This window comes from Rhamphochromis longiceps, linkage group LG22 (assembly GCF_057381845.1).
Source record: "Rhamphochromis longiceps isolate RC_006_pf linkage group LG22, R_longiceps_female_GT1.1, whole genome shotgun sequence".
NCBI lineage: Eukaryota > Metazoa > Chordata > Actinopteri > Cichliformes > Cichlidae > Rhamphochromis > Rhamphochromis longiceps.
In genome coordinates, this window is record NC_140577.1 from 18,401,856 (window position 1) to 18,518,466 (window position 116,611).

Sequence of the window (116,611 nt, forward strand, 5' to 3'; positions counted from 1 at the left end):
TTTATAAAATGTTATAAAAACATAAATCAGTTATAATCAAGTGGAGTGAGTGGAAAGACAACACATTTACACGTGAAGCAATATGTTTCACAACTAAATGGGATCAGCTGCTCATCAATGGTGACATTAGGCCCAGGGTTGTAAAACAGGGGTAGGTGGTGCACACACTTATCCCACACTGTCCTGATGGCAGCTAGCTTGTCTCTCTGCCGTCGAGCTGGTCTGTCGTCTCGGCTATCAAAACGGATAATCCTGGAAATTTTGTGGAAGTTTTCCAGAGACATTGATGCACGGAAAGGTTCTTGCCGGTTTCTGCATCCCACAGGATTCTGTGGATTCCCCTTTGGACCTGAAAACTCCTGCAAGGATAAGAACCCCAAAGTAGGCCTGCAGATCAATTTGGTCCATCTCCTTCCACCTCTCTCCAAAAACACACCTTCCTTCTAGATTACTGCAATCCAGAATAATTTTCTGGATGTAATCTGGGATGAAAAGCTCAAATGAAGACTTGATGTCCTGCACATGAGTAACTGTCAGCCGTGTTGGCCCTGGCTTATCACAGTAACAGCTCTGCAGGGTGGCTCATTTCTTGGGCAAGAAGACCATTCAATTTCACCAGTTATTGACATCCATATTTCTTCACTTGCTGTCTGGTGGGCTTGTTCTGGTCCTGGAGCTGGCTGCAGATGGGGTGCTCGTCTTCGTTTTGTTACTAAATGGTGCTCAACCTCTTCTTCAAAGTCACTGTCAGACTCTAAATTTTCAGAAATGTGAAATATTCTGAAACCTCTTTGTCAACATCATCATCCGAAGCCACTCTCTCTTCCAAAATCAATTGGATGGCCCTCGCAGCAGATAATCTTTTGCCATCTTGATCAGTTGTGATAAAGAACCACACTGGCAAAGTCTTATTTATAGTATTATGCCCCTAATTTGCAGGTGGGACAGGGGATGAGAAAATTTGGATCCCTCAAGAAAGAGGGTAAAATGTGTGGGAATGTAAGAGCAGACGGTGTTGATAGTTGAATTTTCAACAATGTTGCAACTTTGTGCGGAGCAGGAGGGGAAGAAAACACCATCAGCAGCACCAGAAAGGAGGAAGACAGAGTGTGGGAACACAGGACCTGCACTTTCAACACTTTTATTAGGCCTGGGTCCAGTGGACCCGAACACCTTGTATGTAATGTAAATGCGTGGGGGGAGGTACAGTATGAGGTCATTGAAAATTAGTTCGGATTCATGTTCTTCACAGAAAATAAGCCAAAGCCAATGAATTTCAGGTTGAAAAAATAATTAATTGTTTAATTTTTCTTTTGAGAAAAACTGAAAACGGGTCTCACAGACCCGAACACCATACAAGGGTTAAAGGAAAACATCCTGACACCTAAGAAGGAGAGAAAAGAAGATCAAACACGAAAGCCGAGTGAAAGATGATGCTTAGCCTCCAGCCGAACTCTTAACGTGGGTTTGTCACAAAGTTGGTGAGGGCATTTGGTGCTGTGGCCAAATCACAAGGTCTAGACCACAGCCAGAGCAGTGAGCTCGAGTTCATACGCCCAAAGCTGATCTTTGATCTGACCAGACGAGGCAGCCAAGAAAAATACCACCAGACAATTCTTTTCACGCTCAACTTAAGCTCAAACATTCTCACAATCCTCGTTCCTCTCATTAGAAAGAGCCGAGCATGAGTCTGCATTCATTAATGCAGTTATTGTTCACTGATTAAGTCGATTAAGAAAGGACCCCCCGGTCAGAGTAATGTTTACTTGTGCCTCCAACTACCATGGGTCAAGCAGGGAATTGCAGAGTGAGTGATATACATAAGTGCAATTTTTTAAAAACACAATTTGATTGACCAGCATTTCAAAGTACTTCCACTTTTGAACTTTGACTTTCAGTTAAATATGACATTTTATTAGTATTTTCTCTTCCACCGCAATTATTTCTCCTTCCCTTTTAAAATTTAATTCAATTCAGGTTTATTTATATAGTGCCAAATCACAACAACAGTCACCTCAAGATGTTTTATACAAAAAGGTAAAGACCTACAGCATACAGGAGGAAACCCAAATAATCAAATGACCCCCAAGTGACCCCATATGACCAAGTACTTAGGTTGGAGAAGGAATGCAGTCTGATCTCGCAGGAGCTGAGCGGCCTCTAGCCAAATAACTCGTGACTCTATTGTTAACCGCTGACCCTTTGTGGCACACAAAGCTTTTCCAGGACAGCAGCACTGCTCACATAGTCTTGTTTGGGTGCAGCGTGGATAGATACTGATGGTGCGGTCATGAGAGCACGTTAAAGATAGATTTGTTGCTAAATGTTACTTTTAGTGACATTACCCTTACTGAAAAATAATGAACCTCTGTTTGGACATAAATCGGGTGCCCAATTACAGTATATCAGTAGTGTTTAAAATGTGTTAGATCAGTGCTGCCCTCCTATGGCCATTTGGGAAAACAACAACAGGTTCCAATCTGACATAGTAATAAGCACATGATTGTTTGAAATTAGTTTTTGTCTTTTTAAACTTGTAAATGTTAATTGGATTGTTCTTTTCTATTCTGTCTACCTGAGCACTCAAAGCGCTATATACAACTTGCCTTATTCACCCATTCATACAAGCACTTTTTTTCTATGCATAATTGCTTACTATCTAACATTCACACATTCATACCCTGATGAATGCATTGGAGAGCAATTTTGGGTTACTATGTTGCCAAAAGATATTTGGCACATAGAGTGGAGCAGCCCAGGACTCATACCACCAACCTTCCAATTAGTAGATGACCTGCTCGTCCTCCTGAGTTACAGCCACCCCAGCTCGTCAGGCTACCTGAAGCCTGCCTTCATCACTCATTTTCAGAAGAATGCCTTTTTGTTTCTTAAACCACCTACTGCTGACCATGAATGATTAAGTATATAAAATAAAAAGTTAAAATTGTATCTTTAGTCACTTTGTTACCAGCAGGCTGTCACAAAAGGCACATAATTTATTCCAATTTCTTAAGCTGAACTTATGAAAAGAGACACAAATGACCCAATTTGACCTATAATATAATATTGTCGCACAAACAAGGTGACTACCAGAGATATTAGCTGAAAATGTGAGATATCTCGGTGTAGTATGAAGTGTTTCCTTAAAAATAAAACAGATGAAACAAGTGGAGCGAAAAAGAACAAGGATCAGGCATTAAAAACTATCGACAGCAGGTGAGCAGAATCTGAAAGTCATCCATCTACTGTTCACTGAAGCATCTTCAGAAATGGTCTCTGGAAGGGTGGCTGCCAAGAAGCCATTCTTAAAGTAGGGAAACAGGCAGAAAAGACTGAGGTGTGCCAAATTACACAAGAACTGAAATAAAAATCAGTGGCAACAGGTCTAAAGGAGTGAAGAATCCAAATTTGACATTTTTGGTTCAAATCGTTATCAATGTGTACAGAGGAGGTCAGTGGTGAGCGTCTACAGCCATCTGTAAAACATGATTGAGACTCTGTCGTGGTTTGGGGTTGCATATCAGCTAAAGGTATTGGGGATCTTGTCAAAATTGATGAAATTACAGACACAGAAAAGGATTTTGATCCACCACGTAATACCAACAAGAAATTTAATAAAAGCACACTGGGATAGAAACACAAACACCGGAATACCAACAATCATGGATTGGCCTCCTCAGAGCCCGAGCTCAAAAGTACTAAAGCAGTGCAGAAAAATCTTGACAGAAAGCAGAATAAAAGGCAGCCAACATCCGAGCTTTGAATGTGCTGGAGAACTATTCCTGATAACGACTTAAACTAAAGACAAGAAAGAGATATTGCCATTGAAGCTCATTAGAATTGTACAAATTGTTTTTGTCTTATATACTGTATTTCCAATCATATAATATGGTGTATTGTATTTTGTAAATCACTGGACCCATTTTCCTGCCAAACAGCACTACAGGGAGTGCAGAATTATTAGGCAAATGAGTATTTTGTCCACATCATCCTCTTCATGCATGTTGTCTTACTCCAAGCTGTATAGGCTCGAAAGCCTACTACCAATTAAGCATATTAGGTGATGTGCATCTCTGTAATGAGAAGGGGTGTGGTCTAATGACATCAACACCCTAGATCAGGTGTGCATAATTATTAGGCAACGTCCTTTCCTTTGGCAAAATGGGTCAAAAGAAGGACTTGACAGGCTCAGAAAAGTCAAAAATAGTGAGATATCTTGCAGAGGGATGCAGCAGTCTCAAAATTGCAAAGCTTCTGACGCGTGATCATCGAACAATCAAGCGTTTCATTCAAAATAGTCAACAGGGTCGCAAGAAGCGCGTGGAAAAACCAAGGCGCAAAATAACTGCCCATGAACTGAGAAAAGTCAAGCGTGCAGCCGCCAAGATGCCACTTGCCACCAGTTTGGCCATATTTCAGAGCTGCAACATCACTGGAGTGCCCAAAAGCACAAGGTGTGCAATACTCAGAGACATGGCCAAGGTAAGAAAGGCTGAAAGACGACCACCACTGAACAAGACACGCAAGCTGAAACGTCAAGACTGGGCCAAGAAATATCTCACGACTGATTTTTCTAAGGTTTTATGGACTGATGAAATGAGAGTGAGTCTTGATGGGCCAGATGGATGGGCCCGTGGCTGGATTGGTAAAGGGCAGAGAGCTCCAGTCCGACTCAGACGCCAGCAAGGTGGAGGTGGAGTACTGGTTTGGGCTGGTATCATCAAAGATGAGCTTGTGGGGCCTTTTCGGGTTGAGGATGGAGTCAAGCTCAACTCCCAGTCCTACTGCCAGTTTCTGGAAGACACCTTCTTCAAGCAGTGGTACAGGAAGAAGTCTGCATCCTTCAAGAAAAACATGATTTTCATGCAGGACAATGCTCCATCACACGCGTCCAAGTACTCCACAGCGTGGCTGGCAAGAAAGGGTATAAAAGAAGAAAAACTAATGACATGGCCACCTTGTTCACCTGATCTGAACCCCATTGAGAACCTGTGGTCCATCATCAAATGTGAGATTTACAAGGAGGGAAAACAGTACACCTCTCTGAACAGTGTCTGGGAGGCTGTGGTTGCTGCTGCACGCAATGTTGATGGTGAACAGATCAAAACACTGACAGAATCCATGGATGGCAGGCTTTTGAGTGTCCTTGCAAAGAAAGGTGGCTATATTGGTCGCTGATTTGTTTTGTTTTTGTTTTTGAATGTCAGAAATGTATATTTGTGAATGTGGAGATGTTATATTGGTTTCACTGGTAAAAATAAGTAATTGAAATGGGTATATATTTGTTTTTTGTTAAGTTGCCTAATAATTATGCACAGTAATAGTCACCTGCACACACAGATATCCCCCTAAAATAGCTAAAACTAAAAACAAACTAAAAACTACTTCCAAAAACATTCAGCTTTGATATTAATGAGTTTTTTGGGTTCATTGAGAACATGGTTGTTGTTCAATAATACAATTATTCCTCAAAAATACAACTTGCCTAATAATTCTGCACTCCCTGTATATGGCAAAGACCTGTTGTGGTGGGACGCGTCTACCTGTAAATATAGCATATGGTGATGCCTAGGTTGGTTCAGTCCTATCTCGTGGTCCTGGTGACTTTCTCTCCTGTCTCCCTGTATACTAGCAAGGTGCTTAACTGCCCTAAAACAATAAACAATGGAGACGTAGATTAGCTCTTAATAACACAAACTCAAAGATAACCAAACAGACCAAGTTGAGAAGGTATGGCTTTTAATTTTTTTTGTCGTCACAAAGTTTGTTTACAAAAAAAAACAGGAACATCAAAAATAAAATTGTACCTATCTATTGCATGTCATGCTGGCAGTTTGAACTACATGCAAAAACAACAATAATAATAACATTGATAATACTCATTACTGTACAAAAAAAATAAAAAAATAATGGGCAATATATCGGGCCAAACATCATTTTAAGCCAAAAGAAAAACACTCATTGAAAACAAGGAGAGTTCTATAAAAAGGGTGCTTTTCCCCCTCCAGACGGAGTCATGTGTTTGTACATGAGACTCAAACCGGGGCACAAGACTCGAGACTCGAAAACCACCCAAGCCGAGAGGGCTGTGTGAAACTGCATAGAGGCAGAAAAAAGTTTCCCCACTCTAAGGACAAAGGGATGGGGGGGGAAATAATCAGAAGAGTAAGGATGAATGTGCGTGTGCTTCCATCGCAAACATCACATTCACAAATAGCCTGTACAGTTTGAAGCCCTTACAACGTAAAGTCATGCGTCATCATCATTATGGAAAACACAACAAACTACATGAAAATATCCTTAAACCTCAACCTCTTCACTATCCCTTAGATTGACTTGGTGTATAAAGTGATATCTGAGGTATATGGTTTAGTTTTATCCAACTACATGACAAACAATGAGTAAGGTGGTTTTTTTTTAATAATGATAATAAAAAATAATAATAATAATAATAAAAAATAAAAAATAAAAATAAAAACTTCCCATGGCTACCCTAAACCTAGAGCAGCTTCTGTAGACAAAGACGGACATTTTCCAAATTCATTTCCAAATGAAGAGCAAGGTGTGAATCAACACTTTATAGTCTAAAAATCTGTAAAAGGTTGGAAATGACGGGAAGAAAAATAAATTTAGTCTGTGCAAAGACTGTTGTCAGGGACTGTGGAAGTGGCTGCACAACGTAAAGTCATCCATTCAATAAGGGTGACACAAGCACAAGATTGGATGATCATAACGTATGATTGTGAAAGAGTCAATCAGCGTCCCTTTGGTTTTTGATCCAGTGTAGTAAATTTATTACAAAACATGAGTGTTACAAGATTTCAGGTCCCTCGTTGCAATGAGCCGTGCTTAAAATGAATTATTGAGAGTCCTTTTTGTCAAAGTTGATGGCATCCGTCTGCATCGCGTGGCTGGTGTGCGTGCTGTATGTGTGAGAGGAGAAAGTCTCCTGGCAGGGCTCATTCAGTGCTGACCTGCGTGACCTGTGTGTCAGTTGTCTGGTTGGTAGACTGGATGAACATTGGCTGGGTCAGCTCCTGTCCTGCTGGCATTGTCACCTGCTGTATCTGATACAATTGCTGAGAAAAAGGAGGAAAGATGGCGAGGTTTAAGGTTGCGTGTGTTCAGTTTTCTGTGAGCTTTTTTTTATTAGATCTTAGTGGATTACACACCTTTCATTGTTACAAGATGACATTAAAAATGCTCAATAAGACATTTAATTTATGATCTTCTGATAACAATTCCCTCTACTGTTTGAATTAACAGGATTTAGAAGTGCAAATGTCCACTGGTTATCAGCCAGTTGTTTAAGTAGTTAAAATGAGACAATCCAAGAAAGATAGAAAAGCGTAAATAAGAACAATGTGCCATTTGTCACCTGAAAACAAATAAAACACTAAAATTTCAAAATTGTATTTATTTGTTGCATGTGTTACCTGGCCATCAGTAAACTGGCCGAATTGCTGCTGTCCTTGTTGTACTTCTGTCTGTGTGATCTAAAGAGAGAGCAAGTTATTCACTCACTGGGATTCACAAGCAGCTTCATACCATAACTGACAAGTGTAAACACATCCAGTCATAGTTTATTACAGCTAAGTGCTTGGACATCAGCTGGATTTCTTGCTGTTGTAGGGTTACCTGCTGGGTGTTTGCAAGAGTCTGAATCTGCCCCTGGACCACTTGTGCTCCAGAGACGGGCTGGGCTAGGCGGATGTATTGCAGCTGTCCCGTATTTAGTTGTACCTACAGCCAACCGACACAAGGGGGAGACAAAGTTTGGTTTAGAGAAAAGGTCATTTGAGCAGAGAGGTCACAGCCATTTTCCTGCTCTGGACTACAGGAATGAGAAACCTTAACGTTCCTCTAGTGAATTTTTAACCTTTTCGAACTTAACAGCTCACATCAAATACTGATGGATGTTAAATTCACATGTTTGTCTTGCACCACAATATCAAACAACATCATGCAGCAAACACATTACACTGTCCATCATCTCTCTTTAAAAAAAAAACAAAACTGATAATTTCCTTTTCCATCCTGTCATTTCTTACTGGGATTTGCTGGATCTCTCCAGTGTTGGTGATGATCTGCTGCATGACCTGCATGGTCTGACCTTGGGCTTGAGCTGTCTGAGCCTGACCCTGGGCTGTGGCAGCCTGGACAATCTGCACCTGCTGGCCTTCACCCACCTGCATGGCAACAGGCGCACTCTAAAGCAGACAAGAGCAGAAAAGAGAAGAAAACACAGATAAACAAACAGACGACACCGGTTGTTTACGTAGCAGAAGCATGTAGTTAAGCAAGGAAGCAGTAAATCATTATCTTTTCTGGAGTACAATAAATCTTAAACCAAGAGTTGGAAGCCTAGGTATCCTTAAATTTTAAGTCTGCGAGTAGCTTATTAAGCAGGCACAATAAGATTCAGGGACATAACGTGAAAACGCAGGTTCGTCCTCTCTCTCTGTTTTGTCTGCAGGTGATGTTTGTTAGGATCATGTGACAATCACCCCTAAAGACCTCAGTCACCTGAGCAGGACAGAGTTTGTAGGCGGCCATCACCTAAGAGGCTGTGGCACAAAGCAGTGGCCTCTTTCTCTGTGTGTGGTTAGCAAACATATGAAAGCATGTGTGTTTACCGTGATGGGCGTGCCCTGTGATTGCACCTGCACCTGCTGTAACTGCTGCATGGTGGCACCTTGCAACATCTGATGGCCGACAGAAAAGAAATGGGAAAATGAGAGAAAGACACATAGTGAGAAAGCAGCGAGTGCACAAACTCAACACAAAAACGTAAGCGGAACTGGCACGTATGCAGAGAAAGATTGAAATGTAGGAGCAGCAAACAGTGGCATATAGGCAGTTGATGACATTTACGAGCATGTTTATGAAATATGCAAGTAAAACGGGAGGAGGTTGATAAAAAGGATGATGTGAAATGATAAAAATTAAATTGTTAAAAAAAAAACACAAAAAGAAAACATGGTGGTAACTGAACAGGTAGTTAAAAATGTATAAAATACATCACAGTTGCATTTACAGAAGCTCAACAAAGGCCAACTGCAGATTTTAAGTTGTTGAGGGTTGTTGGCCTGAGAGAAAAGTGATAGAATCGGTACAGCACTGACAGTGACGCTGAAAGCGCCACACACAGACGCACAAATAAAGGATGTGAAATGGGAACTCGCCTCATTTTAATCTCTGCACTGACTTATACTTCTTCATCCTGCAGGACTACTGCTAACACCTTAATGCGCACTCCAAATCTGTTGTACCAAACATGACATCTGTCTGATGAGTTAGAAGTAATCCAATCAGCTCCGTCTTTCACATGGGAATTATGTCATTTGAATAGACAACTACGTAACCTTTAGTCCTGACATTACTAAGTGGATAAAAACAATCAGAGAAATGTTGCAAAGCTTCAAAATTTCACAGATTTTAATTTAAAACTGAGTTAAAATCTCACCTTTTTGAAGTGCCACCTTGTAAACAGTCAAAGATTGCGTTTACATAAGGTTAATGTCAAAGTGTGGCTTGGGACTGCAGCAGGAGCAGGAGTGTGAATCACACCAGGTCTAAACAAGTATGACAGCTCAGCTACAGGCAGTGTGCTGAATCAGCATGAAGCATCACACCAGCCCAGCAGCAAGGCTACATGACATGCAGAGTGCAAACCGGAGAGGAGAAGTGCTCAGCAGAAAAAGTAGCAGGAATGAAATAATTAGAGAGATGAACTGAATGGTGCCCCTACATATGTGTGCTTGTTATCTCGATGGGTGGTGAAAATGCAGAACCCTCAGGAGAAAAACCTCATCCTAGGACTCTGAGTGTGTATTTGTTTGTATATAAATGGGGATGTTGTTCCATTAAGAGGTTATTGATTCACAGTAAATAAGAGATCAGGGAACGTTCTGTTCCCTGTGTGCAAGGTGTCCATGTATGTGTAAAGCTGGATTTGCTGGGTGTGTTTCGATGCCGTATTAATCCTGCTGGCAGGAGAGTGGTCAGCTCCTACATGTTAGCTACGAATAATATCAATAAATCCAGTGAGTCAATCCAAGAAATATGAGACTCCTAGGACTTCTAGGAAGAGGACTTCTAGAAAGAGGTCATCTTTCAGGTGTTACTCCAGCACACAATGAAACCAATTTTTTTCCCCCTCTAAAGTACCATACATGAGTCTAACGGGGATTTTGCAGAATTAGTTTTTGCAGGTGGTTTCACTTTGAGTGTTTCCTTGCGACGTGCACTACAAAGCACATTGCTAACCGTACCTGTCCCTGTTGCGGCTGTGCGATGATGATCTGTCCGGGCTGGATGGTCGCCGCTGTCTGCGCAGCAGGTTGCTGGCCCTGCTGTGCGCCCTGCACCTGCACGGCTCCGGGCTGCTGGGCCAAGGTGAAGTAGTACTGCACTGGCTCTGCTGGAGCAACAGACTGACGCATCTCCTCCTGAGAAATATACACACATTGGACGCCTATCAGTCCGTTGCATCTCCATGAATTATTTTTACCGGTGTAACGGTAGACCGAGTCTGATAAATAACTGATGGGATGTGACTGGGGAAGAGTAACGTAATCTGGGTACAAGATCCATCCATACTGGTTGATAACATGCAATGCAAGTCCGGAGGCATGCTGAGGTGATGTGTTGGTGCTAATCAGCCTTAAAATTTCAGTATTACAACCTGTAATGCTAAAGGGGTAACTTACAAATCGAATGAAACTTAATAATGTGATAACCGCTGGCATGCTTTCCCTGGTCCAGCAACAGAAATGTAACATCAGGGTTGTCAGATAAATCAGGGCAGTTCAGCACCTTAAATGCTGAGCTGGTATACAGGTGTTAAACTTAAAACCCAATAAACTGTCCATAAACACCGACCCATATCATTTTGTTTTGTAATTCACTAATGAGCAGGCTTCGTCTGGATGAGGTTTCTCCATCACCAGAAGCGTAAACACCCCTCTCCCAGCTCCATGACAACACAGCTGAGAGTGTAGGATGTTTACATGTCTGGAGACAGTCTACGTGACAGCAAATTTAAATATCTCACTCTTCCACCTTTGAAAGTTCCTTATACATCAATTTAATGTAACTGATATTGGCCATTAATCGCCTGCCATAACATTTTAAGCAGTTTTCTTTCAGCATCTTCATTGAGTCATGTCCTGACCGGAGCCATGGTTTTAACACTTTGTTATAGCAGACACTGTATGGTACCAGCTTCCACAAACTAGTTTAATCACTGAGGTTACTGTTGGCGGTCTGAGGCAATAAGACGCTGCAAACATCCGACTGAAAGCCCTCGCTGTCAAAACCTCAGCTTCCAGTCAAGGATGTTTACAGCACCTCCAGGTTGCCAACAATGGAAAGTACCTGAGATGAATACCCAAATCATCAGCTCTTTATCCTGTGGTAACTTTAATGAGATACCAGCTGTTTCCCTGTCACAGTGTAGGTAATAAATACTATAATGAGGCCGCTTTCCTACCTGTCGTTTGGGGGGCTTCAGGTCGTCCCGGGGCACGATGTCAATCAGGAAGTCAAACTGGTCGAACTTTGTTATTGCCATGGCAATGTCATTCCTCTGTGAATATAAAATATAAAGAGAAAGTCAAGCAAAGAGGTCAGCGCTTTAGTATGCCAATTCTATATGCGCAGCCACCTATTTATAAACATGCCTCTAGGTCTGAGGTCATCACTCCCAAAACAACCAGACAAGGGAGATTTGTATACAGTTCCTAGTAGTACTTAGATGGGTGTTTGCTTTAATATTTGAATTTAAAGGATACGTTTAGAGCTTAATCAGTTAGTCAGCTCAAAACTCTAGCAACACATGCAGTATACAAAAGGACTGTGTTTCTAGACCAACACATCTTCATGAGTGTTATCATATAAAAAGGTATTAAGCAGAGAACCAAAAACACCGTAACACATTTATCCACATGCAAATCGACCTCTAGGGCACCCAAGCCAAAACATGCTGATCTACCCATAAACGTCTTTGTTCTACACAAGTTTTGACTTCTAGCAGATCAGATTGATAATTTATTGTGCGATTCAAATAACACTGTCTCCAAACAAAACATTACTAAAGGCAAACGGAATAATAAACCCACCACCAGAGGACCACAGTGAGAAACGCACATCTGTGTGTGAGATAAGTGTAAATGAGGACGAATGACATTTTCCTGCCCTCATGAGCACATTCTCTGCTTCTATACCCCTTCCTATATCCACACCAGTGTGCTGTCTCTGTGGAATTTTCCACAGGATATTGGCTGTCAGGACCCCCCACCCCCCTCCATTGTGACCCTCCCCTTCACTAGAGGCTATATTTAGTACCTTGATTAATATCTGGTAACATCAGGTCACATCCACACTTGTTCTATTGATGAGCGTTGCTATGGTGACCCCAATTGGCGTGCCCTCTTCACAAAAGGATCAGGCTCTACATGTGTATGCGTGTGGAAATGGAGGGCACCACTTTCCCTCACTTAGGGAAATGAAAAAAAAAATCCTGTATTCATGAAGTGAAGCATCACATGCAACTAATGCGTCATCTGTAGTGTACAAGGCAATTAACGTGTGCACAGTCACAGTAGATGAAGTTTCTATTTTAAAGTGTGCACTGCAGAGCTCTAAAAAACAGTTTCTTGACCAATAAAAAACATAGAACTACCATTTGGGACAGAGCTATATTAACAGCAAAACAAGTGTACTTCCAAAGCAGGCCTTCAGCACAAGACAAACTGTGATAAGATAGATTTTCTCCTCTTTCTACCTGCGTTGGCATACACAAACATATCCATGGACTGCTAATCTCTCAGAGGTATGTGAATAGATAAAGTGGACTTAAGGGCTTTCATGTTCTGCTCCACAGTTTTTCTCTACTTGACATGCAGGTGAGACATATTCCAGACTGATTCTTCTCAACCGCTTCCGTCAGTGCTTTCATGTTCTCCGATTCCTTTTTCATCCGTATCTTTCCAGGCCTCACCTTTATTCAGCTCTGGTACAGCAGAGGATGCTAAAAGGCACCAGGGGAAAAGTGGGTCACCGGCACCCGCCTGGATTTGCTTTTAAAGTGAATGGAGGGAGAAGGAACTTAACAGAGAGACCGTCCTCAAGGGGATGCTGGTATGGGGTCTCTGCTTGTACATGCACACTGACACTGGCACTTAGTGAATAAGAAGCACGAAACCAAAAAGATAGCCAATTGATGTCAGAGTGTGGGTATTACAACTGGGGCTGTGTGTGTATCGGGAGGTCCAATCCACTTAAAGTAGGATTTGCTAAGGATTACAAAAAAGCATGTCATATGGAGGAGTTTAAATATAAAGAAAAAGAAATGTCTATAACCTGTAGTGTGCGTCGCTTGTTGTCCTCGGTGTGGATCCACGCCCTGAGGGTGAGCTCTGTGATGAAGATCTGAGCTGCTTTGGCAAACAGGACCGGAGCTTCTGCGCTGATCATCTGTACAGTAGAGATAGTGTTACACCTGGTTAAACACACCCACAGTCCATCAATCAAACATCAGCAATTACACGAATCGCTCAGGACCTCAGTCACAGCCGGCCACATCAAAGTCACAGCTGCTGCAAAAATAACCAACAGATACATTCACTTGTTAAATAAAGACTGCGTAGTTACTAGCATAGATGCTTACGCAGAGTTGAGTGGGTACTTTTAATCTATTTCTTTCTGCTCATAAGCACTGAACTCTAAAATCAATTCCCATAAAAATGTATTTCTTATATGTTCATAAAAGCAATGCTTAAATGAACAGTTGTACTGACGCTATAACACTCACACATGCTTGCACTGCATCTGTGCAAGGTGCTGTGTCAGGACTGACAGAAGAGTCTTTCCTTCGGATATGTTAGTGATCTCCTGATCTCTTTACCGCTGTAAGCTGCTGCTTATCTAAGGGGATAGTATTCTTGACACGACATACTCAAGCCACACACAAACACAGAGCAGAGGCTTTCTTTTTAGAGGCTATGAACAATTCTGACTGACAATCAGGTGTAATGGGGGGGGGAACCACTCCTCCATGACTCGTAACTGCCTGGTGGAGTGGTTCCTTCTGTCACATCAAAAAAAAGAAAAAAAGCCACGTTAACCTGAGCAGATCTTCAAATGTAGCAGTGGTATTACAATATGGCCCAAATCAATGCTTTTATCTGTAATAACTTGTGATATTCTTCTGGTTCATTTTAGCCATTAACATGAAGTGCAATTCCCAGCAAAGTGGGTTATATTTTAAAAATTCCACAAGTGGAAAAAGAGAAATCTTAAAACCAAAAAGCAGTTCACTGCTACAAATGTCTGCATTAGCAGCTTTCTACATAAAATCACATTAATTAGCTACTTGCTACACTGCAGGTCTTGCAATGTCACAAAATGATGCCCAATTATTCCTTCACGCATCGATAATGTTTTAACGTAAACCCATTTGATTTAAAAAAAAAAAAAAAAAAAAGAGCTACTATCACCAGTGGCTGCTGAATGCAAAGAGTTGATACAACTTTTTAATTGAAAAATTATCTTTAATTATGAAATAATAATTGCATCTTTGAGTCCATTTATTGAGTGGTCTGAGCACAAAAAGCCACAGACCAACAACTTGATAAGAACCAAGCTTCAAATGAATCAACAATTTCCAACACAGCAATACGTTTTTGTCAGAAAATAAAGTTAAACTAGAAATATCAAAGGGGCAACCAATTAAACGAAAACAACAGAACTACATTTTGCCATAATTTGTCCTGTCCCAGGGGACTGGAGTAGTTTCTTCCATATAGATGGATCATGACAGGTCACCGTGTGGTCTGGTATGTGAATTATATATTATGTAACTTCACAGTTACCAGACACAACCCAAATCACCAGCTATGGAACGTTTTGACCCAACGCGCTGGACAGAGCTCTTTATTGCACGTCTGTCAAAAAACACCACGAGAAAATACATCTGCAGGGAAGTGGAGTATCACCTCACAAGATACTTTTTTTTTTTTTTTTTTTTTTATTTGGGGGGCCTAGGATTAAGCTACATGTTTCCCACTTTTGATAGCATGTTCTTTAAAACAAGTATGGCACACCCTTCGTGAAAGGCATAGTAATAAAGATATCTAGTTCTTTTTAATACACACCCTCTCTCTCAGTTTCATTATTCAGGTTCTCCTCTTACCTTCACATCCTCATCCAACTTCATGATTTTCTTGATTCGGGCTAAAGGCAACTCCTGCACACGGAAATCCTTCTGAGGACAACAGATTGATACAGTTAAGTACAGAATAAAGCTGAAACTGCAACTTTTTCCTTTTTTTCTGCATTATTTGTCTGTTTGCATGAGTGTTACGTACCACAGTCAAGTTCCTGATCTCCTCCATGACACGAGGCCAGAAGGACTGCAGTGTTTGTTGGGCATCGCTGCCCGTGGCTCCAAAACCATCTCCAGACATCTTCTAATCTGCTCAAAGAGAAGAAGAGAAAGAAGATGATGGATACAAGAAAATGATCGATCATTTCAAAGCAAAAAACAAGCGATATGGAGATTCGGAGACAGATCAAGAATGTAATACCATTGCAAAACAAGGCCTTACTGCACAGAGCTCTTCCTGTGTGTCAGAACCACATATCCTATCAAAGTCTGTAATTATAATACAGTGAAATTGAAAATAGAACCCCGGCAGGCTTCTATTATTGTCCCTGTGGGATGTTGACAAGCCTAAGAACCCACCAATAGACTGGCTGCGCACTCCACGATTATGAATGGGTCCCTCACCTTTGGCACATAGCTGCAGCTCCTCTACAAACACGCACATCATGTGCAAGTCAACTGCTTTTGGTGAGCCCGCAAGTGAACAGTGTTGAAGCAACAGATGCAAGAGTGTGCCATAAAGAAACAACCTAATTGCAAACTGACAAATTGTGAAGACACGCAGAGATACAAACCATCCAAATAAACTGAAATAAATTACTGCTAACACAGCCAGAGCTCCTACAGAGGATCCAACGGTTGAAAGAGGATCCAGCAGGTTACTATGGCATGCCAGGAATCTGCTGGAGGAATATTAGCCGGCCTGTCTGAGCATGTAGAGCTTCAAGTGCCCTGATTGTTCCACCTCACTCTCCCCCTTTTCTCCGTACCTCGATGAAAAGATTGAGCAGGAGGGAGAAGACGGAGAAACGTGAAGGTACAGAACAAGAGATGAGTGTGTAAAGCTACTCAAGAGAGACCGGATGTGTTTGTGTGTGTTGCTGTGGGAGGGCTAGTGCCTTGTCCAGTTCAGCATTAATCCAGCGCTAAGACAAAGTGCCAAAGGCTTTAGACAGATACTTTGGGGGAAGTAAGAGACAGACAGGGCCACAGCGACACTGCTATGCAAACCAGCAATGTGGGTCAAACAAGACAGAAAAAGGGAGACACAGAGTGGTAGAAAAGGAGATATGTCACTATAAAGAAAATGTTAGAAGAATGAAGGGGGGGGGGGCTTCTTTTTCTTTTCTCACCCTGGGCCAACAAGCATGAATAGTTCCATGTCTGGTTCAGCTGACAGACCAATACATTACAAGAAACAGCCTTTCAAACACGCCATCCAGTGTCTCTCCCTCTAGGTTCAGTCACAGCTTTGTTGTAAGGGACTGTTTGACTTTGGGGCCACATCAGCTCTTTTAACTGCAGCGCTTAAGTGCAGTTATAAATATTTTAAACCAATGAACGACTGATTCTGCATGCAGGCTCGTTACCTGATTGATTTTTGACAGGAAAGATTGACTCTCCTGCAAGTTGCATCAGTAGAATAATATAGAAGAAGCACTGCTGCATCCTGTTCTGTTGTTCAGTTTTCGACAGACAGTAGCCTAAATCAATAAGACAGAATGCCGGGTGAGAGAGGGGGGAGAGGGGGCTTTATATAAATCAATCAGGCCGCTTGTAGCTATGGCATGCCAGGCTAGTGATTGACCTTGACAGTGTCTCTCCTTCCCTGTCTGACGCTCCAGTGTCCAGTTGCATTTCAAGGTTGATTGAAAACCTGCAGTCTCCAGAACAATCCCAGCATCCCACAGGGCAGGAATGACTGATGGGAATTGTAGTTTTTTTTATTCCTCCATTCTTCCCACATAAGACAGGTGGACTGACCTCTGCCAGTTCTTTTGCTGCCTCCAAGTACCTTGCAACAAAATGAACCCAAAGACGGGATGAACAAAATAAGCATCATCCACATAACACATCATCTTGTAAACAAAACAATTTGGTATCAATGAATGTGCATTATATGTGAGACTATGTGGTTCAAACTGGGGCAAAATAAGACGATGAGAAACAAATAATTAGGCTTAGGATTACAGAAGCCCTATCAGTTATAAAACGGCAACTATAAAACACATAAACCTCCCAAGTTCCTCCTCCTGCGCCCTTATACACCTCACTTCTCATAAACTAAAGCTGTTAGAGGAGTGTGCTAATATCAAACCACACACAAACCCCCAACTACCTCTTTCTGACCCTGTGACCTTCAATGTAAATATACGCAACTACATTAACCACAGCGGCAAAAAGAGGGAGGGGAGGTGCAGGGGAAGTCGCTATGTGAGAAGAAATGAGAAAGCATATGTGAGGAGAGGCATGCTAAAGCGTGAGAGAGGAAAGAAGCAACAGAACAATATAAGCGAGAGAGAAGAGAAGGCTAAGTGTCAACATGCCCTTGAGCATTGCTCCTCCAGCTTGGTAGCATATTCTACCGAGTATATAACTGCATAACCAAATTGCCCAATGCTTTGCATCAACGGAAAGTTTGCGTGGGAGCCGATTCCGCTGACTTTGTGCAACACCTTCTATGGTCTGGGCCTACCCTTGTCAAATAAACACAGTGAATGGGGCTATCCTCTGCACGAAAAAAAAAAGTTGAATCTCCTCAAAAGCTAATAAATGTCAACACTGTAAGACACGAAAAAGGTCTGGAGATTGATGCAAAGTCAAGACGGCTTATTTTATCTGAAGGGATAAGCACCATTTACCTCCATATTTCAGTTCAGCAAGCTTTAAAGCGCTACTTAAATGGAAACTTGTACTATTACTAAAGAATTTTCTTGCTAGTCCAGTTCACTTCTTACTACTTATGGGGAGCGTTATCAGTCACTCAAGATAAAGTCTCTGTAAATGTTGTGCTTGTGTTTGCTTTGAAGCAGACTCGCTATTGCTAAAAATTCCAAATTATTCTGTTGAATCACGCAATGAAATTGACAAGCTCATTCCTGCTGTGTTGTTCTAATCTGCTGCTGTTGCTATATTAGGGTACATGGTGTTGTTCTCTGCTGTGCTTCTCTCTTCTCCTCTTCCCTGCAGCTCTGTTGTCCTTCATCAGGTCATCGAGACAGAATCGCTGGTGTTGGGTTTCCTTCAGCTCTTTTCTATGTGTGCATCTTTGAGGACAAACGTCTCGACCTCGTCGACTTCGTTCCAACACAGCAACTTGCTCTTCCTCCTTCAGCAGCTCTACAGTCTCTTCTCCTAGCGCTTCCCTTCTCCCTTTATCACTCACGAGTATGCTTTTCTTGCATTTTCTGTCTTGTCTTACTTTCACCTGATCTCTTTGAGAAAGTCAACACTGCTCGGCTTCCAGCAGCTGAATCAGCGCTAATGCTGTTCTGCCAGCCGGGCCCTGCATCTCTATCTCATCCTCACCTCCCTCCCCACTCTTTCTGGCACGTCACATTAAGTGGCCATTCACAGCAGCACTGGCGTCTCGCTCGAACTCTGACATCACACCGCTTTACATGAGCTTTCAATTCCTGTCCAAATAAATCCGATAGGACCCCGGCTTGATGGCAGGCAGAAATGCAGCAAACTGGAAACAAGGAGATCGTATCGCTTGGCTGATCCGTTTTTGTTTTTTTCTTTTTTTAAAGATAAGTGAACGAGAAAAGAAGAAGTAACATGCTTCTTTCTGCACAGTGACAATGTGCGAGATAACAGAGTTGGAATTAATTAACTGGCTTCTAGTTAAAGTGAAATGTTCTGCTTTTAATTGCCCTCTTAATGACCTGACAATCTGTGTAAACTGAGCCCAATTCTGAGGAGCATATTTGAAAGTGAACAAGTCGAGGCAGTGTGGGAGGACCTGAAGCCCCACTCGAGGCTACCGAGTGAACTTTTCACTGAGGTGTTTCAGTATCGCTATCACCGCCATGGATGATGAAGAAGCAGGCAGCTCATCTCAGATCTCTCTGTCACGTCACGTGTAAGCAAATGTAAAGCTAAGATAAAGTGAATCATATACTGAACCTTTATATATTTATACTGAATCTTCAAAGCCGGTTGACCATTTTTAAAATAATATTAAATATGAATATAAAGAGTTATCGCTGCCTCACCATTTTTTCAGATTAGTGTACAACTGCATGACAGCTACTACAGCAGTTGTAGTTTTAAAGAGTGACTTCTTGCTTTACAACTCTCCTTTCAATTCCCAAGGTTATCATATCTTTGCACATATAAAGACAACTGAGTTGACAGAAGAAATAGATTACTTTCAGTTTCTGTGCGTATTATAACCTCAGAGTAACCTTCTGCATTGTACCCTTCACACTTTCACATGTCAGCCTGGACAAAGAGTAAATACATACCCACATAGACTAGTTACCACCAAGAAGAAAGGTGAGATTTTTTTTCCTAAGATATAATACCAGCTATTGGATAGTCACTGGTCCACTGAGAGGTCTTAGGCAAGAAGTTAAATTTCCACATGCTGCTTTGTCACAAAACTGTCAGTGATGCAGAGTGGGCATTTCTGGAGGAAGGTCACCTAAGGTTGAAATCTGCTAGATTTCAACTAGATCACTAAGCAGAAAACTCAGTATAGTGCTCACATAAACCAAGCTATGTCATTTGGACATTTGAGAACCTAACCAATGTTTAATGATGACTGTTTAATAAGACAGCTTTATCCTGATTTAGTGCACTCAGTCTGTTGGAACAAATACAGCCTAAGTAACAAACGTCACACTAACAAACACTGATGTTAAATCGTGGTCATAAATCCAATGAGCGTATCCACAGATTCTCAAATATTAAAGCACTAACCGTGCTGAACCCGATCACAAATACCAGTCAGAAATAAACTGGCAAGGATACAGCATACAGGGTAAATGATCTACTCAGGAAAAAACAAAAAACAAGAAGTTTGCAGCCAGGAATTACAGATTAACTACTCAAATGCACGCAGTGGTTTCACAGATGGTGGTACAATTAAATATGAACAGACAGGATTTTAATGACACACATGCTCACTTTGACCTACAGCGTAACATCCTTTTGGCATGGCCGGACCGATCTAGCCGACCCAACGGCCCTGTAAACTTTGCCCTTGGTTCTGCTTCAAGCCAACTCCAGGAAGTGCTAGTCACTGATCTCCCAAGGTCATTCAACAGAGGAGAGAAACCAGAGAGGGGGGGGGGGGAGAGAGAGAGAGAGAGATGAAAGAGAGAAGGGGAGGGAGAGGGGGAGGATAGAAAAGAGCAGGTTTTCCAACTTTCACTGCAGCACTTAAGTGACCCCAGCGGTTCAGGCGGTGTACTTTCTAAGAAGCCTAATGAAAACACCACATAATGTACATACTAGCTGTGCTCTGCATCCCGCTTTTAATTTCACTTCTTCTTGGGCCTCTCCTTCCCTCTGCATGTTTCCCTCTCGGTGCGGTTGGAGAGACTGCAGGAGTCAATCTCACATTCCTATGACCTTCATCCAATGCTAGGCCCAGTCTCTGGCGTCAAAGTAGGCAGGGCTAAAGGCACCTGCATATTACAAGCTGGGATACGGCCGACTCCCCCTGGGTGCCGACACACACTGTCTTTAGTGAAAGTGTACACATGTAAGAGCACAGTGGGGGCGGGAACAAAAGAGTAAACCTACAGTTGCTGTGGTCACCTTAGTGATGAGCGGAAAGGCCTAGCTATGTGCAAGAGGTTTGCGTGTTTTGTTTACTTTTTCCTCCCCTGGTGTGCCTATGGTTTGGCGTAGGGTACAAATGATATTCAAATCTCATGCAGACCGCAGCCAACCCTGGGATTTGGCAGCGAGGGCTTCAACTTAAGAGTTATTTTTAGTCTCCCTCTCTCAATCTCCCTCGCTTGCTCGCTCTTTCCCCAACGGGACTTTGTTTTGTCAAAGGCACCAATGGAAACTTTCAATTAGGGAGAAAAGGAGGAGAGAGGCACGGAGTCAGAGGCAAAGTGAGAGAAGAGGCACCCTACACAGATTCCATCAGAAGAGATCAGATCAAACTATTAGCCTCCTCTGCCCCTGAAGCTGACAAGCTGACAGTCTGTCCCATCTGGGTGTCTGGCACTGTCATGGTGAGGGGCCTGGGGGGTCCTGAGGTCACTGCAACCAGCTGCACCTCCACCCCTGGGGACTACTGACGCCAACAGTGACAACAACTCTCAGAGATATCCTCTCCACATATACAGCAAATCTTCTTTTAACATGGATGTCTTCTTTGCTGCTGAACTCTGCGCCACCATCTGCCATGAAAATGTTAATTGGGACATTAGGAGAAAAAGTGGGGTCTTGGCCAGCGACCCCAAGACTCTGTGGCCACAGGGCCCAAGGACACCACTGAAACAGCAGAGTGCATCTAAGCACAAAGTCAGTATCTGGCTGCCGTGCACTTCTATGCAGTCGATAACGGGGCACTGAGTACGTGAAGCGTGTTTGTGTGCACACTGGTCCAAAGTCAAAACAAGTGACATCCAAAGACAGAGCAATAATGCAAAGTGAAATTCGACGATGAAAACATAATGCTAAACAGCTATATTATTTTATGAACACCGTTCTGTAAAACCATATAGCACTGAAATGACAAATGAAGGACGTAGATGACAGCCATGCACGTAAATACACAAATTGCACAACACCAATCTCCCAAGGTGAGAACTACAGGACAGGTGAGGGGAGGGGGAGGAAATGGGGGGGGAGGGGTGAGGATGGCTGTAAAGGACAGACATCTCATCGTTGCAGAGTGATGGAGAAACATCAAAAAGTGGACTTTTTTTTTTTGAAAAAAAACCAAAAACCAAAGACAACTTAAGGTCTTCTCGCTGTGTATGTGTTCAGCTGTCAGACTTACCCCTGTGCCCTTCATGGTGAACGACCTGGAGCACAGCAGAGTAGAGAGAAACAGATAGCCCTGTCCAAGTCTCCTTGAAAGCAGCAGCAGAGGCAGCACAGAGGTTGACAGAAAAACTCTCGTGCTCCTTCACTTCCTTCAGTCCCCCTGATCGTATCAACAGACAAAAGGCACTCTGGCTGGCTTTAAAAAGGCTTTAAGCCCGGACACAGAGCGAAGAGCGAGCCCCCCCCTTCTTCCACCCCTCCCTCTTTTCTCTCTCTCTCCCACTCTGCCTTTACACATTGCCCCGTCTCCTTCAACAGCCTCCCAATGTTCTCTTCCAACCTAGACATACAACCCCGTCTCTGCTGTTTCTCTTCAGCCCAATTCCCCTCAACTCGCTGACCTTCTCTCTCTTTCTCCTCCTTTTCTGCTCCCTAACCCTCCTCCTCCTCTCCCATGTGTTTGTCTTTGAGGTGACCCCTGGCCTGGTGCAGAGAAGAAGGTGAGAAGGAATAGAAGGACCAGCACAGCGGCAGGCAACAGAGCAACAGCAGGCAAACAGTACAGCGGCACTCCCGACTCACAGACAAAAATCTCTAGCCTCCTTCCCCTTTAACATTCAAGAGTAATCAATCTAGCATGCTACATGATACTCAAACCCCGCCTCACAGCCAGCTCCCACCTCACTCCGATACTCGAAACCAATGAGACGACTGTGTCCTCACACACTATTGGTAGCCACACACACCAATCAGCTCTGACAAATCCCCTGCTCCTCCTCTTTCCTCTGCCCAACCCCCTTTTACCGACAGCCAACTTCCTGCTCTAAGTTACCTTGAGCTGCAGGATAGGGGTCAGGGAAAAGAAAAGAGGAAGAGAGAGTAGACATGAGTATAGATGGAAAAGAGCAGATAAAGTTGTGGAAAGCTCTGCAGGGAGTGCGTGAGGGTGTGCTGGTTGTGGCTTGCCTTGCCATTGTCTGTCCTCAAGCGGTCTCTACTTCTCCTGCTGCTGGACGGATGAAAAAGCTTCCACGGGCTGCTCTCTGACAACTGCTCTCTGCTTATTTACAATGTCAAACTAAATGTCTCCCTAAGCCCCGCCTGCGCTCTGCTTGTACAGGCTGATGGCAATGTGATGCAGGCAGCTAGGCGGGTCCCTTATTGGCTGAACCAAGTGCCAGAATTGATGCCGCATGTTGCATCCACATGATTTAAAGTACAAAAGCATACTAAGCAGACTCCCTGTCTCATACCTGTGCACGGTCTTACATGCACACCCACACACATGCACATTTTGTCCTTGCATTCTCAGTTATCCTTGCTCACAGTCACAGGTACACAATGAAAACATCTAACCTCCAGCCAGCCTACCTCTAACAATGAGATCACGTCACTCTTAATATTATTCTAACAGAGGAACAAATATGTCTACATGCATGGTCATGCATTATTTATTCAGAATATGAATTAGCTACATGAACTCCATTCAACTCATTTTTTGAGGCAACTTAATGCAACCACTATAAATCCCATGACATCTTACACAGTGTCAATGAAATACACACAATAAACTATTCTGTGCAAAACAAATCAATGGAGAGCCTTTGTACAAAATGGAACAATCAGCTGACTAGATAGCAGTTGTGGAAGAAGGCAGAGAGAAAAAAAAAAGAAAAAAAAAGAGAAAGAGTTCATTTGACTCTCATCCTATTTGTGGATAAACAAGAATTAAGAGATATGGGTGAAAACCCATAAACAAAGACAATGTTGTCTTGACCCCAAAAACTGTGCTCACAGCAACTTCCACAATGGTAACGTCATCAAAAAAACCATGTCAGCAATGTCACACAATGTCCTTCTTGTTAAGTCTCCATTGCTTAAATGTGCATACTTTCGACACAAAAACCTTTAGTTTGCAACTCAAGAGAGTGATTTTAGTACTCATGTGCACAACTCATGATGTTTAATGCACCACCTACGATGTGAATGCTTCTACTTCTAATGGGCAAACCTGTTAAAAGCTTAAAGTAAACTGCTGAGATGCGACCAAGTGGCGGTGCAGCCCAAAGGTTAAGCTTTAATTAAAAAAAAACAAAAAAAAAACATACAGACTGTAGAGAGGAACACATCCAGCTACAAAAGTCTGGAGAGATAATAAACTGCCCTATCAATGAAAAACCGTGGTGGGGGTGGAGTGGGGACCGGAAGGATGGAGAAGGACAGAGAGGAGAGTTGCTACAGGATGGGAGGGGTAGAACAAGTGGAGGGAGGGCGAGAGCACAAGATAGACTCAAGAGAAACAAAGCTAAATGTTCCCTTTACTATTTTTGTGAGGAGCATGGGGACTAGAGCAGGTACTACAGACATCCAGTTAATGATTAGAGCAGAGCTGCACAAAGACTAATCTCTCCACTGCTGCTGCCATGCTCGAACAGCTCTCTGTAGCTGCATTCAGCCTACCCAAAATGCCTCAGTAATGACACCTGGCAAGGTCACCGCAGAAATGAGACCTTCCCATGACCTGTACTGCCCATAGCAGGAACATGTTTGCTTTCTCTGACGCTGTTTAGAGATAAACATGCACCAAGTAGACGTTGGGTTTCATAAACACAGCAGCTACCCTGAGGGTAGCCAGGCCAAGCATTCACCTGCAAACATGGAAAAAACACATGAGCACCTGCAAAACGACATGGTAAGCTGGGTGACTTGCACACAGCTTACTTATGCTGTCTAAGGTGTTCTAATATCCCAGGCTTTTTAAATATGATCTCAACTGCTCAATTAAACCTACACACAAATGATGACGTAATGCATACCTTCTCTAGAGAGATAAAGTTTACTAAGCTGCACACCGTTTTTGCCCCGCTGATAAGAGCTGATTAAACTCTCATATTCTTTATTAAGTTCTTATTTTCGTGGGAACACAAAGAGACTATTGTTTTTTGCACACAGGTCGTAATGAGAATGGGGTGAATGTCTGTTAGGTTTAAAGCATAACTAAACTAAATATTAACTTGGTGAAGCTTCATGTTGTGTGACTTTGTTTGGTTAGTATGGTTGAAAATACATTTGTATTCATTAATTGAACACTGTGTGAAGATTTTTTCCCCAAAGTACTAAATAGTGGAAACAAAGGCATGATATAGTCATCACAGGGAATTCACACGAAGACTAGAGCAGCTTTGCTGTTTAACACCCCAGCATTTAGCACGGAGTTTGACTTCAAAAAGTCGCTACATTATAAGGTGTTTGGGTTTAACACAGAGGCTAACAGGAGCCACTGAATTCAATGCTATATTCAACGCTAGCATACGGAAGCCGGTATATATTCGTCACACAAAGGATGCTAAATAAACTACAAAATACTGAGATGCACTGTAGTGCTGTGTATCCACTGTGAAATGCTTAACGGAGTAGGCGTAGGGAGACACATGCAGCATACTAGCTAATAGGATGGTCACTGCCGACGGTGACTTTATGCTAACGTTAGTGGAGTTAATGTTAGCTTGCTGGGGATACAGACTGATGAGCGCTGTACAGCTCAGCGTGTGTAATTTTAATTACCAGCTGACAGCGAGTCTTCCAACATATGAAAGTTTGCAAAGGTTTGCAATGCTAGGAAGAAACAGTCTAACCAATAAAGACAACGTTTGGATCTGTCCTTCAGACCAATCAAACCTCGGACTAGATTCCACCAATCAAGGTTTTTAGGGCTAAGTTCGTTCTGCAACTGGCGCCATTCGGGGTCAGGAGCAAATAGCCAGTGTCTGACAATCGCTCGGATATGAGCCAAAATGGTGGACACAAAACATCAGTTTCCTGAGCGTCCGTGATCCTTTCAGCGGGCCACCAATAAGCGCCTCAGAGAGCGGGGAGGGAAATGGCGCCTATGTTCATCTTCCAAAACAATCGTCTATTGGTCAAGAACAGCAAATGAAAAGAAGCGAAGTAATTACCGCTACCTCCAGCCAACACGGACAACTTTCATGTAAACACTCCACATATAAATGAATTTTAATTTCTTACTCACTTTCTTTAACGGGTTCGAAGTGAAGTCCAGCTCAGCGTATTATTTATTTTATTTAGCCTGCAAGGGGAAACAAGATGGCTGCTATTCGAACCGGAAAGAGTCCAACGCGATGACGTAGAGGTTACGTTCCCTGAGAAACAGCGTCAGTTTTTTTTTAATTATTTGATTCACTAAACAGTTAATTGCTCAGGTAGTCCTCATTTATAGTAAAATTAGCAAAGTGACTTGGAAAAAACAACAAATGCATTTTATATATACACAGATACACAAAATGAGCATCGGAATGGGGGAAAAGGTGATTTCATTGACTTTGAATGAGGCATGGCTGCTGGTCTGAGTATTTCAGAAACTGCTGATCAACTGAGATCTTCACAGTCAACCAAAAAAATAAATATATCAAATCAAATCACTTTTATTGTCACATCACATGTGCAAGTACACTGGTACAGAACATGTGAGTGAAATTCTTGTGTGCAAGCTTCATCCATATATCCAGTGAGTTCTCTGAGAGAAAATGCCTTGTTGATGTCAGTGGTCAGAGAACAGACTGTTTCAAGCTTAGAGGAAGGCATCAGTCACTCAAATAACCACTCATTAAACACAATTTATGCAGCAGCGTATTTCTTAATGCACAATAAGTCCAACCTTGAAGTAGATGAGCTTTAGCTGCAGAAGATCACATTGGGTGCCACTTGTGTCAGCTAAGAACAGGAAACTGAGGCTACAATTTGCCCAGGCTAAGCAAAATTGGGCAATAGAAGATTGTAGAGCAGTCAGTGTTTTCCTCAGAGTCTCACTTTCTGCTGCAACATTCAGATGGTAGGTTCAGAATTTGGCATAAATATGAAAGCCCTTCCCTTTATAACCAGTGTTCCCATCTTCTAATGGCTGCAGCCAGCATGATAAAGCACCACAAAGCTCAAATGATCGCAAATTAATTCAGTTAATTCAAAATAAATTCACTGAAAATATGAAATACAACGATGGCAATAACAGTATTACTTCTCTGGTTGTTGGTCAGTAAGAAATTTGAAAAAATGAAATGATTACAACTGCAGTAGACAAATGTTTTAATTCTTACACCAGATGTCAACATTTGATCAACCAAGGTCTTTGCAAATATCCAACACAAACAACAACAAAAAAATAGAAAGAAAAATGAAGGGAAAGAAATTTAAACCCAAATCACATTTTAAAATCTGAACTTTACCTTAAAACACTGCATTACAATAAATGATTATTAAGGAGATTGCAGTGATGACATTTATTTCCTTGCCACAAGTTCCAGGAGGGCGGAGGTGATTTTGTCCAGGTTGTTAGAGTACCGGGGTCCTCTGGGCATCCTGGATTCTTGATCCATGTGGAGGGGAGGTGCAGAAGAGTGAGAGTCGAAAAACTCTCCAACAGGAGGCTGGTAGTCACGAGAGGGCAGGGATTCTGGAAACCTTTCAGGATAAAAGGGCGGCTCATCTAAGCGGTTTGTATGAGGAGTTCCAGATTCCTCTGACAAAAAAAAAAAAAAAAAAAAAAAAGAGGAATGAAATTGAATTACATGAAAGAAAGTGGAATCAGCCACACTTCCTCTGACACAGGGAAGCTGAATATACAACTTATTGTTTATTATCTTATTTAACGATGCAATCAAATTCATTCAGTACATAAAATCAAAAGCTCAACTTGGACACCTTTGCAAACTATGCCTCATTATACATAAATTCAACTAAACTATCCTAAAAGGATACCACAACAAAACTCAAAATACATTCAAAGAAGAAAATCCCATCAAATTTCATCAAAACCTCAAAGTTCATAAGTTTATTTTATTAATACGTCAATAAATTGGCATTCGACCCATACAACAACACATACAGCACAATTCCAGACAAAAGGCATGATTATACCCCTCCCTCTCCTGTTTATCACACCTGAACCATGCCTGTTGTTAATGTGATGAACTATACCTGTGGTTATTCTGCTACAGACACCTGTTCATGTGGAACTGACTTGAAGATAGAGCTGGGCGATATGAGATTTTTTCATATCACGATATGTTTTTTTCATTTCAGGCGATAACGATATCTATCACGATATAAGCCAAATAACTATATTTGTAAGATTTAAATGTGCCGTTGCTCACAAGTAAAATGTGAAATAATCAGCAGCTTGTTTTTATTTAAATATTTATTTCCCATAATAAGTTCAACAGGGTAGATGTACTTAAGGAACATGAGACTTTTTCAGATAAATAAAGGCAAATATTGCAAACTACACAAAAGGCAGCCGCTATTCATTCGTTTCAAAATAGGACAAACGAAACAGACTACTAAATTGTCAATTCCACTTAGAAACAAAATATTAATTCTAAAAATAAATCTTAGTTTGTTTTACAGAAGAACAGACAAAACTGACTAACTTTTGTCAATATCAAATAAACTGAGAACTAAAAGGAAATTCTCAATCTCTCCTTGTTGTATAGCTGAGCTTTTCAAACAGTTTTAACAGTTACTTTAGTCTGACAAAAGCCGAATGACGAATTAGCGCTTCCAGTCAGAGACTGAGGCTACGTCCACACGTACACGGGTATTTTTGAAAACGGAGATTTTCCGTTTTCGTTTTAAAAAAATAATCCCGTCCACACATAAAGGCAGAAATGAAGGAAAACGCTGCTATGAACATGCCAAAGCAGCAGGTGGCGCTAGATTCCTAACCGTGCAGAAATGTTGGCCAATCAGAAGTCTAGAAGCCTCGGTGGGAAAAAGTAAACAAAGCTGGGGCATAGAAGCAGAACCGAGTCGTATGTGTGGAGGGACAGTAACTGTGTGTATATGTAAGCATTTAAACACTGCAGAGAGTAGAATTAATAGTAACAGTATTGTAGAAATTCATTTCACCGAAACAATAACGTGGCGCACAGTGTGACGCATGCACCAGTTTATTGTATTTCCAGACTTGCTTTCGGCACAATTTACAGTGCACGCTACTCTATTTTTGTCAGACTTGAAATAGCCGAAATACCTTCACACTACGGAACTTCTATGGCTCTTCCGTTCGACAATCTCTCTGGCATTGGAACCATCATCTGTTTTCTCTTCGGTCACGCTCGGTTGATTTTTCTAGTCGGCACACTCATTTCCTCCATTACGCGCTGGCTGCTTCCCAAACAAACACACGTGCGGCTTGGCACTTGTGCTGTACGTAACAAGTCACGCGACGTGACGCTGCGGCTGTGATTGGTTCGGCTCTGCGCTACTTAATTTGGATTGGCTGACCTTTTTTTTTTTTTTTTTTTTTTTGAGGACAAGAGCGGCGAGGTCTATCGCGATAGCTTAATTTCTCTATCGAGTAAAAGTTATATCGCGATACATATCGTTATCGTTCTATCGCCCAGCTCTACTTGAAGAATATATTCTAATAGAGGGGCCCTCCCAGAGCCCTGACCCAAATCCCACACATCACCTGAGGGATACCATGGAGAAAATTACGTTAGCTGGTCGAAGCTCTGGTGTGGATGAACTGAAAGCCTTGCTGACTGGAACATTAGGGAAAACTTTGCAGGTATTATAGAAACTGATCTGCCCTACCTTTCTGGTATAAGCAGCTCTACTAATGGATGAAAGAGTCTTTAAAGAAGCAACTATTGAGTGGCCATCTACTGTCTGCCTTTATTTTGAGCTGTACTTATTTTTGCCTAAAATCTTTCAAGAAAATTATGCTCGTGTTATTTTTATCGATGTCTAACTTTTATAAAAGACTATTGAACCCTAATGGGCTTAAATAAACTGCACTGTGCACATACCTTCAAAGCGGCCTCTTTTTGAGTATCTGGAATCTTCGTGTGCAGGGGGGGGATAAACATTGTGCCGCTCCTCTGGAAGATGCTCACGCTGCCTCCAGTCTCTGAAGTCGAGGTCTTCTGGCTGTCTGTGGTGCGAATCATCTCTCATGGTCCTTTCGAACGGCGGCTGTCGAGGGTCCAGCTCCATGTTGCTGTAGTTTCTGGGGATCCCTTCTCGACCGTGGCTGTTCTGCTACCATGACAAAACCATACGTTTTGTTAATATAAGCAAAGTCTTTGTGTTCTTCTACTAATATTATATTAAAAAGACAGGCGGTGTGCAGAATGACACATACCACAGCTTTCTCCATCTTTTTTGTTTTGAATTCTTTAAGCAGGTTGCAAAGTTTACTTTTCAAGAAGTCAGCCTCTTCAGCATTCTCAATTTCAATGTTGCTCTAAGAAAATGTGAAAGGGAAAAAAAACAACACACTGAGAACTCTTTGAGTGAATAGTTGCATAACAAAAACATGTGCAAGTCGCCAATAAGGATTAATCATCTTACCAGCATATCAAAGACGCCCTCCGACTCAGAGCCTCCTCTTTGGTTCATTTCAGGATGATGTGGACCCTAAAAAAGCAAAAGGTCTTGCTCAAATAAAGATTTGTTTTACTGGATATTACTCTACTGTGATGTGAAAATAAACTACGGTACCTGTGGTTCTCTGTAGATGTCTGAAAATTGTCCTCCACTCATTGGTGCACTACCTGGCCTTGGGTCACCTCCAAACTTTGGAATTGGAGATCCATAATTATCCCCATACCTTAAAGCAGCAATCAAACATGTTTTTTTGGGGTTTTTAAAAAAAAAGAAAAAAAAAAGCCCACAACACTTACAAAAAAACAACTACAATTTTTACACTTACATCTCCCTTGTCCCTTCCACTTCCTCTGGAGTAGCATCAGAGAAGCGGCTCTTTCTTTTCCTTTTACCGTGAACATCATCTTCGGCGCCTCCTTTCAGGAACCGCCTGAATGGCTCTGGGATGTTAGAAATGGCTCTGCCAACATCCATGTGTCTCTGTGAGGCTGGGCCTCCTGCTCTCCTATCAACTCCCTCATCCTGATGTACCTCTCTCATCTCATGACGATAATCTTGAATTATATTGAACAAATTGTCACGTGATCGGTCCCCCTCCATAGATGCAGAGAAGTTCCTCCTCCTGGCTTCTGGTTCACTTGATCCCTGTCTACCTGCTTTGTTCATACCGTCGTGCCTATCAGCTTCCCTCTCCAGGGACCACCGCAGTTTATCAACTTCAGGGTACATGGCCTGGGAGGGTGAATACTCAGAACGACCGTTCCCACCCCTGACATCCTCAGAGTGGAAATCCTGAACAGACTCTCTTTCTGGATAGGCTCTTCTATAAGGAGGCGCCCCCTCAGGGTAATAGTCAGACTGACCGAGGCCACCAGGCAGCTCCTCCCTAAAATCATACTTGGGAGCATCACCTTGCTCAAGTGCCAAACATCTTTGTGAATCGCCACCATATCCCTCTTCATACTGATGACGATAATCAGAGTCCATGTAGCCTTCTCTGAACGCATGGCCTTCCCTAAAATCCGACCTTCGCGGTTCATCTCTGGTGCGCTCATTGCTAAGCCTGTTCTCCCGCTGGCTGCGCCTGTCTACGTTCATGTTAGGGTCATTCGGAGGAAATGCAGATGCGTTTGGGTAACTTGAGGCATGCTTCCTTCGGTGATAGTCCTTGAGTTCGGGTAGGAGTGGTGGCAAATCTTGTGGGTTCGTCTGCTCCCTGTTTTGCCTCGGCCTTTGGGAAGCTAATAATAAAGTCATAATTAGAGAAAAATACAACCAAACGTTTACTTTTTAACCATGTTTACTATCAATCAAGGTACCTCTTGAGCTGTTTGATCTACTCTCGTTCCCCTTTTTGAACAATGACTGGGGGAAAAAAAAAACATGAATAATAAACATTTACTGTATGTAACAAAATGTATAGAATTTTAGAAGCACAAAAAATATGGTGTGTAATCTGGGTAATTCATCTGGCATACCTTTGGAGTCCCTCTCCCATCCTGTCTCTCTATTATTTCTGCTTTGGCGCGCATAATCTTCCCCCCGAGGGTTTGTACAGAGGGTCTATCCCAGGTCACCAAGTCAGGCCGCTTCAATTCCTACATAGACAGAAAGGGAATGTGATCTCTCTTTGCTTTAACATCTTATTATAAAGAAAAACAGAATAACAAAGAAGTATTTAAGTAATGCTCTGAATGCTTTACCACATATTTCTGCCTGTGTTTGCGTCCAATCACATGACAGACCATTTCTGCAAGGACGGCTGACTGATTACAGAGCTTACATAAGTATTTGGGGCCTATTTGTCGGTCACTAGGAGGCCCCTCTTCCAAAAAGTTCAAACCTGGAAATTAAGAACAAGCAAAAAGTTAAAAACAATCAAATAATCTGGTATTTTAAAAGAAACAAAAAACATCTGCTTAAAACTTTCTGCAAAGTTATTCACCAATGATAGGCTCATCCAGATTCAGGTAATCCAGGTACTCTATAATATCCTTAAACTCCGGTACGTGTCTTCTGACAGACCGTCCTGGGAAGCCACATGCTAATAGTTAGCAAAAAGACAAAAACTACACAGTGTTTTTAAAAGTCATCATCACAGTATAACAATAAGACAAGAGCAATACTAACTGCTTCAATTTAAACTCCTTATTAGAGGATGAGTCTTTATTAAGGGTTAACAGGGGTAAGGGAAGATTATAAGTCAATATAAGACAAGGCCTGGTGTATTGTAGCTGCAGCTGAATGGTATAAAATCTTCAGCTTAGATCTTAACTATCTTAGATTTCTGATAAACTATCATCTAATGTATGAGCCCCAGTAGAACTTCTAGTCCAGACAGTTTATTTATTTCATGTTGCTTTTTGAATGTCATCAGACAAGGAAAAAAAATGTTTCCATGATTTTCTGAAACATGTACCTTGTGTGGCATAATGGATTTAATGGCAAAAAACATCTGAACTCTAATGGTACCTATATTACCAACTAAGAAATGTTGGTTTTTTTTGTTTTTTTACAATATCCCAATATTATTGTATTAAAAATATCCCAATAATGGTGTAAATGTTTAATTTACTTGTGCAAAAGGCATAAATAAAACAAAGTTATTGAAGTGCATACTTGTACAACATGTTCCTTTATAAAAGACATTACACCAAACTCTGGACAGATCTACAGAGATGTTTACTTATCCTTTCGTCATCTGAGTGTGGAGTATTAGTGCACCCACAGATGTCCTGCCACTAGAATAACTGAATACATATGTATAGTTGCTAAATTTAGTCAGAGTGGATTTTGAGGGAGTCATACAGACACAGGCTGGCCAGTGCCATCTAATTTTGTGCAAACAGCTTGTTTGACTGACATTTTTAGAAGTTGTGAAGATTTCCAACAAGCTGCAGCTGTTGCTTGAAGAGCAACACTGGAAAAGCTGCATTTTAGTAGCCATGTGTGGTTTAAGAGCAGTACAGTATTTTTTCTGATCTTGATACGACAATGCTACACATTTATTTCAGCAACTTATCATGTAACACCATAATTAAATCACAAAAAGGCTGTTAATGCAACCAAATTTGGCAAAAAGTGCAAAGATCCAGAAAGGAAAAGAAAAACTAAATGAGCGGAGAAACCCAACAAATGCAGATGCTTCTACAAGTGCACTTCATGGTAAATAGCATCCAGTCACGCTCAGCGGCACGTATACAAACGCAGGCCCAGTTGGTTCTGTTTTTGAATCACGATGGCAAGTGCAAAACATCAAAGTGGCTTTGAAACAGGGTTCATTCTTGGGGCACGAGTGGCAGGAGCTTTAATCGCTTGAGGCACCAACACGCTCTGCGGCAGTGATCTAATAAGCATGGGTAGGACATCAAGTTTGATGCATGAAGGCTGTACGATAATACCTACTGACTCAAGGGCAACAACGTACCGCTGCAAAATCTTCATTGTTTGTTTCCTTGCTATGTCCACCTTGTCACGGGTCCTGTAAACTGATGTAGACACACTGCAGCTGCCACAGCTAAGACACATTTTCCTCTGTGTTGGAAACAGGTGGTAGGGAATGTAACACTTACATGTATTCAGTTTTTCCCCCACATATGCTGATGTCTCTCTTGCATTCCCATTGGCTGGGTAGTAGACACAGGTCATGGCTGACGTTTCACTGTGAGCTGTCCTAAACTTCTGACCCTGTCAGAAAATTTCCCCAGCCTCTGTTTTGGTAGAAAAGCTGTTAGAACAGCCAGCTTTGATCCTCTCTCGCTGTAAGATGTTGGATCACGGCTTTGGAGCCACAATCAAAGATGGCACCACTGCCATCCATACCCAGCTCCCCGAATATGGGATTTTGGGGGCAGATGCTGATACTTATTTTCCATCCTTCCATTCATTTAAAAAAAAACAAATAATTTTCCACTTAACCAATTCAAGGTGGTGGGGGATCTGGAGTCTATCCCAGGTGGCTTGGTGTGAGTGTGAGGCAAGGTAAACCCTGGACAGGTCATCAATCCGCAACAGGGTTAACATGGGCAGACAGACAACTATTCACACCTATGGGCAATTTAGAATCACCAATTACTTTAACCCCAATAACTGGATGTCTTTGGACTGTGGGAGGACGCTTGAGTACCCGGAGAGAACTCCCGCAGACACAGGGAGAACATGTGAACTCCACAGAGAAAGGCCCTGGGTCAAACACTAGATTCAAATGATATGTGTATTATGTATCTGTGAAAGGCCCATATCTGCTGATTTTAATCAGCCAACCAATCAGTCAATTCAAATCCTTTTGGGTCATTAAAGGAGTTTTATGGGTTCACCTATGGAAGAGTTTGGGGAAAATTGTTACATAGGTGTAACAATAGCTCCATATTGCAGTGGTTCTAACAGCGAAATATCCAGTTTAAACTCAAGAAGGGGACAAACATCCCGTTTGGCTTGCCTCGGGAAGGATATCCAGAGTTTAAAAAAAACCTGCCAAATCATCTACCCACTGTGGCGACTCCTGGTGAATAAAAGAGCAGCTGAAAGTAGCTTTTTACACAGGTGTAATCATTTTCACCATTCCAACTATGGAAGGTTTCAAACTGGGTCCACGTGATGGAAATTTGATCATTAGATGGTTAGAGCGATGCTCTGACATACATCCACATCGCTGCAAGTTTTCTGTGACCCTGTGGACCCATCTACAGAGATGAGTCCACCAGGTAGAAGTGGAAAAAGTATGCCAAGACTTCTTCTCCGTAGCGTCTTCAGCTGTCCGAGTGTAATCTTCTACTTACGGCTTTCAAGTTGGTAGTTTGCAGAGTTTACCACCAGCTCTGCAGACCATTGTTACATGGTGTAGCTGTTTACTGTCAGCAGGGGGCTGACAGTAACAACCAGTGCCCAGGCTTGCTTGGGCTGCTGTTGGTTGGTCCTTCAGGCACCCGCGGAGAGGCTTTTTTTTCTCCCGTTCATGTTAGACTTCTGCTGTCGGTCCCTTTCCTATTCCAGGCAACTTTTCAACCAGTCAGCACTGGACTTGCATCGTCCACATTGAGCTATGTGCTGTTGGGGCTTTGGAGAACCGCACACAAGCGCATTTGCATAGGTTGCCTCTGCGTGGGCAAATACCTACACAAACATAGTACTGTAATTCCCACATTAGACTGCACTTTTCACCACCACCAAAACCAAAAGATGGAGTATCTTTTGGAAGAAATGTATTAAATCCCCCAGTTGAAATCCAGACACTTGTTGAATTAATATCCACTTCACTTCTTGGAGACTGTGTTTACCCACTGAGGTGATTACATACCTTCTGAGCCTTGTTTCCCATTTGCACTCACATCATTAATAGGAACTCTGAAGTCATGTAGTAGCTTTCCTGACACGTCACCCCTGTTGACATCTTACGTTTTCCTATAATTGTGTTTCATGTTCTTCACTTTCTGTTTGCATTTCTTCATTGCGTGACAGATGCAATGAGAGGATTCGTTTCAATACAATGTTCACTCTTCTGGTGCTGCATTCCTTTGTTTGACCAGTGCACACTTATATCTGGAGCATATGTGTACACCTTCATCACTCAAAGTTTCTCTTTCCCTGCTGGGAAAGTACCTACCCTAAAAACCCTGTGAAGAACTGTGATGATTCAGAGTTCCAGGAGTGTGGATGCAGAAAAATGGGGGTACTACGTCCAACAGTCAGCAAACCTAAGAAAACGTTCTTGCAGTCCTATAGGACCAAATATCAAGGTGCTCTGAAGATGGTCTGGCCCAACGCCATAATGAAAAACTTATCTGAATATCAACTTGGAAACATCGAAGCCATGTGACCATTTTAAAGTCCACATTTGTTGGAGCAGAAAGCTGAGTCGATGTGAATCCAGTTCCTCATACAGACTTCCATTTCATTTTCAAAAATAAACATGAAATCACTGCACTGTGCTAAATGAAAAGTATAAATCTCTTAAATAAACTTCAAATTTCTAACTCTCCATACCCAAATTAAGAAAACAAAATGGCTGAACACACACTGGCAGACAAAAAAGCCACAACATCATCAGTGAGAACACACACTGATGTTCAAAAACAAGTCCTGACTTGCAGCCGATGTTAACCGATTTGATCACTGATGTTAAGTTTGGGGCTTTGTGTCAGTGGTCCAGATATAACCTGAGATGCATCTAAGGAGCCTAAGCCAAACCACCAAAGAAAAAACAAAATCTGGACAAACTATTTGTCCTTACACGTTGACTTCTGGGTATCTTTATACATTTACTTCTAAACAAAACTGCTGCCCATTCAAACCGGAATGGGCACTATTCACATGTACATTGAATTACCCATCAGAACAGACACATGGCCAGGGAAGGAATGAAAAAATAAAAAAATAATAAAAGAGGGAAGATGAATTCTACTTACCAGAAGTTACTAAGCCACTCTCTTTCTGCCAGGAACGAAAGGAGAACAATAAAAATAAAGTCAATCAGTGCTGGATAAACAACACTGGATGTAGTTCACCTCTGCTACAAACAGAAAAGGAGTTATTTTATGGAATCAAACGCATATTAAAACCAAAACCACAGCTCAAATGAGGTGCAGTAAAGGTGCCTGTCCACACCTGTCTTCTTAGTGTGCGTTAGATCATAAAGAGATAAAGCAGTTAAGGACTAAAGAGTTTGTACTCCAGTCACTTTTCACACAACTGTATAAATTAAACCCCCACCGTGGGAGGTGGGAGTTATATCTGCATGTGAATATATTAATGCAAAGAAACAGGATGTAGCTTTCTTCAGGATGACCAAAAGTTCTATTGAAACATCTGGAGGGATCCTTCTAGGAACTGTTTATAGGAATGAAATGCGCCAGCACACTGCTGGGGCTAAACCAAGGTCCAAATAAAACTTTACCATTACAAAAAGCTTCAGTACGGATGTCAAACTGAAGCTGTAGAGGTCTGCAGAGTAGCCTCCTTGCACTTGTTGTCGTCGTCGTTGTTGGTGGTGGCAGCGCTGCTAGGAAAGTATAAATGTATACCTACGTATACATTTTTCTGGCTCATAGAAAATAAAACCAGTTTTAAGTAGGTCTGCGCCTCAGCGGAACGCCAAACCAGCACCATCCAAGAATTAGCAGCTGATTTGCCATAGTGGTTAGAAGACAGCCAAAAGACAGGAACTCAGTTCAAGCAACTTCTGCTTATGTGCTACACAGATTCTGCACTTGGCAATAAGGTCTGCCAAAACATAGCTACCCAAATAACCAAACAGTGGCTGACTTCCTCTAGTGTAAAGACAGGAAGAGAAGGGCACCAGTTTAGTTCAGCGAGATGAGCAGGTGACCATATGCCATATGGCCAGAGAGCAGTAGGCCCGGGTTTGAGTCCCACCCGCGGCCCTTTGCTGCATGTCTTCCCCTATCTCGCTCTCTCCCCGCTTTCCTGTCTCTCAACACTGTCACTATCAACAAAAGAAGAGAAAGTAAGAAGCTGAAGAAATGTTGCCATGGCTCCACAGTGCACTGTTTTTGTTTTGTATTTTTTAATTCAGTTTGTCTTCCAGGCTTGACTGTACAACAAGTCACTTGTTAAATCAGCACGTGTGTCTTGGAAGGCACACTTCCCAACATAATGAACAAGAACAACCAAGAAAGCTCACATGACTTTACCTAGTGGAACAGACCCGAACCTGGCTCAAAGGCACAGCAGACAAGTTCCTGAAATTTTCTTGGGCATTAACAGGAAGACGTTTAAAGACTTATGAAGCTGACACATCATACATGACATGGTTCAAGACCATTTCCTTTGTGAAACTCCACTGTGTCAGCATAGTCTGTGGCCACTATTAAAAAGAAAAACAAGTTTGTTTTCCTCCTTTAAAACAAACACAACTGTCCATTATTGGCGCAAAGTTCAGGATGCATTGATGTGAAGGGGCCACTAAAAAAGGCAGATGGTGGTAGGGGCCTGGTTTTAGTAGAACATCTGCATCTGGGGAGGTGAGCAAAGTGTTGAGAAGAAATGTCTGGCTTTTCTTTGCAGAAATCCTTAAACCCCTTCACCCAAAGAACCAACCAAGCCTGCCTTTTTCAAGACTCCTTCAGAACTTGCCATTTTCAGGTTGTCAGTTGCTCGCTCCAAGAGTAATTGTAGTTGTTTCCCAGACTGAAGGAGAAGAAGAATGCTGTGTGAAATACACAGCCAGGCAGGCTTTCACACTCTGTTATACATCATCGAACTAAATATTACCCTGTCATCCTTGCACAAACTTACTGCAATGGCGAGAGACACAGTACTCTTCTGAAATGGCCAATCCAGCTTCTTCATAGCAGTCAAACACAAAGGTGGAAAGCATCCAGCTTTCCTGGTTGATTCTGTAGCTCAAAACTCACTGAACCCTTGACGGCAACGGCTGAAGAGAGGCAACCCATGTCAACTTTTGTTGTCACTACTCTTGTACTTACTGTAACATGATTTTTTTTTTTAAATCTTCAGAAGAAACAATGTGTTCAACTGTCAAGACTGAAATAAGAAGAGCTGTCAGATGCAAAACCAGGAATTAAACCAGGAGGGGAAAACTGTAGGTGGGCTTCAAACAAAAAAAAAAATTAAAAGATGTGAGCAGCTTGGAAAACTTGTTTCTCACAGACGTCTGGTACCTGTGGAAATCTGAGACTAAAGAGAAAGTACATGGAATAATGCAAAAACGATGATGACATCACTTTTGAATACATTTTAAATGACTGCATTACTATTAATGTTTAGCTTTCTACACAAGTAGATTTCTTGAGTACCTTTATATGTCCTGGGGTGGTCAGGTGTATCTTGTACAGGGTATCACCCCTTAAGGATTTTTCACAGATCTTGATTGAGAAAGAGCAAAAAACAGATGAATTAATAACAATAAGCTGACAGACACAAATAGACACACTAAATTAAGCCTTATTCTGTATTTTAGTTACAAAAGGTAACTTAACTCTAAACTATATGACCACTTTTAACCCTTGAATACTGTTCATTTTATATGCTTTCATACTATAGTTCAGTTCAGTTCAGTTCATTTTTATTTCAAACATTTCAAACATGTGCCTTCACAATCATTACAAAATATCATTCCATTATTTGTTTGAAAAGGAGTAGGCTGAAGTATTTACTTATTTGTCCCTACCCCCTCAAGTTTTACCTCTCATTCATTTAATTTTTTTTTTGTCTTAAATTAAACAAACAACATATGAAACATATAAACATATGAAGTAAAACAAAACATAACATACATAAATCAAAAACAAGAAATTAGCAAGCCCCACCACAGTATAGTTTCTTTCATATGAAAGTCTGTGTCAAAATTGAACTGGGCCAAGAATTCCTTCACATCAAGTGTATAAAACAAATTCTAATATACATATATCTTTATAAAGTATAAATAGTCTATCTGACATTAATAAAATGATGAATAGTCCTTAATTGATGTCTCAGAGAACAGGGTGAGTGTTTTTTAGATTTTACAACACTTATATTTGGAGAAAAACATGAGATATCACAAAATATGATGACCTATTTTACTTAAGGTGAAAATGTAGCACCTGTAATGTTTAAAAGATATTATAATGAGATGGAAAGAATGTTACAACCATTAAAACACTCAACTCTTCATTCTGGATCATATAAAAATCCTTATGACTACCATATATCAAAACAAATTTATTAAATACTTAGAGCAGGTACTTAGCATGTGTGGGACACATTTTAGCTTTTCGTGTACAACTGGGATTTTTGGAGACCTGCAATGTAAATGTGTCTGTCTTAAAAGCAGTTAACTTCTGTTTAAATGTGCTATTGGCTATAAATAAAACAGATTTGATGGTTAACACAAAAAGGTTCAGACATTTTTCATAGTGCATGTGTTCATGATTTTACAAGATTCATTTGGCTACTTACTGAACTTAGAAGAGAAACAAATAGCGCACTAGTATCTGGTATATCAATACCAGCGTTGTTATCGATACTACAGATATTTGGATCGATTCGCCCACCTCTACAACAAAGGCAATTTTCGTGACTTAACGAAGGTTCCTCTGCCACCTTTGTCCCGTAAAAAATACGCACAACTTGGTATGTACAGTTTTAGTTTCAGGGTTGCCTAAAATCAACGTTTCTTTGATTTTCCCCACAGTGATGGATCCAGAATCCTTCTGAGTAAATACGCGACCCAGATCCATTCAAATTTTAATTTTATTTTTGCCTCACTTCATGAAAAGTCATGACATTTTCAAGCTAAAAGAATCACATGCTGAATCACTGCAGTCAAACGTAAAAATTGATGGAATTTGACCCGAACAGGTCAAAAAGAGCAGGACTAATTCACGTCCGATGTCATATACCTCCAGAGGCTAGCTAAAAACGTTAGCTTTGCTCGCGGCACGCTTCCTTTTTTCCGGGAACCTCGCTTTCGCCAAATTATTACGTCTCTCAGCTAACGTTAGCATGCTTACCTCGCATTCAATAAATGCGATATCCTCCTCCTCATATGGCGTTTCGAAGTTATCCATCATGAACTTTAATCAGTGGCCGTACCCTCTAGAGGTAAAGCTACCTGCTTAGCGACTGTTTACTAGCTAAATCGCCTGAACCAAGCTAGTTAACTGTTGTGATCAGCAAGCGTTATTGTTGTAACACTAGCGAATTGGCGTGTTTTGTTTCTTTTGTTTTCTATATTAAATACTTTGTATCATATCCAACAAATGTTTACACAGCTATTGTATTATTAAGAAACCAGGGGAAAAATAGCTTCGTCTTCCTGGTTGATGGGCGGACGCTCGCTCTAAGAAACCCACGTGACCGAGGCTGTCGCCACAGAGGCGTAAAAAAGGAACTCCCCCTGGTGTTCACATATTTAATTGCACTCAATAGCACATACTGCAGATAAGACGATAAAACATTTGTGCACTTTGTTTATTTGGTTCTAAGCATTTGCTTCATATTTACAAAAACAGCTTGTTTTTTTCCTTTTCCTTTTAAGTCTGACTTTGGAAACCGGGGCACTTCTCAAGCTGTGTGAGGCATCTGCACAGCATTCAGGAGACTTCCAAGATAAAACTATGGAGCGATACAGTAAACAAGACAACAAAACCCATTATCTCACCCTTTCCGTACTGTGGATATCTGACATAGCTCATTAATTTGAATGAGCAACATTTTCTTCACCATGTTGACACAATTACAAACCAAAAGCACTTATGACAAGGAGCAGGCACAACTCCATATTTACATGCAAACTACAATATGTACACTGACCAATGATTTACATTCCCCTTTCACAAACAGTAAATCATAAATACACACTTGGGTTTGCTTTAAGGAACATGGCTTCCTACTCAGTTTCAGACATTTGAGGCTATTATTACAAACAAGGATCTATAACCCTTAACTTAAGACAGTTAAAGGGAACGTAATGCCAGCAGAATACAGCAAATTAAAATGAATGATCACACTAGAGCAATGTACTCTGATGCATTATCTTAATCAGTATAAATAAAAAAATATCACACCAGATTCATCCATACAACTGGAAAGCTGGAAAGTTAGGCAGCTGGGGCCAAAGCACAACAGGCCTGTGTCGGGATGATTTTAAATCTTCTAAATGATAATAAGATGTTTATGTTCATAAACCCACGTGGATAAATAATTGGCTGTAGACAGAATGAGAACCACAGATTACTGCACAGAGACAAAGATACACCCCAAAGTCAGGAACAGAGGACTATGGCAAGGTCACAGATCAAATATTAAACAGGCGTCTGATCAGATGCGTCAGTAGCACGGGAGGTGAAGTCAGTTCGAAGAGTTGTAGTGTCCTTCTGGGAGATTGTTCAGACGTGATCGCAGCTCCTTTCGAACCTGGGTGACCCTCGCCAGTTTGCGTTTGTATTCCTGAAAAAGTCCACAATGACAGACAGCCATCAGACGCCAAAGATCCTGCAGTCTGAATCACACCGATTTATGGTGTTGGGTTTTTTTCCCCCTAGTCTCAGTAGCAGTATTACATGAGATAAATACACACACATATTGTAATTTTAAATTATAATGTAATATAAGAAACTGAAGTGTTGAATGTGCGCTTCATGGATTACAGACCAAGAGCAGCTTAAAGCTCCAGTTAAAGTTCAGATTTAAATTCAAGGATTTCCAATAAACATGTTTCATGTATTTTAATTAGTGGCCACCACTAAACAGTGTGTCAGGGTGTTTTAGTTTTATCCAAACACCCAAATCATTCAGCAAAAATGCCACGCTCTTTCTCTCCATGTTTATGAATGACTTTGCTCGACTTAGATCAACCTCCACTGTAATGAGCCACACTAAAGGGCACCAAAAAACATTTACCTTTGCAACAGCTTTTTTTTTCCCCTAATAAAAGACTGGCCACACAAACTGCATGCAAAGTACAGTGTAAGGTACTGAAAACAGGACTGCATGTGGACAAAATGATTTCACCTGATCCATGTATTTGATGTTTTTTCCCACCTTAATCTTGTCACATTTTACTTTCTGTGCCATGTTTCTCAAATGTGTTCAGTGACTATATCTGCCAGCCAATGCATGCAGTGTGTGTAGGTCATCAGTACTTTTTCAGCATAGATAACAGAAATGTCCAAATGAGGGAAGGGGAGAGGAAAAGAAAAAAAACAAACTATGTTCTCTTTGTGTCCCATCGTGTTGCAAATGACATAAATCTCTTCAGAAAGCATAAAGCAAAAGTACCAAGAAAGATAAATGAACAAGATTTTAATCAAATTTGAATCTCATTAATTTATGTTTATTAATCATGACAATGATTATGATAAATATCTGATCTACATCTCCCACTAATCAGAAAATCCTAAAGTGTATAACTGCCATTTACTGTCAACTCCACAACCAAAAGTACGTTTCATAAACCACCTTCAAACCTGAATAAGAGGGTAAACTGTAGGTGTTCGAGCACAAAAAAAGGACTCACAAAATCATTTTCACTTTTTATTTTCAGACTTTTTCTTTTCTTTTTTTAAAACAAAAGGTATTGACTGAGTGACGATACAAAGATGAGACGTGGGATCCTTGTGGTGCCCTGTAGATAAGATCTGAACAATTACCGTCAACGTGAAAAGCACAGCTTTGAGCAAACAAGAAAACTCAGTGGTTACATTTTTAAAGCTCTAACGGGTTCATTTTGATTACTACTTACCTCATAGGCAGGACACACTGAGTGAAGTGAGCAGAAAGAAAAAGGCTCAAAGAGAAAGCCAGTGACGAGGGAAAAGATAACTTAGACATTAAGTCTGTATCTAATCGAGAGGCTTCCCCTCAGTTTGCACATCAGCAGGGCTAACACTAAAAACATGCAGGGTAGCTTTATAAAAATAAAAAATAAAATAAAAAAGCATGACAGAAAGCGTGCAGCATGCTGAGAAACTTGTAAAAATACTTATAGAAATTTGTGCTCAAACGTAATTTGTCCACACAGCACAAAAAGATGAACACCAAGGAGAGGTGAGGCAGACAGGACGCACACAGACATATAACAGAGAAAAACTTATTCACGCACTTCAAGTTTCTGCTCATTCTGGGCCAGGCCGTCCTTCTGGCTCTGCAGGAAGACCGTTAGTGTACGCGTGAGCTGCCTCCTGTCGTCAATCTCTGCCGCCAAGCGGCCGCTGTAGTCTGCTAGCAGCATGCAGGCCTCCTCCACCAGCCGGGAAAGTCGCTCTCCTGATTCTTTATCTAAAGCACAGAAAGCACAGAGAGAGCAGAGAACAAAGCCTAAATGCACGTCACTCAGTTATGCATCAATCCTGGAACAATGTAAACAGCATCTGTATAATCAGTGCCAAATCAAACCTTCAATTTGTTTCTGCTGAGGTAAAGGCAAGGGCATTGTCAGACAGATACGAGGGAGACTCAAACACACAAACAATCATGTCCATGTAATCAAATCTGTAGTGAGTGCTGTGTGCTACACATTCATGTAAATGATCTCTCTTTGTCATAAGGTCAATATCTTTCAGAGCCATCCCCTCTCTCCCATAAATAAGCCTGCAGGTATCCTTCAGAGCGAAAGAACGTCAGCTGCAGAAGTGAGTGTTTGTTTGGCCCAACAAGGACGTCCAGGCGACTGCATATCCCATGTTTTTGTCTCGACTCTCCCTTGTTTGTGCACACCTTATTTCCTCTGAAATACAGTCGTGACAAAACTAAATACACCCCATGATTCAAAAGTTTATATCAACAAAGATGCGGTTTTGATTAACATTAGAATAGTTTTCAGGTTATTCCAACGGACAGAGTCCACAATCACTACTTCTGATGCACACCCGGTCATTTTGTTGTGCAAGTTGGTCTGAAGTATGAAAGAAACCAAACCACTCAGTTCAGAAAAGAGCCTCAAAGCTTACTCCTAAGAGGCTTTCAATGGGAAAAGAGTAAAGTAATCATTTCTTTTAAGACTTTATCAGTCTCTCATTTTGTCTGGAGGTATAGAATAGAATAGACTAGAATTCAACTTTATTGTCATTGCACATGCACAGGTACAGATTGGCCCAATCGTCTTTACGTTGTTGTTTTAGTTCATTAAGACTTGAGGCAATTGTTTATACACAGCTCTCTGAGGGTCCCACCGCAGCAGTTCAGTCAGGTTCATGTCTGGACTGGACTGCAACACCTTGAATCTTATTCAGCCTCTCCGTTTTAAAATTTGCTGCAGTGTTTGAAATCATCATCCTCTTGCATGATCCGATTTTAGACAGGCTTTAGTTGGTGGACAGTTAGAGTGCACAGCTAACTAAGCAAGCCAAATCTTTAACTGCCTGATAATAAAATAGTGAGAACTGCTAGATTGTCTCCCAGCAGAAAAAGGGCATGACAACTTCAAACAGGAAATGGCCTTAATTCCCAGATTGCTGGCCAGGAACATTTGCTTAGAACAACTGTTCTAAGATCATTGTTGAGGTTTTTCCTCCTTTCCTTTTATAGAGGTCCTCACGCTTGCTAATGATCAGTTAATTCCTGTGGAAGCACTAAGAGTATACTTAATTTTTCACAGGAATCTAGATGTTAAGTGTTTTCTGTAATGTGCAGTATATCAGAGTGGTTCAACAACATTTTCTCAGTCTAAACAACACATGTTCTGTCTAAAGTTTGGTATAAAGTGCGCAGAGCTTCCTTACCTGTGATCCTGTGAAGCAGTGACGTGTCCTGCACCTCAGCAGGAAGGGAGGAGATGCGCTGACGCAGCACTGAGTCGCCAGAAGCAGCGTTCTCCAGCTCCTGCAGAGCTCGGATTAACTCTGCCGTCTGATGTATAGCGAGCATGATAAAGGCAAGAGGTGAGGGGGGAGCAGAAGAAGGTATTTACACTCAGGAGGAGACACAAAGGCAAACATGAAAACACAGACAGCTGTAAATCATTAACTAGCATGTGTGTGGATCAAAGTGTTATATGATTAGCACTCTGTATTTATAACTGCTCTGTATAACAAGGACAGCACCTGTGGGGGCTCGGTTGGAGAGCTCTGGGAGGCAAAGCCTTCATCATCTGGCTGGATCTCCTCATATGACCTCTTCTTTGTCTTCTTTTCTCCATCTAAGATTTATAAAAAGCAAGAAAAGCAAAACATAACAAGTCAAAAGTCCAGTTTGAAGGTGTGCGTTTTATGTATTATACTACATCTTTAGCCACTTTAAAGCCACAAGCCTGATTAGCTGCATGTTTAGAAATAAAGCAAACATTTGCAAAATAGTGCAAGTAAATAATATAACTATGCTTATCAAGTTTAAACCTCTAGGCACACAGCACACTTGCTATAATTGAATGGTAAGCACTACTGACAAGCTGGTACAGGTTTTGGCTCGTTGAACTTACACAGGACTTGCGAGAGTTGATCGAGCAGGTTATTCTCATACACGGCTCTCTCCTGCCAGATGGATAAAACCCGACCCAGCTGTTTCTTACAGCCCTCCTCACCATCTCTGCACGGGAACACACAGGAAAGAAAAGAAAGAAAGAAAGAACACACGCTTTAAACAGCTTTGCAAACCTGAAGTCAGGACTGGACAAAATTGAATAAAAAAAAAAAAAAAAAAAAAAAAAAAAAACAGTTCTTGGATAGAAATTCTTTAAATGGGAAAATATTAGGGATGCACCTCATTTACCGCCACAGGCCAACTGGCCACTTCTGTCACATTTTCTTTAATGGAAATAAGTTCAAAGATGGACAGCTGATGGCCAAAATGTCATTTTAAACATTGTAATCAGCTCATAATACATCAGTGTGTGCATCCCTAGAACATACAGTATGTGTGTGTTTATACACGTCTTCTCATCAAGCCTACTTATGGCTGCCACCCTCAACCAGTTCTAAAATGTTACTTAAATTTCATACATTTAAAATCCAAAATGATGACAAAATGAGAAAGTTGACATCAGGACAACCATCCATGCCTTTGTCCAATAAAAACTGACCTGTACACATGTTTGAATGCATCAACGATGACTGGAGCAAAGTCCTGGGTGAACTCTGGTCCTTTCCTCTTGCTGTTTTGGATGACGTCATTGGCCAAATACAGGAAGGTCAGCTTGCGCGATACCTGAGCTGCACATGTTTGAAAAAAACAAAGAAACACACATACTATCTGATTATGATTTACAAAAAGGTACAACACAACAATGCCTATTAATGGGCAAGCGCATTTTAACCACTAAAGAACTAAACACAAAAGTCATGACATACAAAAAATGAAATAGAGCCGATTTAAATCTTCAACAGTTTTTTATTATTGTATATAGTATTTTATTCTATACAGTTGTGTACAGCATCTTATTCTTATTCTATTCCAGTGTTCTCTAATTTTTGCTATATAACTTTGCACTGTCCACTTTCTGCTGTAACAAAACAAATTTCCCACATGTGGGACTAATAAAGGTCATCTTATCTTTAATATGCAAAGCCACGTTTAAAAAATTCAAGATACTCGTTATGCTTCACTATAAGCAAGGCTATGACCTTTGCTAATTTAATATGAGCAATGCACCAGATGCACAGGCGAACTGTGCAGTCACATCAGCTGCATGATGCAGAACAAGGTGGCCCTGCAGAAAGAATAATTAAAAAAAAAAAAGATTTAATCTGTGGATATTATTTCACAAGTTTAGTGCACGATATGAAGAAGCAATCTGACAAAAATGCATGTTCAGATTTGTATGCCCCAGGATTTTGAAGGCATCAAAGAGATCAAAAACAAAAGCTGATTCTTCTTACTATTTTTAACAATAGAGCACTGGCTCTTGCCTGACTTTGTTCTGGAGAAGCCGAGTGCCCTCGACACTGAGGTGAGTGTAAAGCTCCGTGGAGAGCCATTTCTATCCCCACTTGCCATTAACACTGGTCTCAGTCACCACCCAAAATACCTCACCCACAAGAGGTATCATTAGGTTGTTGACTAGCACCCCGAGGAAAAATGCACCATTATTAGCTACAATTACAGTAATGCCTGATGTCCCTACAACCCAACTCACTGAATAAATTCAACAACTCCATTATGTACCGTCTACTTAATAAACTTTGTGAACATTTTCTTATAAAAAAAAAAAAAAAAAAATCATTGACAGTCATCAGATACTATGAAAATCAGAAAAAAGTTAGATCCACCAGTCATTGCTTATATTTTATCACACAACAATGTTCAATAGTCTTTCTCCAGTGAAATGATTGACACAGCTAAATGAGCCAAAAAAAGCAATGCAATTAAAGAATAAATATGCACTTACTCTTAAAACTGTTACATATGTTTAATTAAAACAATGTCATGTGGTTCGTTTAACATCGACACATTTACTTATGCTTCTCCTTATATAATATATGCACCATTGCAACTATGCATTTTTTAAAAATATTATTATTTAGGGCATTTCACTTTTATTAGGTGGTGCATTGATGATTAGAGGAGAGTGAGTGCGTCTTGTATGTGGTCATCTCAAGCAAACGGCTCTGGCTGTGAGCACAATCTCCACCCACGTGCTAGTCAAACCTTTTGTTTGTGCGGAGTAGCCTATCAGAAGAAAGCTGGCTTAAAGCAAAGCTATACTGTGTATGAATTGCGGTGATTTATCAAGGGTTAGTATAGGATTATTTTGATGAGTTAATCACGCAAAGCTACTGTAGCAGAGAAAAGAAATGAGCATAAGTGGCTTCCTTTATGCTTTATAGTAAAGCTCATTGTAACTGTTGATGTGGGTTTAATTTAAAGCTATTCCCTCAGGTGTTATAAAGTTTAATTTAGTGCAGCTTTAACTGATCGAGACTTACTATAAGCAAAGATGGGAGATTATGGAGATTTTCTAACACAAACACATTTAAGGGAACACACGTTGTCGTCACTTTTCGACAATGCTACTTAGACAAAGCAGTGAAAACCTTTGGCTAGTGACCGAAAGTTGCCAGCCTTTAGCAGCCACCGTGCTAACAGGGACTCTGTGTTTTAACTTTAACAGCAGTTTGGTCTGGCAGTTTTAGCCAGAGCTAGCCTGCAGCTACATGTTACTCACTCTCTGAAGCATGCTCGCTGTGTTTGTTTGGAGGAACTCCTCGGCTCTCACCAGCCTTACCTTTTTTCAGTTCGTTGAACCAAACGTTGACAATGGTCTTCGAGTGTTTTCTGTGGTGGATGAGCCACAGCGACAGTGTCTGTACACTTTGCTGAGAGTTGCTAAGCTCGGACAGTTTCTTCTCTAAAGCCGCCTCGGAGAAAGCTGACATCTCGGCGAGATTAGGGGAGGGAGTGCGAGGCTAGACGCTGGGAGAGGCTGCTGTAAGGTTTCTCCCAAATGTGTGGACTACAGCACGCTAGCCGGTCACAGGGTCTTTGCAGGAGTTTCAGCCATCCAAACTAAATGTCGCAACCTGACTCTGCTACACAAAAGGATGGCTGGTAATACTGACTAGCTATCTCCGTCCTCTCTGTGACTGCTCGGTTGCCTGTGCTTGGGACTGCTTCTTCCTCCTTATCTTAATGGCAGCTGGGGATAAAACTTTTGGTTACCTTAGCGCCACCTTCCGGACTGGAGTGCGGGTCGCATTGGTTATTACGCTAACCAACGTTAATATGCTTAAAATCTGAAGTTAAATACAAAAAATCTGCAATATTCATCTACCATTAGATAGTAATTCATTTTTCTGAAATGCTAATTTAAATATCAATCTCTATTGTTAATATATTGGACATCAGAAACATGTAATTCCACAAATTTCTTTACTATCCAGACTGACGAGTATTGCATATATTTATACAATCTAAGATTCATGATGTCCTCCTCCTCTCAACTTTTACTTCTGCCTCTTATTCCTCCTACATTTCTTAGGAGGCCACTGCAGTGATATCAACCTGTGTTTATTTTCTTCGTGACCACCTCTGTTGTACAATCAATCATATGCAGATATTTTAAAGTTGAGTACATGATATTGTGTTGTTCCTGTTCCAATCTATTGCCCAAAGTTTACATGCATCTGCATAAACATTAATATAATGTATTTTTTGATGTATTCACTGTTCATAATAAATATTCTGTGCATATAGAAATTAGTTACTATCTAACACTACCTGGATTTACTGGAAGTGTGATTCACATTCATAGATAGCTCACAAATTTAGTACATGCTGTTTCCATAGGAGCCAGGTGCTGCTAATCAAATGCACTTGATTAACTGATCATCAGCAAGTGTGAGCACCTCTATATAAGCAGAGGTTTTGGCAATTTACTGGTAGGCAACTGATCTGTGTTAACACAATGCCACAATCAATCCAGCAGTAAAGAGCCCCAAATTGTATCTTTTCTGTGTCCAGTGTTGCTGCAAAGAAAAGATACAATTTCAAAAAGACTGAACAAATGTGGCTTGTTTGAAATGGTCGCCAGGAGAAAAGAACACGGCAGCACAGCTTAGGTTTGCAAAGTTGCACCACAAGACCTCAGAACTGAAAAGATGAGCTTGCACAGAAAGCCACTACGTTATTGCTGGTAAACATGGTTCTGCAAGGTATTGAATAATGGGCGTACTACAGAGTCAAACTTACTCCAAAGCAAACACAGAACCATTAACGTGTTTTAATATTTACAGTAAGACTGGCTTTTTACAGTGATCTGCATTAATCGCTGAGTGGACAAAGTTTGTGTTTCCTCGCTGAATTTGAGCAAGCTTGTGAGTATTACGCCACAGGACATTACATAACCTACCGTGACTGCTTGAAAGGAAAAATAACAAACTCTTTTGTTTGAACCTGCAAGGAAAATGATATTTGGTCACATAATTGGTTAAAGTTCAAACTCTACTGGTGCAAAAAAAAATAAAATAAAAATTCAGCCACACGGGTCAGAACTGTTTTAAAAAACTGTTTTTTAATTTCATAAAAGCAGTCAAACATATCTCAATATTTCTCCTAAAAAAATACAGTGAATCCACTTAAACCTAATGTGATGTTTCACACATTTGTCTTGTTTTCTGGAGTTAAAAAGGCATAAATGTAGATTTAAAAAAACAAAACAAAAAAACAAACACTGCTGTAACGGTCAAAAACAGAAAACAAATAGCCAGTTTGAACAACTTCATAACAAACACAATAAAAGAATAAAAATATACACACAGGCAGCTGTTTAGTGTTTACGGGCACGTTTCTCAGCCTTCACTGAATGTGAACTTGGAAATACACGAGTGAGTTCTATTTAAATGCTCAGTATCTTCAATTCTTCTACTTCTCTTATAACGACTGGATTAGTGGATAAGTAGTGCTGTTTCACCTCATTGGTGCTCTTTGACTTTCAGTCTCCACAAAGTTTAAACCTAAAAGTCCCAGCAGACAAAAAAACCAAAAAAAAAAAAAAAAACCAAAAAAAAAAAAAAAAAAAAAAACCAGACACTGCTTATATTACTGCACCTCCATCAGCAGGCTCACATTCATTACAGAAATCAGCAGAACTATAATAAAAAAAATAAAGAATATAAAAAAAAAAAAAAAAAAAAAAAAAAAAAAAAAAAAAAAAAAAAAAAAAAAATGTCACATTGCAAGTAAATCCCCCGCTGGACCATCCAAATGTGATTTGATTCAGCTGAAATACAGATCAGTTTGGGACGCAGCACACTGAGGTTTAGAAGGTTGGCTGAAGGCATAAGAGTGTGTTAGACTCCAGTCCGTAACACTACTGCAGACCGGAGGGAGAAAGTGCTGGCCAGGGTTTGCCAGAGAGCCAGTGTTGTAGCTGGGGTAAGACATCCACCCACGCGGTCCTTGACTGGCTTCATAAGATGTAGTCGGTATCCCATAATTGTGTGGAGCTGCCTGGGCACAGTCATTGGTGAGCGCTGTGTAGTGTGCAATGCTGCCGCTGTACACACAGGGATCTACTGATTGAGTTAGCATGTTCACACCAGCACTATTTATATAAGGACCCAGATGACCCCATACATCGTAATACCCACTTACACTGCCCGTCTGAAGACTTGCATTATCGCACGGCATGTGCGGATTCTGAAGGTGTTGTTGGTAATAATGTGGACCAGCGTCTATGCGTGCCTCTTCTCTCAAACCCTGCTCTCTTGTTCCATTCTTATCCTCTGCAGCTGGCTTATACCCCTCCTCGGTCCAACACTCCCTATGTCCGTAGGAAGAGTTAGAGGAAGATGGCACAGCAGGAAACACTGCTTCATTATGCATCTCTTCATTTTCCCACTTTTTAGAAGATATCTCGGCTGACTTTTCTTGGTCGTCATGATGCCTGTTCTCCCTTCTTTCCCAGTAAACATAGTCGTTTCTCCCTGTTATGTCTTCAGACTGACTGACGTGCACGCCGTCACTGACATAACCATCTCTGTTTTGAAAATGGGGGATTGTAAAGTTTCCTTCTGGCGTGTACCCACCAGTCTCTGGACCTCCATCACAGGGGCTGTGCTGTAGTGGAGAGGTTTCTGCATGGTTTAGTTCAGATGACAAACCATCACAGTCTAACTCCACAATCTCTGACCCCGGGGAGGACGTGAGATCTAAATTAAAGGGAGGGGATGTAGCTGATGGAGGGAGGCTTTTGCTGCTGAAAGACATCCTCTTCATCAGTAATAAACCTTTGGTAATAGGCAGGCTGACATTAAAAACAGTCTCTCTCTTTGCTTTTACTCTTTTCTTCCTCTTTGACTTCATTAAAGTGCATTTCTCTGACATGCCTTCAGCGGATGTCTGGTTCATGCTCAGCCCTTAGACATAAAGAAAAGGAATAAGTTAAAAGCAGTTTGCTGAGAAAGTGTGAACTCTAGCTTGCAAAGATACAAACCTTTGGCATCCACTTCCTTTTTTTTAATGTCAGCACCTTTCCATCCAGATTGCAGCATCTTTATGCCTGGAAAATATCCAAAACAATACAGTGGCATACAAAAATAAAATAAAATAAAGAAATGCAAGGAACACTGGGTGGGGGGGGGGGGGAAAAAAAAAAAAAAAAAAAAAAAAAAAATTCAAGTGGGCATTAATGAATACAAGAAAATCTAGAGAGCCGACATCCCTGACAAGTGGGAAACTGCACTGAACAAAGGACACACTCTGCATGGTGAGTGCCAAAGATGCACTGACAAAACGTGATCCAGGCAAAATTCAGACGGCATAAAAGTTACACTTCTCTGTAAAAATCCAGTTATAGCATAAGTATACAGTTGTATAAATATACATACACTCGCTTACATTTTTAAATAAGTGGTGGTAAAAGGTTCCACAATGTCTTTTGACATTTTTAAATTGGTTGGGATGTTCAGGAATGACCCAGGAACACATTCACGGTCCACAGGTTTATACTGCAAGAAAGAAACCTGTGCTCCAAAAATTGACACCGTCAAGCTGAACATAAAACCAAAGCGTTTTATGGTCAGAAAGATTGAGCTGTTTGCAGCTATGAAGGTGAGGTTTTCAAACCTGAGAGCATGGCACCAACTTTCAAGTATTGTGGTGGTAGCACATATTTCAACTTCACCTCAAATTAACAGCTAGATGGTTCAAATTGAACACAGATGTGCCAATAATATAATGGTTCAAAAAGTTAATAAAAAATGGTTTTGGGGATGGATAAAGCAGGCTAATATTAAGCTGCTGGAATGGCCTTCCCGAAGTCCCGACCTCAACTAATTTGTAAATTTGTGGACTACACTTAAAGCTGGTTCTGTGCCAGGAAACAAACAGATTTAAATGAACTCAAAGAATCAATCACTTCACCCTGGAAAAAGAACAGTTCAAAGAAATCATTAAAAGCCCAGAAATGCCATGATATTCATGCCCAGGATGACTGGATGTAACCTTCTTCTCTCTTTTTTTTTTTTCTCCTTAAAAAAGATTTCTGACCACAACTGTATTTAGAGTATAACACTTTCAACAAATCACTGAGTGGGTACCTGTGTCTGTGCCTGTAGAACAACTCTACGATATGTCTATTTTGTCCTGCTTTTTAACTGAATGTTTCAATAATGACACGTCAGGAAAAAAAAAAAGCCTGTTTTTTGCAGTGGTTTGATCTATCACAGACCTGCTGTCAAAAAAAAAAAAAAAAAAGGAGGCAGGTAAATGTTATACTTACAAGAGCAGAGATGTAGAAAATGAAGTGAATGGTTTATGGCCAAGCAAAAGAAAAATAACCCATACTTACACCAGTGGTAACTTTTGCCAGTGAGTAGCGCACAAAGGTTTTCTGGAACATGCACTACCTGAGAACATGAGAGGTTTATAAACTAAAGGACAGACGAGTACAGGTGAAACCAAGACTGTTTGGGGGAAAAGACACTGAGAGTCACGTCACATGTGGCAGAATCCCAGCAGGAAATTCTGTGCTGCAAAGAAAAAGGGATACCTTCAACTCTCCTCGCCCCGTTTCTCGCTCCACTTTCTTTGCCAAAGACTGAAGAAGGTGAGGTTTGTCTTTAAGCTCCGCAGTCACCTCCTCAGGATGAGTTTCCATCTATAAAAAATTATATTCACTAACTTTAAACTATACTTACCTCGCTTTTTGCATGCATAATACTAAAGAACCTTTGCTATAATCTATTCTGGTAACTGATCCAGAACAAACAGACCAAGTAGTTGATGAGGTGTGAGGGGCTGGTCAGGTGTTCAGTGATGTCCTTCTTGTTGGATTTGATGCGGCAGCAGTGGCATAAGAAACAGTAAGAGCAGCCATCTTCACTTCTATACTCGACCACACAGTCGAGACCTGTTGAAAACATGAGAAACAAAAAAAATAAAGAACATTTCCATTTCATGGGAATTACGATCACCAGCTGTGGTTCGAGACTGGAGTTGGACTGTGAGATGAGAAACTTTACTGGAGAGGCACATGAAAGAGTTTGCAGTCCGCCACAACCGTGCAACTTCAAGGCCTTTTTTTATTATTATTTTTTGTTTTTTTTAACTCTTTTGGTGCCATTCTTTGTGTGTTCTCACCTATGAGAGTCTTGGTTCCAGTGTAGTCATCAGGAAAGCTGCTGGTGTGCTCTGAAAACACAAAGGGTTCGGGAGAATCCAACTGGGATGTGAACGGGTTGACTAAGTAGACCTCTGACTTAACAGAAGGATCAAAGTTTGCATGCATCAGCTGCGGTGCTGGCTTGTTAGTGTGCGCTGAGATCTTGCCTGAGTTTGTGTCAGCCTTGAAGGATTTCTTGGACCGTGTGGGCTGGTTCTGTGCAAACACTACAGTCCTCTGGGATTCAGTGGGATAGTGCAAAGCTGTAGTCTCTGGATAACTCTCAGTTTCACCCTGTGCATCTCTTAAGGAACCTATGAGAGTTACTGCTGCAGTATCAGAGAGATGAAAAGATACTTATGAAGGGAAAAATAATCACGTGCATGCAGAAAAATTGCCAAAAACATAAAAAGTGAGAGTAATCAAGAGAAGACAGTGAGATGGGGAAAGAACAGTCAAACATTCACTGACCGTCATTTTCACTGGATGTTTCCATCCTCTGGTATACACCATCTTCAACCTCTAACAACTTCGTATGAAGGTGCAAAAACATATGAGCATCCACAATAATTTGCAGTTTATGACTACAAGAAAGCACGCACAATAAAAGCAACAGACCTGGATGTCTCCCGGTCCCTCTTTTTCCTCAAGCTTCTTGGCCATCTCCATCAGCGGCCACGCCAGCTTGGACAGGTCGGAGCTCTCCTGCCATTTTGATACCAAGTGAGGGTGCCAGGTTTTCTTTTAAAAACAAACAAACCATAATCTGTTAGTAAAATCCAACGCAGCACATGATCTGCTGTCACCAATCCTTCTCCAGTACTACTTACAATGTAGTTGAATCTGTGGAGACTTCCCAGTATGTGGTTACGCATGTCAGCCTTACTGAGGCGACACACGCACGCCCCACACACGTACAGCGCTTCTGTGCTCCACGCACCAGCCTTCACACATTCTGTAATGCAGCCCAAGCCTAAGTGCACATTAAAAACACATATTACTTCAGCACACACTGAATAAAGAACCGTTTACACACTAAAAGTGGGATTTGCTGCGGCACACCTATTATGGGTTGTAGTCTCTCCTTGTTGCTCAGGTACGCCTTCAGAGAATCCAGCAGCTGGCTTCTTCTTAAAACACCTACAAATGGAGGAATTACAGAAAGAGAATGGGCTATATGCAGCAAGCTTACATACAGTTAGTAGAAGGCATGACTTACCTGGCTGCATGCTGCAACTGTAGAAAAACACCACCTGAAAACCCAAGATGGAGCTTAAGTTTCAAAGCAATGCTGGTTTGTTCACCTCATGCAGAGTTATGGTAGAGACACGGGAGATGTCTCCTGGTAGGGAGGGGGATTCTCATACTGTGTGTGTTGGCTAATCGCTCTTTGGGAATTTCCTTGTTGGTACAAAAATACAATTTTTGTCAATCGCGGTGTGTTATCGTTGGCATTTTTATAGATTCAACTAAGGGAATGGGAACAAATTACAAACCCAATTAAAAAAAACAAACTCTGGATGCTGTAAATAAACGAGTTTTTTTATTAGTAAAATATAAATAAAAATGCAATGTTATAAACCTACATGTTATTCACAACTGAAATTAAAGCATGAAAGTTTAAGTTTTGACTCTTTCACTGAAAAGAAATTCAGCTCGTTTTCAGTTTGACGGTAGCCAAACTCTAGTCCACACTTTTCAGATGCTCACAGGAGAAACAGCTCACGGGCTACACTTTCTGCTCAGATGCTGCTAAATGTGGACCACGCTTCACAGTCCTAATAAATAATGACCCCAAGCACGCTGCAAAAGCAACCTGAGCTTTTCAAAACAAAGAAACAGCTAACACAGCTAAGGCAAGTGTCGGACCGATTGTCCCTCCCTGATTTTTGGATTCTGACCTGGTAAAAGAAACAACTCGAGACAGAACGCTTCAATCCAACAATTCTTTATTCACCATGTACCTGGGAGATGCGCACAGCGCGAAACCTCCTGCAGAGCCGATGGGTGCGCCCTCAGTCTGTTACAGATATAGTATTTCTTACCAGATTTCCTCCTTTCACACCTGCTTTTCCTGTATGCTTAGTACTCTGTATTGTTGTCCAAATTATTCATGCGCAGTTTCAATAAAAACACCTCCTTGCGTGGTTCTCCTCCCCAACTTCTGCTTCCCTGCACGTGCCCTCATTTCTTACCTATGCAGGTGGCTTTTAAATGAACTCTTTAGGCACCTTAAGCTTCGCTACCTAGTTCTGCTTTCCACTCTATACTTATCCAGATGTGTTAGACAGCTGTTAGTGATGCTTTTTCTGCACCATTTCCTGTAAATGCTGTTTTCTCTCTCTGACTATTTTTCTCCTACAGCTTCACACAGAAGGCTGTCTTTGCACAAAGGCCTGACCCTAAGATAATACATACTACAATGCAGCTAGATAATATTATTACTCTATATAACCCAGCAAGCTAATACTATCACATATAATATAACATAACTCCACACAAGTCAACTGATCTCAACCAAGTAACTGAAGGTGGCTGCAGTAAAGCACCTGATGCTGCCCATGGGTTAAAAACATCAAACACAAGAGTTTCATCCAAGTATTAAAAACAATCCTTATTTGAGTTAGTACGGTTACTTTTGAGCCTCTAAAAATTGAGAGGGTGACTGTGTATAAAACTCGAAATTATTCTAAATTCAGAAGTTTTGTAAAACTCCTTGAAATAAAGCTGAAAGAAAGATGGGAGGAAATGCAGCTGCAATTACACTGTCACCATCGGGTGGCGCTGCATGTCAGTGTGTTAAAGCAGCTTCCTGCCGTCCTGGACACGACGCAAAACAAAGGTCCACATATTGCACAAAATATCAGAGGATTTGTTGCTGTGACTTGTCTCAGAGTTGACTAAAAAAAAAGTCCGTTTTAACTAATGAACTAATTAAACTTTAGGAGGAACGTGAGCAGGAACATTAAACAAACGCGGAGCCGCTACTTTCTGGATAACAAAGTTTCTCCGTGGTGTCTAATACCGCAGTATGCTGAAGCAGTTAGGTTGGGTGCTTACCTGTGGAGCTGGAGGGTCTCGCAGCTGCAGTGAGCTTTAACCGTGGATTCAAACGACGCTGGTAGTAGTAAGACAGCGTAGCGTCACATGTTCCGTCCGCTGGGTAGTAATGTGGTCTATGCCACACCCACCTTTATAATGAACGCCAAGCAATCGCATCTAACCTGCTTCACCCCCATGCTTTGTCTAATCTGTTCATTCTTTAAAGGTAAAAAGTGAAAGACACGCTGATCCTGCTGCAGGCTGTTGATGTCAGAAAATTAGGGCTCTTCTGCTTGTTTCCTCGTTGAAGTATCTTGAAGTTTGTGACTTCACAGCATTGTTTCAAAAACCCTTGTCTTCAGAGAGCTGGCCAAGAGAGGGAGTAGCTGTGCTTCAAGGGCTGTGGAAGACCAGTTGTGCCACAACTCTCCTCATGTCATTATTGTCGATCCACCTATGTGCATCAGCAGTTTGTAACGAATTTTCTTATAACTGCACACCCCTTCAGACTGAATTCAACTCATCTTCCAGTCATAATCTTTTATCACAAGGCCGACATGTCCTGTTTGTCCTGTCTGTTCCCAGCACACAGACAGAAACAGCAGTGAAAGGATGAGATATTTTGCAAGCTGCTTGAGGAAATAAACGACTTTATTATCCCAAACTGAAGATTAATGTACAATTTGTTCAATATGAGTCTTTGAGAAATCTTTATTTGTAACTTATATTAGCTTTCTTGTTTTTTTTTCCCCCTTTGAGCCTACATACATTAATACCCAATTTTCAGTTGGCTATTGTTTTATTTCTATGCTTTCTATTATTTCATCGACCTGAAACTTTTTTTTACTTTTTTTTGACTGTTTGAATGTTTGCTATTTGTGTGACACACTACTAAAATTATAAAAACCATACAGTGCTTGGTTGAGACGTAATAGTTTAACAACAAAAGTATAGCTATCCCCCCCCAAAAGAAATGGTTTGGTCCAGCCCACCTCTCCCCTAACTGACTCTAGCGCCCTTTCTGCCAGAGCGATGGTGGCCGAGAAGCAGCAGAGCGGATGTGTGAGTGCGTAGCTTAAAACAGGACATGTTAGCTGCATTTAACCTTCAGTTACTCTTTATATAGGTAGAAGTCAGACCATGTTTCTTTTTAGCTGAAAAACATTACACCCAGGTAACCTGCAGTGTTGAAAACGTTTTTTTCGACGATATGTCTGTGAAGATTCTCAGTCATCCTGTACAGCATACACTAATTGTTAAGTTTGTGTTCAGGAGTTTTGTCATTCGGATGAACTGGTTTTTGTCTGAGTGTGTTGCTGGGTCTGTAATACACTGGGATGTCGTGCTTGGAGAAAACTCTCCTGAGTTTAGTTTGTAGCGAGGAATGCCCAGACCTCTACATTGGAGAGACCTAACAGCCACTTCACAAGCGCATGGCACAACATAGAAGAGCCACCTCCACGGGACAAGACTCAGCAGTCTATCTGCATCTAAAGGGCAAAGGTCACTCTTTCGAGGATGCCAATGTTCACATTTTGGACAGAGAAGACAGATGGTTTGAAAGAGGAGTAAAAGATGCCATTTATGTCCATTGTGAGCGACCATCTTTGAACAGAGGCGGTGGTTTACGACACCAACTGTCTGCCATCTATAATCCAGTTTTGAGATCCCTTCCCAGACGCCTTAATGCCCACTCACACCCTGGGCCATCTGACATCAAGAAATCACATGATAGGGTGGGGCCAGGTTTCACAATGAGCTCACCCGAAACCCTGGCTGATTGTGACCCACTCCCGTTTTCACACCTTGGCTCATGTGATTAGGTAGAGGATCATTAGGGGGTCCATTTTGTCCCTCTTGAGGGACTACTCCCACAGGGTTTAAATCTGGGACTCTCCACCATTTGACCTTAGAACTGAAGAAGCTTCTCCGATGAGAGGTGAAACGTCTTCAAGCAACTTAAAGAAGTCCAGATGCTTTTCTTTCCAAGCTCCTTCGACTTTTACGACGATGTTTGCTACCCTACAGTCCGTTGGTTATTTTGTCATGTGACGATATTAAACCCAAGGTACTAACTAGCTAACTGACTGGATGCCCATTAGCCTTATAACTCCTGTTGTGTGTGTGTTTGTGTACAGAGACAGCCAGGTTCATAATGGATATAAGGGAGTTTTTTCAAAAAAAAAAAAAAAAAAGGAGCCACATCCAGGTAAAAGTGTAAGATCAAATGATCCATCAGTCAAGAATAATGTTGGATCAGTGTTTCAATATTTATTGCTTTTATTAGGTGTACATGTGGTTTGGTTATTTGCCTTTTGGTTGAAAGTACACCGAGAGATGACTTTTTTATTAGTGATCTTAATAGTATTGTTTTCATATTAATGTAATTTTTCATCTAATTGAATCCAATCTATTTGTGTATGATTGTCAGTCCAAAGAGGGAGAGACGAAAGAGGGGAACGTGAGGAGAAAGGGCAAGGTCAGGAAGAACCAGGTAAGAAAACAGACAGGGAACAGTGACAGGCACAACAGAAACTGTTAAACTGACAAAGAAAAAAAGACTGAATTTTACTCATACAATCAGGAAGTTGTGTTCTCCATATATTAAAGCTGCTATAAGGAATCTGAAAAACAAACCGGGTTGATACATTTTTTTTTTACCCTCTTTAACAACATTCCAACATAACATTATAATTGATTGGGGAGATTAAAATTATTGATATATTTTAATGTGGTTCAGCCAAAACTCTACTAAAACCGCAGCCAATAATAGGTAGGCCAACTTTTGGACCATCTAGTTGTCTTTATGACTGCTGTAGTACATGCACCACATTTGCGCATCAGAAAGTGCCAAACAGTGAGAAAATGTCAAGCTCTCCCAAGTACCACTATGAAAGCATGAAACTCATAAATCTTACAACACAAAATTCCAACCTGTTACTAAAGTGAAACAGGAAATAGGTTAAAATAAAAGAAAAAATCTAAAAGATCCCTTCACCTGAACTCGGCCAACTTCGACTGACTCCTTCGCTACAGCCCTTTTTATTGTCACATACATGAATATGCGATTGCAAATACACGTGACATTCTCAAGCAGGCATATCTGCATCAATGTATCTGTATTCTGTGTGTGGGGATGTGTGTGTTTTCAGCCATACCATACATAGACATACAACCTTTCAATGAACTTAATGTGTGTGTATGAGGTATGGAGAAAAGGTATGCAGAAAAGCAGAAGTAAGCATCTTGCTAAACGATAAAAACAGGAGCTTGCAATAGTTCATGTCTCAAATGAACATTTAAAGGTGTGAAGTCTCACACTTTTATAGAACAGAACAGTCTGGTTTCTAAAGCTATAACGGAAATTATAATGTCGAGGCCGCTTCCTCTCATCTCATGGTACACAAGTGCAGACCTGATCAGACTTAATAATGAAAATGATTTTTATCAGCATACAAATGATTATATATATCTAAGCATAAATGACAATATAAAAAATATCAACTCTCACAGATAGAATGTCTGACCCTTAGTAGTCTGCAAAGACTATGTGTGGTATGCCAGGACACTCTGGAAAAGAGTGAACGTACTCCTCTTTTATGGTACACAGAGTGTCCTGGCATACCACACATATTCTAAGGTCATGAGAGAGGTCGCACCTTCTCTTTCTGATATGTGGTATGGTAAACACATCTATATCTGTTTGAGTATAAGAGCCTTTTGTTTAGGTGAACTGCTGGACTCCCTAGTGCCAGCAGGTCTGGGGAGCCTTCGCAGGGTCACCTTTTGACACACACACACACACACACACACACACACACACACACACACACACACACACACACACACACACACACACACACACACACACACACACACATACATAACACTTCTATTTTTGGAGTGTATTTTTTATGTATCTGTATTATATTATACATACACATTAAAAGTGAATCTCTGTCCAAAAAATGCACTCACTTTACTTCTTACTCACTATGAGCATCATTCATTATTCTCCCCCAGTAATTAAGATTAGGATATGTATTTTTTTATTCCAATCCATTCTTCTTTTGCAATAGTAGTCTTTTAAGATTATTTAAATAACCTTTATCAGATTTGATGGTTTTGTTACAGACTTTTCAAAAAAGTGTTTTGCTTTTCTTTCACAAATGTGGGGATTTGGGGAAGAGAGCGGAACCGGCTGTTCAAACCCCCCCAAGGCTGCCCGCTGGAATCGAAGCAATGGAACGAGGCGCAACCTCTCACAACGAACCTAATATGGTCAACACCTTGGAGACGCTTGCAGCTGCTGTGAAGGCTCAAAACAACACCATTGAGCGTATGGGGGGATACATCAGAGAGAGGCCTGCTCAAAATGAGACCCTTGAGCGACAGTTGGAAGACATCGCGGAACGGATCACTGCAGTTGTGAGGTCTCAGAATCAAAAGAATGATAACACCATGGAACAGAAGTTTGATACCATCATGGGGAGGCTCGCGACTCTCCAACGGGAGATCGAGAGACCAGTGTCGGTGTTAGGGCAGCCTGAAAATTCTCCTGGGCTGCTCGCAACAAAATCAACATGAACATTGCGGATCCCCATCACGGCGCCAGCTGCAGGCCCAAGGCTGGAGCCAAACAATCACTCCCTGATAACAACTGTGTTACGGCTATTCTTCCCATCCCATGCAAGGACACCTGGATTGGCTGGAGGACTGTTTACTTAGCCTGATAGGGCGAAGGACACTGTCTCAGCTGAACTATGGACACGCACACACATACACTTACACTGATAGGCACTCACTCATCCCCCCTCCCTTTCCAACGCCTTTGATGCTTGTTTCCTGCGAGGGAACACGGCGGGTCTGTGTGCCGCGCTGGAATGGTAGCGCTGTGCAGGGCGGCTGCTGTGTTCGCTTCGGATTACTCCTCACCCCCCACCCACCCCTGTGGCTTGTCATGTCTTCACAATGTTGTGCTGTGGACATTTATGTGCTTTTTTGTGCAGAGGAGTTTTTTTGTTTCCTGTTCTCATGCTGTCCTACCATGGAAGCATAGCATGAGTAGGGGTCTCTTTTTTTCCTCTTGTACTTTCCCCATTTCACTGCAGGGCAACCTGCATGTGACGAATAAAGCTTTGATTGATTGAAATTGTGTTAAAATGCACAAAACAGCGATGTGATGTTTTGTGACGAGGACCCAGGCACAGAGAGACTTGATGAATTTAAGAATCTTATGATTTAATTAAAAAAAAAATTGCAGACTTGCACAGAGATGGTAAAATTATGATGACTGATAACAGACACAAAGACAACAGACGACGAGGACATTGAGTAGGAGGGGTTTAAATGCACCTAGGAGACAGTCAGAGAGAACTCGGGACGACTGGAGACATTTAAGGATGCAGGGACTGACAGGGAAGGAGTCTCATCGTGATGAGTAAAGATGATCTTGCATGGCTGGGCAGCTCTCTGGGTTCTCAGCACCCTCAAAGCTCTGATCCTAGAATCGCCTCTGTGCTAACATTTCTTTGAAAACAAAGCCAGAAGGGGCCTTGCACAGACTTTAGTGTTATCTCATGAGAAGAATGACCTTGTGTCTTCCACAAATGCTGCGGAGACAAAGCAAAAAGGTTTCAACAAACATGAGGGAGGCTGTTTAGGCCAGCTGGTACCAGTCTAAGGACAGCCTGAGGAATGGTAAGAAATGCGATACAAATGTAATCCTATTCTGATTTGTGATATAAGGGATACTGTACAAGTTTCTGTCCATGCTTGTAAACAATAAAGATACTATGACTCTATATGTACTATGATACTATGTAACTAAAGAACTGCATTTCTAACCTTGCCTGTGGAAAACTGTTCATTTCCCCAACAGCACACACATACAGTTTTGCTCTCGTTTTTATGGCGAGTGAACTACTCAGCCTAATTTCTATAAAATGAAAATCCTGATCTCGTCCCTTGTTGGAGTTCAGCTATGAAAAAAAACTGCTTTCCAGGCACCTTTTTACCACTATCAGTGGTAAAAAGGTGACCTGTAAGACTCCACTATCTCACTCCCGAGTCAAAGCATCGTCCATCAGAGGAGCACAGGCACCGTCCACCTTCCACTGAATTCAAAATGTGGCCATGAAAACTCTGTTGATTAAAACACAGCACACCGAGAATATTTCTCTGGCAGATACTCACGTTTACTATATTGATGAGTCGTACCTATTAATATATTGAGATACTAAGTCGCTCCGATGGGTGTCCGCGTTGAATAAAACTTACAGTAGGGAGTGATTTGAGTTCTCAAATGGAGTATAAAGGTGGTAAAAAACATATCAGTCTGTGTTTTGTATATATCATTTTAAAGACTCCAGAATTTATTTATTTTTAGTGTAAATGATGTAAAATCAAAAACATAAATGGCTGACCCTGGGACTGAGCTCCTCTCTTTGTAACTGGGTTCTGGACTTCCTGACCAACAGACCGCAGTCTGTGAGGATCCACAACGTCTCCTCATCTTCCATAGTCCTCAACACTGGCTAGCCTCAGGGCTGTGTGCCAAGCCCCCTCCTGTTCACGCTGCTTACATATGACTGCTCACCCAACCACCCAGGCTGTCATATTGTAAAGTTTGCAGACAATGATGAGACTGGCTACAGGAAGTAGGTGGAACACTTAAAGGATTGGTGGAGGAAAAACAACACTTCCAGCCTGATAAGGAAGTCTCACCAGAGGCTCTACTTCCTGAGGAAGTGGAAGCGTGTGGGAATGGAGAGCTCAGTCCTCATCTCATTTCACAGATGTGCGGTGGAGAGTGTTCTGTGCTCTGGTATCAATATGTGGCACGGAAACGGCACTGTGGCAGAGAGGAAAGCTCTACAGAGGGTGATGAAGGCTGCACAGAGAGTTGTCGGAGGCAGCCTCCCAACCGTCACAGACATATACACCTCCAGAGGCAGGAAGATGGCCACCTGTATCATGAGGACCCCACTCACCCAGCACACACACTCTTTGTCCGCTCCACTCTGGCAGGAGGCTGAGGAGCATCAAGTGCAAAACCACCAGACTGAGAAACAGCTTCATTCCAGAAGCTGTGAGACTTTCTCAATACATAAATGGACAAGAACTGCTATTGTAGCACCTTAATCACTACTGACACTGTCATTTTATCAGTGCTGGTCACCATGCCCTTTGCTGCTAAAGTATTTATTTACACCTACAGGGAGTGCAGAATTATTAGGCAAGTTATATTTTTGAGGAATAATTTTATTATTGAACAACAACCATGTTCTCAATGAACCCAAAAAACTCATTAATATCAAAGCTGAATGTTTTTGGAAGTAGTTTTTAGTTTGTTTTTAGTTTTAGCTATTTTAGGGGGATATCTGTGTGTGCAGGTGACTATTACTGTGCATAATTATTAGGCAACTTAACAAAAAACAAATATATACCCATTTCAATTATTTATTTTTACCAGTGAAACCAATATAACATCTCCACATTCACAAATATACATTTCTGACATTCAAAAACAAAACAAAAACAAATCAGCGACCAATATAGCCACCTTTCTTTGCAAGGACACTCAAAAGCCTGCCATCCATGGATTCTGTCAGTGTTTTGATCTGTTCACCATCAACATTGCGTGCAGCAGCAACCACAGCCTCCCAGACACTGTTCAGAGAGGTGTACTGTTTTCCCTCCTTGTAAATCTCACATTTGATGATGGACCACAGGTTCTCAATGGGGTTCAGATCAGGTGAACAAGGAGGCCATGTCATTAGTTTTTCTTCTTTTATACCCTTTCTTGCCAGCCACGCTGTGGAGTACTTGGACGCGTGTGATGGAGCATTGTCCTGCATGAAAATCATGTTTTTCTTGAAGGATGCAGACTTCTTCCTGTACCACTGCTTGAAGAAGGTGTCTTCCAGAAACTGGCAGTAGGACTGGGAGTTGAGCTTGACTCCATCCTCAACCCGAAAAGGCCCCACAAGCTCATCTTTGATGATACCAGCCCAAACCAGTACTCCACCTCCACCTTGCTGGCGTCTGAGTCGGACTGGAGCTCTCTGCCCTTTACCAATCCAACCACGGGCCCATCCATCTGGCCCACCAAGACTCACTCTCATTTCATCAGTCCATAAAACCTTAGAAAAATCAGTCGTGAGATATTTCTTGGCCCAGTCTTGACGTTTCAGCTTGCGTGTCTTGTTCAGTGGTGGTCGTCTTTCAGCCTTTCTTACCTTGTCCATGTCTCTGAGTATTGCACACCTTGTGCTTTTGGGCACTCCAGTGATGTTGCAGCTCTGAAATATGGCCAAACTGGTGGCAAGTGGCATCTTGGCAGCTGCACGCTTGACTTTTCTCAGTTCATGGGCAGTTATTTTGCGCCTTGGTTTTTCCACGCGCTTCTTGCGACCCTGTTGACTATTTTGAATGAAACGCTTGATTGTTCGATGATCACGCGTCAGAAGCTTTGCAATTTTGAGACTGCTGCATCCCTCTGCAAGATATCTCACTATTTTTGACTTTTCTGAGCCTGTCAAGTCCTTTTTTTTTTTTTGACCCATTTTGCCAAAGGAAAGGACGTTGCCTAATAATTATGCACACCTGATCTAGGGTGTTGATGTCAGTAGACCACACCCCTTCTCATTACAGAGATGCACATCATCTAATATGCTTAATTGGTAGTAGGCTTTCGAGCCTATACAGCTTGGAGTACGACAACATGCATGAAGAGGATGATGTGGACAAAATACTCATTTGCCTAATAATTCTGCACTCCCTGTATATTTATACCTACACTCGATACCCATACTCCATACTGGTACTCAGGTTGCTGCACTCTACTTATAGTATTATTTCTTGTATTGTTTTATGACTTGTCATTCCTGTTTGTTAAAAAGCAAAAACAAAAAAACAAAACAAAAATAAAATTAAAAACCCCAACTATTCATTTATTACTTAAAAAAAATAAATAAATAAATTCTGTTTCTTCATTATTTTGTTTCTTTTCACTCTGGGACCATGTGTACATAATTTCATTCCACCTCATGTTAACATGTGATGCGAAGGACAATAAAGCTCCTTGAAACACATGGATTAACTGATGATTCCTGAATGAATAATGATTATGGTTTTGACACATAATGTTTTAAACTGAACTCCAAAGGTCACAGAGGTTATATTTATGCAACACACAGCATCATGCACAGTGAGACATAAGGGGAAAAATCAGCTTTGATATCATAACAGACAGGTAGCAGGGTTTTTTTGTCAAGTTGCTACAACTGTGCATGATTTATGAGGAAGTAGTTGCTGTGAAGTTCTCCAAGGTCTGGCCTTGCTTGGCCTGAAAGTTCCAACAAATACCTCACATGTGTGGGAGGCCGGTCACAAGCTGATGAAAACCCTCCCAATTTGCCTCAGACATGCTCTCCTTTCCTCTTTCCCACGCTTATATTCCTACCACACTGAGAAATATCTCATTTTCAATATAAACAAAAGCACAGGGGGACAAGTGGATAAACCTGAATGTATTAAGCACAGTTGTCAAGGTCATGTTCATCTTCGTAAAGATTGCACAAGAAAGAAATTCAACCTTCAGGTTAATTCCACATTCTGGGTCATCATCTACAGCGTTAGCTTTACTGTTACTGTAGCAGAGAGAAAATGCTGTTTCAGAATGGTCTCAAAGTGCTTTGATGAGCTCTACTCTGCAGACACAGCTAAACACATTTATGCTTTTCTGCCCTCCAACGATGCTGCTAAAAAATTTAAATATAAATATAAAGGGAACATTTACATTGCACATCAGAACCAAAATCATAACCCATATGAAGTTTTTTAAATATTTATTTTTTTAAACAGTGTATGTTCCCCTAACGTTTCCAACCTGTCATTTGGTGTAAAGTTTTAATATCTGGCGTTTGCACATTTTCCAGGAAAACACGGCGTCTTTTCACAAGTCCCTACACAGTTTAAACGATCTATGTCAACGTCTGTGGGTACACATAACATCACCAGTCAAAAACCTGCCTGCTCTACCTCAGATACAGAATGCGTACTTCCTGACATACTCATTAGGCGCAAACGCTGTTAATATAGAGACAGAACAAAATAACACTGCGGTGTTCTTTCATAATCAGCAGGGCAATAGAGCAAAGGGAGCAACAGCTTTGTTACAAGATCGGTACACTGTGGTTACAATGGCATCAGTTTCCTGTTCTGAGGCGACAGGCATACATCCAGTGAGAGCTTCTGCAGCGCATCGGTTTCAAATCTTCAGTGTGCCTTCAGAGATGCTCTTCTGCATACCTTATGCAAGTTACTGTTTGCATCCACTTCTGACCTTTATGTCCCAACAAGGAGTTTTCTCCCAGAGATCTGCCACCTTTCCCCCCCCCCCCCCCCCTATTTTTGGACCCTTGACCTATAGATGGCTGTGAAGAAACCAACAATAGTTGTGTCCTTCCATTAATCTGGGTCCTCATCTGTTACCTGGCAACTTGTTAATTCATTATTTCAGTGTAAATAAAATGTTGCTCTTCTATATGAGATTAATATATAGATATATTTTTTTATGCCTGCAGTTGTAACCATTCATAAGTTCTGTTCAATTTTATTTATATCCACCAAATCACAAGAGTTACCTCAAGGCTTATATTGTAAAGACCCTACAATAACACTGGGAAAATATCTCAAATGGCCCCCTATGAGCAATTGCTATGGCAAAAGCAGGAAGGACAACCTCCCTCTCAACAGGAGGAAACCTTTGGCAGACCCAGGTTCAGGAAGGGAGACTGGACAAAGACACACCGTGGAGAAGATAGGTTAATAACAACTAATGAGTAAATGCAGTGTTTTTAAAAAGTGAGTGAAGAAGAAACCTTGCAATCTGGGAGACATGCAGATAAGCAGGCTAGACCTAGTGCAGCATGACTGGGAGGATTCACAGTCATCTGATCCAGGACTCACTATAAACTCCATAAAAAAAAAAAAAAAAAAAAAAAAAAGGCAAGTTTCAAGCTTAATATTAAAATAGAGAATTGTCTCTCTCCCTTCCCCTTAAAGTTTGTGCCCAATCATACACAGATCTCCCTTTAGTGTAAAGGCAAGCACACAGCAAAACACTTCATCTCAGACCCCATAAAAATACTTTTGTTTAAGAGGAAGTTTACCTCCCTTTTATTCATCAGACAAACAAAATCTATTATTAACTGGTCAAAAATCAAACATCAAGTTTCTTTTTGTTTTTTTTAAATCAAAAATCAGCCAACAAAACAAAAACCCACAAATATATATAAAACTGCTATTATCAGATTAAAAACAAGCTACAAATAAATGAGATTTCGTCACACTCTTCATACTGAATATAAACAGTTTTAAACATAACTTTTTGCTACTTGCACAGAAAATCTGTGCGCTTTACTCAAAATGAACCACAGGGCAAAAAAACAACACACAAAACAAAGAGTTTTAACAGGCTAAATCTAGCTTCTTAAATGTGATCAGAACATATGCTGTACAGGAGGGCAAGTGAAAACACAGAAATACTGAGAAAAAGGCAGTGAATGTGTCAATTTGCACCTCAGGCTTTCCAAATGCTAACGATAGCTAGTGCCCAACCATAAGATAATGAATTCTTTTCTTTTTTTTCTTTTTTTTTTTAAAGGGGGAAAAAAGAAAGGAATAAACATGCATGTTAAACTATCCATTTAAACATTACTTTGAAAGAATAAAACTCACTAAATATGGCATGTTTTTGTTTTGGTTTTTTTTAAATTCCCCCCCCCCTCCCAAAAAACAGTTTGAGAAAAATCAAATGCCAAAACGCACAACAGCAAATGTTTTTTTGTAGAAAAACCAAAAACCAGTCACTTATCTCCTCACTGATGGGTAGTAGTGCAACATATCCAAGCTCACCCATCCTGGAGTCACCGCAGATTGCCCAAATAACTGCAAACTTGAATGGCTGATGGCGAGCTGTGGATAAAAATTTCCCGGGTAGATTGCCGCTGCAGAGTATCCTTCACTTGGGTTTAAAGCTCCAGTATAAACTTGAGGGTTTTCTCCTGTTGTGTAACCTAATACGGCCTGAGGCGGTGCGTACCCTGGATGTGAACTTGCGACATAAGGCATTTGGCTGTGTGACTCGTATCCGGTTGAAGGCACCAAAAAGTCAGTGGGGTTGTCTCCAGAAATTGTAGGGAAACTGCCCTGATGGCTGCTGTTCACCTCGGTGTGGGGCTGTTCTGTATAATGTCCCATAAACCTTTGCGTCAGCCTCTCGGTTACAATGGTACTGATGGGCAACTGGTCAACTCCAGAGCTGTCAGCCTCTGAGTCAGCATGTGGCTGTGGGATCTGTCCTGGGTTATGGCTGGTGTCTGTATAGCAAACAGGGCTGAAATGTTCAAAGACTCTTTGATCAGCAATAGTTGGTGGATGCTGTGGGTCTTTGGGCTCAACAGTGGCGGTAGTAGCCCTTGCACCAGATGCAGCTTCAACCTTAAAAGGATTTCCAGTCATCAAATGGTCCAGGGAAGATGAAGTGTCTTCTGAGCTTCCACTCAGACTGAAGCGTTGGTTCTCACTGCCTGCATTAGCAGGGTTTCCTGTCAGAGGCATGCTTTTAAATGAGCCAGAGGAAGTTGGAGTTTTTGTCACTGTATGCAAATTCAACCTATTTTCCACACTTTCAGATGAACCGGCAGCACAGGAGTCCAAAGTATCAACAGTAACAGGAGCTTTCATTCTACATTCTCTCACCACAGCAATCAGGTGTCTAAACAATCTCCAGTCTACATCATTTATGTATGGCAAAGTATCAGCTGGCCTTTCCCTGGATGGGAGACACTGATCTCTGGGAGGCACTGACAGCGTTTGGCTGATAGTAGGATTAGCAGCCGAAGAGCATGCTGGTTCTGAGTGCGCCTCTTCCTGTTTCACATGCAAGCAGAGGGCAGGCTGCTGATAGTCAGAGACTGGTGGCGTGAGCTTTGGTTGCACAGGAGGCTTATAGCAGGTCTCTTCAGGGCTGAGACATGAGCCAGGATGGGGCAACAGTGAGGCAACAGGATCATCCTTCGAGCTGGAGCCGCTCACATTGAGAGGACTCTGGAGTCCTCTTTCTTTGAACCCATCCAAGTCACCAACCGTTTGAGTTGCCTCTAACTGAGGCTCCTGTGTGAGTTGAGCTGGAAAAAAAAAAAAAAGAAAAAAAAAAGGACAGAATAGCACAACACAATTAGAGCCTGCAGAGAAAAAAAAAAAAAAAAATTTCTTTCCACACTCTTTGAATAGTCTCCATCTCCAAACCCATGGAGAAGTTTCTTAATTTCAAAAACGTATATTACACATTAGTATAATGTAGATGCCACGCTGAATTTGGCTGATTTCATCATACACTCGCAAACACACGGTTAAACTGTCACTGTTCATGCAGTTCACAGCACAGGTGAGGTTGGTAAACCAATCAGATTACAGCACTAATATACTAATACTAAATATATACATATACGGTATGTCTGCCAGTGGCGTATAACGCAAAATGGAAACATGCAGAGCCAGGTTAGCAAGCTTCACCTCACTTTTATTTTGAGCCTCCTCTCCCCTCCTGTCCAAAGCAATCTAAGTGTGAAGCTTAATGCAAGAGAAAGCCAAATGCAGAGTTAGCTCACCTGACTCAAACCATTACACTTCAAATTACTGCAATAGGTGAAGCACAAAAACAACATTGCAGGCTTTGTTGTCAATAGTTGCTTGTATTGCTCTAACTCAAATTAAAACTAGTTACTCAATAGAGGATAAGTTGTTGTCCCATCAACCACTTTAAATAGCACAAAAATCTAATTTATATTGGCACGTTCAAATTTAAAACTCAGAACAGAAATATACAAGAAATTCATACATGGTTCTGCGTTGAGCTCAAGTCAAATTTTATGTAGTTGGGAACAATATTATTATTTACAACTACCATTGAATTTGTAAGCTTGTTCACATACAGAGAAATACCAGTAAATATTAGCTAATATTGAGGGCAGTTTCATTTTATGGAGAGACAGCATATCAACCAAAAAACAATAAAAACACCTTAAATAAAAGTTACATATTGATGTGTGTGCTATTGAGTGAAACAGGAATTTGATCACCACACAAACAAATGACTTAGTAGTAGAAACCCTTGTTGAATAACAGTGGTAAGACGTTTCTTGTAGTTGGCCCCCAGGTCAGAAATCTCCAGAGTGATTTTGGACCACCACTCTTTACAGAAACTAAAACAATAAAGTTGAAATAAAGCTTTTGAGTTGCCAAGCAGGAGCCAAGAAACAAAACTTCACTTCACCTCCCTTTTATTTTATTATTAGTATTTTTTATTTTTTATAAAATAGGATTGAGATCTGAGGTCTAGGCAGTACACAGGCCTGACTATTGGCCCCTCAACGCAGTGAGGTCATCCTGTACCCAGGAACTGGCCCAAAACAATCTTTTCTACCTCCAGTTTGACAATGAGGATGGTGTTCATATATTTCTCTTCCTCCAAACACAGCAGGTCGAGTTACCAAAGAGTGCAATTTTGATTTCCATCTGTCCACAGCACTTTCTTCCAAGTCTTCTCTGATGTTCACTGCCAAACTTAAGATGGGCCTGCACATGCATCTTCCTGAGCAAGGAGATCTTTGTCAGTCTATCACAGAATAGCGTGCTACACTGTGATGTTCTTGGCAACAACCTCCTAGTGTTTACTTTTGGGCCGATCCACCACCTCTCTCATGATCATCCTCACCCCACAAGGCAAGATCTTGAATGGAGCTCCAGACTGAGGGTGACTGAAGGTCATTTTATATTTCTTCAAATACTTATTTCACTCAGTGACGTGCAAATCAACTGCAACTTTTATGTCATATAATTTTTTGGAAAGTTTGGTTGACATTCAGTCTCTCACCATCAATAAAAAACTTACATAAAAATTAGAGAAGTAAAAAACTCAGCTGGGCATCAAATAATTAATTCCCCCTGAGCCTATGGAAGAAGTTCAGTTTTGGAAAAGCGACCCCTCTCACCATTGTCACTTCTCTGGTATCGCTCAGCTCTATGAGCTGATTGCATTTCTGTGGAAAGAGACTCATTTGGAACTGGCCGCTCATCAGACCGCTGACCTGTGCAACAGAAAGCAGAGGTCACACTTCATACTCCTCCTCCAGTTAACATAAAGAAGATGAAACATCGATTTAGCCGTTTGGACTCACTGTTGTGCTGTGGTACCAAGACCCTGCGTTCATCGTTGTCCTGCGCCAGGCCCAGTTTACTTGATTTGTCCGTATGCATATTTTGCAAAATTTTTATAGCTGAAGAACAAACACAGTTACTGTGTATTCAAATCACCTAAACTGTGTGGACAGTTATAACTTGATCTTATTGTTACCTTCACTGAATGGAGCCGTCTGAACACGTTCATGCAACTCCTTTCTCAGCGTAGTAACCTGTGTACAAAAAGGGGGAAAATATTATTACTATTGTCACTGATGTCAAAGCAGATGAATCGAGCCAATCTTTATAGTATATGGTCTTAACAGTCTACCTTTGGACTTTCATCTTGCTCCCGCTCTGAGAGCTTCCAGGAAACTTTCTTTAAGAGTTCCAGTTTCTTGTCTAAAGGCAGGTCTTCATCCCAGAACTTGTGGAGAAACTGAGGGTATACTTTCCGCTGAAAGACATATTTTAAAATTGTAGGAACATATACTGATCACTTATTATTCAAACATTTGAAAAACCATTATTAGGACAATACACACCATGTATTCGAGCTGGTGCTCAGAGCTGACCATGTGCTGACAGATGTCGCGGTGAGAGAGCGCCTTCTCGCAGCACGTGCATAAGAAAAGGGTTTCCAAAGCAATCCCGCGGCACTCCAACACATAACCCTTACCTGATGGAGAAACACCAGGGGGCACAAAGAGTGAGATAAAGTAATGAGAGTGGAAAGGAGTTTCAGTGTAGGATGGAGACACCTACCAACAATTGGTTCAGCATCCAGTCCCTTTGTATTCAAGAAGATGGACAAATTGCTGTCAGAACTAGAGCGCTGATTTCTTCCCTCTGTGGTAGCACAGACACAATACAGAGTTTTTACTTTCAATCATAAAATGAAACAACACCATCAACACCACCGTCACCAACCTGTTGGAGTTCTTAAGAATGCCTGTGATGCACTGTGCTCTTCTGATACTGGATTGCCTCTAGACACGTGGTCCATCTTCTGCCTTGGTCTCAGCTGGTTCTGCCCTTCTGGATGAGCTGAAGCAGCTACAGGGAGTGGCTCTGAGCAGCTGAATTTGACAGTCAAAGGTTTTTGTGCGCATGCTGGCAATGTCCAGTTGTCCTGAAATTCTTCACTCTTCGGCTGCTTTGGTCTGTGGTCTCTAGCGCCGCCACGAAGCTCTGCCAAAACAAAGTTTCTACATTATGACTAATGCTAAAATGAGTTAAAGCAAGAAGAGAACCTATAAAATGTTACAGAAGCAGAATATGTAAAAATGCTCTATATTTACCAGGACACTGCATTTCAGACATGACTTCAGTGCAAGTCTGAATCTCTACATCTTCCTCTAAATCCTCAATTTCTAAATTATGTAGAAGAGATCTATTACTTCAACTTTAAACATTTATTTTATGTGTGATTCTATATAAAAAATTTTTTAAAAAGCCAGTGACAAGCATGGATGCATTACCTGCAGTTTCCTCGTCTTCAAGCTCGTCCAGAATCATGTCATCAGATTGTATGTCTTCACCTTCCGAGCTGTGTCCGATTGGCTTCGATGCAGCCAGGTCTGCCTCCACTTTTGAGTTCGAGCTCATTTCTGAGTTAACAGAAACAAATAGAAAAATCATATTCAAAACCTTTCTTAAAGATATATTCATTTGCATTTGGGGTCTCACCTTCTTTCTGGATCAACAGTGCCTGGTGCTGGTTTTTGTTCTCCACCGCTGGACATTCGTAAGTAGAAAGTTCTGACATTTTATTTATCCCTAAGAGACAATAAATGCATTTTTGAAATCAGCTGCTGGTATCCATAAACTAGGACCTGTTTGGAGCTGTCTTATTTACCATCATCTGAGCTTGAAACGTCGCATGGACTGGCAGAGGCAGAATCAGCTGGGGAGGTTGATGAGAGCCGCAAGCTTCTCTGATTCATTGACTTCACATATTTGACAGCTGAGAATCAAAAGATGGACAGGAAAAGAGTTCAAATCTGTGACTTCTTTGTCTATAAACTACACATACAGTACACTCATCAGATACATGGCTAATTAGTTACTGTACATCTTTCTGAGGCGGCTAAGATCTTTTAATGTCTGTTGTACAATGTGTCTTTTGTGGCCATCCTCTATGCGTTTACATGCTAGGACAGCAGGTTGACAGTTGCAGATGCCGACAGATTCAATAAACTGATCAGCAAAGGCAGTAACATTTTGGGGAGTGAGCTGGACTCGAGGTGATGTCGGGGACCGGTTGTTGTCCAAGATAAGGACAATGCTTGACACCACCTTCCACTCACTCTATAACATGCTGGCCAGTCACAAGAACACATCTGGTGAGAGACTGATTACCCAACTGCACCACTGCATGACACAGCAAGTTACTCCTGCCTGTGGCCATCTCTCTGTACAACTCCATGTAAAGTGAAAGTACACACTACAATATCTATTTAGTAACTTTGTAATATAATGTATCATTTACCATTGTTATTGTGTTGAAGCAACTGGACACAGTTTCCCCAGGGATTAATAAAGTAGTTTGATTCTGATTGCCAACTGTGAATTCTTCATGGCACAAACTCAACTCAATTCAGATTCTCTGAATGTTTGCTTAGTCATTCTGACCAAGCAGTAAAGTCTCCCCCTCCCCCCCAGACAAGGTCTGGGCTGTGTGCCACGTTTACAGTCTCAAGCATTAAGAGACTGGGTTCTCCATTTTAGGAAAAAATGAATCAATCTTTCTTTACCTTCATCTTCTGGAAGATGAGCCAGCTTTTCATACACGTCCTTCTTCACTTTCAGAATCTAGCAGGATAAATATAAACAACTGTAATTGAAAGCTTTACCTTATGAGCTGTCACTTTAATGTTGTACTCTCATGTGTATTCGTTTTGCCACACATAATGTTAAAAATGCAAAAAATCTGTTAATTGTGATTTAAATTGTCTGTTGGTAGACCTGTGGTTTGCGAGGTCCGAGACTCCTCTCAGCCTCGGTCAAGGGGATCGCTATCTCATTCAGTTTTCTCTCCATCTCTGATGGCTTTGCGGTCCAATCAGGATACTTCGTTTTCTAATCAGGGAAAAAAAAGAAAACAAACAAGATCCAATTAACATCTATATTACTGAACTGCTTCACAAGCTACACTGCATAGACGCTTAAAAGCACGCACCACATATTTTTTCCAGTGGTCTAAGCTGATCAGGTGATAGTCACTGGAACTGGTTAGCTTCACTGAACACAGCTTACAGTAGACTTGCTGCTTCTCCTCACACGATACCACAATCAGCTCATTTAAGCCTAAAAAGTAACAAAAACACAGGCTTCTGGTTAAAAATGAAATAGTGGAAAGAAATTCACTTTTTACAAACAGAAATAATAACTTTAATACTTGCCTACTTTAGGAAGGCCTTCACTTGGCTTTGTCTTATTACTCATGGAGGTTTGGGGTGGCTCTGTGGGTGGCTTCTTGTGTTCAGGCCTGACAGACGTGCCCGTGGCCTGATGAGGAGCGCCAGGTTTGTTACTTTTATGACAATGTGATGCATCTGGCCCCACTGAATTCTTCACATGTACGGTCTTTGCAGAAGTCTCCACACTCTCAGGTCTAACTGAGGTTCTGGGCTTTTTAGCCACAGGTGCCATTTGAGGGGTGGCTTTTGTTTTTAACTGATGAGATGGAAACTTTTCACTTCTGGAGGAAGGTGCAGTTTTGCAAGTAGCCTCTCGCACCACTGTGGATTCAGTCTGAGGAGGTATTCTGTTTGAAGAAGTAGCCGTCACTCTCGATGGAGCTCCGGTTCTGCACACTGCTGCAGATTCTGCAGTTGACTTTGTGTTTGGAGTAATACTGGCTTTGGAGGCGGTTTTTGTGCCACTTGCATTTGACACACACAGACTTACGTTTTCTCCACTTCTGGGAGTAACTGAACAAGTGACAGATTTGTTAGCTGGCTTGGGGGCTTTGTTACTCTTTGTGCCCTCTTCAGTTGATTGAGGGAGGACTTGAGTTATTCCAGTGCCTTTAAATAACGCAGACTCCTCTTGGTCGGCATCAGTCACCATGTTCACCACCTTCACAATGAAACAATGGCATTTAGTAGCAGTAGTTAAGTTTTTTTAAGCAGACACAAGCATGCAGTGTTCAGGTTGTGGATTTCGACCACGCACATCAATGCAGTAAGGTTTGGTACCAATGTTATCTGTTTGAATCTGTGCAAGTATCTCTGTTTAAAAAGTCAGTCTCTGATCCTATGTGTACCAGCTAGCAGGCAAACAGGGTTTGGATGGAGCCGGGAAGGAGAGCTCGGTCAGCTCTAACATGAATACATTTTCCTTCATCTCTTTAGTTTGTGCCTTTACTTCAGAATTTTCCATTATTGCAAATCTCACATGAATATCACGCATAAACTCTATTCATAATACACTTCACTTACCTTCACGCTGCCCTTTGTATTGTCATCATGTTGGTCGACTGAAGTGTCCACAGGTTTTACGCAGGTAGGAGCTGAGGATGAAGGGAATGTAGACCCAATGTCCTGCTGAGTTTGAAATGCCTTGACTGTCTCTATGGCTGTAATGACAGTGGGATAAAATGAGGAAATTCTGCACTTTGGTAGTTCTGTCTCTCCAAATTAGCTTCACTAAGGTGAAGTAACAACAAAACAACCCAAACACAGAAAGCAAGGTGCATCCTTACCCGACTGAAAGCTTTGTTTTGAGACCTTACTGTAAACTTCTTCATTTACATTAACATCCTGCAGTCAAAACAGAAATAAAATTAGTACCCCAAAATGAAGATTTTAATTTTGGATATTAGTGTGAAAATATAATATATTTAAGGTTCAGACCAAACTTGAGCTTGTATATTTTTTTATGCTAATCGCAAGTAGCTTTTATTTTGGTTCCACTTTCTCCAGTTCAAGTGAACACAATATTTTTAGCCTGTCAAACATATTCTTCCTTCCTCTTGAAGAGCTAAGCCACAATTAAAGTTAGAGAAACTTCAATTATTGCTCCCAACCATATGATCTCAGAAATTAGGCAGCATATCAGCTTCTTAGATCCTTCTGTTAAATCGAGTCTTAGAAACTTCGATGTCAAATATGACACCGAGTGCAATGCTCAAATATAACATATGAGCATTGCACTGAGATAAAAAAAGAAGCCCAACTTAAAACTGAACATGTACTCACCACCAGTGGCACCTTGTGATGGTCAAATCCAGTCAGATGGCTGACGATGTCCTTCTCTGAGACCTTCAAAGAGCAGGACTCGCAGAGGTAGACCGGCTCATGCTGAGGACAGCAGCATTTAAGCAGAGCGATAAAACCTGTGGGACACATTTGTTTACCACTAACACTGTGGAATTAAAAGAAAATATCTCATTGCTAACTTGGCTTGCATTAGTGCCACCTTATTAAAATTTTTATCAAGTGCGTAGTTGTAGTTATTTTATACACTTTGCAAATGCGCTCAGTCCTTTTGAAGGTCATAAGCTTTGTCTGGCATGAATGTCCAGGTGATCTATTGTGTAAGGTGATCAGAGCACAAAAAGGCCAAGGCAAGCAAGCTTACAGACACAACTAACTGTAGATGAAGTTCTAGGTCAGAGGTGAGAGATACACTTTGCTTGTAACTGCATAGCAACAGTTGATGCAAGAGGTGTTAAAATAAGCATGAAATGAACAAGTCAACAGGAACCATTTGGAGGGGGAGACTTTTGAAACAAACAGCCATGTATAGTAAAAATGTTGCTGATAATGGGAACTTGTCCAACTGTCATTAACTGTTAATCAATTATTAACTGTAACTGATGCATGTTATATTCTTTGTTGACGCAAGAAGGGGCCGAACCCTGACATATTAAAACCATTTTGAAGAAGTGTGCTTTTTAGCAAAGATCTATGCTGATGTTACAGTATACATCTTCCCACACGTGTGCTTAATAAAATCATCGTTTGATTGAACTCATCGGAGCCAGTGTTGGTTTGTTCTTATTCCCAATATCAAAGAATCGGGACAATACCATCCATGTTTTCCCCTTCTTAGAATATTTTTAGATAAAAATACTTAGCTCTCCTTATAATCAAAAAACAAGTAAAGGCATAATTATTAAAATAAATAAAAATCTATTACACATTATTGAGAGCTAAGAGGATGTCAAGAGATTTTCTACATTATACAATATAGCCAAATCTCTATAATACAATATAATCAAGTGTGCCTTATATTTTGTGTGTTCATATATTTTCACATAACCAAGCTTATTGTTAAAGAGAACATAATGCATTCCTTACTTCAGTGTGTGATGTCAGATAAGCATGATATACTTCTGCATTGTTATTTTCAGTGTGTGTGTGCAAGGTCAGATAAGCTGAGATAATGCCTGACCTCTCCCCTTTCTGTTAAAAGAGGAAGTACTATGTAACTTACTTTCACTATAAATAAAGCAACCGAGCCTGCACTCGGTGTGTGTGTCTTCTCAGAGGCATTCACCCGTGCGCACGTTTCTAATACTCTCTGAGTTGGTCTGCAGTGTCTTATTTCTCTTACTTGTGTTTGAACAAATGTCTACCCCTGACAGAGGAGAAAACCAACTCTCTTGACATATCAAAACAAAAACAGTAAGATGGTCAGTAAAACCTTCCAAACCTTTGTCAATTGCCGCTTTGCAGGCTTCATCTTCATTGTTCTCCTTCTTTATGCTAATATCAGACATTTTTGGGGCTTTGTCACACGAGTCTTCTCTGGAGGTCCGACGCTGTCTTTTAGGGCCCATTTCTCTCCCCACACACTCAGTAGGACACGAGTCCTCTTGCGATGTTTCAGACACACTGTGCTGTCTCTTTCTTTCCATTTCTTTGTAATTCTTCAGCTGTGCTGGGACATCTTTGCTACTTCTGCCATCTTCTATCCCAGAGTCTGCACCATTATCTTTGTTGGCATTGTGGCAGCTTTGCTTCGCCCCAGCTGATCCTTTTATTTTAGCCTCTTCTGGCTCCTGCTTTATCGCCCGACACACCTCACCTGGACTGTTCATCACTTCTGAAGCCGCTTCACTTTTCAACCCCGAGTCATTTTCACTTTGTGTCGGTGTGTCACGCTCTTTTTTGATTTCTTCTACACCGACTGTGTTGGTGCTGCCATTTTTCTGACAGACACCTCTCACGCGTTGCTCGTCTTTTACAGTTATCCTCGGAACTGAGACAAAAAAAAAAAAAAAAAGGATATACAAGTCAGTCTGAGTACAGTTGTCATATTAGGCATCCATTCTGTAAACAAAAAACAGCAAGTCAGCTTTCCAAATAAAGACAATGCAATGCCACCCTGGGAGCCACGCATGCACATTTTCTGCTTGGACAATACTGAACATCTATATGATTCTTAAAACATTTTAGTGTACTTACCCAGTTTTCTATGAAGTTTTATTTGGGGTTTAAGCTTTTTGTTCTCAGTTTTCCACTTTACACGTTCCAAGATTTTTGTTGCTGGAAAAGAACACATGAAAAGTGTCCAACCCAATGTATCTGCAGATGCCACTGAAAAAAAACATTAACTGCAACATAAATACTCACCTATAACGTAGGGGTATGGCTCCGTAATGGGACGCTGCAAATATATTACCTTCGAGAGAAGACCGATTCAAAAGCATAAGTGTGGAAAGAGCAAAAGTTTAAATTAAATCAACCATCTTTATCAACCTAGTAGAGAATACCTGTATGTGAGATTTATTGTGAATTGTTGCTGCCTGTTTTGCCAAGTCCAGTAATGTCTCTGCATCAGCGCTGGAATCCAGTGAGCCTGGGTGGAAACGGTCCTACGCACAGAGATGAACACAAGCTTTATTGACATGTCTTCAGTTCAGTTCTCTGGGATTCATTTCTCTACATTATTTGCATTTACTGGACACTTCAGACAGTAGGAATTAAACCTGATACAACATTTCCAACTTTCATCACTCAAGCTTCCTTTTTCCTGCAGTTGCTCATATGACTCCAAGCTGCAAGCTTTTACATAGTCTTCAGCTAACATTTGCTAATAAAAGTTTCTAAACTTTGTTACAAAGACTGATTCTTTAAGTGAAAGACTCAGCATTAGTCCTTTTTAGTTTTACTAAACAGTTACAGAAGGAGGAAGAAAAAAAAAAAAGCCCATTATAAACCATTTTATTTAAACATTTTGAAATAGTCTCAGATTTGATTTGAGAACAGAAATGCAGGAGGAAGAATACACTGCTTCTGGTACCTCCTGTCATCATTTTCTTCTAATTTACTGCAAATCATGAAAGTAAAAATAATTCATACTGGAAAAGTGAGAGTGCACTATAAAAAATGTATTTATCTCACAACACATAGGTGTAAGACGAATAGTGTGTAAGTGTATGTACCAATATCGTACCAAGAGTTCTCCACATACAGCTCTAACTGAAGTGAGAGATTGAGACCACATGCACCCTCAAGTTTCTCTGATAGCAGGCAGATGGGATAATTGGCTTGGGATACACAGTGCCAAGGGGCCTCGTAGGAGATAGAGCTGGAACCATATAGGGAGAGCTGGAAAGTACTAGAATTTCTGAATTCCTGGCAGGGTAATGCAGGGCAGACACTGTGCGATTTTTTTCAGTCGTGCGATTCAGCTCCTGCTCAAACTGTACGATTGACTCGCAGGGGTTAGAAGTTCGTAGGTCACGATGCAGGGTCTCACACTATACGGCCCGATGCTCTGATGCGACCTGAGTGCTCAAACTGTGCATCCATAAACTGAAGGTTATAACAGAAATTCTGTCGCTTGCTCTCCCTCTGTCTTTCACTCACACACCACCACCATCAACTTTGCTAAATTGCTAATTTAAAACATTGATCAGGCAGCTGTGATTGAGCAGCATTGTAAATCCAACTATTTTCACGGTTGTTGTGGCCGTGATAATTTTTTGAGGCCACATCGAAAGGGCTCGGATGAGCTTTCCAAAGTTCTAAAAGTGCCTCCATCGGTTGTGTCCAGATCACACGCTGCACTGCCGTGCTACTCCGTCTTTTTCACCGACTTTTATATGTTTGCGCGTGAGCAGTGTGAGAAGCTGCAGTGACACCCTCACTACGTGACCTATGAACTTCTAACCCCTGCGAGTCAATCGTACAGTTTGAGCAGGCGCTCACGACGGTTGATGAACGGGAGCTGGTCGTGAGGTGTTAATCGCTTCTCGTTACCCCACGTATACTACAGGATGCACGATGAAGGCCAAAATCGGGCCGATCACCAAAACGGTCGCACAACTGAAAAATCGGCTCAAAATGGGCCAAAAATCGCACAGTGTCTGCCCAGCATTAGGGAGTCACTGATTCAGCGACCTTGGTAGAGCTTCAACAATTTGGAGGTGCTTTTTGTCTAGCCTTTTCAGTTTAGTGAACTTGTATTGAAAAAAGAAAAAAAAAAAAATCCCCTTTGCCACCCTGTGGGATTTTTAATAAATTAGGGATAATTTAGGGATAATTTTGACAAGTGTAGTTTAAACAAATTATCAGTTCTCTACCTCAAAGTTTGGGGTTTCCAAATCTCAAACTCTGCTGAGATTGACCATCAAAACATTTTTGGGATGACTTTAAAATAGTCCACATTTTAAAGCCATTTAAAACAAAAGCCCAAAAAAAGTGGGGCGGGTGGCGACCACCACCTGTTCTGAAGATTGACTTAGTAATGACATTTTATCAGCGGAAACAAGGTTTACAAGTTAAAAAATAAATGTAATGCAGAATTAATTTTTTTAGAAAATATTAAAATTACTTTTACCCTAATTTTATTGAATTTACTGAAACCAGTAACTCGATACAGAGCTGTCCCATAATTACATAATCACGTTCTTTCCATCTGTTGAATTAATAACTACTGACTAGCTTAACAGGATAATGTTACTGTGGCTAATATGCCTGGTAGCTAACAAATTAAACTAAAGATTATTGTACACTCACCTGGAAAAGGAAAAAAAAAAAAAAAAAAAAAAAACTGCTGCTGCTTGCACTTATTTAAATAAATTATCTGTTAGTGGTGTCTTTTTGGCAGTTGTTTAAGTGTTAAATAGAAATTAAATAGAAATAAAACCTAAAGTGATTAAATTAAGTTGACATGGAGTCAATACTTTCCCCCAGGGTCCTAAGTTCCTCCTGTTTAAATTTAGAGTTTACCAAAAATATACAAGTCACTCTTCCACGGTACACACTTTACTCCTTTGTATCCAATATCCAAATCAGTATCATGCATCGATGCATGCAGACATGGGTAAGTGGGCCTGCTGAAGTTCAGAGCATGTGAATGGAGAAGGAAAGTGATTAAAGTTGGTTACTGGTGCCACTGCCAGATGGGCTGTTCTGAGTATTTCAGAAACTGCTGATCTACTTGGGATTTTTGCAAAAAAAGAGAACTTGGATATTCAAAATAAAAAGAAGATATTCACCAGGAATTTTGCCACATGTTCACGGCTGAATGCATGGTCGTAGCATTCGTGCTCTGACAGCCTCCTCTCACAGAGCAAACACAGAAAATGTGCTTCTGGGGAATTGGGTTCTTTGACATATAAATCATACATCACGATGAACTCGATGCCTGCAATGAAGAGATTAAAAGGAAGAATGAAAACAGCAGTTACAATCTGAGTAAAAATTTATTTCTATAGCACCTTTAGAGATAAACATCCCAAAGGGCTTCAGAACAAAATACCCAAGCACAAAAACAAAACATTAACCAAACCCAAGTCTCAAATTATTTTATTTTTTTAGCCGTTTCTGTTATAGTGCCAGCATGTTTGGGGGAGACAGACGCCATCAGATCCCCTCTTTAGGGCAAACACGTGTGCGGATCACTATGAATATAAGTATGGATGGGAGCGAGGAAATCTTTTGTTGCACTGTAGAATGGGAGATGTCAGCCTGTGTGTGAAATAAATATCTCAGACTTTCTTGGAATTACTCTCTTTATCATCTCCTTCCTCAACTCAACCAGCATCATTACAGTGGGATACAGAATTGGTGATATTCACTCTCTTCTGAGTCATAATAAGAATATTTTAATAGAGACCTTGACAGTCTTATTCTAGTAGTACTTACCAAGTAGAGGAAATGATTCATTTCCTTGGAGTTTGCTATATGTTTGACAAGGTGGAACTGCAGAGGCATAAACAAAAACAACCAAAAATCATTATTTAAAGAAAAAAAGTTTCAATTTAAAAAACAAAAATCAAAACCAACTTATCACTAACCTTCATTCTTCAAGACCTTGTGCTGTTGTTCAAGTCCCTCCAGTACTGCAGTCAAAACAAAATTTTTTAAATCTTGTTTTTTCGTTTTAATCCCCCCCCTAATAGCAATGTTCACTACAGGGTGCATACAGAATTTTATCAAACACGTAAACATTTCTACATGTTCAAGTTTCAGATTCATCTTTTAAAAAAAAAAAAATTAAAAAAAAAAAGTATTAACATTTCCCTCATCAACAAGCACAGAATGTCTGGCAAATATAAAACAAAAATAAAAGTGTGCAGGCACAGCAGCAGGGTACACAAAAGCCCCCACTTGTTTGCTTCTAATAGACCAGCGGTCCCCAACCTTTTGCGCCACGGACCGGTTTGTGCCTGACGGACCGTCCTTTAAGGAGTCGTGGATAAATACAACAAAATAAAACTAGTACCGGTACCGAAAAAAGAAGACTTATTCATAACACACGTGAAAAGACCCAGGAAAACAGAGTTAACGAAATAACGCTAAGAAAACAAACAAAAAAAACGATAAAAACCCTGAAAACCATACATTTCACACCCCAGTCTCAACTCTCGCGGCCCGGTCCCAAATGACTCACGGACCGGCCCGGGGGTTGGGGACCGCTGTAATAGACACACCATGTGCACTATTTTTGATTTTAGAACGGACTGCTCAGCATCTCTGGTCTCTTCCTGTTATTCAATCACTATAGCCAAGTACAGCTTAGCAACTCAGTTAATATAAAAAAAAAAAAAAAAAAAAAAAAAAAAAAAAAGGGTATTGCTCAAAGTTACCACAGACCAAAAACAGGATGTTAACCATGAATCACTAGCAACAGTGCAATGTGAGCATGTAGTGGTTAGCACAGTCGCCTTATGCACGAAAGGTCACCCCAGGGTGAGACTGAGCAGAGATACAAACAAACCCAGCCTGTGTGGGCCATGAGCGCCAAGCTCAGATAAATGGGAGGGTTGTGTCAGGATGGGTACCCAGCATACCAAATCAAATATGGATCCACCCCACTCCCAGGGAGGAGCTAAAAGCACCTCTTTCTATAAGCATTGAATTGCATACTTATGTAGGAAGGACACTCATACTCCACAACTGTTTGGTGTATTTTGCATGATTTACAAAATTTTAAACCCAATGTGAAATTTACATATTTATTCAGTACTTATTCACTTTATACTTGAGTAAAATTTATCTGGCAGCATCGATCTACCAAATGTGGCACACCTTTGTTCGGTTTGCCTGATTCTCTATGGCAAGTTTTTTTTGCTGAAGCATTTAACTGCTCAGGCCGAGATCCTGAGCAGAAAAGGTTTTCATTAAGAACTGCCAAAGCTATGCACATCTGTAGCAATCCTTGATGCACGTTTCCCACTTTGGCCAAATACTGTTTTTTTTTTTTTTTTTGCTTCTCATGCTCTGTGAAATATTCAGGTAGTTTGTGGCAAACTTTGAGTGGGCGCTTTGGCAAAAGTGGTCTTTTACCAAAAAAAAAAAAAAAAAAAAGTCTCTTACAGAAATGAACTCTTCCATGCCCACCCCAGTGTACAAATAAACACTCCTGCTTTGTCGCCCCCATTATATTCAGGTCTTATTTGGCACAGTTTTCATCATGTTTTCAGTCATAAAATCTCCTTCTTGAGTCTTAGGTTAAAACACAAGTTTTGTAATCTCCGTATAAGGAGTTGTTTTTCAGAGCAGAGTACTTATTTTTGGTCAAGCCCAAATCATTTCCCCCCCCCCCAGTTTGACAGATATGGTCTTGCTCAAATCATTTAGCTAACAAAGTTCTTCTTAACACATGGATCACACAACATCAGAATAAGTAATGAATAACTGAAAGAATGTGCAGCAGGCAGTCAGTTTGGCTGGACAGCCATGTCTTAAAAGACTGCTGGTGGTTCCAAACCCTTTTCATTGGTACTACTGCATTCTTCGGCACCTTCATACCATATAAACGTTACTTTAGTCTTTTATCTCTAACTTGGATCTCGACAACGACGCCGTCTCATTTTTCAAGTCTGAGAACAAATGTTTTGGAAGTTTGGTTTTTACTTCGACATAACTGAGACCTCACATGAATACTTTTGTGCCTTTCCTAATTTAATTCCCACACCATTTTCTTGATGATTTTTCCTTTCACCTACTACACTAGCTAAACACATCCCTATGTACACATACAACTTCATACAGACATGAGCACACAGACACACAGCATAGGCACAGCCCTGAACACACATACTGACGGCCATATAAAGAACTTCCAGCTTTGGGCACGTTTGCATGCTCAATATATGGTTCTGGTTCAGACCCATCTGTGAATAAATAATTTAAAAAAAAAAATTGAAGTCTTTTTCATTGTCTGGAGATGGATCTGCAAATTTTGATTTTGCACACTAGATGGTCTTCCTGACTGGGATGGACAAACCAAGGATCTTATGTGTTAACCACTACACTACAGGGAGTGCAGAATTATTAGGCAAATGAGTATTTTGTCCACATCATCCTCTTCATGCATGCTGTCTTACTCCAAGCTGTATAGGCTCGAAAGCCTACTACCAATTAAGCATATTAGGTGATGTGCATCTCTGTAATGAGAAGGGGTGTGGTCTAATGACATCAACACCCTAGATCAGGTGTGCATAATTATTAGGCAACGTCCTTTCCTTTGGCAAAATGGGTCAAAAGAAGGACTTGACAGGCTCAGAAAAGTCAAAAATAGTGAGATATCTTGCAGAGGGATGCAGCAGTCTCAAAATTGCAAAGCTTCTGAAGCGTGATCATTGAACAATCAAGCGTTTCATTCAAAATAGTCAACAGGGTCGCAAGAGGCGTGTGGAAAAACCAAGGCGCAAAATAACTGCCCATGAACTGAGAAAAGTCAAGCGTGCAGCTGCCAAGATGCCACTTGCCACCAGTTTGGCCATATTTCAGAGCTGCAACATCACTGGAGTGCCCAAAAGCACAAGGTGTGCAATACTCAGAGACATGGACAAGGTAAGAAAGGCTGAAAGACGACCACCACTGAACAAGACACACAAGCTGAAACGTCAAGACTGGGCCAAGAAATATCTCACGACTGGTTTTTCTAAGGTTTTATGGACTGATGAAATGAGAGTGAGTCTTGATGGGCCAGATGGATGCGCCCGTGGCTGGATTGGTAAAGGGCAGAGAGCTCCAGTCCGACTCAGACGCCAGCAAGGTGGAGGTGGAGTACTGGTTTGGGCTGGTATCATCAAAGATGAGCTTGTGGGGCCTTTTCGGGTTGAGGATGGAGTCAAGCTCAACTACCAGTCCTACTGCCAGTTTCTGGAAGACACCTTCTTCAAGCAGTGGTACAGGAAGAAGTCTGCATCCTTCAAGAAAAACATGATTTTCATGCAGGACAATGCTCCATCACACGCGTCCAAGTACTCCACAGCGTGGCTGGCAAGAAAGGGTATAAAAGAAGAAAAACTAATGACATGGCCACCTTGTTCACCTGATCTGAACCCCATTGAGAACCTGTGGTCCATCATCAAATGTGAGATTTACAAGGAGGGAAAACAGTACACCTCTCTGAACAGTGTCTGGGAGGCTGTGGTTGCTGCTGCACGCAATGTTGATGGTGAACAGATCAAAACACTGACAGAATCCATGGATGGCAGGCTTTTGAGTGTCCTTGCAAAGAAAGGTGGCTATATTGGTCGCTGATTTGTTTTTGTTTTGTTTTTGATGTCAGAAATGTATATTTGTGAATGTGGAGATGTTATATTGGTTTCACTGGTAAAAATAAATCATTGAAATGGGTATATATTTGTTTTTTGTTAAGTTGCCTAATAATTATGCACAGTAATAGTCACCTGCACACAGATATCCCCCTAAAATAGCTAAAACTAAAAACTACTTCCAAAAACATTCAGCTTTGATATTAATGAGTTTTTTGGGTTCATTGAGAACATGGTTGTTGTTCAATAATAAAATTATTCCTCAAAAATACAACTTGCCTAATAATTCTGCACTCCCTGTATGGAGCCACTGCCTCCTTTCTGACCCCCTCCTCCCCCCAAAAAAGGTCATTTAATATAGTTCTGTTAACATGCTCATTCCTGAACAGATCATTTTTCTTTGTTTTAATCAAAGAACCTGAAAAAAAAAAAAAACAACCTGGTTTAAATAATCAACAGAACACAAAACTGCACAATGGTCATAGTGTTGCTCTGAGGTTCAGTATTGTTTGTGTGAATAGAACCTTTTTCTACTTTATTACAATGCCTTGCATTAAACTAAAGCTGTCTGTATATATATAAAAAAAATATATAGTTATAGTTCTTACCTTTTCCAAAAGTAGGAGGGCTGAGCCTGTAAAATACTGACCATGGCATATCAAGAACCTGGGAAACAAAGATTACATTGTAATATAATATATTTTAAAAACAAACAAACAAACAAACAAAAACAGAAAAATTTAATGATAGAGTCAGCAGGAAATGATTCCCCTTACATTAACTGGTGTTTTTAAAAATTTGGGATTTTCCTGCTTTAATTTTGAAACATATCTTCTGTTAGGTTTTGTATTGTTGATTGTCATTTATGCTTAGAAATATCTACTTATATATGCTTAGAGTTTTATAATTAGTTGTAGATTGGTAGAGGTTTGATCCTTGATAGTCTGCAAAGACTTTGTGTGCATTAGAGAGCACTCTGGGAGCATGGGAGAGGTCGTACCTTCTCTTATTGTTTTATGGTAGAATAAACGTGGCTATATCTGTTTTAGGCTAAGTGCCTTTTGTTTAGATGAACTGCTGGACTTCCAGACCAGCAGGTTTAGGGAAGTCATTTATGGGGTCACACTCTGACCCCCCCCCCCCCCAAACACACACAGGCAAGGTACTCTTTGTGCGTGTGTACACGTCGTATGTTAATGAACCTATGCATATTCATGTAACCTCAATAAAAGAGCAGTGTTACGGGGGAGCGGACGAGAGCAACTGGGGTCAAGCAAAGGAACGGCGTTTGTCCGGTTCTCTCCCGTGCACGAGAAACATGAAGAACTTTGCCTACGTCGTGTCTTGCTTTGCTGTGTAATTATATTGTCTTCAACGTTCCAACGAATAGGTTCAAGCTACAAACCTATCATCTTCATTCACATAAAGTGAATGTTAGTTCAGTTTTAATTTCTGGATTTATAAAAAGAGCTGAGCCCCCTTGGTTCATTAATTTGCATTTTACCTTCAGAACCACCTCCTTTGGTCTTGCCTCAATCTCTTCCTCCCACGCCTTTGCCTTTAGTGTTTGATCATCCTGCAGATTCTCCCAGCCGAAAGGCAGCCGCCAGGGATTCTCAAACAGCTAAGAGTAGAAGACAAGAGTCGCTCATTACAAACTGTATGTTTCATCAGAGCCCGTCTATGTAATATAGAGTACTGTGCGATCAGGGGCGTGAGCTGCCCCTAATTTCTTGATTTTGTAAGGAAAGCTATGAACTAAATGTAGGAATTAATGTGATACTTGTGATATCAGTACACTGGAGCAACAGCCCAAATAAAAATATAATTTCAGCTACATCACTGTCGCTTATACTAATCAATGCAGTAAATAATAACTTAAAACCTCACCAGTGTGTGCACAACATGTTTTCGGGAGTTTAAGTGTGGCTCAATCAAGGACTGACAGACACACTCCTGACAAGCAAAGCATATGTAAAAAGGCTCTGCATCAACTTCTGTGGTAATGCAGGACACAATCAAGGTTGTACCTAAAAGAAAAACAGAAACCAAAACACAAAATTATATCAAACATTTTTCAAATCTACCGTATGAAAACACAGCGAGCAAACTTACCAATGGCTGGCTGTTTTTTCTTGAAGCACTCCATGACATACAAGTGTAAGTGAAGGAAAAAGTGAGCTGTGATAAAGAGAATGAATTGAGCAACAGCAGAAGGCCATCTGTGACTTTTCTAAAATACAACTATACAAATATGTGAAAATAATGAGTTCCGTGATAGCAAATCAAATACGTATGTGTACCTTTTTTCTCATAGCCTTCAATTCCTTCTGTTGTAAGAAGAAAAGAAAAAAGTTAAGATCTAATTTGAACTCTTATTACACAAAACATGAAAAAGAAAAGTACCTTCAAAGAGTTTCCACAACATCTGGAGAAGATCAAAACAGAGTTTTTACTACACGTTTAATTAGCAAATCTCAAAAAAAAAAAAAAAAAAACCACTAAGAAAATCAAAACAGTCACTGTACCTCCCTGTGTCTTGGATTTGACAGATGATTGAGATATTGAGATATGTTTTTCAACATCAGACCGCAGTCCTGTTGCAAAGAGACAGATGTGAAACAAGACTGTCCAGACAGTCGGTGCATTGGAAATTTAATTTTTTTATTAAAAAAAAAAAAAAAAAAAAAAAAAAAAAAAAAGCAGCCAGCGGTACAGCAGCAACATAAAGGCTATTAAGGACAAATTATCACCTGACACAGCAGTTTACATCTTGGGTAGTATGCGCGCAGCTCTGAAGGTTCGCTTGCAGGGGCCGACTCATTTTTGACAGCATGATACTCTGAAAAGAGAAAGTATTGTAATGACATTAAAACCTTCAAAACAGTTTTTTTAAAGGACATAAAAACATGGATTTTCTGTCAACTGATTTCTTTAATGAACTTATTTTGTTTTGGTGAATTTTTGGCAGGTCCTAAATTTTGTCTTCTTTAGACAGTGTGTCAGTTTATTATACTAACTTATTATGCTGCCATTTTACACACGTGTCCTTAGTGTGTGTCTGTGGCCCACATTTAGGTGAAGCGGTGTGGCAGCTCGATTGGTGCCGATATAGTCTCGGTGAGCCAACTGTGTGGTTTATGTTCTTAACTATAACCAGTTTTCACTTAATTAGAAGTACAGATGCACTGCATAGACCAGAGTATTGGGACAGACCTGTCATCAAATTCAGGTGTTTTCAGTTGCATTGCCACAGCTGTATCAGATCAACTGATTAGCCATGCAATCAAACATATGAACACTTGTGAACGAACAGGGCGCTTTCTGGAGCTCACTGGATTTGAACGTGGTACTGAAATAAGAGGAACTTGTTACAGCTGGTATGCTTGGGAAAAGTCTTCCCTGCTAGATATTCAGCTGTAAATTGTGTTGTTGCAAAGTGACAGCATTCAGCATTATTGGTAAAAAATGCTTTTCTGTCACAGATTTGCTCTCATTTTCCTACTGATACAGAGTATACAGCATTCAGATAGAATATATAGAGTAAAATTACAAATAGTCATATTGGCTACAGGTAGCTGAAAACTCTACACATGTACAGTAACAAAATATACTTTTACTTCAATTTGAACATCTCCAAGTTTGACATAGCTGTGCTGAACACAGCAGTTACTCAAGTCTGATAGCATAAGACTCCCTGATACATTACCCAGCTTCTCCCCTGGTTTGATGGCTGGTTTCAAGCTGCACTTCTTGATATATTCCAGGGTCGTCAAAGCTACAAGATCAATTGGCACAACATTACTCTACACTGCACTAAAAAGCCAGTTTGTGCAGATGAATAAATCCTAAACCAAGGTTTAAAATTAGACACCCACCTTCTGTGTAGCTTTTAAAGTTTACGGACTTGAATTCAGCGGGCTCCAGGCTCACTTGCTACAGCAACAAAATAAATAAAATTGTATTTTCACATTAAGAAAAATTAACGCCTCCAATCATCTTAAAAGCCTGAATAGAAACCTCACATATACATACTTTCAAATCATTTTTTCCATGAATCTTCTCCGCCTGCTTTGCCAAGTCAAGCATCATGGATTCAAAGGAGGGATTGTACAGCGAGTAGCACTCTTTTGACAACAATGTAGAGGGATGCCACACTTTCTGCAAAGACATTCAAAGTAATTTACATATTACTCCCCACCTTTCTACAATGAAGGCCAAACATGGCTGTTCTTACATATCGTTACAGAGTCGCAGGAATGACAGAGCACCACAGGTACATTCATATGGGGGAAGAAAAAAAAAAAAAAAAAAAAAAAGTACACAATCGAAATGGAAATAACTTTCCCATTTTATCTGCACAAGAAAATAATGGCTGTTCTGTGAAAATCACATTAAAATCACATTAACCTAGATGCAGTAATTCACACAGGTCATGAGCATGAGCCCAGCACAGAGCTGATATACTCAAACTGTCAAACAATAAATAACCAAACCAGCATGTCCTTGGACAGTGCACGCAGGCACAGAAAAAAGGAAACTCCCTACCACCCAGCCAACCAGAGATTCAAACCAATGAACTTTGTTACGAAAGCACTCACTTCCCCACCACTCTGTCTTGTAAATCTTTCTACTGACAGTGAAGTCATTCAGATTGGCCTGAGGCTTTTAACCCACTTTTCATCAACTGGCTGCCACAAGAGCAGATCAACCGATACAAAACCTCCAAATTTCATTGCTAAAAGCAACTCACAGTCCTTGTATCTACATCAGAAAGAGACGACTGCACATTTGATTTGTAAAGGAAGTATGCTGGGAAAAGCCTTCGATTTAAAAAGCAAGTACACTTTAAGTATAAACTATAGTTTACCAGTGAACGCAGGCAAACAGACAAATCAAAGACAGAGTTGGTTACCCATCATAGTAACAGTAAGTCGTTTAAAGCAGAGGAACCTCGTGAACTATAAAACTGAAAACGTGGTAAAAATACAATGGACTGCCTCTGCCTCAGGGCTGGGCATGTGGCAGATGTAAACGCTCTAAGAAGTGTCTCAAAGATAAGAGACTGTTGTGGAACGGTCTGGTGAGTCGAGTGCAGCTGGGCTGAGAGGCAGAGCTGGAAGGCAAAGACGAATCCTCTGGACACAGGACAGGCAAATGCTTGAAATCTGCCTGAAGATGCTCCTCTAAACGGAGGTCACGGACCATATCACCCTCTGGAGCCAGAAGGCGGCTGGCCATGTGAGACGACACCTGCCATCAGTTTTGCTCCAATGATGCTGAGGACAGATGAAAGTTGGAAGGGACACAAAGGAAGGGAGGATTTAGGGAGAGAGAGTTGAGATCCAAAGGGACAGAATCTTTTTGGAAGGTTTGATGCAAATAGTAGTGGAAGCATTCCCCATATAGGGGATTCCTGGGAATTATGAAGGGAAGCTGAAAGATTCTTTGCAAGCTGATAAAAAGGAAGCTAGCAGGCTGGAACCAACAAACTGGAGGCTCGGGGCTTGACTGGAAAGGAGACCATCGTCGGCTTCAAAAGTCACTGGAATATTCCAAAACGAGCACAAAAGGCACCCATCTGTCACATGCGGGTATTCTAAAAACCTGAGCTTAGAAAAAATTACCAATACAGTGGGCTTCAGTTTGCGTTGAATCTCTTCAGGGATGTTAATGCTGGAGAAGAGACTTCTCCTTGAAGACAGCACCTTCTCGGCTCTCTGCAGGAGCAATCCACGGTCCGCTGTATCCATTGTTTGCCAAATTGTTCTGTGACCAGCTCAGTTCAAACAGACGATCCACATGCAATTCCAAAAGGAACTTAACAAAAAGCGAGCTTCTCTTTCAGAAAGCTGATACAAAAACCACTTGGTCAAGTAAAACATAGCAAGAGAGCCAAAAGGGAAAACAAAACACAACAGGTGAAAACAAGTAATCCCCAAAGAAAACCAACACCAAACAGGAACACACAAGGAAAAAAATCTGAACCAGGAATGGCTGGAAAGTTTGAGTACTGAATCATACACAAACAATCTAGCAAATGAGATGGGCAAATCAAGAAACTTATACACAGGGGGGGCTGATTGGATAATCAACCACATGTGTGAAAGATACAAAAGCAGGAGTAACCATATGTAGACACAAAGGGTAAGGAATTTACAAAATAAAACAGGAAGTCGTTTGAAGTGATGTCACAGAGGGACACAGAGTGACTTTGGTGGGTGGAGGGAGTGAACCAAACATAAATCAAATCTGAAATCAAAGCCTAGATTTCAATCTCAAGCAAACTGGTGCCAAAGTGGTTGACACTACCGCGAAGCAGTCGCAAGAAGATCTTTCTGATGAAAAGGGTATTATTGACTTCTGAGGTGGAAAAAGTGTGCTTAATTTCTTTTATTAATAAATTTATATCTATTGATCATTTTGCTGACTGACTGAAAGAGTCTAGCAGTGATGTTCAAGCGTACCACAATTAGGTCCAGGAGCTGAATCAAAGAATCGTATTTGCTTGACGTAAAATTGTAAATAAATAAATAAATACTGTCATCACCCACCCCACAGATGGATCTTTGTTTTTCCAGTGGTATCACAAATTCAATTTCTTGATGCATGCTCAATCATCCAGGTAAGTAAATCACCAAAGGTTGATTCTGTTCATCTGGACGTAGCGTTTTCAGAGGAAGAAACGTTTCGTCACTTATCCAAGTGACTTCTTCAGTCTCAGCTGACTGCAGGTTTCCCCAATCTTATAAACAGTACATTTGCACAATGACTGAAGCCAGCCCACTGAAGGAACAATGGGCTGGGAGGTCAGTTTTTTCATCAATAATTATGCAAATTCTCACAACCATTGATCAACAACCACTGATCAAAGCCCACTGATCAATGGCCATGAGTACCATTCACAAACCAAGTGTGTTTCCTTTTAGAACGGTCTTAATTCCACCTACTTCACATACAAGTGTCAGTTCTACAGGCAGAAACAGGTATGTGGATGACACCTGGGTGAAAATCAAATCTCAGGACGTACCACATTTCACGGATCACATTAACTCGGTGGATCGACACATCAAATTCACCAGGGAGGATATGAAAAGTGGCAGGTTAGCCTTCTTAGGCTGTGAGATTTCCATCAGTAATGGGGGACCTCTAAAAGCTGATGTGTACCGTAAACCTACACATACAGATCAGCATTTAAGGTTTGACACTCATCATCCACTGGAACATAAACTGGGTGTCATTAGGATGTTACAACATAGAGCGAACACCATCCCCACAGACACAGTGGCCAGGGAAGAAGAGGAACCTCACACCAAGAAGGCCCTGAGTAAATGTGGTTATCCCAGCTGGACTTTTGTCAAAGCTGGGAAGGCGCCAAAAGAAAGCTCCAGCCAATCCATGAGAGAAGGACAACCGCTGCCAAAGCGAAAACCTGTAGTGATCCCTTATGTTAAGTCTAATTGTTGAATGTGTCATTGTGTTTCTTAAATTTGTAAAGTTATAGTTCAATCTATAGGATCAAGACATTCCTTTGTCTCTGACCACCTCTCCAGCCACTCCATGCTGGGGGAGGCTTTATCACAAGCACATCCCTTGTGAAGATTCTGTTTGATGTTAATTCCTGCTTTTATGATCCTTTTGGTGAGCAGGAAGTCACGCACACAGAGACACACGCACACACACAGTACCTTGTCTTTGTAACCAAGGGGGGGTGCTTTTGCTGTGATGTGTATTGTAACAGTTGTCAATAAAAAGGCGACGAGGACAGCTGCTCTTTGAAGGATTTGGGCTAGAGATAGGTGAGGAGTGTGAGCTCAGTGTGAGTTAGTCTTGTAGTTTAATTTGAAGATGAAGAGTTTGAAAGTCTGCATGATGACGCATCCACTCATATCTCAAATCTTAACTTCCCATTACATCAGCCCGACTACTTCAAATCATCTGATTGCCTTCTAAACAACTCAGCTGAACTCTCAAACTGTACAATTTGAAATCCTCTAAGTTACAACTCATCTCAAGCAATTAACTTAATTAATATGGTCTTTGATGCCACTGCTACTTACAAAATACCAAAAGATGTGGTCAAAGCTCAGGACGTGTTTGATGATCACGTGGGCGCCGACTGTTAGGCCGCAGAGCGTGCAGAGGTAATGCTTCTTCTCATCTGCTCCGACACAAACGCACTCGACGAGGTGCTGCATGCCTGTAAGATCACGATGACACAGATAGTTTAGAGGAGAGGGAACCAGTTTGTCAAACTCTGCCTCGCTGGTATGTCAAGGACGAAAAAAGAGATTGTTAATCATGCTGTTGAAGTGCTCCAAAAAAAAAAAAAAAAAAAGAGCATTCTTTTACTTGAGCAAATGAATGAATGAGTTTATTTGAAAACAAATATGGCTTTGTTATTTTGGTGGTTGTTACTGACCAAGAAGCGGATGTTTCCTGTTGCTGTCTTTCTGGTAAGCCAGGATCGTCATCTTCCCTGGCTTGAAAGCTAAGAGAGAAAATGATTAGATTCAAGTGATTAAACACTGACTGAAAGACAGTAATAAAGAGTAAATGTGAACAGATATATATTTGGTAAATAAAGGTGCCACAACAAGATAAATGACAAAGCTTTGAGTCATAATATGAAAACAAACCACGTAATGTGGCTTAAACATGATATGTGCGATACCATGAAGAGTGTCAGACTAGCCACAAAACAGACTTTGTGGTGAAGATGATTTCTATTGAGAAAAACCACCTCTGAAAACAGCAGATGGCAGCAGTTGTGATTCTAATTAATCAGATGTTAAAACACTGAATTCACAACTTGATTGATCAGTGAGAAAAAAAAAAATGCACAAACCTTGAATCAGCTTGAGAAGCTTCTCATTTTCACCTAGAGTGAGCATCACTGCAAAGAAGATTCAGATCATTTTCAGCAGTGCAAAACTAAATAAAACTGTCACACAAACACTACATGGATCGATCTTATACCTTCTGAGTAGGTGCTGCTTTTAAGCTTTTCCATAAGACGATCAGGTAAATGCAGCATCTGCAGAGAGAAAATGCAGAATATAACTGTAGAACTGAACAGTAGCTATAAAAAATAAAAACACTTTTGTGATCAGCCTGCATTTCTTAAGATATTTTCGTATACCAGATAAAAACAGAGTGATCCACCTGATAGACAAACAAACCAATTTCCCTAATTTTTTTTTTTTTTTTACTAGAAATCAAAAGGGTTATGTGCTGGATATACAGCAACTGACACTTTATTAGGCATATCTTGTTAGTATCAACTTGCCCCCTGCCACTGCAAATCTCTTGGACAAGTCTGTATAAACCCTAGAGGCAGTCATGTGGGAAAATCCCAGCAGATCAGCAGCTTTAAAACACCTGAACTAGCCAGTCTGGCACCAGCAACCACACCATATGTTCTGTCTACATGCATAAATGAACCGAGTTACTGCCATGTGATTGGCTGAAGAAATACTCCTACATTACTTCCACACGCACGCACACACACACACACCTGCAAGTCCATAGACGCTTCTTCTTTTACTCTGTTTTTGAGTTCAGTCTCTTTCATTTTCTTGCTGGGGATCCAGGAGAAACTCATTGCATTGGGATCCATGCAATTCTTATCAAAAAGCAAAAAGTTAGAATTAATCTTACAAATTAAACACTAAATATTCCTGCTTTATATTTTATGTTGTTCAGTACTCACAATGTAGTTGCTGTAATGGTCCATAGAAAAGAAGTGCCTTAAAACATTACTAGGTAAACTCTTCTCACCACAGATGTGACACAAGTAAAAAGAGGTCCGTGACTCTGGACTGAAACACAGACTCAGCGCAGACAAGCCTGAAAGAAAGTCAATTTGAAACAGGACGATTACTTCAAACATCAAACAAGCTCTTTTGTTTTAAACAGGCTGATGTAATACAATTTCACATTCATCTACATCTAGGTGATAAATCCTATGTTTGTCCAGTAGCAAACTTAAGATTTAGGTTCCTGAACTCGCTTAAATGCTGCTACAGTAATGCGAAAGGCAAACAAGTGTAAAAATCAATGACGATTTACTTTTAATACCCATATAGGGGCTAAAAAGACAGTAACAGATTACATTAATCTATATTGTGCTGCACATATAAGCACTCAAGTGTGTCTTGGTCATCAGCTGATTCTGCCAAGATGTTATCCCAACTAAAATCCTTCCCAGAGAACACTACTATATCTCTCGCATGAATTAAAATACATTAATAAAAGGTTCCTCCAGTTCTTATGAAAACTCAACACTCACACATATTTGCATGAACTTTCATACAAAAATCTCTCTAAAATGGCGAACAAAACCCAACACCCACAAAACCAAACCTGTAGAGCAGGGTAGGTGTGATAGGTTTAAGCTACAAACCTATTCGCTGGAACGTTCAAGACAATTCAACTACACAGCAAAAGCATTGAACACCAAGTAGGCAAAGTTCTTTGTGTTACTCATATATGAGGGAGAGAACCACGACAAGCGCTGTTCCTTCGCTTAACCTCAGTCGCTCTCGTCCGCACCCCCGTAACACTGCTCTTTTATTGAGGTTACATGAATATACATAGGTTCATTAACATACAATATGACGTCTACATACAAACAAAGAGTACCTTGCCTGTGCGTTGTGTAAGTGTGTGTGTGTGTGTCCCCATAAATGACTTCCCTAAACCTGCTGGTCTGGAAGTCCAGCAGTTCATCTAAACAAAAGGCACTTAGACTAAAACAGACATAGATACGTTTATCCTGCCATAAAATAATAAGAGAAGGTACGACCTCTCCCATGCTCCCAGGATGTGGGTGTGAATCCCAGAGCACTCTGGAATGCACACAAAGTCTTTGCAGACTATTAAGGATCAAACCTCTACCAACATGACATTGATTATACAACTCTAAGCATATATGAGTAGATATTTCTAAGCATAAATGACAATCAACAATACAAATCTAACAAGGTGCACTTTGAGAAAATGTACTCACCCACAATGGGATGTTTGAGGCAATTCTTTTTTTCTGGATCCGCAAAAATGATATGAGGTACACCTTTGGCTTTAAAAAGCAAAAACACATGTCAAAGTGAAAGAACGGACTACCTTAAGCTTCCAATAAATAGGGGAGCCTTCTACACCCTGCTTTTTAGACCTTATTTAAAGAAAAAAAAAAAAAAGACAAACTTCAGACAACCACCTCCTCAGGACCATCGTAAGCCTTTATTGCTAGTTCCAGTGCAAAAACTCTACACATTGCACAGCAATAAATACAAAATAAAAACACTTAACACCAAGAAGGAAGAAAAAAAAACAAAAAACTTACCAACATTCTGAAACGTATCTGAAAAGAGGTAAACATTAAAATGAAAAACAGAAAAGATGAAAATGTATAATAGATCAGAGTTCACATGAACACTAATGTCAAGTAAAAACTGAGCATTACCATTTGGGAAAAGGTCTTTCAGTTTCTGTGGGTAAAGAACAGGAAACATGCAGAGATGGTTTATTATTACTTAGGTAAACGTGGGGACTGTCTTATTACACTGTACCACAGTTAACTAATCTTCTCACTCAAATTAATTCTCCTTCTCCTCCTACCACATTACAGAGATAAAATAACAGGTGCATTTAGCCTTTGGCTGGTTAGCACCTTTCTATACTGGTTTGGTGTGTTTACATGCAACTTTGGGTAAAAACAAAAAAACAAAACACCCCCCCCCCCTCCCAAAAAACAAAACAAAAAACAAACAAAACAAAACAAAACAAAACAAAAAAAACACACCGAGACAATAACCAATGCAAGGTTAAGTTATAGATAAAGCTGTTTTTATGTTCATTACTGAAGAAAGAATGTCATGCCCAAAAAAATAAATAGATTTAAAAAAACCAAATGTATATTAAGTCTAATGCCCACCTGGTGATGTACACCTGAAAATATGTGCTTCTTGTAATCAAACAGCCTTCTAAATTTGTAGAGGCAGAGCTGTGGAAAAAAGACAAAAGGTGCATTAGTCAAAGGTTTTTGCTACACAGCTGAGAGTTTGGCAGATGTTATGGAAATTTAGTGCTTTACACTGTTGCCAGGCAGAAATCCAGTCATTTTAAACAAGTATTCTCTTCTCCAGAGACATAAAGCAAGATACTGCCTTAATTGTGAAGATCCTGCAAGCCAGAACTTCCTCTACATGTAGGGGTCGAGGGATTAACACAGGTACGGGACAAAGAAAGCTGCATCTTAGTATATAACAAAATTATCTTCTACACAGGTTATTTAGGATTTAACAAACATAAGGCCCATGACCAAAGCCATATCAGCACACATTCAAAGTTCTCTCTTTTCCCCCCAATGTGCAATCTAGGTTCGGTATAATGATTTAAAACAATATTGCCACTTAAAATTGTAGCCATGCCACTGTGGAGCAATGTGTGCTACCCTTATAGCCTGAACCATGCAGGCAATGTAAAATGAAAAAAGGATCCATGGAAACTGCTATGTAGACTCCCTAAACAACATCCATTTAGATGTGTATTTAAATGCCATGATACATTCTAGATCAACAGGTTTTTCACTTTTTACAGAGGTAGTGTCGAGGTGACACCAGTGTCAGAGTTTCACCTCTGATACTGCTGGATAAACAGAAATCCAATCAGGAACGAGATCACACAGAGCTCAACTTGCCACTCGTGAGAGGGAAGTAGTTGCCTCCAACCCACTTAAAGTTCCTTCCCTCTGTAGGCTGCTTTTATTGTTTACACTCATGAACATTTATAACACTTGCTGCTATGTTAGGCAGATTACAGAAACCAAACATAACTTTACATTGGAGACTTTATTTTATTTTCGCTGGAAGAGAGATTTGATTTTGAAGTTACTTTTTGTTTAATTTTGTATTTGTTGTTTGGTCAAGTTTGTAAGACAGAAACACTGGAATGGTCTGTAAACACGGTTATAGTAGAAAAAGAAGCCAGTTTCTCTTTGTTTCCCTCACCACCATTGTGGTTTTTTATTAAAATAAAATGTTTTTGTTTTTTTGTGGCCATAGGCTCCTGCCTTTCTTTCTGTTATGAGTTTGAGTAAATGAATCGCTGCTGCATTTGTGCGCCCTCTGAGGAGGGTGCGTTTGCTCACAGCTGAAGGAGGGTGCCGTTAAAACAGTGCTATTATTAATTTGTGATGGTTGCTTCGGTTAGCTTCAAACAACATTATTAGCAAACTTACTCATGGGCAAATATAAAAAGAATAAATAAATCGCCCTTGTAAAAATGATCGACGATAGATAGGAACCCTCACATAAACATTTATCGTGTGGAAAAAAAGTTAGCATTCATCCTCCAGCTTCACTGCGTTTATGTTATGCTAACATAGCTGTGTCGCTAGCGATAACATAGCACATCATTATATACTAGTTATCCCAACTTCAGTAACCCCACAAACGTCACTGCTGTTTGTTTCCCGTCTTCATTTATGTTGGGAGAGACAGCAGAGCTGTACGTTTTAATTTATTCTGAAATCCCTCACTCAGAACATGGTATGTCATATTTAGTAGAAACTAGCGAGCTAACTTCCTGCTAACTTCTAACTCCGTAAAAATTAATAAATTCTGTTTTCATGGATGCCTGGATGTTAAACTTAATTGTTACACCTGGTAAAGCAGCAACACTGATCATTTTATTAAAGACGAAGGCATTTAGACATTTTTTAACGCTCAGCGATGCCACAGTGTTCGTTTGACTTTAGGACCTGAAGCCGAGTTTGGACCCCGATTACTTCGCGGCTCCTGACTACGGAAGCTGTAATGCTTTGACAATCCATCAAGCAGTGCGGCTTCGTAGCTTACCAAAGCCGTACTAAAATATCTGACAGATTTTTGAGCGCTGTGTACCACATAAAATCGGTTTGAGGTCACTAAGCATGACCAGAACCATAAGGCGCACTGTCATTTTTCCACAAGTCTCCAGCAGATCTGAAAGGCACTTCCTCAGTCTGTTACATTTATACTTTTTTTTGGTTTCTCATTCAGCGCCTACTTTTCCTGTTATTCAGGACGGTTTCGATCAAAACATCTCGTTCCTCATTTAACATTCTTATCTTTTCCTTTTACAGTCTTACACATCGATTCACCTCTCCTTTTATGGTTCTGCCCATCATCTCTGTCTCCCTTTCTTTGCGCACATCCTCATTCTCTATGAGCGTGGGTGGTTATATGTGGGGTCTTTAAGCGTGTCAAGCTCCTTACGTAGTTCTGCTTTTGCCTATACTTATCAAGATGTGTCAGACGGCAGTTAATGCTGCCTTTCTGCACACTTTCCTGTGATGCTGCTTCTATTCTATAACCATTTTCTGCTGTACTAACACAGGGCATGCTAGCAATATGATACCATCTACAGTTCCACAATGTAAGGTTCTTTTCACAGTGTGGGAAGCCAGTCTTCGTCTCTCTGCCCGTTACAGAAAGCTTTATAGCCATTATGACGTCAGGACAATTCCTGGAACTCTTCTCAGAACAACAACCCTTTCCCAGGCTTGAAACCAGATGTTTTCCATCATCGGTATCTGGGAACATAACCAATTGTGTAGACGAGTGTGCAGTTTTGTGAGATTGTAGGTCCAGGCCAACGAAAGTTCGGTGTCCTTATCCGACTGCGGACTGCCTGGACCTACAGCCATGCTGGTGCTTTCTAGAATGTGTTTTATTCTGCGTGTTAATACAAGAGTATTCAGTAACCACACCGTTAGCAGATTTACTAAATGATAAATGATACATGATAATATTGATGATAAACTGATGATAAGTGATGCAGACTAATGAAGTAATGATGAAATAATGACAGTACACGTGAATGATAACACAGTGACAGTAAAATAACATTCCTTATCCTGACAACAATCACCTAATTCAATCTTAACAAAGGGGCTGTTTTAGACCAGCCTGATAATAAATACAACAACCCAGTCCTATACATTTGTTTAAGATTCACATTGAAGAACATAATAACGTGGCGCACAGTGTGACGTCAAACAATGCGCACACCTTTGACGCTGCGTTTTCTCCGTTTTTCTAGTCCACACGTAAATGCAAAAACGGAGTTTTCAAAAATATCCACCCTGGCCGGAGTTTTTAAAAATCTTCGTTTTCAGTGACCAAAAACGCCGTTTACGTGTGGACGAAAGGTGCAAACGCATAGAAAAATCTGCGTTTTCAAAAATACCCGGGTACGTGTGGACATAGCCTGAGCATGCACCAGTTTATTGTATTTCCAGACTTGCTTTCGGCACAATTTACAGTGAACGCTACTCTGTTTTTTGTCAGACTTGAAATAGCTGAAATACCTTCACACTACGGAACTTCTATGGCTCTTCCGTTCGACAGTCTCTCCGGCATTGGAACCATCATCTGTTTTCTCTTCGGTAACCTTCGGTCACGCTCGGTTGATTTTTCTAGTCGGCACACTCATTTCCTCCATTACCCGGGCGGTACGGTGGCTGGCTGCTTCCCAAACAAATACACATGTGCGGCTTGGCACTTGTGCTGTACGTAACAAGTCACGTGACGTGACGCTGCGGCTGTGATTGGTTCGGCTCTGCGCTACTTAATTTGGATTGGCTGTTTTTTTTTTTAGTTGTTTTTTTTTTTTTTTTTTTTTTTTTAGACGACAAGAGCGGCGAGGTCTATCGCAATAGTTTAATTTTTCTATCGAGAAAACGTTATATCGCAATACATATCGTTATCGTTCTATCGCCCAGCTCTACATCATCCGATATATATCGTTATATCAAACAGCTCTAAACATATCCATCATCCTTTGAATTCTCTCCACCGAACTCTCCTAACTGAAGTTTTTGTGGAAAATATATTATTATGTGGCAGGGCTTTTAATTTGTGACATATTAATCTAGAAGCTAATGAATGTGCAAAGCATAGGGCCTTAGAAGAAGTATTTTTCTTGTAACTGGCTACGTGCCTGCACAGTCAGAACAGGATGTACTCAGGATGTGTGCCGCCATATGATCCTGGGCCTCGTAGTGAGAACAACAGGAAAAACCTGGTATGAAAGGCAGTTGATAGCTTGTTATAGAAAATTACCAAAAAAGGAACTGTATCTAACTGTAACTGACGCATGTTATGTTATCTGCTTACGCATGAAGAGGGTAAACGCTGACATATAAAACAATAGGTTGAAGTGCTTTTCTTTGAGATCAACACGGAAGGTGCCATTGTGTAAATCTCCCATACATGTATGCTAATAAATAATTGTTGGTTAACTGGACCTGCTCTGAGTAGTGGTTGTTTGTTCTCAGCCCAACATCAAAGAATTCGGGACATTTTCTACTGCCATCTGTCACTTGATCACCAGCTTTCTGACAAACAGCAAGTGAAGACGGAAAACGTTGTTTCTTAAGTTTAGACAGGTCCTCGTCAAAGATTTGCCCTCTACACCTCCAAGAACCCAGCCATTAAACTCCCAATGACCCAACAATCCCTGAACTTATCCAAGATGGTGATAAGTTAGATATCAGCAGGAGGTTGAGCAGACAACTGAGCCTAGCACCAAAAGGTACTGGAGCCAGTGGCAACAAGTCCCATGGGGATGCTAAAAGTATCACTGAATATCTGTACATATAGCCCTTTTCCACTAGCTCAGCATGGCTCGAGTAAGTTTTTAGTGTTCTCCACCAGGTGGTAGTACCTGGTACCAGGTAGGGCAGGACAATATGGCCAAAAATATTTGTCACGATATATATTAGAAAATTTGCGATAACGATATAACTGATGCGAGACAAAATGTCAACACAAAGGTGTTTTTTTTTTTTTTATTTGGAGCACATTTCTACAAGAAAGATAAGTTACCATATTTATTGGGCCATAATGTGCACCGGATTATAAGGCGAAACCAAACAGTTAGATAAGGCGAACTTTACTCAACTCATTCTTCTTGCTTCCTCCACTTCTGTACCATTGACTCATTAATGCTGAATTCTCTCGCAGCTGCTCTATTCCCATGTTCTACTGTGTGACTGATAGAGTTTGAAATCCACTTCATATGTCTCTTAGCAGGTGCCATTTTAGGGTCCTTATAAACGTACAACACGGTAGATGGACCGATCTGACACTGACCTAAATTACTGGATCGGATATCGGAGAGAAATAAAAAATGTAATACGATCCAATAAATATCAAAAAAAAAAAAAAAGCACCTCACAAAACTTGGACATGTCATAACTCAGCTCATAACCGTAACACGTCGGAGCAGTATGCATCACGTGATAGAGCAGCTGTGGCGTGCGAGACCTGTTGGCGTCTGGTTGAGTATTTGTAGCCTCGCTACCAAACCGGCATTTCATCTCCGAGAAAGTTATCCCAGAGAGAAGTAAAGCAAGTGTGTAAGTTCATCTCTGAATGTTTGTAAAGCACTCCAGCGCTAAGCTTAACAACCGATATATGGAGTGACTGCCTCTCTCCCCCTCCCTCTCCTGCTGCTACTTCAAACTTGAAACTGATTAATGATCAGCTGATCGGCTTTTCTGTCGCGAGTCCGTCTCTCGTTTGTTTATCGCCCACTTCGCGCCAGAAAGAGGAAATCAGCGGCTGAACAACAGTAGCACGTTTAAGCTTGATAATCTGTGGTTAGAATTTATTTAATATTACTTTCTACACCAGGATCTTTTTCTACGTAGCTGACAGCTGGTAACTGTGCAGGGGCGGATCTAGCAAAGTTTAGCCTGGGGGCCGATAGGGCATGAACGGGGGAAAAGGGGGCACAAAGACATACTTTTCTTTCTTATTCTCATTTAAAAATGTCTAGCTTTTAATAAATAATTATCTGAATCTTACACCCAAAGTTTTAATCTGATGTAAAATGTATAGAAGTCCATTACTGTATATAGTAGCTATTAAGTCTAATATACCCTAGTAAGCTATAGTACTTTTTCCTTTGGGAAGGTACCATCTGTGCAGTCTGCAATTCTGTTGAAGAAAGATGTTAAATCTATTTAATTATTCTTGAAAAATAGTTGTTTTTTTCCCCCCCACACTGCATCAAATTAAAGTTGATTACATCGATTAAGCATCATGAGGTGGGGTGGTTCCCTATTTTTATTTTTAGCTGGGCGTTTGCAACCCTATTAATTAGGTTGCTTACTCTTTAAAATACCAGAATAGGGAGGATGGAGTAGGTTTAAGTTTATTAGATTGATCAGTATTGCTGAACTATGAAATATTTTGGGTGCAGTGTATTTTTTTTTTTTGCATACAGGTATAACAGAATAGCTTTAGTGTTTGTTTGTTTTTTAAAACTTGAGTATGAACTTATACAAAATGCAGCAAGATATTTAAAAAAAAAAAACACAAAAAAAACCCACTATATCGGATTCATATCGGTATCAGCCGATATCCAAATTTATGATATTGTATCGGACATAAAAAAGTGGTATTGTGCCATCTCTACAATACGGTAATATTATGTTGAAGTACAGTACTCCGCAAGGCTCCTGACTACGGGAGCCGTAATGCTCTGACAGTCTATTAAGCGGTGCGGCTTCGTAGCTTACCAAAGTCGTACTAAAACATTTTTTGACAAATCTTGACAGAGTGCCGTGCACCACATAAAGTGCTTTTGTGGCTATCTGACAGACAAAAACCAAACCAGTTCCACATCACTGAAGTTGCATGTTTTTAAAAAACAATTCTGGTTCATCCGTTTCATTCAACGATCCGCTTCCGCCCTTCTCATTCTCTGTCGCCGCTATACTTTTTCCGCCATATGCATACTAAAACCAAGGCACTGCGCATGCGTGTTTTACCCATATTCTATCGCAATTTCTTTTTTTCTTATCATTGCCTAACATTATACCGGTATTCCCGTGAACAGTATAATATGGCCCAGCCCTAGTACCAGGAACTTTGTTTTCCCACTTAGTTGGGGCTCCAAGCAATCCAAAAATAATGTCAGACTGCATGTCACCAATTGGCTTGTCAGTGGCAATCGCATGATGAGTTACGAAAATCAAAACACCATTTTTGAAATGCAGCAACAACGGAAATGGCTACACAAAATAGAACACCGTGGTCCCCAAGTCTGAGAAAAAGCCATAAACCAAACACCTGCTATACCATTGCCTCGATGTCCTCATTTGTTGTGGCATTTGTGTTTGAGGTCGAGCATTACTATAAATCTTACTTCATCTGTTTTGTTGTGATTTTGCCTGCAACATGGTAAGCAGTGATGAAGCCCAGAGTGGGTATGCATATCCCCGTGACAGTTGCACCTCTCTGAAGGTTTTGCAATCTATGACTTTGCCCAAAAAAAAAAAAAAAAAAAAAAAAGGGGGGGGGGGAGCCTGTGAGTCAAGTCCAAACCATAGCCTCTCCCCCGTTTTGACCAATTAGAAGCACAATTGCTTATATTAGAATATATTATCTTGTGTAACACCAAATTAGGGTAATTCTTTTTCAGGAAAATGGCTACAGCTAACTGCTTGCAGACTGTAACCTTGTCAAAGACAATTTCATTTATACCCACTGATAAGGCACATGAGGCTGCCACAGTATTCTCCTGAACAGTGTTGGGAAGGTTACTTTTAAATGTATTCCAATACAGATTGCAGAATACATGCCCCAAAATGTATTTCGTAACGTATTCAGTTACGTTACTCAATGAGAGTAACGTATTCTGAACTTTGGATTATTTAATATATTATCATACTTTTCACAACTACATGAATGCGTTATTGCTGTTTGATTCATTACTATAACTGAATGTTACTCGCCATACCAAAACCAACTAGATTTTTAAATCTTAATATAAAATTGGTAACAGTAGGGTGGACATTAGGTAAGGCTGCACTTTTTGCAGCGATCTCGTATAGGAAACTATTCCGCGCGTATATAAAACAGGTCCGTGGCTCCGAACTGTAGTAAAGGGACCTCTGGCTAATACATCGGAGTCTGTGTCGGGCTCGTAGCCGAAAACTAGCTTTACTTTGTTGTCTGGGTCATAGCTTACTTAAAGCTGGGCTCGTCAGGCACTCTTTTTGGCTGCAGTGGTTATTATTAGATTTACATGCTTCCATCTCCTGCTTTTTCTTGATGACAACTTGTACTTTTTGACTCTCCTTTTTCTCCCTTCCTCGCGCTCACAGACACATAACGGGTATGGCAGTCCATTGTCCCTGCAGCACGGACTACACTGCCCATGAGGCTACATTCTTTAGGGCCATGCCTGTAACACTCTGCCTATTGCCTTCATACTATTTAATTTTTTTTATTTTTTTTTTTTATTATTTTTTTTTAAATAGTAATTTTAAAAAAATATTTCACGTCATTATGCGGGCCGCAACATGGGCCGCGAGCTCATCATTCTCCAACCAAAATTGACTGAACCAGCCGCAAGAGAAGATCCAAACTATGCTTCACATTGTCATGAATTCCCCCTTACTTTTGCAGTTTTGCCTCCACCACGATAAAAAAAAATATAATAACAATAATAACAACAATAAATCACACTTCATGCACAGCTCTCTCTCAGTGTACGTCAAGAAAAATTCGCCATGAAAAATCTGTTTTCTGTAATATTTGCTTGCTTATTACCCACCAGTCTACCGTTGTTTACAGCGCTGTCTGACGCTTTTTTTGGGGGGGGGGGGGCAGCGCTGTTGTTCTCAGCCCAACATCAAAGAATCGGGACACCTAACCTCAGCCTGGTGGCCCCTCTCTCCAATCTGTTCCTGATTCAATCTACCAAGTTAAGTTACCATGTGTCTTTTAAATCGACCATCATCCAGGTCAATTGCTATGTCTTCTGTACCAAAGTTGGCAGTTTCTTTCTGGCTCTTGTGCCTATTCTGGGTGAAAAAAATACTATAAAGTCAACAAGAGAAAAATGGTCTTCCTGTGCCAGCCGAAGTGTCTGCCGGTTCACGTTCCTGACATTGGTTCTGTGGTAGCTGAGGTCTTTCTGCTCCTGAATTTGATGGACATGGTAGTCTGAAGGTGCTATGCAGACTTGCGTCGACATGCTCCCGTCTTTGGTACTTTATGATGTAGGTCTTCTCTTCAGCAGGGGGAAAAATAAAGAACCTTGTATTGGGTTAAAACCGCAAGGTAAGGGGAAAAAAAAAAAAAAAAAAAAAAAATCCAAATACAGCCTTTTCTTCTTGTACATTTCTTTGATCACTGTTGGGTTTTCACTTATTTGTCTTTATGGTAAACTCTTCTATGGTCTCCCTTCTTTTTCAATCAATATTTAAACATAGCATTACCGCCATAATGCTTCACTCAAAGGAGACAGACGGAGGATGCAAATATCCATCTCTGATTAGCTGAAGTATCCCTTGGGGAAGGTCACATATATAGAGATCAACTGTACAGATGCACATCCGTGAGCAGATATTCCCCTGTTCTCAAGGCTGTTCCTGCAGTTATCTCCAGCTCCTTCAGAGATGACTTTTATCTTACCTGTTCTTTCAGAAATGTTTTTTTTCCTAAATTAGAATCCCATCTACTTAGTGATCCGACAGCTCTACTGCCAGACAGTTTTTCCCTAAGGAACCTCTGTTCCACTGCTGCACCTTGCCACCTTCTCAACCACATGATGGGTAACATGCTTCCTGAAGGGCCCTTGAAAGGTTTCCACCTTTGGCCTTTCTTCGGGGCAATCGTCAGTTGCTGAGTCTGTCTGATCTGCCCTAGAGCTCCCAGCTGACAATTTCCTATTCCTTAACCTAGAGCTGCCCATCTAAGGCAGCTGTTCCCAAACTTCTTTTGCCCTCCTTTGTGTTTACAATAAAATCTTCTCTCCCCCCCCCCCAACACAAACACATCCTCCAGCCACACACAAACTCAGATTCCATTGCAGTGCACCTCAAACCTTTTGTAAACAATTAAAAGTAAACTGCAATAAATTACAAGTAGCAAAAAAAACAAAAACACACACACACACACACACACACACACACACACACACAAAATTAATTATTTCACATGTAGTTGTTTTTTTTACCCAGCACATGATCCCGATGCAGGGGAAACTAATTCTGTCGGTGAAACCTACCATGGCACCGCTGTTGTGCAGGTGAAGCCAAAGGCAAGATATGCTTAATCATATTTTCTAGTCTTTGGCACGGAAGGAAGTTGTTTGGAAGCATATTTGGCGATGCTTCATCTTCTGTTTTGCATTTGTGTAAGAGCCCCATCAAAAACTTGTCCATCATGCTAGCAGTGGAATACTTCGAGGACCTCCTTAATCCCACTGCTACGTCTTCCGAGGAGGAAGCAGAGTCTGGGGATGACTCGCCAATTTCCGGGGGCGAGGGCACTGAGGCAGTTAAACAACTCCTTCGTGGCAGAGCCCCTGGTGTGGATGAGGTCCGCCCCGAGTTCATGAAGGCTCTGGACGTTGTAGGGCTGTCCTGGTTGACACGCCTCCACAATGTTGCGTGGAGATCAGGGGCAGTACCCCAGGACTGGCAGACCGGGGTGGTGGTCTCCATCTTTAAGAAGGGGGACCGGAGGGTGTGTTCTAACTACAGGTGTGTCTTGCCCATTGCAACGGGCCATTTGATCCCTATACAACCGTTGCAAGAGTTTGGTTCGCATTGCCGTCAATAAGTTGGACTCGTTCCCAGTGGGTGATGGGGTCGGCCAGGGCTGCCCTTTGTCACCGATTCTGTTCATGATTTTCTAGGCACAGCCAAGTGGCGGAGGGCTTTCACTTCGGTGGCCCCAGAATCTCGTCTCTGCTTTTCGCGGATGATGTGGTTCTGTTGGCTTCATCGGGTGATGGCCTCCAGCTCGCACTGGAATGGTTCGCAGCAGAGTGTGAAGCAGCAGGAATGAGGATCAGCACGTCCAAATCTGAGGCCATGGTTATCAGCCGGAAAACGGTGGAGTACCCACTCTGGGTCGGGGATGAGTTCCTGCCCCAAGTGGAGGAGTTCAAGTATCTCGGGGTCTTGTTCGCGAGTGATGAGAGAAGGGAGCCGGAAATCGACAGATGGGTTGCACCGGTCCGTCGTGGTGAAGAGGGAGGTCGGGGGAGAGGACATTAAGCCACTTTCACTCACTGGTCACTTTTTGAACCAGACCATTCTAGTATTAGGCTGGACGCCCTTTTGCTTACAGAGCTTCCTGAAATTGTCAGAGCTTCCTTAAATTGTCATGCCATATATTCAATAACGTACTGGAAAAATTCCTAAGAGATTTTGGTCCACATTTACATGATAGCGTCACACAGGTACTACAGATTTATCGGCTGCACATCGAGGATGGGAATCTCCAATCCTGCTACATCGAAAATAAGCTCTGTTTGATTCAGGTCCAGTCTCTGTGGAGCCAATTTCAGTACAGGGAACTCATTGTCATGTTCAAGAAATCAGCTTGAGATGATTTCAGCTTCGTGACATGGCGTGTTATCCTGCATGGACAGCAGCAATACTCAGGTAGGCTGTGGTGGTTAAATCATGCTGAGTTGGTACTAATAAGTCCGAAGTATGCCAAGAAAATGTCCCCACCCCATTAAATCACCAGCAGCAGGCTGAGCTGTTGCAGCATAGTCAAGAGTCATTAGACTAGGCAATGAGTTCACAACCTTCTGTTGTCCAATTTTGGTGAACTGAGAGGAGTGGCACCTGATGTGGTCTTCTGCTTCTGCTACCCATCTGCTTCAAGGTTCAACGTCTTGTATATTCAGAGATGCTCTTCTGAAAACCTGGGTTGTAACAGCTGGCTATTTGGGCCAATGTAACATTCTGGACAGTCTCCTTCAGCCTCCCATTGTAATGCTCTGTGTGAACTTCAGCAAGTCATCTTGACCATGCCTGCATGCCGCACAGCACTGAGTTGTGTCCATGAGATTGGTTAAATAAGATAGTTGCACTAACAACATTACAGTTTGGTATGGAAGCTGTTCTGCCAAAATAAAAACCCTTACTCTGTCCAATACTGTACTAACTGACACTCTGAAATCTTGTACTGCTGCTCACTCCTGACACTTTTTACTATTTGCTGATTGACTTTTCTTCTGCTCGTCAAACACATTTCATTGCAATGTTGACCCTGTGCCAAGTATGACAGATAAAAATAAATTTAAAAAAAAAAAACTAAAACTGAACATGACTGTCTGGAACATGAAAAGCATTATGTAGTATTTTTAGATGCACTTGTATGACCTGTGTGTAAATGGTTCAAAGTGGTCCTCGGAGACTTCGATTTTTTTATTCTAGCAGCTGCAGCACCCCTAGTGTTTGAGAGTTGCCTAAAGAGTTAATATAAACATTTAATTCAAAGGTACATGGAAAACTGTTACAAGGGGCACAAGTATAGAAATATGTAAGAAAATTAAAAAAAAAAAAAAGTACCCTTGAATCTATATTTGCTGTTGGTGGCCATCAAAGACAGACAATGACTTCACACCATTTTATATTTATAAAAATAAAAAAAATAAAAATAAAAAACCCTCCACGTCCACATTATCATTTTCCAACGTTTCGAAGAGTTGTTCATCCACACTGAAACAACTGAAAACCATTATGTTCCTGCACTGCGCATGCGTGAAATGCAAGATGATTCTGCGTCATTTCCGTCTGCTGTTTATTTACTTTCCAGTGCTTTGAAACTTTGCAGCATAATGTCGAGGAAAAGCACAGTTTTTTTTTGTTTTTTTTTTAAATGAGAAGGTGGAGTTGTTGCTGCGAGTAACACAAGACTACAAAGTTGCAAAAGCACCATCTCAGTGTGGACGGAAGGCCAAAACTGAGAGAAAAAGATGTGTTTTCAAACAAAAACGTGTTAATGTGGACATGGCCTTAATCTAGCCTCCAAGTGTCCAGAGCTGCGTCAGCTACTCATTTGTAGTTCAAGTAGTATTTGTATTCAAGTGGATTATTTATACCTTCACAGCTGTTGCTACAAAAAAGCAACACGTGGTAGAGACACATCTGTACCATGAACTAGAGATGGGTCGTCGTGAACGAAGCGGCTCTTAGGGACGGATCTTTGAAGTGAACGACGGGAGCCGGCTCCTTATTGGAAGTAGTGGGGGAGGGTGTTCTCTCTCGCCGCATGTGAGCCAGCCTTGTGTTTACGCTGAGCAGAAGGGGGAAGGGTGCAAAAAGCCTTGTGTTTGTGCTGAGTAGAGGGGGAAGGGGCTGAGTAGAGGAGGAGGGGCAGTAGTTACACTTGCAGCAGCAGTACCACAGGAACAGAGCAGGGAGGTGAGAGAGAACGTGAGCAGGAGACACCAAGAGACAAAATCAACACAGTCATCTCTCTCTCTGCCAGTATAGACACTACCAGAAGGAATCCCTCACCAGATGTAGTACTGGAAGTGAGATACTACACTGATGAGCCCCTTTGCCAGAGAAGTGCAGACCCACTGAGATGGTAGGACAGGGGTGGGCAACTCCAGATCTCGAGGGCCGGTGTCCCTGCAGGTTTTAGATGCGTCCTTGAACCAACACAGCTGATTTAAATGGCTAAATTAGCTCCTCAAATGTCCTGAAGTTCTCCAGAGGCCTGGTAACGAACTAATCATGTGATTCAGGTGTGTTGACCCAAGGTGAGATCTAAAACCTGCAGGACACCGGCCCTCGGGGCCTGGAATTGCCCACCCCTGTGGTAGGAGAACAAGGCTTCCATTTATCCAGGTCTTACATTGTGGCAACATCAGTCCCCTTTGAGAGAATCTGATCTGGTTTCTTCCTGATAGAAGAAACCGGATCAGCTCCTCAAAGCTGAGGCACTTGGTATTTCTAAATGCCAAACTTTACCTAAATTAAAAGATCTGGGTGTTCATTTATTTTTATTTACATAATAAAAATATTTTATATAATAAACCATTTTTAAAAAAACAACAACATCTTTTTACATTACGAATTCATTTGTGCATAATTTTATATTGTTGTTGATAATAAATTAATTAAAGCAACAAAACAACCTGAAGAGCCGCTCCGGAGCCGAAAGAGCTGGCTCTTTTTAGTGAATCGAGCCAATTAAGCCGGTTCTCAAAAAAGAGCCGGAATTCCCTCATCACTACCAGAAACCTTAGGACAGCCACGAGAGAAGCCTGGTCACGACGCCCGTTATCGCCGCGATACCCTGATATTGATACAACAATCAATGCACCCACCTGGCATTTAAAGCTGCACTCCATGTTCAGTTTACTGGTGCTGTAAACCAACTAAAAACTCTTCTCTCCAGACAGGAAATGTTTAAAAAAAAAAACCCCACACAAACAGGGGGAAAAAAAGTCGTCTTCTAAGGCATCGGCATGCAGCTCCAGTCCAAACACCAGCACACGGAGCGAATTGTTTCGCTCTAACCTGGGCTTAGCTGGCGGGAGATTGCTTTTTAAAGCAGCAGCGGTCTGACTCCTCCCTCCTCTGACGCTCAGTTCGTACCGGCAGGAAGTTGTGTGTGAAACGCGGGCATGGAGAGAGAGTGTTGTTGTCGTTCTACCGCTTTTTGTCGGAGAATTTATTAGTACTCAAAGAAAATAAAGAATTTCAAATAATGTGTCGCTCCTGTAATGAAACGAAGAAGGCGACGTACTGTGAAACGCAACACAGTGTTGTTTTATGCAGGTGACATAAACGAGGAAAATATCCGTTCATTAAAAAAAAAGGTAGAACATGAAAAGGTTGGAAAGCTGTGGAGGTATTTTTGCAGTGTCGCGATCCTCTCTCGATTGCTCCCGATCCTTTTAATTCTGGCACACCTTACTGCAATACAAAATCCCTTTATTACCAATGCGCATTGGGAGATCAAACACAGTACAGAGACTTGTGCAGATCTGAGGATTCGTTCCTCAGCTACTACTTTATATACTTTCTGGCTGAGTCTTAAAGACCTCACTCTTCCCAAAACACGTCAATCACGTTTCCTCCTGAATGCCGGAATGGCCCTTTGTTCACTCAGTGGTGCTAGTTTCAGTAATAATGCAAATGTACTGTTTATAAGATTGGGGAAACCTGCAGTCAACTGCTACTGAAGAAGTCATTTGGATGAGTGACGAAATGTTTCTCCCAATGAAAATGCTACAACAGAACAGAATCAACTTTTTGGCATAAACATAAAACAATAACAATCTTACAAAAACAACCTCCTATGCCTGCTGCAAATGTCATAACACGCTGATCTGAAACCACATGCTCCCTATCTTTGTTGTTATGCAGAAACTACGATGTACCCCCTCCTTCTAACCTCACAGACAAACTCCCATCCTGTCACATGTCTACTCTTAAGCACGCATCCTTATGTGCCTATTATTCTACTCTACATGAGAGTACAGTACGGTGCTGGATGTAATACTTTATCTAACTCCTACATGCGTGCTTATCAATTTGTATCATATAATTTCTACCTTCCACCATAGTGAAGGCCTAGCTTTCTTGTTTATCTGTGTGTGTGAATCTCCACATAAACTAAATGAAGAGTAAGTTGTCATCTATCCCACGCTATAGTGACCTTTGACATCTCCCACAGCAGCTATTTTTTATGGCATGTGTATTTGTGGAACTTTCCCTTTCATGAAAAGAATAACTAAACTGGACTAACATACTTAAATCTAACTAACAAAAAAGCAAGTTTTATTCCTGTTGTGCTTGGGATCGTTGCTTCAAGGATTGTTTATTTATTTGTTTGTGATGAGGGAGGGAGATCAGATGAGATGAGATGTTATCAGAACCAGTGTGTAATTGGCACAGTGGATGGATGTCAAGCCCCACTTATTTTTGCTCCTCAATAATAGTGACACATTCATGGAACAGAGAAGAAATGAACTGGACTGAGCTTTCTTTTTCTCAGCAGTGCGCACACAGCGAGAGACTTCTCTCTATGGAACGTGTAGCGACCCAAATTAAAATGTCTGTCTATTTATCAGTTTATGTCAGCATGTTAGATCAATGTCTGAATGGTGCAGTGTGCTGGAAAAAAGAAAAAACACACACAAGCTCATATTAAGCATGTGGCAGAGGGGTGCAAACATGGACGGCTCGGGATCTGGTGGCTTTTAATGTTTGCTTTGGTGTTCTTCTATGGTTCATCACCTCTGTGAGATTATTCTGTTATCATATGTTATCTTATATCTGTAGTTAAATTATGTTAAATGGTAAATGGCCTGTAGTTATATAGCGCTTTACTAGTCCCTAAGGACCCCAAAGCGCTTTACATATCCAGTCATCCACCCATTCACACACTGGTGATGGAAAGCTACATTGTAGCTACAGCCACCCTGTGCACAGCGCACTGCCCAGAGGCGAGGCTGCTGGACACTGGCGCCACCAGGCCCTCTGACCACCATC

General features: G+C 41.0%; 6 protein-coding genes across 29 annotated transcripts; 1 reads left to right on the plus strand and 5 right to left on the minus strand.

Moving 5' to 3' along the window:
- Positions 1-5,722: 5,722 nt before the first annotated feature.
- Positions 5,723-26,287, minus strand: nfyc (nuclear transcription factor Y, gamma). 10 transcript variants are annotated; one of them, XM_085395451.1, is made up of 11 exons: positions 26,157-26,287; positions 15,372-15,478; positions 15,197-15,265; positions 13,366-13,479; positions 11,495-11,590; positions 10,275-10,451; positions 8,637-8,705; positions 8,052-8,210; positions 7,639-7,743; positions 7,437-7,496; positions 5,723-7,079 (listed from the first exon to the last, which is right to left on the minus strand). In XM_085395451.1, exons 2-11 carry the CDS (start codon positions 15,468-15,470, stop codon positions 6,960-6,962), a joined length of 1,068 nt encoding a protein of 355 aa, XP_085251577.1. In that variant the 5' UTR covers positions 15,471-15,478; positions 26,157-26,287; the 3' UTR covers positions 5,723-6,959. The 10 variants fall into 10 exon arrangements, with proteins under 10 accessions (XP_085251577.1, XP_085251573.1, XP_085251575.1 ...); XM_085395447.1 differs by having other exon boundaries at positions 15,197-15,268; XM_085395449.1 differs by lacking the exon at positions 26,157-26,287 and adding an exon at positions 23,093-23,227 and having other exon boundaries at positions 15,197-15,268.
- A 922-nt stretch (positions 26,288-27,209) lies between these two features.
- LOC146643893 (uncharacterized) lies at positions 27,210-41,340 on the minus strand. 3 transcript variants are annotated; one of them, XM_085395666.1, is made up of 13 exons: positions 41,005-41,340; positions 39,307-39,375; positions 36,937-36,961; positions 32,478-32,561; positions 32,236-32,375; positions 32,011-32,130; positions 31,852-31,897; positions 30,858-31,773; positions 30,647-30,755; positions 30,497-30,562; positions 30,288-30,389; positions 29,953-30,184; positions 27,210-27,659 (listed from the first exon to the last, which is right to left on the minus strand). In XM_085395666.1, exons 1-13 carry the CDS (start codon positions 41,062-41,064, stop codon positions 27,421-27,423), a joined length of 2,208 nt encoding a protein of 735 aa, XP_085251792.1. In that variant the 5' UTR covers positions 41,065-41,340; the 3' UTR covers positions 27,210-27,420. The 3 variants fall into 3 exon arrangements, with proteins under 3 accessions (XP_085251792.1, XP_085251791.1, XP_085251789.1); XM_085395665.1 differs by having other exon boundaries at positions 29,953-30,181; positions 32,478-32,576; XM_085395663.1 differs by having other exon boundaries at positions 32,478-32,576.
- Positions 41,341-41,448: 108 nt separating this feature from the next.
- Positions 41,449-49,552, minus strand: LOC146643894 (regulation of nuclear pre-mRNA domain-containing protein 1A-like). Of its 2 annotated transcripts, XM_085396311.1 has the most exons (8): positions 49,152-49,552; positions 47,010-47,139; positions 46,410-46,516; positions 46,036-46,130; positions 45,715-45,841; positions 44,097-44,272; positions 43,737-43,753; positions 42,478-43,619 (listed from the first exon to the last, which is right to left on the minus strand). In XM_085396311.1, the coding sequence occupies exons 1-8, from the start codon at positions 49,300-49,302 to the stop codon at positions 43,535-43,537; spliced, it is 888 nt and encodes a 295-aa protein (XP_085252437.1). In that variant the 5' UTR covers positions 49,303-49,552; the 3' UTR covers positions 42,478-43,534. The 2 variants fall into 2 exon arrangements, with proteins under 2 accessions (XP_085252436.1, XP_085252437.1); XM_085396310.1 differs by lacking the exons at positions 42,478-43,619; positions 43,737-43,753 and adding an exon at positions 41,449-42,442 and having other exon boundaries at positions 49,152-49,549.
- Positions 49,553-50,940: 1,388 nt separating this feature from the next.
- LOC146643895 (uncharacterized) lies at positions 50,941-58,420 on the minus strand. 5 transcript variants are annotated; one of them, XM_085395704.1, is made up of 13 exons: positions 58,089-58,420; positions 56,248-56,429; positions 56,091-56,168; positions 55,859-56,001; positions 55,647-55,769; positions 55,500-55,557; positions 55,196-55,354; positions 55,007-55,057; positions 54,640-54,776; positions 54,417-54,524; positions 54,216-54,273; positions 52,860-52,925; positions 50,942-52,782 (listed from the first exon to the last, which is right to left on the minus strand). In XM_085395704.1, the coding sequence occupies exons 2-13, from the start codon at positions 56,255-56,257 to the stop codon at positions 51,641-51,643; spliced, it is 2,133 nt and encodes a 710-aa protein (XP_085251830.1). In that variant the 5' UTR covers positions 56,258-56,429; positions 58,089-58,420; the 3' UTR covers positions 50,942-51,640. The 5 variants fall into 5 exon arrangements, with proteins under 5 accessions (XP_085251828.1, XP_085251827.1, XP_085251830.1 ...); XM_085395703.1 differs by having other exon boundaries at positions 55,196-55,357; XM_085395702.1 differs by having other exon boundaries at positions 50,941-52,782; positions 55,007-55,357; positions 56,248-56,281.
- A 269-nt stretch (positions 58,421-58,689) lies between these two features.
- On the plus strand, positions 58,690-63,111 carry LOC146643896 (uncharacterized). Of its 4 annotated transcripts, XR_014909251.1 has the most exons (4): positions 58,690-59,244; positions 59,343-60,138; positions 60,502-60,564; positions 62,259-63,111. XR_014909251.1 is itself a non-coding variant. In XM_085395706.1 (3 exons), the coding sequence occupies exons 1-3, from the start codon at positions 59,103-59,105 to the stop codon at positions 62,655-62,657; spliced, it is 492 nt and encodes a 163-aa protein (XP_085251832.1). In that variant the 5' UTR covers positions 59,076-59,102; the 3' UTR covers positions 62,658-63,111. The 4 variants fall into 4 exon arrangements, 1 of the variants encoding a protein (XP_085251832.1); XR_014909250.1 differs by having other exon boundaries at positions 58,690-60,138; XM_085395706.1 differs by lacking the exon at positions 59,343-60,138 and having other exon boundaries at positions 59,076-59,132.
- Positions 63,112-69,579: 6,468 nt separating this feature from the next.
- On the minus strand, positions 69,580-114,654 carry LOC146643897 (uncharacterized). 5 transcript variants are annotated; one of them, XM_085396474.1, is made up of 49 exons: positions 114,439-114,654; positions 100,229-100,297; positions 99,758-99,782; positions 99,638-99,655; positions 99,305-99,373; positions 98,006-98,142; positions 97,811-97,918; positions 97,273-97,330; positions 97,142-97,189; positions 96,716-96,784; positions 96,354-96,493; positions 92,329-92,454; positions 92,172-92,229; positions 92,003-92,071; positions 91,047-91,135; positions 90,822-90,890; positions 90,700-90,721; positions 90,597-90,623; positions 90,409-90,474; positions 90,184-90,323; positions 89,798-89,917; positions 88,902-88,959; positions 84,580-84,624; positions 84,428-84,484; positions 83,779-83,927; positions 81,046-81,147; positions 80,906-80,954; positions 80,738-80,818; positions 79,983-80,531; positions 78,524-78,660; positions 78,028-78,085; positions 77,765-77,901; positions 76,724-77,402; positions 76,501-76,628; positions 76,287-76,400; positions 76,076-76,133; positions 75,178-75,285; positions 75,009-75,098; positions 74,801-74,929; positions 74,621-74,692; positions 74,250-74,510; positions 74,085-74,168; positions 73,865-73,998; positions 73,651-73,776; positions 73,495-73,552; positions 73,319-73,417; positions 73,133-73,228; positions 71,660-71,711; positions 71,129-71,266 (listed from the first exon to the last, which is right to left on the minus strand). In XM_085396474.1, exons 1-48 carry the CDS (start codon positions 114,460-114,462, stop codon positions 71,662-71,664), a joined length of 5,259 nt encoding a protein of 1,752 aa, XP_085252600.1. In that variant the 5' UTR covers positions 114,463-114,654; the 3' UTR covers positions 71,129-71,266; positions 71,660-71,661. The 5 variants fall into 5 exon arrangements, with proteins under 5 accessions (XP_085252597.1, XP_085252595.1, XP_085252598.1 ...); XM_085396471.1 differs by lacking the exon at positions 71,660-71,711 and having other exon boundaries at positions 69,580-71,266; positions 90,597-90,620; XM_085396469.1 differs by lacking the exon at positions 71,660-71,711 and having other exon boundaries at positions 69,580-71,266; positions 114,439-114,653.
- Between the last annotated feature and the right edge of the window lie 1,957 nt (positions 114,655-116,611).

Coding starts and splice junctions, on each gene's coding strand:
- nfyc (XM_085395447.1), bottom strand. CDS start 15,470: ATGTCTGGAGATGGTTTTGGAGCCACGGGCAGCGATGCCCAACAAACA. Junction 11,591..13,365: donor ACAAGCGACGCACACTACAG/GTTATAGACATT, acceptor TTATATTCACAG/AGGAATGACATTGCCATGGC. Junction 7,744..8,051: donor GAGAGATCCAGCAAATCCCA/GTAAGAAATGAC, acceptor GGTTGGCTGTAG/GTACAACTAAATACGGGACA.
- LOC146643894 (XM_085396311.1), bottom strand. CDS start 49,302: ATGTCAGCTTTCTCCGAGGCGGCTTTAGAGAAGAAACTGTCCGAGCTT. Junction 46,131..46,409: donor TCAACTCTCGCAAGTCCTGT/GTAAGTTCAACG, acceptor TATAAATCTTAG/ATGGAGAAAAGAAGACAAAG. Junction 45,842..46,035: donor CTCCAACCGAGCCCCCACAG/GTGCTGTCCTTG, acceptor GCTATACATCAG/ACGGCAGAGTTAATCCGAGC.
- LOC146643895 (XM_085395702.1), bottom strand. Junction 55,558..55,646: donor AGGGACCGGGAGACATCCAG/GTCTGTTGCTTT, acceptor CTTCATACGAAG/TTGTTAGAGGTTGAAGATGG. Junction 55,358..55,499: donor AACATCCAGTGAAAATGACG/GTCAGTGAATGT, acceptor CTGATACTGCAG/CAGTAACTCTCATAGGTTCC.
- LOC146643897 (XM_085396469.1), bottom strand. CDS start 114,462: ATGGAGTGCAGCTTTAAATGCCAG. Junction 92,455..96,353: donor ACCACATCTTTTGGTATTTT/GTAAGTAGCAGT, acceptor ATGTCTTTGCAG/AAAGTGTGGCATCCCTCTAC. Junction 91,136..92,002: donor CAAACCAGGGGAGAAGCTGG/GTAATGTATCAG, acceptor TTCTCTTTTCAG/AGTATCATGCTGTCAAAAAT.
- LOC146643893 (XM_085395663.1), bottom strand. CDS start 41,064: ATGATGGATAACTTCGAAACGCCATATGAGGAGGAGGATATCGCATTT. Junction 32,577..36,936: donor GAGTGGCTTAGTAACTTCTG/GTAAGTAGAATT, acceptor GCTAACTATTAG/CATGTGGCTTCCCAGGACGG. Junction 32,131..32,235: donor AACACAGGCAGAAATATGTG/GTAAAGCATTCA, acceptor CTGTCTATGTAG/GAATTGAAGCGGCCTGACTT.
- LOC146643896 (XM_085395706.1), top strand. CDS start 59,103: ATGGTGGCCGAGAAGCAGCAGAGCGGATGT. Junction 59,133..60,501: donor AGAAGCAGCAGAGCGGATGT/GTGAGTGCGTAG, acceptor TATGATTGTCAG/TCCAAAGAGGGAGAGACGAA. Junction 60,565..62,258: donor GCAAGGTCAGGAAGAACCAG/GTAAGAAAACAG, acceptor GATTTGGGGAAG/AGAGCGGAACCGGCTGTTCA.